Genomic DNA, 133,486 nt, shown 5'->3' with positions numbered 1-133,486 from the left:
AATGAGGAGGATAGGAGAGTATTGTATTTACAGGGGAGAGGGGAGGTGGTGGCGGCGGAGATGGCACACGCAGTAGCCACTGCTGCAGCTACCACATGTGCCTGCTGCAAAAGGAAATGAATATTCCCTCTTCTCCACTCCCATGGATGTGGAGAAGAATGAATATTCATTCTTCTCCACTCCCGTGGGCGTTGAGAAGAATGAATATTCATTCTCTTTAGCAGCGGGCACGGAGGAGCGCTGAGCCGCGGCTCCTGCTGACAGTGCCCGCTACAAAAAAGAATGCATATTCATTCTTCTCCATGCCCCTAGTCCCGGCGTGGAGAGGAGTGAATATGCCGGCAGCTCACATCAGCGTCTGAGAGCGCGCGCTGCTCAGATACTGACATGAGCTGCTGGTAGACAGGATGCAGCACTGGAGCAGGGGGGAGGAAGGAAGGTGAGTATGTGTTTATTTGTTTTATGTGTGCAGTGATGGGGCCATACATACCAAGATTGGGGGATGAGGGGGTCACACATACCAGGATTGGGGGATGAGGAGGCCACACATACCAGGATTGGAGAATTAGGGGGCCAAGCATACCAGGATTGGGGGATGAGGGGGCCTCACATACCAGGATGGGGAAATTTACTAGTAGCTGCTGCATTTCCCACGCTAGGCTTATACTTGAGTCAATTTGCTTTTCCATTTTTTTGTGGTAAAATTATGGGCCTCGGCTTATACTCGGGTCGGCTTATTTAAAATATACGGTATTTTAAAATCAGTGAGTATGTGGTGCCCATAATACTGCAGGACTGTGGGGAACATTATACTATATGGGGGCTGCATTTTACCCTATGGGGTGTGTAATAAACTGTATGGAGGACAATGGAGAGTGCATTATATTCTATGGAGGACCATGGGAAGTTTATTATACTATATGGAGGATTATGGGGGGCGCATTATACTACATGGAGGATTATGTGGGGCCATTATATTTTGAGGGCTATATGGGGGGCTATTATACTGTATGAAAGCAATTATACGGTGTGAAGGTTTGTGTGAGGTCCATCATACTGTTTGGAGGGCTGTGTGGGGGTCACAGTTGGGGGATCATACTGTGTTGGGGTCACCATACTTTGCCTTGGGAGTTGAGGTGGGGCACAGTAGGGTCATTATACTGTGCATGTGGAGGCTAATGTGGAGGAATGCACCATGGGAGTATCATACTGTGTTTGGGGAGGCACTTTTATTGGCATCACACTTTATGGGGCAATGAAAGAGGAATCTAGGACTTAAGCAGGAGGAAAATTACTATGTAAAGGCTGGAAAATTGTGTGATCTGCTGTTCTGTGACACAAATATTTACTTTTTTTTTGGGAGGGTGCAGGGGGGCCCAATTGGAGCTTCTGCTATGGGGCCCCATGATTTCTATGTACGCCCTTGGTGGAGGTCAAGATAAGGTCTGGAGGACCAAGCAAAATTTCAGTGAGAGCTGCTCGTAGGATTGCTAAAGAGGCAAATCAGAACCCCCACTTGACTGCAAAAGACCTTCAGAAAGATTTAGCAGACTAGACTTTTGAGTTGTGGTACATTGTTCTACTGTTCAGAGCCACCTGCACAAATATGGCCTTCATGGAAGAGTCATCAGAACAAAACCTCTCCTGCATCCTCCCCATAAAATTCAGCATCAGAAGTATGCAAAAGAACATCTAAACAAGCTTGATGCATTTTGGAAACAAGGCCTGTGGACCGATGAGGTTAAAATAGAATTCTTTGGCCACAATGATCAAAGGTATATGTGGAGAAAAAAGGGCACAGAAATTCTGGAAAAGAACATCTCACCAACCATTAAGCATGGGGGTGGTCCAATCATGCTCTGGCCAGGCATGCCAATGGCCAGGGGAATATTTCACGGGTAGAGGGAAGAATGTATTCAAATGAAATTTCAGCAAATTCTTGATACAAACATAACACGATTTATAAAAAAGCTGAAGGTGAAAAGGAGAAGATTCTACAAATGGATAATGATCCTAAACACACATCAAAATCCACAATAGACAACCACAAAAGGCGAAAGCTGAAGGTGAAAAGAGGATGGCTTCTACAAATGGATAATGATCCTAAACACACGTCAAAATCCACAATAGACAACCTCAAAAGGCAAAAGCTGAAGGTTTTACAATGGCCCTCACAGTCCCCTGATCTGAACATCATTGAAAATCTGTGGCTAGACCTCAAAATAGCAGAGGATGCAAGATGCCCCAGGAATCTCACAAAACTGGAAGAATTGTCCAAGGAAGAATGGATGAAAATCCCTCAAACAAGAATTGAAAGACCCTTGTCTGCCTACAAGAAGCGTTTACAAGCTGTGATACTTGCAAAAGGGGGTGCAACCAGGTACTAACTATGCAGGGTGGCCAAACTTTTGCATTGGACTACTTTGCTTTTTGTAATTTTTAAAATGTAAAAGATGAAAATACATATATTTTTTTCCCCTAAAATACAAAAGAAATGAGTCATCTGTAACATTAGGCCTTTTAGAGATCATTTCATCTTCAACTTGCTTAACTGTTCACAATAACAGTCATTTTAACCAGGGGTGCCCAAACTTTTACATGTCGCTGTATCTCTCATATCTATTATCGATGTACTGTTCCTATCAAAACATATATAAACTGTATGCGGCAGCGCTCTGCAAATACTAAATGCATGAATTTCACTATTCCTAGACCTGTAAAAATCTGCAAGGTACTGACTGGTGAGGAGTCACTTTTCATGAAAACTGCAAACTAAGTGGCTATCTGGGAAAGATGAGTGGACGAGGCTCCACGGCCCGGGAGCAGCAAGACCCCCAGTGTACAAGACCACAGGACAAGCCCTGCTATCATATGAAATCAATGTGCAGGGCCTCCATGTGTTACACGCACGCCGCTAGGTTCAGAAAGGGCGAGACGGGTTTCATGAATTCATTGGAATCCTGGGGGAACTGTTACTCAGGGCGGCCATAGGCTGCAGCTTTTCTCAGGCACACGATAGATTCAGTTGCTGACCAGACACATCTGACAAGAGTCTTTTTCAACCGGTCAACAGTGGAATTTAATCTAAAGCACGGCCAGTGCCATTCAGGGATATTACAGCAACAATCTTCATTACAGTACAGTTTAATGAAGCAGGCACAGTAACGTTAGTCTCTTCAGTAGCATAATTCTAATTCAGCTCAGATTAGATCTCTTAGCAGCACACTTCTATGCATAAACAACCACAGGCTTTTCCTTCACAAGGACTCAATAGTAAACAGCATTATTTATCCTGCATGGAGATGGAGGGGGGGGGGGGTTTGATGAGGGAGAAGATCCCTATGACATGATTCCTTCCAGTTCTTATCTTTCTGCCCAATAATACTCCACACTGTTAACTCGGGGAGTCTATCTGACCTGTGTTTAGCTTCCCTCCTGACCTAAATTCTGTTCCCTTGCCTTCTGTCAGATCCAGATAACACACCACCTTTCTCTTCGGCTCCAGCCAGACTACAATAATAAGTTCCCCACAATCCCCCTGGGGCTAAAACACTCCTTGTCTCCTGTGACTATGTTAACCCCTCTAGTTGCTGGATGCTTCTGGAGCACAACACTTCCTGTCTCCTGTGCTTGTGTTACTTCTAATAGTTGCTGGATGCTTTTGAAGCAACAGCACTACTTCTGCATGTCATACATGGACAATGTACAGACAGTGTGAACAGCACCCTGCGAGGAATGAAAACATGAATTCTACTATTACTGCATGTGAAAAAACAAGAGGCATTTACTAATTAGGTTATGTTCACATTAATACAGTGTTCTCCGCTGAGCACTGCATTGGGAGTTTCTGTCGAGATTCCCCAAAAATTATTCCAAAGGGAACCCTAAAAAGGAGCCATTCGCTTGAATGAAGCTGATGAGGAGTCACTGTCGACATTGCCTGACCTCCATCTTGGAAGTATTCATCTTTTTCAGACATGCACAAAAATGTGGTTTGCATGGAACGTGAATGACTCTGTTGCGGTTCCCGTCAGATTACAGTTTTGGGGGATTTCAAAACTAACTCCAACATAGTGCTTCCATGTGTATGGAGGCACCAGACAGGTTATTGTGGGATTTAAGGTCCAGTGTGTCTGATTTCGGACTGCTGATGGTTTTACTTCCTACAAATAAGCCACCGCCGGAGATGTCTAGCAGCGGCTCCATCATACAGAACTCCCGACGTGCTTCTAATTATGGGACAGTTGGGCACAATAGCTCCCAGCGGAGCAATCGACTATGGGGGGCTTCAGATATAGACTTTGGACCAAAAATTTTATCTATCTATCCTTCTATTATCTATCTTATATCTATGTCTCATTTCTGTCATCAGTCTATATCTCATTTCTGATATTTATCTATCAGTCTTAAAAATATAATGGAGATGAAAGAAACTCAATTCATCCAAATGTGCAAATTTCTACCTCTGTCACTTTGTGTCTAATGCCTATTTCTCAGTCTTCTATCTATCCATATATCTATTTCTTATCTTATCTTTCTATTTATCTCTTGTATCTGTCCGTCTAATATCCATTTATAGATCTGTTTAAAAAAGAAAAAAAAAAAAATCAGCAATCCTGCACATGGTATATTGAAAACGATATAGATACTTAATTCCCCAAATGTGGAAGCTTTCATCTCCACTTCACTCTTTCTATCCCTAACATTGGGGTGATGTTCAGCTTCCCTCCTTCCCTGTCCCCTGCTCCGTCCTCGCCTGCAGAGCTGCCCTGTGCCCAGCTGTGAGGACATGAATGGTTGTGGCTGCCGGACTTGTGCATCGTTCCTACACTTGTAGCTGCTGTTAATTCTCCTGGAGATGCTGATGCTCCGTGCCCCCCATCCCTTGCTGCCCAAGTTTAATTATCTTCTGTGACGTCACATTTGGGCTTGAGGAAGGGTATAAGAAGCAGAGGATCCTCATCCCCGGCTCATTCCTGCATCTTCCTCGCTCTCCTCTGCTGCATCGTGTCCAGATCTGAAGATGCTGCTCTTGGGCTCTGCGGGGACCATGCTCATGCTGCTCGTGTGGGGGGCCCAGGGTCTCTCTCAACCGCTTGACAACAGAATGAGACTAGGTCACAATCAGGTGAGTGATGGACAAGGAAGCATCCATAGTCACCCTTCATTCCACGTACTCATCCAGGAAAGGGTTAAAATAAATCCCCTTAACTTTTAGACCCCCATTAACCCTATAATTTCAGGATTTTTAACAGCGCTCACGTGAGTATGTGAAGACTAATAATTATAGTTGGGGTGATGAAGATTTGTCTCATCCGACAAATGCACAAAAATGTCTCAAAAGGAACAGGTCGTCCATGAGATCACCTACTCACACCTTTCTGTATTTCAGGGCGTACGTAGTAAATTTGTCATCACATAATCACCGACATGCCTTTAAGTAATGGCCAGAACTGGGAAGAAAGTCTCAGACTCAGGTCAAGTATATGTCCCATTGGGTGGACTGAATTAGGACATTTGCCACCATCACACCTTCTATATCCCCTTATCTACTGCCATCATCATGGACGTTTCTGGATCCAAAACTGAACCTCCTTTAGGGCTCATTGGAGATTTTGATCATTGAGTCTTTTCGGTAAAGGAGCAAGAGACCAATAATGGGGAACTCTGATGACTTCTGACCAGGTAGGGGTTCAGAGCCGTAGCTATAGGGGGTACAGAGGTAGCTGTCACACGCCGGATGATGGGCTCCTATATGCCCTGCTCCTATATGGCTGCCTAACGAGTCCAAGCAGTCCCCCACAATCCTGGAAAAAGGGGGAACACATCTTCCATTAAACCCCACCGGGGTTTTGAAAATTGTCAAGCAAGCACTTTTATTCACTCCAAATGAATGGGGAGATCGGCACAAGGTACAGATCCCCACTCTTAAAATAGATGCGAGACCCATATCTATCAGATGTTTATGGCATATCCTGTGGGCAAAGGTTTCAGATGAGAACACCCCTTTAATATTATTTGGAGTGATTTGTACCCAGCTTTTCTACAAACGGACGTTGGGGGGGGGGATGTGCACTGCGGTATTTGTATTTAATTTGAAGGGTACATATCTGCAAACAACTTTGTAAATTGCACCAAAATCCATAAAATTAGGACGGTTCCCTATGTATCTACTATATGGAGTGGGAGAGGCAATGTTGGGTCTCAGTGGCCCCATTGCTCTTCCAGGATAACCTACGCAGGTTCCTCCTTCCTACAGCCACAAAGAACATTGCTTCCACCGTTTATTCCAATCAGCTCAAGACTGAGGCGAACAAGTGCAAATAATAAAAACAAAAAACCCTAAACTCGAATCTTTAATATAAGTTTAAAAAAAAGGTTCTAGAGCACCTGGATGCTCATTATATAGAAATATTGGGTCACAAAATGGAATAGGGAACGATTCGCCCCAAACTATTCCCTTCCTGTCTGTAGAGGTTGGCACCCTATAAATACGATGTGGCTCACCCGCTCAATGAAGACTATCCCTCTTCGACCCTATCAAATAAGACTATAAATGATAATACACAAAATGACAATACAATTTCATCCCGCGCAGAGGATGCATGGCCTTGATAGCGGACAACAGAGTTTAGAACAGAATAGACAATATAAATGAGCTCTAACGGAGCCAGTATGGCCTGAACAAAGAGGTACTGTACTTCGCTTAAGAAGCGGATAGGTAATCGGCGTCATTCCAGCAAAGTTCCCATAGACCCGACGCGTTTCCCCCCTCTTCTGGTTATCCCGGGGAATCCCACAGTGGGGAAAAAAAAGAAAGGGAGTGGTGCTATAGTAAACGCAACCGCTCCACAGACCATAGATCGGATGAATGCCTGTGTGTCGCCGCAGCTATGGAAAGTATGAATACTCACCAGCTGTAGGGACACCAATCCCTGGTAAGGCTGCTTGAATGTCAGCGCTTCCGGGACGGAGCAGGAAGCGCGTCACCGGATGTGAAGTCAGTACGAAAATGCGTTCCACGGGCTCCAGCGCGTCACCGGATGTAAGTGAATGGAACGTAAATGCGTTGCACAGGCTCTAGGGCGGAAATGCGTCATTGCACAGTAGTACAAAACCATAGAAGCATAGGTTATCGCACGTATAGCGCTCAGACCAGGGAGGAGTCAAAGCGCAGGGAGTGCTCCCATAGCAACTTATGGACACACTTTCTCACCAAACATGACCTCTCATAATAAAGAGGGCCAGGGGAAGAAAAAGGAATGGATAATAATTCAATGGATATATGCCTCTCGCAGAATATTATTCTGATATGCAGTCCTACAAATAGTCTGACACGCATCACAGAAACTAAATATATATTTAAAAAGGAGGAACATTCCCCTTTCTTTAATGCAAAAAGCGCAGTCAAAGAAGACCTATACGCTGACGAAATAAACTTATCAGAAACCCATATAATTCAACACTATTTAAAAACTCAAATATAGCTGACAAAACAAAGTTGTTCATTGAGACCACACAGACTCACAAACTCAAGCCAAAAAAATCCACCTAGTCTCCCCCTGAACAAGTCTCTTGTCCCAATAGCCCATTTGTACGGGTAAGAGAACTACTTCAATAACCATAAAAGAGATGGTATTCAAGTCACCTCAATGCATGGAGTTTACATGTCGGGCAAGTGCTGGGTCTCTCCCATTCCTGATGTCACCAAGATGTTGGCATGACGTGAACAAGTGCTAAGTAATGAATTTTGGCTTGTGGCAGAAAAGAGAGGACCCCATTAGTACTGTTTGGACCCAGTGTCAAACATTACAGTAAATATTTCAGGTTTTAGGTTGCTTGTCTCATATTGTTGGGTAGGGGTTAAGTATGACCCCATTGCGGTACCGTATGTAATGTGCTGTACATTAATGGAAACCAATACTGAAAGGTGAAGACAAACTAGAACCAGAGTGTTCGACATTGTACTGCTATGTTTTTATCATCATAGGATTATTGTATGGTTATATTTAGGGTATTTCATTTTATAGTGTCTTTTTTTTCGGGGGGGGGGGTGAGGGAGGAAATATTTGATGTGCAAGAATTGTTTTATGTATTTTTTTTCTTATGAAAGATAAGGATAACTCAAAAGTATCATAGGCATATTCTACAACTGAAGGAGCTTGATGCAATGGAGCTGAATACATTTAAATCAGATTGGTATAATGGGACGAATGGCCAAATCTTCTATGGTATGAATATCCAATGGTCATAGTGGGCATTTATCATGTCTGTTACAAACATATATGCCTCTAATTTGCCATTTGTTGGCCATATGTGATGTGGGATCAATAGTACTTCCCAAAATATACCACTGCAGTGCCACCTAGTGTCCGACAAGTGTATGAAACCTATTATACCACCAAAAATACATCTTACAATGCCAGCTAGTAGAGACAAGTGTAATACCACTAACTTTCCTACCTATTTGCCATAGACAGTTTGAATCCTATAACTACTCCCCAATTCTTCTAATAGTAATTGGTTCCCTATAGTGATATATGAAGGATCTGTGCTGTGCACTGGGGTCATGGGATCTAATCGATCACAGGCGAGTCTATGTATTCTCCCCGGTTTTGCCTGATACTTTATTAGCCATCATATTCCATTCCCATTATAAAGTGCTTAGCAATTGCAATGAGCCCCCTGGTAAGCTAGTAATGAACGAGCGATAACGCTGTGACTCATTTTGCGCTCCGCTATCACATGTCTCCATCTCTGGGGTGATGCAGATATAATTTGAGGTGTGGAGCATTAACAGCTGGTAGTCAATTAGCGCATCTCTCGGAGGCGAGCCCGACGTTCGGTTAATTGACTTCGGTTCATGTAAACCACAAATGTCTGGTTTATATTGTGAAATTGAGACCATTATACAGACAAACAGGGACATCTGCTACTAATTGCTGCATCAAGCATACAGATAAGGAGATCTCCAGACGTCTCACACCCTCCAAGACGGCAAAACAGCAAAAAATTGGTCTTCAAATGTCTGAAAGGGGTTTCTGGGTTTTAGATTATTAAAGTTTTCATCATCATATAAAATTTGGAAAACTTTCTTCTAGACTTTGTGGTTCAGCATTTTTATATTATGTTCTTGCTGTCAGTGAAAGAAAACACCCTGGTATCCATTCAAAGGTAGCAAACCTACGTATATAGCTAGTCTTGCTCTCGAGTGGTGGATATAATTGTATCAGTGTAGACAAACGCATCAGCAGAGGCTGTGGGAATCGCTCTGCTAGTTTGCTACAATGTATCAGTCTGGAGTCCAGGATGTTTCGCTCAGAGCATTGTCTATAGTGGATACATTTGAGCAGTGCTACATATGTGGCGGGTTACTGTTATCGAATGGAAAAAAAGAGTTCACCTTCACTAACATCAAGCAGAGTGCTTAAAACGGTATTGAAAGGAATGGAAATCCACGGTATATTTCGAAACTTTTTTTTCATCCAGAGATTAAAGGAGCTGTCCACTACTCGTACGACCCCTTCTGAATCCCTTTGCCCCTAGTAAAATAGTAACACCTATACTCACCTCCGGTGCCGACACCATTATGTCACGTAAGCCCCGGGGAAAGCCAGTGCCGACACTGGAACGGCAGCGAGTATAAGTGTCATTATTTTACAGAGAGGAAACATAGGATTCAGAAGGGGTTGTCCGAGTAGTGGAAAGGGAGTCTTTTACACCCAAAATGCTAATTAAACCAGTTATACAAGTGTGTAGGTGATTCAGCCCCTGTAAAAAAAATCATACATGTAGAATACATTTTAGCTGCTGGAGAAAAAAAATATTTTGTATGCAAATGAGGGGTCTTGGGTTCACCCTTGCCATGGGCACTTTGACAGCGCTGACTGCATTCAGTCAGTGGCTCTCCACCTCTGCAGTGGTGCTCAGTGCCAGTCTGTGCTCTCATCTCTAGCTCCTGTCTGCAGTACAATGCTGAGAGGCAGCTGAAGACAGGAGCCCGAGAGGCTGCGGCAGACAGGAGCCCGAGAGGCTGCGGCAGACAGGAGCCAGAGAGGCCGCGGCAGACAGGAGCCAGAGAGGCCGCGGCAGACAGGAGCCAGAGAGGCCGCGGCAGACAGGAGCCAGAGAGGCCGCGGCAGACAGGAGCCAGAGAGGCCGCGGCAGACAGGAGCCAGAGAGGCCGCGGCAGACAGGAGCCAGAGAGGCTGCGGCAGACAGGAGCCAGAGAGGCTGCGGCAGACAGGAGCCAGAGAGGCTGCGGCAAACAGGAGCCCGAGAGGCTGCGGCAGACAGGAGCCAGAGAGGCTGCGGCAGACAGGAGCCAGAGAGGCTGCGGCAGACAGGAGCCAGAGAGGCCGCGGCAGACAGGAGCCAGAGAGGCCGCGGCAGACAGGAGCCCGAGAGGCCGCGGCAGACAGGAGCCCGAGAGGCCGCGGCAGACAGGAGCCAGAGAGGCTGCGGCAGACAGGAGCCCGAGAGGCTGCGGCAGACAGGAGCCCGAGAGGCAGCGGCAGCTGCAGACAGGAGCCCGAGAGGCAGCTGCAGACAGGAGCCCGAGAGGCAGCTGCAGACAGGAGCCCGAGAGGCTGCGGCAGACAGGAGCCCGAGAGGCAGCGGCAGCTGCAGACAGGAGCCCGAGAGGCAGCTGCAGACAGGAGCCCGAGAGGCCGCGGCAGCTGCAGACAGGAGCCCGAGAGGCTGCTGCAGACAGGAGCCCGAGAGGCAGCTGCAGACAGGAGCCCGAGAGGCAGCTGCAGACAGGAGCCTGAGAGGCAGCGGCAGCTGCAGACAGGAGCCCGAGAGGCAGCGGCAGCTGCAGACAGGAGCCCGAGAGGCCACGGCAGACAGGAGCCCGAGAGGCCGCGGCAGACAGGAGCCCGAGAGGCCGCGGCAGACAGGAGCCAGAGAGGCCGAGGCAGACAGGAGCCAGAGAGGCCGCGGCAGACAGGAGCCCGAGAGGCAGCTGCAGACAGGAGCCAGAGAGGCAGCTGCAGACAGGAGCCCGAGAGGCAGCTGCAGACAGGAGCCCGAGAGGCAGCTGCAGACAGGAGGCAGCTGCAGACTGGAGCCAGAGAGGCAGCTGCAGACAGGAGCCAGAGAGGCTGCTGCAGACAGGAGGCAGCTGCAGACTGGAGCCAGAGAGGCAGCTGCAGACAGGAGCCAGAGAGGCTGCTGCAGACAGGAGGCAGCTGCAGACAGGAGCCAGAGAGGCAGCGGCAGACAGGAGCCAGAGAGGCAGCGGCAGACAGGAGCCAGAGAGGCAGCGGCAGACAGGAGGCAGCTGCAGACAGGAGCCAGAGAGGCAGCTGCAGACAGGAGCCAGAGAGACAGCTGCAGACAGGAGGCAGCTGCAGACAGGAGCCAGAGAGGCAGCTGCAGACAGGAGCCTGAGAGGCCGCGGCAGCTGCAGACAGGAGCCCAAGAGGCTGCTGCAGACAGGAGCCTGAGAGGCAGCTGCAGACAGGAGCCCGAGAGGCAGCGGCAGCTGCAGACAGGAGCCCGAGAGGCAGCGGCAGCTGCAGACAGGAGCCCGAGAGGCTGCTGCAGACAGGAGCCCGAGAGGCAGCTGCAGACAGGAGCCCGAGAGGCCGCGGCAGACAGGAGCCCGAGAGGCCGCGGCAGACAGGAGCCCGAGAGGCCGTGTCAGACAGGAGCCAGAGAGGCAGCTGCAGACAGGAGCCCGAGAGGCAGCTGCAGACAGGAGCCCGAGAGGCCGCGGCAGACAGGAGCCCGAGAGGCCGCGGCAGACAGGAGCCCGAGAGGCCGCGGCAGACAGGAGCCCGAGAGGCTGCTGCAGACAGGAGCCCGAGAGGCTGCTGCAGACAGGAGCCCGAGAGGCAGCTGCAGACAGGAGCCAGAGAGGCAGCTGCAGACAGGAGCCCGAGAGGCCGCGGCAGACAGGAGCCCGAGAGGTCGCGGCAGACAGGAGCCCGAGAGGCCGCGGCAGACAGGAGCCCGAGAGGCCGCGGCAGACAGGAGCCAGAGAGGCCGCGGCAGACAGGAGCCAGAGAGGCAGCTGCAGACAGGAGCCCGAGAGGCAGCTGCAGACAGGAGCCCGAGAGGCAGCTGCAGACAGGAGCCCGAGAGGCAGCTGCAGACAGGAGCCCGAGAGGCAGCTGCAGACAGGAGGCAGCTGCAGACTGGAGCCAGAGAGGCAGCTGCAGACAGGAGCCAGAGAGGCAGCTGCAGACAGGAGGCAGCTGCAGACAGGAGCCAGAGAGGCAGCGGCAGACAGGAGCCAGAGAGGCAGCGGCAGACAGGAGGCAGCTGCAGACAGGAGCCAGAGAGGCAGCTGCAGACAGGAGCCAGAGAGACAGCTGCAGACAGGAGGCAGCTGCAGACAGGAGCCAGAGAGGCAGCTGCAGACAGGAGCCTGAGAGGCCGCGGCAGCTGCAGACAGGAGCCCAAGAGGCTGCTGCAGACAGGAGCCCGAGAGGCAGCTGCAGACAGGAGCCCGAGAGGCAGCGGCAGCTGCAGACAGGAGCCCGAGAGGCAGCGGCAGCTGCAGACAGGAGCCCGAGAGGCTGCGGCAGACAGGAGCCCGAGAGGCCGCGGCAGACAGGAGCCCGAGAGGCCGCGGCAGACAGGAGCCCGAGAGGCCGCGCCAGACAGGAGCCAGAGAGGCAGCTGCAGACAGGAGCCCGAGAGGCAGCTGCAGACAGGAACCCGAGAGGCTGCTGCAGACAGCAGCCCGAGAGGCTGCTGCAGACAGGAGCCCGAGAGGCAGCTGCAGACAGGAGCCCGAGAGGCAGCTGCAGATAGGAGCCAGAGAGGCAGCGGCAGACAGGAGGCAGCTGCAGACAGGAGCCCGAGAGGCAGCTGCAGACAGGAGGCAGCTGCAGACTGGAGCCAGAGAGGCAGCTGCAGACAGGAGCCAGAGAGGCAGCTGCAGACAGGAGGCAGCTGCAGACAGGAGCCAGAGAGGCAGCGGCAGACAGGAGCCAGAGAGGCAGCGGCAGACAGGAGCCCGAGAGGCTGCGGCAGACAGGAGCCCGAGAGGCTGCGGCAGACAGGAGCCCGAGAGGCAGCGGCCGCTGCAGACAGGAGCCCGAGAGGCAGCTGCAGACAGGAGCCCGAGAGGCCGCGGCAGCTGCAGACAGGAGCCCGAGAGGCAGCTGCAGACAGGAGCCCGAGAGGCAGCTGCAGACAGGAGGCAGCTGCAGACTGGAGCCAGAGAGGCAGCTGCAGACAGGAGCCAGAGAGGCAGCTGCAGACAGGAGGCAGAGAGGCAGCTGCAGACAGGAGCCAGAGAGGCAGCGGCAGACAGGAGCCAGAGAGGCAGCGGCAGACAGGAGCCAGAGAGGCAGCTGCAGACAGGAGCCAGAGAGGCAGCTGCAGACAGGAGCCAGAGAGGCAGCTGCAGACAGGAGCCAGAGAGGCAGCTGCAGACAGGAGCCCGAGAGGCAGCTGCAGACAGGAGCCCGAGAGGCAGCTGCAGACAGGAGCCCGAGAGGCAGCGGCAGACAGGAGCCAGAAAGGCAGCTGCAGACAGGAGCCAGTGATCAGAGTGCACACTTTAATAATAGGGAATGCCATGTTCCATGCTTCCTTGACACATCATTGCAACATTTAGTAGCTTGGCGCTGAACACCTACAGATATGGTGGAGCAGATTGTTTTTCTCTACCTCAGTGTGTACACTCCTCATCCATCTCTGTGTCTGGTATTGCAGCTCAGTCTCATTCACATGCGCTAGAATACCAGACGCCCTATGGACTGGAGACCCTTTATATGTACATTTCATCTGGTAATGACCTGTCTCCTGTCCTAGGACCTGGGTAAAATCCAGGAAGATCTCCTGCTGAAGTTGCTCTCTGGATGGACGGACAGCACGGAGAGTAATTCACTAGAGATGGAAAGAGCGGCCCCCGACAACCTCGACACCAAGCTGATCTCCTCCTTGAAGTTTCCTCCCCGTGAGCGGAAAGCTCCCTGCAAGAACTTCTTCTGGAAGACGTTCACCCTCTGCTAGTGACCGGCTGCAGCGAGTGACCGGGTCTTTTTTTAATTTATAGATTGTGCTAACGAAACAGGACTGTATATAACATTACATTGTCTCTCTGTGGCCTCCGACTGTGGACTTCATATTAAACCAAAAGAGTCGTCCAGCAATATGGGTTTGTGTTGTCGTCTTTTTGAAGGAGGAAAAAAGTATTTTAAAACATTTGTCGCTCTTTTTTTAAAAAGTTGGATGACCCTTTAATGTTAAAAGGGGCGGTACAGAGATAGAAAAACATGGCAACTTTTTTTTTTCAGAAAATTTCTATGGGATGTAACTGATAGCTCAGCTCCAATGAACAGAATAGGGCTGAGCTGCAATACCAAATACGACCTGCAGACAGGTGTGACGCTGTTTTTGTTATAAATTAAAAAAAAAAAAAAAAAAAAAAGCAGCCATGTCTTTCTTATCCTGGACAACCCCTTTAACCGGTTCCCGACCGCCCACTGTATATAAACGTCGGTGCTGCTTGGGCTCTGTGCAGCACCGACGTTTATAAATGGTCGGTGGTCCCGCAGCGCTCAGGACCCCCAGGGTCCGGTGCAGAGCGACAGCTCTGACATGTGATATCATGGGGACCTGATTGGATCAGGTCCCCATGATGTTAACCTGCTCCTATCTTCTAGATGCCGCGATCCATAGCGATCGCGGCATTTAAAAGATAGTGACAGCCGGTGGTCGGCGATCGGGACTCCCACGTACCTGAACAACGTGGGGATCCTGGTGCAGAACACTGGCTGGGACCCCTGACCTCATCGAGACCTGGGTCATGGGGCTTGTTAAAAAAACGAGCATTCGATCCTACCGGTCCAACCGCCCTGTTCAAGCCACCCCTATGTTTTCAGTCGTTCTGCCTAGGACCCGTTATGAAATGCTCATGAGGTTTTGGCATTTTAACGATAATAGTCAATGCCTGCCCAGAAATACCCCAGAACATGACAGATTATATAAAATTAGACCCATCATTGAAGATTTGTCAGAAAAATTCTTAAAGGCTCTACACCTCAACACAAAATATTTCGATAGAAGAGTCCCATGTAAAATTCAAAAGAAGACGGCACCTCAAGCAATTTATCCCATCTAAGAGGGCAAGGTTCGGAATAAAGCTCTATAAAATGTGCGAAAGTTCAACCGGATACACATCCGCTTTTCGCATATATGAGGGGAAAGATAGTCAACTAAACCCACCAGGATGCCCTACTTATATGGGGACATCTGGAAAAATTGTTTGGGCGCTGATAAGTCCATTTTTACAAAAAAGGCTACTATCTATATGTGGACAATTATTACACCAGCATACCCCTATTTAAAAGTCTGGTTGAACACAACATCGGAGCTTGTGGGACCATCCGTAAAAACCATCAGGGGTTTCCACAACCATTGGTCAACCAAAAGTTCCAAAAGGGGCAGTCAGGGGCTGTACGCAACGGAGAGCTGCTTGCCCTGAAATATAGGGATAAGAGGGATATTTTTGTCCTCAGCTCGATCCACACAGATGCCACAAGGGCCACTGTAGAACTAGGATCCACCACTCCGAAGCAAAAACCTGTGTCAGTCATTGACTACAACAAACACATGGGGGGTGTGGACCTTGCAGACCAGGTTCTACAGCCATACCAGGTATAAAGAAAGTCCTATTCCTGGAATAAAAAGTTGGTTATTTATTTGTTTCAGGTGGCCACATACAATTCTTTTGTGTTATACAAAAAAAGCAGGAAATTCAGATCCTTTTCTTGATTATCAAGAAAAGGTAATTGAAAATCTTGTTTTTGAAAGTGTTAGCCCCGCTCATCCATTAGAATCTGAGGATGTGAAAAGACTCACTGAGCGACATTTTATTGCACTTATTCCAGCAACGGAAACGAGAAGGAACCCCCAGAAAAGATGTCGTGTACGTACTAAGAGAGGAATGAGGCGTGATACCCGCTACTATTGCCCACAATGCCCATCATTGCCAGCCTTATGCGTCACTGACTGCTTTAAAATCTTCCACACAGAACCACGTTTTTAAACTGTAAAAATGTATCCCAATTTGTCATTCAAACATTTGGTTCATTTAGTGAATGACACATTCGAGTAGCGCTCACTTAATTTCCAGGGGGGGTTCTCCAGAATCTAAACCTTCCATTACGTGCTTGTTTCTGGAAATCATCCATGGCATTAAAATGGTCACTAAACCCATAGATGAATTCCCAGAGGGGTGTCATTTCCAAAATGGGGTCACTTCAGGGGGGATTCTGCAGTTCCTGCACTTAGCGGCTCTGTAAAGTACCAAAACAGCAGAATCCCCCCTTAAGTGACCCCATTTTGGAAATGACACCCCTCTGGGAATTCATCTATGGGTGTAGCGCCCATTTACCTATCTACCTATTTTCCCACCACTAGGTGAATTCATACAGAGGAGTAGATTGTAAAATGCAGTCACATTTTTTTTTGGGGGGGGGGTTCTGCTGTTCTGGTACCTCAGGGGCTCTGACAATGTGACATGTCACCCAGAAACCATTCTAGCAAAATCTGCTCTCCAATATGGCGCTCGTTCTCTTCTGAGATTTGCACTGTGGCTAAAATGCAGTTTCCAACCACATACAGTGGGTGCGGAAAGTATTGAGACCCCTTTAAATTTTTCACTCTTTGTTTCATTGCAGCCATTTGGTAAATTCTAAAAAGTTCTTTTTTTCCTCATTAAAGTCCACTCTGCACCCCATCTTGACTGACAATGACCCTTTTTTCACAAATAAACGCAAGTGATATCGAAGAAATGTTACCACCATCATGAAGTACAATATGTCACGAAAAAATAATCTCAGAATCAGGGGGATCCGTTGAAGCGTTCCAGAGTAATTACCTCATAAAGAGACAGTGGTCAGAATTGTAAAAGACACTGAGCAGTCTCCCTAGATGAGATAAACCTCAGTTTAGTACAGAGATCTAACACAGAGCAACACGTGGCAGTAAAGTCGACCATACACATTCGATGGCAGTCGGCCGAGCAATACTTCAGCCGATGGTTTGGCCAACAGCCATCTCTCCGTCTGTCCCACGCACAGGAGCCCTCGTCCGGCTGAGCGCTCCTATGTTCTCTATGAGAAAGCCACCGCCATCAGCAACTTATCTCTGGGCAAATGTAAACTGATTGATATAAAGACATATTCCACTGGAAAACCCGGGTTGGAGGGAGGAGGCCGCCCCACTGCCTCCTGTGACCTCCTCCAAGAAATGAAGGCCCTGCCGGGTTTTACTAATCTGCCTTAGCCAGATAGCCTGACCAGGTCAATGCTCACCTTCATTCCTGCATTGCAGCAGCAGGTGTGTCTATGACTTCAATGCACTCCAATGGATTTAATAGGTCTCTATACACATTCTGGAGGATATATAACGTCCCTCATATACGATCCCGGTCACTGCCACACAATATATATATAAAAAAAGCTCTGCCCATGACCTACGGAGCCCCCTCGACTAGTAATAGTGGGCATTTAAATGCAGCATGATGGTGCCTGTTACAGAACCTGCAGGTCCACTATCCTGCTTTCCCATCAATTAGCTTAATTTACCTATTAAGTAATATATTTCCTATTCAAATCTAAAAGTTTAGAGGCTTTCTACCAAGTCAGAACATTTTTTTTACCTATCCATAGAACAGGTGCTGATCCCAGGAGCGGGTTCTGCAAAGCCTGCCTGAAGAGCGTGGCGGTCAGGCACAGTGTTGGCGGTCAGGCATGCGGTCTAGAGTGTGGCGGTCAGGCACAGTGTGGCGGTCAGGCATGCGGTCTAGAGTGTGGCGGTCAGGCACAGTGTGGCGGTCAGGCATGCGGTCTAGAGTGTGGCGGTCAGGCGTGCGGTCTAGAGTGTGCCGGGTCAGGCACAGTGTGGCGGTCAGGCATGCGGTCTAGAGTGTGGCGGTCAGGCACAGTGTGGCGGTCAGGCATGCGGTCTAGAGTGTGGCGGTCAGGCATGCGGTCTAGAGTGTGGCAGTCAGGCACAGTGTGGCGGTCAGGCATGCGGTCTAGAGTGTGGCGATCAGGCATGCGGTCTAGAGTGTGCCGGGTCAGACACAGTGTGGCGGTCAGGCATGCGGTCTAGAGTGTCCCGGGTCAGGCACAGTGTGGGGGTCAGGCATGCGGTCTAGAGTGTGGCGGTCAGGCACAGTGTGGACTGCATACAGCCGAGCATCACAGACTGAAGAGGCCTCTGTGCAAGGGCAATATTTGGGCTCTCGCAGTCCAATAACTCATTAGAATGCACAACTCCACACTGCTTTGAAGATGTTAGTGGCCCCTTTACCTCTTGGGTCCAGGTTGCACAAATGGTATGTCCGCCCCTACTGAGCACTGTATTTGGGCTATCTCCTGCAATTAGACGGTGTGTGTGCTTGGCTATGCCTCCATTCAGATGTGGCTTTGCAGAATTGTCAGAGGTCCCTGGCAAGCAACAAGGATGGGTAATAACTAAGTAACTTGGTACAACCAGTCCATGGATGAAGAAATCCAGTTCAAGTCACATCTTATACAGAGTCAGAAACAAGCGGCCAGTCTGACCTTCCTGCAGACTGAGAACGATTTTATAAAGCCTGACAAAGAGCAGACAGGGAAAAAAAAAAGCGCAATAGTTTTGTTTTCGTCAGGGGCTAACGTTTCTTGTGTAGAGTGACATGCCAGACATGTTAGTGTAAGGAGACTTATAGGCCGTGCAATGCACCTCTGCACTGACGAGGGGCAACACCCTGTAAACACGTGTCTGCAAAGCTCGTCAGTGGGTCATTGTTGATTTTTAGGAGTGCTACTTCGAATAGGTGGCACTAGAGTTTGAGTCCTCTTCTTCTCTGCTCACCGAGCAGCTAAGGCTACCATGGCCAGAATTCTCTAGATTCATGGCAGATCGCACACATGAATGGGTCTACAAATCTTCACCATGCAATCCAATATAAGGAAATTATAAGACCTACGTAGCTTATTTGTAAAAATAAAGCTGGACTGGGGGGCTGCTGTCCAGGAACCCTCAATTATTTTGCAATTTGTGACCATTTTGTGCAGTCCAATAACAGCCAAAGCTTCGATGGTATCGCTCCCACCAGCTACTTCTTCTTTCTAGTGTCACTTGCTCTACGACAGATTTGAAGCGGAACCAACAAGCTGTGACTGTCGCTCATCACAGGGTCCGATATCTAATGAGTCTTGATGGCCCTCGGGAAAAGCTGATGAGTCCCCCCCCCCCTGCCTTCTCCAGTCATAGCTGTTAATTACCTTTCACAGTCAAGAGATAAAATGTCACGAAAGACCAGCAGCCGAGCGGGAACGTGCACCTGTCCGTCTGTTACATGGAGCGCAACGAGATATAATTTATGGTATCACCTTCATTCCAAAAACAGAAAGAGCAGGGGAGCTGCCAAAGCCTGAGAAAGGTCTAGCGCCCCCCAGCAGCCCCAAATCTGGCCATAGATATTGGATACCTTCTGACTTTTAGAGCATATGACGCGCCCCCTGGGCCTGTGCTGTGCAGGGGGATACCCGGAGCCGGATCGCTGGGGGTTGTAGTCTCAATGTGGCGGTGACCCGGTCCGTGCCCAGGGCGGTCAAACCAGTGGGAGTCTATTGGTATTGTAATTTTCCGACTACGCCACCCGTGGATTGTGGTCAGTGGGGATCGCCGCTGCGCTGCAGACCGCTGAGGCTGATGTTGTTTGCGCAGCCGAGTATGGGATAACTCCCCACGGGAGAAGTATTGCCTCAGGGCAGCTAAGGTGGTTGATGGGAGTGATGGTGTGAGCGTCCCAGTAGTAATGGTGCTGGTGCGGCAAGGAATCACAGAGACGTGTGGTGCAGTTCAGGGTCTTTACTGATGGTATAAAGCAGACCCTCCCGGGAGTACTGGTTAGCAGTAGGGGCCTGGTCAGTCTGTGAGCAAGCAGGATCTCCCCTGGCCAGGTGGAGTTGTAGGCCTCCCCGTCTATCTGCACTCTTTCCTGGCTACCTTGCTCTGTGCGGGTAGAAGTAGCCCACGTCCCTGAGTGTACCGTGTGGTGCTCACCCGTATGGCCGGTGACTTGGGGCCTTCCGTCAGCCTTCGCTTCACGATGGCGGTGCTGGTCCCTTGCTTGTGACCGTGCCTTCGGGTTTCTAAGGCCAGAGGACATGGAATCCCCTGCCGGTTGGATTCTGCTGCTGGACCTGGATGTCCCCACAGCCTCGGACTCCGTGTCCGGGTTAGTGTCTTCAGCCAAGGCGAGCTTTCTAGCTTCCAGCCTCTGGCACTCACTCCTGCTCCCACAGAGCTCCTAGTTCTTCCTTTCCCTGTGTCTGGAACTACTCTTTCTGACTTAATCCCGCCCCAGACCCAGTTTATAAGGGCAGATTCCTCCCCTCCCAGGTCTGGGCAGGAAGTGTTGCATGCTTAGGGCTCCTGACCAGAGAAACCTCCCACTTGCTCTTAGACATAATATCTCTATTACTGTGGCAACCAGACCCCTGGGGTGTCACACATATATCAGCCATCTGTGGAAAAAGTCCCTCAATATCGGCCACCAAAGGAAGTGGAATTCAATAGGATAAATATTTGCCTATCGGATCCCACTGTTTTCTGTAGAGATGAACAATGTCAGAAAGTCCAGTCCACGCTGATCCACCCCCAAAGATAAAGAACGTCAATGTGACTGAGACATCAGATCTACAACTACAACAGTTACATCAAGAACCCGAGTCATTGCTGCTCTGGTGGTGAATAGAGGAAAAAGGTAACATTAGAGATTTCGCATCTAAAAAAAAAAAATAAGGCACAATAGATGTTTAACTCGTATTCCTGGCATGCTGAGTGCGGTGCAGACAGTCCAGGGGTGGTGCTGGCTATCCTGTGTGTGATGCAGGCAGTCCAGGGGTGGTGCTGGCTATCCTGTGTGTGATGCAGGCAGTCCAGGGGTGGTGCTGGCTATCCTGTGTGTGATGCAGGCAGTCCAGGGGCAGCGTTGGCTATCCTGAGTGCAGTGCAGGCAGTCCAGGGACAGCGCTGACTATCCTGAGTGCGGTGCAGACAGTCCAGGGGTGGTGCTGGCTATCCTGAGTGCGGTGTACACAGTCCAGGGGCAGCGTTGGCTATCCTGAGTGCGGTGCAGACAGTCCAGGGGCAGAGTTGGCTATCCTGAGTGCGGTGCAGACAGTCCAGGGGCAGCGTTGGCTATCCTGAGTGCAGTGCAGGCAGTCCAGGGGCAGTGATGGCTATCCTGAGTGCAGTGCAGACACTCCAGGGGTGGTGCTGGCCATGCTGTGTGTGATGCAGGCAGTCCAGGGGCAGCGCTGGCTATCCTGAGTGCAGTGCAGGCAGTCCAGGGACAGCGCTGACTATCCTGAGTGCAGTGCAGGCAGTCCAGGGGCAGCGCTGGCTATCCTGAGTGCAGTGCAGGCAGTCCAGGGACAGCGTTGACTATCCTGAGTGCAGTGCAGGCAGTCCAGGGGCAGCGCTGGCTATCCTGAGTGCAGTGCAGGCAGTCCAGGGACAGCGCTGACTATCCTGAGTGCAGTGCAGGCAGTCCAGGGGCAGCGCTGGCTATCCTGAGTGCGGTGCAGGCAGTCCAGGGGCAGTGCTGGCTATCCTGAGTACAGTGCAGGCAGTCCAGGGGCAGCACTGGCTATCCTGAGTGCAGTGCAGGCAGTCCAGGGACAGCACTGACTATCCTGAGTGCAGTGCAGGCAGTCCAGGGGCAGCGCTGGCTATCCTGAGTGCAGTGCAGGCAGTCCAGGGACAGCGCTGACTATCCTGAGTGCAGTGCAGGCAGTCCAGGGGCAGCGCTGGCTATCCTGAGTGCGGTGCAGGCAGTCCAGGGGCAGCGCTGGCTATCCTGAGTGCAGTGCAGGCAGTCCAGGGGCAGCGCTGGCTATCCTGAGTGCAGTACAGGCAGTCCAGGGACAGCGCTGACTATCCTGAGTGCAGTGCAGGCAGTCCAGGGGCAGCGCTGGCTATTCTGAGTGCAGTGCAGGCAGTCCAGGGACAGCGCTGACTATCCTGAGTGCAGTGCAGGCAGTCCAGGGGCAGCGTTGGCTATCCTGAGTGCAGTGCAGGCAGTCCAGGGACAGCGCTGACTATCCTGAGTGCAGTGCAGGCAGTCCAGGGGCAGCGCTGGCTATCCTGAGTGCAGTGCAGGCAGTCCAGGGGCAGTGCTGGATATCCTGAGTGTGATGCAGTCAGTTCAGGAGCATTGCTGGCTATTCTGAGTGCAGTGCAGGCAGTTCAGGGGTGGTGCTGTCTATCCTGAGTGCGGTGCAGGCAGTCCAGGGGTGGTGCTGTCTATCCTGAGTGCGGTGCAGGCAGTCCAGGGGCAGTGCTGGCTATCCTGAGTACAGTGCAGGCAGTCCAGGGGCAGCGCTGGCTATTCTGAGTGCAGTGCAGGCAGTCCAGGGACAGCGCTGACTATCCTGAGTGCAGTGCAGGCAGTCCAGGGGCAGCGCTGGCTATTCTGAGTGCAGTGCAGGCAGTCCAGGGACAGCGCTGACTATCCTGAGTGCAGTGCAGGCAGTACAGGGGCAGCGCTGGCTATCCTGAGTGCGGTGCAGGCAGTCCAGGGGCAGCGCTGGCTATCCTGAGTGCAGTGCAGGCAGTCCAGGGGCAGCGCTGGCTATCCTGAGTGCAGTACAGGCAGTCCAGGGACAGCGCTGACTTTCCTGAGTGCAGTGCAGGCAGTCCAGGGGCAGTGCTGGCTATTCTGAGTGCAGTGCAGGCAGTCCAGGGACAGCGCTGACTATCCTGAGTGCAGTGCAGGCAGTCCAGGGGCAGCGCTGGCTATCCTGAGTGCAGTGCAGGCAGTCCAGGGACAGCGCTGACTATCCTGAGTGCAGTGCAGGCAGTCCAGGGGCAGCGCTGGCTATCCTGAGTGCAGTGCAGGCAGTCCAGGGGCAGTGCTGGATATCCTGAGTGTGATGCAGTCAGTTCAGGAGCATTGCTGGCTATTCTGAGTGCAGTGCAGGCAGTTCAGGGGTGGTGCTGTCTATCCTGAGTGCGGTGCAGGCAGTCCAGGGGCAGCGCTGGCTATCCTGAGTGCAGTGCAGGCAGTCCAGGGGCAGTGCTGGATATCCTGAGTGTGATGCAGTCAGTTCAGGAGCATTGCTGGCTATTCTGAGTGCAGTGCAGGCAGTTCAGGGGCAGTGCTGTCTATCCTGAGTGCGGTGCAGGCAGTCCAGGGGTGGTGCTGTCTATCCTGAGTGCGGTGCAGGCAGTCCAGGGGCAGCGCTGGCTATCCTGAGTGCAGTGCAGGCAGTCCAGGGGCAGTGCTGGATATCCTGAGTGTGATGCAGTCAGTTCAGGAGCATTGCTGGCTATTCTGAGTGCAGTGCAGGCAGTTCAGGGGCAGTGCTGTCTATCCTGAGTGCGGTGCAGGTAGTCCAGGGGTAGCGCTGTCTATCCTGAGTGCGGTACAGTTAATTCAGGGGCAGTGCTGTCTATCCTGAGTGCAGTGCAGGCAGTCCAGGGGCAGTGCTGGCTATCCTGAGTGCGATGCAGTCAGTTCAGGAGCATTGCTGGCTATTCTGAGTGCGGAGCATTCAGTCCAGAGGTGGCACTGGCCATCCTGGGTGCAGAGTGGGCAGTTTAGGGGCACAGGTAGAGACGCAACTCGGGTATGCACCGTATGTCGCCTGTCTGCTGGTGCCCTAACAGTGAGCACGCCTGCTTCCCGCCTCAGAGCTGCACACATACAGCACATAGCTGAAGTGCAGATTAAAGTGGGTGTCAAATCCCTGTCACCCGATTTATAATCTACAGTTTCAGCACCTCTTGACGGGTCCTTGGTAAGAAGCCATTTTGAAACAGTGAATGGGATATTTTTTCTGCATGAAAATAACAATATGATCAGTTACTCACCTTCCCCTGCTCCAGCGACACATACCTGCCGCTGCTCTGGTGCTCGCCCACCAGCTGCGGTGCTATGCTTCCAGTATGGGTAACAAATGCTGACAAGCTGCTGCTACTAACACACGATACGATGGGGCTTATTGTAACCTGTACTCTTACCTATACCAGCGAATCAAAACCACATAATTTACTGCTTTTTGTAAAGCAATAAAATGAATATTGAACTGAATTAAGTTTAGCCAGTTGGTTCAGCCCTCCAAAACAGTCCCAGTTTCTCACATGGCCCCTTGGGAAAATTAATTGCTCACCCCTAGTCTAGAAGAACTGCTACACATACCAACCAACTAACAATTAACAAAGCACCATGTGCTGTTTGCTCAATATAGTTTTCAGCATAAGCCTGTAGCTGTTGTATACTCCAACATTTATCTAACCCCACAGCTGGATTCACATCCACACTGAAGTACTGTTGTATACTGGTGCCGCTGCTTCTTAGCATGTGCTATACACCAACATTTATCTAATTCCCGAGCTGGATTCACATCCACACTGCAGTAACATTTTATACTGGTGCTGCTGCTTCTTAGCATGTGCTATATTCCAAACATTTATCTAATTCCCGGAGCTGGATTCACATCCACACTGCAGTAACATTTTATACTGGTGCTGCTGCTTCTCAGCATGTGCTATACACCAACATTTATCTCATCCCGGAGCTGGATTCACATCCACACTGCAGTAACGTTTTATACTGGTGCCGCTGCTTCTTAGCATGTGCTATATTCCAAACATTTATCTAATTCCCGGAGCTGGATTCACATCCACACTGCAGTAACATTTTATACTGGTGCTGCTGCTTCTCAGCATGTGCTATACACCAACATTTATCTCATCCCGGAGCTGGATTCACATCCACACTGCAGTAACGTTTTATACTGGTGCTGCTGCTTCTTAGCATGTGCTATATTCCAAACATTTATCTAATTCCCGAGCTGGATTCACATCCACACTGCAGTAACATTTTATACTGGTGCTGCTGCTTCTCAGCATGTGCTATACACCAACATTTATGTAACCCCAAAGCTGGATTCACATCCACACTGCAGTAACATTTTATACTGGTGCTGCTGCTTCTCAGCATGTGCTATACACCAACATTTATCTCATCCCGGAGCTGGATTCACATCCACACTGCAGTAACATTTTATACTGGTGCTGCTGCTTCTCAGCATGTGCTATACACCAACATTTATCTCATCCCGGAGCTGGATTCACATCCACACTGCAGTAACGTTTTATACTGGTGCTGCTGCTTCTTAGCATGTGAAGCAGCAGCACCAGTATAAAATGTTACTGGAGTATGGATGTGAATTTAGGAGTATACTCCAACATTTATCTCACCCCGCAGCAGTATTTACATCTACATTGCTCAATACTTCTGTATAATGTCCTGCATGCTGATATTGCTTCTGTACATGGTCTACATACCGACAGGAGATCAGGAATCCCTCATGTCTGTGTGTGCTGTGTATGAGAGACATCATAGCAGACAGTCTCTACTCATCATTGTTACAGCAGTCTCTGCAACATGTTGTGATTGTAACCTTTTAATTCAAAGACTGTGGATAATTTTTAGATTATTTGCGATTATTCATGGGGACTATGTTTCTCCAATATTGTTTGGACCCTTTATTGCAAGACTTAACTGCACCAGAGTATCTCGAGTCTGTGTTACACCACTTTTGCTGGAACAATAATACCCCTTTAAGAGCTGAATACGTAACACTGAGTGTGGCACACAATCTACAGGAATGATAATAACTCAAAGAGTCCAAAAAAATGTAAAAATAATGAGGTCTCTGCTTTGTAGCCTGCACCCCTCAACATTGATCCATCAGATCACATTTCAGGTGATTATAATGCTATTTACCGGCAAAGAAAGATTAATGTCATTTCACGAAGAGTTATGTCCCTGTCCTCACCACCTGTGACCGGTTCTCTGCTCTCTAATTTCCCCTCTGACAAACACTGACTAAGCCTGTCCCACCGAGTGTCCTCTAGACCTCCCCACAATGAACGCCAGATATTACCAGCTCGACTTTTCGGAATGCCAAGCCTTTCTTACATGAAGCTGATACATCGTATCCCATGCAATCGGAAATATGTCATTCATCTGTGTTCAGTTTAGGCACCAATAGAAGAGATCGTAGAAATTGGGGGCTGGGGGGGTCTTTGCTCTACAATGGAGTACTAAATCAGTCATACAACAGATACCACGGCCGCCTGAAAGTCCCCATTGTGGTCGGATTTATTGCTGACTGCAGAAAACATTACCCGAGAACCCATCAGTGAACTTAACTCTTATCTCCCTATTTCTGAACGCCTATCACCAACAATGGAAAAATCTCCCAAAAATTCTAAATATACACTCGAATTTCCAATTTATATTTCCCTGCCATTCAAAAGTTCTCCAAAGCCTCCTATTGCCCTGAAAAGACCGGACACCGAGGTCTCCTAGCACTTTATGAAACCCTTCTCAAGTTCTTTAATGCAAACACACCCCGAGTGTGACACGCACACTTTGTCGCAGCCAAAGAGTAAAATCTTTTTTTTTATTGTTCAATAGTTACATTTTCCCTTCCCAAAATATAGAGCGACAAACAATGGCAAGAAAATAAAAGCGACAGTCGGCAGAAATATTGGGGAGGAAAACTACAACAATATAACAGATGTGAAAACTAGTCCTGTGTCGGTGTGTTACACGCACACTTTGTCACTGTCATTTTTTTGAATCTTTCCAATTCCCTTTCTTAAAAAGGGAACAAAAATCTCCGGGGGGAGATGCTAAAAGAATTACAGCAAAAACTGGGGTAGGATAAGGCAAATTAAGCCAATAAATCAAGTTCGCAAGTCAGTCCTATGTGTAACACACACACTTTGTCACATTAAAGTTAATACTTTTTTTTTCTTTCAGCGATTGTGACTGAGCCAAAATGAACAAATACAAAAAAACAATTAAGAAAATGAGAGCACACTGTGCATGTGCAGAGACTGAACGGCAGCAATGGAGGCATATGAACAACCCCAACTGCAATCTGTCCCATTCCCTCCCTGCCAAACAAAGTATCAGACACAGTGGCGTCATCTGCTCTCCTGTCCGGTAAATCTGTATTATTCTCTTATCCTGAGACAATAATCTTCACTGATGTCACACACCGTCTGTACAGTTTATTCTGTGGATTATGTCTCTGCCAAGTTCCATGACTGAGCTCATATTATGACGTCCTACCTCCCTCCACATATCCCAGAAATGGCCGATGCATTTCCTGCTTCTGCTTTTATGCAGGCTATGATTTATCAGCTATAGTCCCTACAGAGTGGTTGTGCAATACCATATTATAGTAACTACAAGGCATTATATACCATAATTACTTATATTGTACTGATCCTGAGTAACATCCTGTATTATACTCCAGAGCTGCACTCACTATTCTGCTGGTGGAGTCACTGTGTATATACATTACATTACTGATCCTGAGTTACATCCTGTATTATACTCCAGAGCTGCACTCACTATTCTACTGGTGCAGTCACTGTGTACATACATTACATTACTGATCCTGAGTTACATCCTGTATTACACTCCAGAGCTGCATTCACTATTCTGCTGGTGCAGTCACTGTGTACATACATTACATTACTGATCCTGAGTTACATCCTGTATTGTACTCCAGAGCTGCACTCACTATTCTGCTGGTGGAGTCACTGTGTACATACATTACATTACTGATCCTGAGTTATATCCTCTATTGTACTCCAGAGCTGCACTCACTATTCTGCTAGTGCAGTCACTGTGCACATATATTACATTACTGATCCTGAGTTACATCCTGTATTATACTCCAGAGCTGCACTCACTATTCTGGTGGTGCAGTCACTGTGTACATACATTACATTACTGATCCTGAGTTACATCCTGTATTATACTCCAGAGCTGCACTCACTACTCAGCTGGTGCAATCACTGTGTACATACATTACATTACTGATCCTGAGTTACCTCCTGTATTATACTCCAGAGCTGCACTCACTATTCTACTGGTGCAGTCACTGTGTACATACATTACATTACTGATCCTGAGTTACATCCTGTATTATACTCCAGAGCTGCACTCACTATTCTGCTGGTGCAGTCACTGTGTACATACATTACATTACTGATCCTGAGTTACATCCTGTATTATACTCTAGAGCTGCACTCACTATTCTGCTGGTGCAGTCACTGTGTACATACATTACATTACTGATCCTGAGTTACATCCTGTATTATACTCCAGAGCTGCACTCACTATTCTGCTGGTGCAGTCACTGTGTACATACATTACATTACTAATCCTGAGTTACATCCTGTATTATACTCCAGAGCTGCGCTCACTATTCTGCTGGTGCAGTCACTGTGTACATACATTACATTACTGATCCTGAGATACATCCTGTATTATACTCCAGAGCTGCACTCACTATTCTGCTGGTGCAGTCACTGTGTACATACATTACATTACTAATCCTGAGTTACATCCTGTATTATACTCCAGAGCTGCGCTCACTATTCTGCTGGTGCAGTCACTGTGTACATACATTACATTACTAATCCTGAGTTACATCCTGTATTATACTCCAGAGCTGCACTCACTATTCTGCTGGTGCAGTCACTGTGTACATACATTACATTACTGATCCTGAGTTACATCCTGTATTATACTCCAGAGCTGCGCTCACTATTCTGCTGGTGCAGTCACTGTGTACATACATTACATTACTGATCCTGAGTTACATCCTGTATTATACTCCAGAGCTGCACTCACTATTCTGCTGGTGCAGTCACTGTGTACATACATTACATTACTGATCCTGAGTTACATCCTGTATTATACTCTAGAGCTGCACTCACTATTCTGCTGGTGCAGTCACTGTGTACATACATTACATTACTGATCCTGAGTTACATCCTGTATTATACTCCAGAGCTGCACTCACTATTCTGCTGGTGCAGTCACTGTGTACATACATTACATTACTAATCCTGAGTTACATCCTGTATTATACTCCAGAGCTGCGCTCACTATTATGCTGGTGCAGTCACTGTGTACATACATTACATTACTGATCCTGAGTTACATCCTGTATTATACTCCAGAGCTGCACTCACTATTCTGCTGGTGCAGTCACTGTGTAGATACATTACATTACTAATCCTGAGTTACATCCTGTATTATACTCCAGAGCTGCGCTCACTATTCTGCTGGTGCAGTCACTGTGTACATACATTACATTACTGATCCTGAGTTACATCCTGTATTATACTCCAGAGCTGCACTCACTATTCTGCTGGTGCAGTCACTGTGTACATACATTACTGATCCTGAGTTACATCCTGTATTATACTCCAGAGCTGCACTCACTATTCTGCTGGTGCAGTCACTGTGTACATACATTACATTACTGATCCTGAGTTACATCCTGTATTATACTCCAGAGCTGCACTCACTATTCTGCTGGTGCAGTCACTGTGTACATACATTACATTACTGATCCTGAGTTACATCCTGTATTATACTCCAGAGCTGCACTCACTATTCTGCTGGTGGCATCACTGTGTATACATTTACAAAAATTATTATGTGTAGACGGCATGAATACAGTGGTGACCAAAAGTTTTGCTTTTTTAAAAAAAAAAAAAAAAAAAAGTGTGATTCCTTCTGTCTGGTTGTTGTGAGGCCATTTCCCTGGTGATGAATTGAAAGTGCGTGAAGTTGTCGTCATACAAAACCTTAATTTTAACAAAAATGTTTTTGCATATAGGTCTGGTCATTTAATTAAAAAAAAACTGACGGACAAAAGTTTTGCATCTACTATTTATTGATCACAACATAGCAAAGTAGCATTCATATTTCCATCAATTCTATGCAGAGGGCCAATGGCAGATGCAGAAAAGCAGCCCCAAACCATGACATTGCCTCCACCGTGTTTCACTGTAGGTTGGTACCATACTTCATTACATTTTCCAATTGGGCAGTATATATAGTGCTGCCATTACTACCAAACAGATTGAACTTGGATTCATCCAACCACAACACCTTAGACCAATCTGCCTCTTTCCATTGGCTGTGTTCTTTGGCAAACTCAAGTCAGAGATGAAAGGCTTCTTCACTGGACCTCGTGCATTCAACCCTTCTGCTCTTAGCTGTTGCACCACAGTTTGACGACTCCCTTTGACCCCATATTCTTCCATCATTTAGGGTGAAATCTGTACAGCGCTTTTATGGACATCAGGTACTGACTTTGTCTTAACAATGTGATCACCTCTAGAGGAAGCTTTTCCGTGGTCGTCCACTTCTAGGTTTGTCAGCTGCTCCATAACCTTCTTTTTCTTTCTTTAATATACGTTACACTTGACCCTGAGAACAGTTCAATTCCATATCTACCTCTTTTTGGCTTTGGCCTGACTTCGCTTTCTGAATAATAAGCTTCCTGACATCTGGTGAGAAATTTGGCTTGGTCTTTGCCGTGTTTTAACCTAAAAGCACACACACACACACAAAAAAAAAATAAATAAAAAAAATTGGCAAAATTTGACTACCCATGACAAAATATGCAAAACATTTGGCCCAGCAAATGTTGAAAACTAACACATAAAGGGATAAAACAATGTCAAATACAATTTTCTTCCTTATAGCTGACAACCATTTGCTTCTGGTTTACTAGAATCACCAGGAAAATGGAATCACAGCAACCAGACAGAAGTAATCACACTTTATTGAAAAAAAAAAATGCAAAACTTTTGGTCGCCCATATATTCGAAAGTGGATATGCTTTCGATCTGCTATAAGTAGACCTGGGAGTATTCAATGAGTAACTTTTCCATTTGTTATATCCTGTTTTAGGAACATCTTCCCTCCCTCCCCCCATGAAAGTGTGTATTTTGGTACAATTGATAGTTTAGATGTGAAGGCATTGACCAGGAGGTAGTGGGGATTTACAAAGGTCACAGAACATGGAAAGTATAATTGCCGACTAATGTGCTCTATCTAACCACAGAGTGGAGAAGAGGTGATAGCAAAAGGTAAGAGAAGCACTTTAAGCAGCACTCGGATTGCCTCCTCCATTGGAATACTGGTTCATAAAGGGTAACTGTACTCTCAAATTACTTTTCATAATCAGCAGTCTATTTTTTGTACACAAGGAGAAGCAGCAGCAGTGCGGAGGGCGCTATACTGCAATACTGATCTGTCTGGATGTGAATCAAGATCTAATGAAAAAAAAAAAAAACGTAGAAAGCTCAGCACGATCTTCCTGTGTCTCCCTCTGCCTCTTTGCTCCACAATCCCCATCCTTTCCCCATAGGATATAATGGGCTGTGGCAGGCAGTGAGCTCTCAGTCCACGGATTAGAGCTGTTTGTTCAGAGTCGATGGTGAATTCAGGAGGCAGGGGAAGAAGAAGTGACCCATAAGTGGGGAAGGAAGCAGATTTCTCTGATCAGATCTGTTATAAAGTTTCTTATCATTGCCCGTATTATTGATTTATGCAAAGTTTGTTGAAAAGTACCTTCCGTTTTAAAGGTCCAGGTCCATCCACTGGAGACTACAGTGGAAGAACTGATGTGTCTGGCTATTACAGGATGTGGTATTACTCTACTCTGGGGGAGACTCCACTGATTTTTATTTTACTCACTTATATTGTGCCATTAATTCCCACAGCACTTTACAGACATTATTGGCACTGTCCCCATTGGGGCTCACAATCTAAATTCCCTGTCAGTCTTTGGAGTGTGGGAGGAAATTGGAGAACCCGGAGGAAACCCACACAAACACGGGGAGAACATACAAAACTCCTTGCTGACGTTGTCCTTGATGGGATTTTAACCCAGAACCCCAGCGCTGCAAGGCTGCGGTGCTAACCACTGAGCCATTACCACTGAGCCATGATTAGAAGGGAACGTCTGTAAAGGTAGAATTTCAAGGATCCGCAAATAAAGGGTCCAAAACCTGGAACATAACAGTCCCTGAAAGGCATCAGGTGAAGATCTATAATATGACCTGGAGTCTGGATACTTCACAATCATGTGAGAAGAACTACTTGTACATGCAGGTAAGGAACTTGGCATCTTTAAAGGGACACTCCACCCAAACTTGAAAGTAGGAGTTTTTACAATCAATTATAAGTGGCAGTAGTGGGTTGTACAAAGAAATGCTGGCCAGGATGTGAGCAACATGTTGTATTCAGTCTTGGTGGTCTTCTGGCAAAACACAGTGGTAATGGGAGTCTGTTTAGGTCAGTATTAGGTCTAGGTGCTCATTCAGATGTCAGTTTTTCAGTGCAGCATTTTTCAAGGATAGCACTTGTACCTACGACAGTCTGGATTTTTTTCCTTGGACTGAGCGATTCAGACAGAGGCACAGAGACTTGACCGATATTGATCCAAGCGTCGGATCAAACTCGCCAATGCAAATGTTTGAGTCTTAAAAAAAAATCATCGGCAGCGCTGAAAACTGAATTAGCCTGCGGAGTAGAGTTTCTTCTTGTGGAGAGCGCAGAGTCAGTGTAAGGAGACTTATAGGCTATGCAATGCTCCCCTGAGGATTTAAATATGCAAAAATCCTCTTCAGAAAAGGGGAGTCGATGGGTCGCTGGAGGGCAGCCGAAGGCTGATGACAGATCTGAGGACGATATTTGGTATCGTTGCGTCTGTAGCAATCCAATCCATCAAAATATAAAAATTAAATGAACACCAGAATCACATTTTTTTTAAGCAGCAGTTCTGCAAAAAAAATGCATCAGGAAACAATCAAAATGCTGTATCTACCCCAAAATGGTATCAATAAAAACACCATTTTGTCATGAAAAAAAAAAAAAACAAGCCTCACAGAGCGGAATTGATGGAAAAATAAAAAATAAAAAGTTATGGGTTTTGGAAAATGGCAACATCCAATAATATTTTGTTCAAGCCATTAAAATAGTAAAAATAAAACGACACATGCCGTCAACCTCAGTGGAGGAGCAGTGAGCTCAGTGATTAGCTGCAGTGGTTACTTAGTCGAAACAATCAGTTCCGTCAGGGCTCCTTTCCATTTGGGCTACCCCTATTAACATGGATGCCCTTGATTTTGCCATGTCTTGTATTTCATGTTGGGCTTCTTACTAGATTATCTCTTTCTTTCTAAGCTCGCCTCTTGGGGCGATGTGACTGATTCACGACGCCTCTGCCCTGCGGAAAACATCTCCAGGGACAGAGAATACCACCTTCAAAGTATTTAAGTGACGGTCACATTTACCAGAGAATTTTCGAGTCCTCGAAAACCCATCTTTGAAGCGTTATTTGTAGCAGAAGGTACAATTTATTCTACATACCGATGACGCATTACTTCTAGTTCTGTTCATATAGATAGAATAAACCTTTCAGCATTCAGAAATCACGGTGTTCCTGGGCATTATATGGCTTGAGTTCTGCAATTTTTTTTACTGTATTTTCCCTCTACAGCATCTATTTTTAATTTTCAGTCTTCTCTGAGCTGGTGGATGGAGACTAGCTGCAATAAATTCTCCCATATACAGCACACAGAAGAGCACATCCTGTTCCCACCTCTGTAGCATACCTTCAAAAAACATCAGCAAGACACGGAGAACATTCTAGAGAAATTCTTAGCAGAGTGGTTGGGGTGGGATAAAACACTTACTAGAAAGAAGTACCATGTCTGTGTCTCTCTGTCAATGTCTCCTTCTATAGGGTCCTATTGTGGGGGCTCATACCGTATATAGGGAGGCTGTGTGGGGGCTCATACTGTATATAGGGAGGCTGTGTCTGGGCTCATACTGTATATAGGGAGGTAGTGTGGGGGCTCATGCTGTATATAGGAAGGCTGTGTCGGGGCTCATGCTGTATATAGGGGGCTATTTGGGGCTCATACTGTATATAGGAGGCAATGTGAGTGCTCATACTGTATATAGGAGGCTGTGGGGGCTCATGCTGTATATAGGGATGCTGTGGGGGCTCATGCTGTATATAGGGAGGCTGTGGGGGCTCATGCAGTATATAGGGAGGCTGTGTGGGGGCTCATGCAGTATATAGGGCCGCTGTGTGGGGGCTCATACTGTATATAGGGGGCTATGTGGGGCTCATACTGCATATAGGAGGCTATGTGAGGGCTCATACTGTATATAGGAGGCTATGTGAGGGCTCATACTGTATATAGGAGGCTATGTGAGGGCACATACTGTATATAGAGGGCTGTGTGGGGGCTCATGCTGTATATGGGAGGCAATATGGAGGCTCATCCTGTATATAGGAGGCTATGTGGGGGCTGATGCTATATATAGAGGGCTGTGTGGGGGCTCATGCTGTATATGGGAGGCAATATGGAGGCTCATGCTGTATATAGGAGGCTATGTGAAGGCTCATACTGCATAGAGGGGGGTTATGTGGGGGCTCACACTATATTTAGGAGGCTGTGTGGGGGTTCATGCTGTATATATGGAGTTATATGAGGGCTTATACTATATATAGGGGGCTTATACTGTATATAGGAGGCTAAGTGGGGGCTCATACTATATATATGAGGCTATGTGAGGCTCATGTTGTATATAAGAGGCTTTGTGGGGGCTCATACTGTATATAGGAGGCTATATGGGGACTCATACTGTATACAGGAGGCTATGTGGGGTTGTTGGGACTCATACTGTATGTAGGAGGCTACGTGAGGGCTCATACAGTATATAGTAAGGTTGTGTGGGGGGCAGTATTGTATATAGGAGGCCCATGCTTTATGTAGGGAGGTTGTGTGGGAGCTCATGCTCTATATAGGGAGGTTGTGTGTGGACTCATGCTCTATATAGGGAGGCTGTGTGAGGCTCATGCTGTATATAGAGGGCTGTTTGTGGGCTCATACTGTATATAGGAGGCTATATGGGGGCTCATGCTGTATATAGGAGGCTGTGTGGGAGTCATACTTTATATAGAGGGCTGTATGGGGGCTCATACTGTATTTAGGAGGCTGTGTGGGGGCTCATACTATATATAGGGAGGCTGCGTGGGGGATCATACTGTATATAGGGAGGCTGTGTGGGGGATCATACTGTATATAGGGGTTATGTGGGGGCTCATACTGTATATAGGGAGGTTGTGTGGGGGCTCAAACTGTATATAGGGAGGCTGTGTGAGGGATCATGCTGTATATAGGGAGGCACGTATACACAGAACCATGAGGAGTTCTAACGAGTAACCCTTATGTTTCCAATCAGTCCAAAAACTACGTATATAGATAAAACATCCATACTGAGGAAAGACGGAGCATCCATCTCAAGGTTGTGGACGACTCATTATGTCCCTTATACAAGATGCAGGTGAGACATCAGGATTTTATCAATAAATCTCCAAAAACTGGTGATCAGTGAAGCCATCTCTGATAAAGTAACATTCCCTATTTGTAAATGATTGGCTTATAATTAGTGAGCAGATACTGAACAATTTATGTCATGTGTACTGCTGCTTGCAGTACCAAGCCTGGACACTTGGTGCGCTGTATATTAGGGAAATCCTCCCAATCATTTGTGCTGCCATTATGAAATCTAGTTTCAGGAGTTCTGCTGTGTGATTCTGCGTCTCAAGTGCTGTTCACAATTTTTTACTTTATGCACCGTTTAATCTTCATTTAAGCCCTGACTGCTTAAATGAATTAAACATTGACTGCTTTATAAAGTATTCGTATTTCCTGACGAGGTGCATTGCTGATTCGCCAGGAGGAATTTACCTTTTTTTTTTTCCCCACAAAGGTTTTTGCTCGACTTTGTGGAGACATTTTATGTTCTGACATTGAAATTCTTGGTAATAAGGCCGAGCTTCTATTCACAAGTAGCAACTACGGCGAACACAAAGAGATGGAAGGTTGAATATACAACATGAGGTGTTAGGTCTATACAATTCAATCACTTTGTGACAATCAGATAATGACAATGTATAATGGTAAAAAAAAAAAAAAAAAAAAAAAAAAAGTTTTGCTTGCAATACCATTCCTGGCCACATGGTGTGCTATAGGGAGGAAATACGCCTGTTAGCAAAATGAAGCACAAGTGAACTTATCCATACACATGTAAGGTGATTGGTTGAGGCTGATTTGCGGCAGACGCAGCCAGACTCCCCATAGAGAAGGCAGAGATGGTTTAGTACCACCTCTGTCTTCATGATTGCTTTTTCCCCAGCGATTTCTCCTCCGGACCCAGTAATCATAGGATCCGCCAGGTGCCAGGAAGAAGCAGGAGCTGCAGGGTCCTAGGAGACCAAGATCAACTCTGCTGTTCAAACTGAATTTTTCACTGGGAAAATCAGCACATCAAAAATGTATCTAAATGGTGCAACGTCCCCAATGGTCTTGTAAGAGCTTTAGGTGGGAGAACAATGTGTGAAACAGATGAACATTTAAAAAAAATAAAAACAAACTAAAACAGAAAAGCCCCCACTAAAAAGAAGCAATATGCCCAATATATAAAAAATAATTTCTACACAAAGAGGAAAACAATTTAAAATGTATTTTGGTCTTCATGTCTTACAAAAAGAAATGTGAAAAAAGACACGTATTTTTCTTAGTTAATCTTTCCATTTTCCCTCATCAGCAATATAAAAAGAATATTCAAAAAATTATTTGAGTATCTGGATGAGCTTGAAATTGCAAAAACACCCCAAAGTGTGCATGGTCACGAAGGGGGGAAAATAACACAGTCATCAACTGGTTAAGAAGCTTGTAGCAATTGCGTGCACAGCTTCTAGGAGTCTCTGATATCGCAGTCATTAGGGAAGAGAATAACATGTGGCTGCAGATAGAATCCACAGTTTTATGCTGTAGTCTTCATTCATTTTCAGCCGAATCAAAGTTTCATATTTTTCTCTAGGCTGAATGTGAGCTTTTTATGTCCCCCCCAATACAAGTAGTATAGGCTGGATGTGAGCTCTGCTTATCTCTCCCAGTAATATAGGCTGGATTTGAGGTCTGTGTGTCTTCCAGTAATATAGGCTGGATGTGAGCTCTGTGTGTCTCTCCCAGTAATATAGGCTGGATGTGAGTACTGTGTGTGTGAGTCCCAGTAATATAGGCTGGATGTGAGCTCTGCTCATCTCTCCCAGTAATATAGGCTGGATCTGAGCTCTGATCATCTCTCTCAGTAATATAGTCTGGATGTGAGCTCTGCTCATCTCTCCCAGTAATATAGGCTGGATGTGAGATCTGCTCATCTCTCCCAGTAATATAGGCTGGATGTGAACTCTGCTCATCTTTCCCAGTAATATTGGCTGGATGTGAGGTCTGTGTGTCTCTCCCAGTAATATAGGCTGGATGTGAGCTCTGCTCATCTCTCCCAGTAATATAGGCTGGATGTGAGCCCTGTGTGTCTCTCCCAGTAATATAGGCTGGATGTGAGTACTGTGTGTCTCTCCCAGTAATATAGGCTGGATGTGAGATCTGCTCATCTCTCCCAGTAATATAGGCTGGATATGAGCCCTGTGTGTCTCTCCCAGTAATATAGGCTGGATGTGAGTACTGTGTGTCTCTCCCAGTAATATAGGCTGGATGTGAGATCTGTGTGTCTCTCCCAGTAATATAGGCTGGATGTGAGGTCTGTGTGTCTCTCCCAGTAATATAGGCTGGATGTGAGGTCTGTGTGTCTCTCCCAGTAATATAGGCTGGATGTGAGCTCTGTGTATCTCTCCTAGTAATATAGGCTGGATGTGAGGTCTGTGTGTCTCTCCCAGTAATATAGGCTGGATGTGAGGTCTGTGTGTCTCTCCCAGTAATATAGGCTGGATGTGAGCCCTGTGTGTCTCTCCCAGTAATATAGGCTGGATGTGAGCTCTGCTCATCTCTCCCAGTAATATAGGCTGGATGTGAGCCCTGTGTGTCTCTCCCAGTAATATAGGCTGGATGTGAGTACTGTGTGTCTCTCCCAGTAATATAGGCTGGATGTGAGATCTGCTCATCTCTCCCAGTAATATTGGCTGGATGTGAGCTCTGCTCATCTTCCCCAGTAATATAGGCTTGATGTGAGGTCTGTGTGTCTCTCCCAGTAATATAGGCTGGATGTGAGCTCTGCTCATCTCTCCCAGTAATATAGGCTGGATGTGAGCTCTGCTCCTCTTTCCCAGTAATATAGGCTGGATGTGAGGTCTGTGTGTCTCTCCCAGTAATATAGGCTGGATGTGAGCTCTGCTCATCTCTCCCAGTAATATAGGCAGGATGTGAGCCCTGTGTGTCTCTCCCAGTAATATAGGCTGGATGTGAGTACTGTGTGTCTCTCCCAGTAATATAGGCTGGATGTGAGTACTGTGTGTCTCTCCCAGTAATATAGGCTGGATGTAAGCCCTGTGTGTCTCTCCCAGTAATATAGGCTGGATGTGAGTACTGTGTGTCTCTCCCAGTAATATAGGCTGGATGTGAGCTCTACTCATCTCTCCCAGTAATATAGGCTGGATTTGAGGTCTGTGTGTCTTCCAGTAATATAGGCTAGATGTGAGATCTGTGTGTCGCTCCCAGTAATATAGGCTGCATATAAGTTCTGTGCGTCTCCCCCAGTAATATAGGCTGGATGTGAGGTCTGTGTGTCTCCCCCAGTAATATAGCCTGGACGTGAGCTCTGCTCATCTCTCCCAGTAATATAGGCTGGATTTGAGGTCTGTGTGTCTTCCAGTAATATAGGCTATATGTGAGATCTGTGTGTCTCTCCCAGTAATATAGGCTGGATTTGAGGTCTGTGTGTCTTCCAGTAATATAGGCTGCATGTGAGATATGTGTGTCTCTCCCAGTAATATAGGCTGCATATGAGTTCTGTGCGTCTCTCTTAGTAATATAGGCTGGATGTAAGCTCTACTCATCTCTCCCAGTAATATAGGCTGGATTTGAGGTCTGTGTGTCTTCCAGTAATATAGGCTAGATGTGAGATCTGTGTGTCGCTCCCAGTAATATAGGCTGGATGTGATGTCTGTGTGTCTCCCAAAGTAATATATGCTGGATGTGAGGTCTGTGTGTATCTCCCAGTAATATAGGCTGGATGTGAGCTCTGCTCATCTCTCCCAGTAATATAGGCTGGATTTGAGGTCTGTGTGTCTTCCAGTAATATAGGCTATATGTGAGATCTGTGTGTCTCTCCCAGTAATATAGGCTGGATTTGAGGTCTGTGTGTCTTCCAGTAATATAGGCTGCATGTGAGATATGTGTGTCTCTCCCAGTAATATGGGCTGCATATGAGTTCTGTGCGTCTCTCTTAGTAATATAGGCTGGATGTGAGCTCTACTCATCTCTCCCAGTAATATAGGCTGGATGTGAGCTCTGTTTGTCTCCCCTAGTAATATAGGTTGGATGTGAGGTCTGTGTGTCTCTCCCAGTAATATAGCCTGGATGTGAGCTCTGTGTGTCTCTCCCAGTAATATAGGCTGGATGTGAGCTCTGTGTCTCTCCCAGTAATATAGGCTGGATGTGAGCTCTGTGTCTCTCCCAGTAATATAGGCTGGATGTGACCTCTGTGTGTATCCAGAGAACTGCTGTTTCTATTAGCTCATACAATAGCTTATTTTCTATCCTGTACTCATTTATTTCTTCATTTTCATTACTTCTTTTCCTTCTATAATCCCCCTTTTTTTTTTTATTTGCCTGCCATGAGACCATAGATAGATTCCATTTTACATGCATATTTTTGCTCATGGATCCTAAAGCCCTTTTGTGCATGTTCCTCATAGACCGTCCATATACACGCACAATATTTTATGTTTTTTGTCTTGGTTCATTATGAAAGATCTCCAGGTCACTTTTTATGTTTTACGCTTAGGTCTCTTTCTTATCTTCAGCCTTTGAGGATAAAACGTCTTTACGTCCTCTGCCTTTGTAGCTGTAAATAGCTGCCACAATTAAATCATGTGCACATATTAAAGCCCGGCGTGCGTCCTTTAAGAGAGGCAAGAGACAGATTAAAAATCTGCAGTCCCTGCCTTTTACCATCTCCTGTGCCTCATACAGTCATATTAGTTTTATATTCTGAGAGTTGACTGGTGTGACCCCTTTAGACTAAGTTGAGACTTTGCAGCCCCACTACGGCCAAAACGGTTCCATGTAGAGGAGTCGGATTTTTAAATTGCCGTCGGGCCGTCAACGTTAATGATTAGCTTCGGGAACTTGAAAACCGTGCCAACCTGCGTATCGGTGCAGTTTCAGCCTCAACGTGTGATCCCCGGAGCAAACAGATAAGAGAGGTTCTGGCAACAGCTCCTAAATATAGTGTACGGCTGGGGGCTTGTAAAGACTTCATAGATCCATGCTATTGAAAGATGCATTACATTTAAAGGGTTTGTCCAGGACATTGATATTAATGGCCCATTTTTTAGGATATGTCATCAATATCAGGTCGTCAGGAATGAGACACCCTGTACCCCCACTGATCAATTTTCTGACTGCTAAAGACAAGTTGCCTGACACCCTATAAAAATGCCTTGGATTGTTAGGTACAGTAACCTAAAAGACTTCATTTACACGGTTTAGAAATCTCCTTGAATAATAATACTAGTAAAAATAATAATAGCTTCTTTGTCAATTAGGGGAAATTTTTACAAAATAATGAAAGGAATTATTTACCCCAAAAAATTCTGCCATGGTTCCACTCTGGTATACCACTGCAGACAGTGATTAACTGCAGCGGTCATAAAACTAATCAGGGAAGTCAATGTTGGTTATTTCTCTGGAATGATTGACGACATATCTGACCACCCATGTTACTGCTGCAGCCAATAAGTGGTCAATCACTGTTGAGGAAAGTGATTGACTTCAGTGTACACGAGTGGTCAGGGATATCAATCTGTGATACTGCCCTGCTGGCATCAATGAAGTGGCTGCAATAGGACGATATAGGAAAAAAGACAATTATTGTGTCATACTATGTTAAGCATTGGTAAATTATCACTTAAAGATTTTGCGATTGCCTTGATTTTTGTTTTGACTTTTTATACTTTTATTAGAACTCAACTTTTAGTCTCATATTCTTGTATAAAGGGGGGCAGTATTATAGTAGTTATATTCTTGTACATAGGGGCAGTATTATAGTAGTTATATTCTTGTACATAGGAGCAGTGTTATAGTAGTTATATTCTTGTACATAGGGGCAGTATTATAGTAGTTATATTCTTATACATAGGAGCAGTATTATAGTAGTTATATTCTTGTACATAGGAGCAGTATTATAGTAGTTATATTCTTGTACATAGGAGCAGTATTATAGTGGTTATATTCTTGTACATAGGAGCAGTATTATAGTGGTTATATTCTTGTACATAGGAGCAGTATTATAGTAGTTATATTCTTGTACATAGGAGCAGTATTATAGTAGTTATATTCTTGTACATAGGGGCAGTATTATAGTAGTTATATTCTTGTACATAGGGGCAGTATTATAGTAGTTATATTCTTGTACATAGGGGGCAGTATTATAGTGGTTATATTCTTGTACATAGGAGCAGTATTATAGTAGTTATATTCTTGTACATAGGAGCAGTATTATAGTAGTTATATTCTTGTACATAGGAGCAGTATTATAGTGGTTATATTCTTGTACATAGGAGCAGTATTATAGTAGTTATATTCTTGTACATAGGAGCAGTATTATAGTGGTTATATTCTTGTACATAGGGGGCAGTATTATAGTAGTTATATTCTTGTACATAGGAGCAGTATTATAGTAGTTATATTCTTGTACATAGGGGCAGTATTATAGTAGTTATATTCTTGTACATAGGGGCAGTATTATAGTAGTTATATTCTTGTACATAGGGGGCAGTATTATAGTGGTTATATTCTTGTACATAGGAGCAGTATTATAGTAGTTATATTCTTGTACATAGGAGCAGTATTATAGTAGTTATATTCTTGTACATAGGGGCAGTATTATAGTGGTTATATTCTTGTACATAGGAGCAGTATTATAGTAGTTATATTCTTGTATAAAGGGGGCAGTATTATAGTAGTTATATTCTTGTATAAAGGGGGGCAGTATTATAGTAGTTATATTCTTGTATAAAAGGGGCAGTATTATAGTAGTTATATTCTTGTATAAAGGGGGGCAGTATTATAGTAGTTATATTCTTGTACATAGGGGCAGTATTATAGTAGTTATATTCTTGTATAAAGGGGGGCAGTATTATAGTAGTTATATTCTTGTACATAGGAGCAGTATTATAGTAGTTATATTCTTGTATAAAGGGGGGCAGTATTATAGTAGTTATATTCTTGTACATAGGGGCAGTATTATAGTAGTTATATTCTTGTACATAGGAGCAGTGTTATAGTAGTTATATTCTTGTACATAGGGGCAGTATTATAGTAGTTATATTCTTATACATAGGAGCAGTATTATAGTAGTTATATTCTTGTACATAGGAGCAGTATTATAGTAGTTATATTCTTGTACATAGGAGCAGTATTATAGTGGTTATATTCTTGTACATAGGAGCAGTATTATAGTGGTTATATTCTTGTACATAGGAGCAGTATTATAGTAGTTATATTCTTGTACATAGGAGCAGTATTATAGTAGTTATATTCTTGTACATAGGGGCAGTATTATAGTAGTTATATTCTTGTACATAGGGGCAGTATTATAGTAGTTATATTCTTGTACATAGGGGGCAGTATTATAGTGGTTATATTCTTGTACATAGGAGCAGTATTATAGTAGTTATATTCTTGTACATAGGAGCAGTATTATAGTAGTTATATTCTTGTACATAGGAGCAGTATTATAGTGGTTATATTCTTGTACATAGGAGCAGTATTATAGTAGTTATATTCTTGTACATAGGAGCAGTATTATAGTGGTTATATTCTTGTACATAGGGGGCAGTATTATAGTAGTTATATTCTTGTACATAGGAGCAGTATTATAGTAGTTATATTCTTGTACATAGGGGCAGTATTATAGTAGTTATATTCTTGTACATAGGGGCAGTATTATAGTAGTTATATTCTTGTACATAGGGGGCAGTATTATAGTGGTTATATTCTTGTACATAGGAGCAGTATTATAGTAGTTATATTCTTGTACATAGGAGCAGTATTATAGTAGTTATATTCTTGTACATAGGGGCAGTATTATAGTGGTTATATTCTTGTACATAGGAGCAGTATTATAGTAGTTATATTCTTGTATAAAGGGGGCAGTATTATAGTAGTTATATTCTTGTATAAAGGGGGGCAGTATTATAGTAGTTATATTCTTGTATAAAAGGGGCAGTATTATAGTAGTTATATTCTTGTATAAAGGGGGCAGTATTATAGTAGTTATATTCTTGTATATAGATGCAATTTTTATTGTAAAAAAAAACAAACCTTGCAGACAGAAATAAATTAAACAAGGTTCGAACATTAATATAAAACAAAAAATATAATACTGCTTCTATGTACAAGAATATAACTACTATAATACTGCTCCTATGTACAAGAATATAACTACTATAATACTGCTCCTATGTACAAGAATATAACTACTATAATACTGCCTCCTATGTACAAGAATATAACTACTATAATGATCTTTTTATTTAAAACTGACAACCAAATATTACAGAATAATTACATTAAAATCACAAAATAATAAATATTAAAGAAAATAAATACTGTGTTGTTACATCACTTACACAATAATATTAGATAACATTAATAAATCCCGCCACATGAATGTTCCTCCAGTTCACATTACCTGAGTTAATCTTTATATCTTTCTTATACACTGTCTTAAGACTTTCCAGGATCTTATACCTGACACTATCACAGGACAGGACCTCCTTATTGATTAGCAGGCAGCACCGTGCACACCACAGATGATAGATGGTCACCACATTTATTACATATAGTGAGCTTCGGTTATACGCCCTGAGCTCAGGCTGGAAGTCTCCGTACAGCAGCTGACCATACGACTGTCCCACCAGGTGCGGTAACTTTAGGGACAAGGACACACACTCCCATACCTGCATACTGAAGGGACACTCTAGCAGCAGATGCTCCATAGTCTCCTGTATATGGGGGCACTCTTCTCTAGGACAGGATCTGTCTGATACATTCCTGCACTTTAGGTTGTCTCTGACGTACATCTTACCATGGAGCCCCAGCCACGCCACGTCTCTCATATGAGTGGGAATTCTGGGATCTAGTACGTTTTTTGCAGCCTGTTTTACATCTAGACTTGGGGCGCCCCTCAATTGAACATGGACACTAAAGTGAGATGACAGCACGTTCTTATACAACTCCTTCCTACTGAGCTGCCTGACGTCCTCATACAGGATCCTCCATCTAATAACCTTACTTATTACATGGACACCATACCAAGAAACATTATTCTTTAGTCGGCCTGAGATTCTCTTGATGGGGTCCCCTACCGACCACACGGACACAAACTGCTGGATCTGGCCCTTAAACAAACAAGACCATGGCGTCTTCTCTGAATTCTTACAAAAAGAGAAATTCTTCATAAGAAACATGAGATTAAAGAAGAGCTCAGGACAGGGCATGGAGAGACCACCCTCCTTATGGGGGAGATAGACAATGTTTCTCCTGACCACATTCACTCTGTTACCCCACAAGAAGTGAAAGAAGACATTGGTAAGTCTGGGGAGTAACACATCGGGCATCGGGAACACCACACTGATATAGAGGAAGAGCGGGAGCAGGAAGGTCTTCAGCAGGCGGACCTTCTCCAGATATGTCAGCTTCCAGTGTCTCCAGCTCTGCACCTTCTGCTCACACACCACCAACTTCTCCTCCCAGTTCACCTTCCCATCATCTACAGCTCCAAACACTACTCCCAAAATCTTTATCTGACCCTGAACTGTTCTGAAGGGCACAGAGAAGACATCACTGTCACCCCCCAACCACAACGCCTCGCTCTTCTCCATGTTCACAGAGGAGTTAGACACATTGGAGAAGGCTGTCATCTCCTGCTGTAGAGCCGTACAGTCTTCTCTAGAAGACACCACCACCGACACGTCATCCGCATAGGCGCAGAACTTTACATCCTCCACTGTACTCTGCAGGCGACACCTCAGCCCTGTGAAACCTCTATGATCCTGCACTTTTCTGAGGAAAGGATCCAGACTGAAAACATACAACAATGGGCTGAGAGGACAGCCCTGCCTCACCCCTGACATGATCCTGAAGGGCTCAGCCAAGTGACCATTAATCAGCGGCAGGCTTACAGCCTCCTTATACACAACCTGCAGCCGCTGCACAAACCGCACCGGGAGGCCATAGTGTAACAACACCTGGTACAGGTAGTCATGATGGACTCTATCAAAGGCTTTACTCTGGTCTAAGCCCACAATATACGCCCCCACATTGTGCTGCTTAATGTACGTCACAGCTTCTCTCACCAGCAGCAATGAGTCCTCTATCGTCCGACCCTTCACACCACACGTCTGGTTGGCGATGATCAGCTCACCCGCCACCTCACTCAGCCGATAATACAAGATCTTGGCCAGGATTTTATAGTCAGTGTTTAGCAAAGACAGTGGACGCCAGTTCTTTACATCTTTTAGATTTCACTTCTTTGCTAAGAGAACAAGAACAGATCTATACTGGGACTGTAGGAGCTTCCCTGCAGAGAGGCAATCATTATAAACCTGCACCAGGTCCGGAGCCAACAAGTCCCTGAACTCTTTGTAAAACTCGCTGGTCAGGCCGTCCAGTCCTGCGCTCTTGTTGGCCTTTAAGGAGTCAATGCTCCTCTTCACCTCATCCTCAGTTATGGGATCGGCCATACTATCTGCCTGCACCAGGTCTAACGTTGGTAGGGACACCCCCTTCAGATAAGCTTTAATGTCATCCTTATTAATATGAGCCCCTTTATACAGATCTCTATAATAATCTCCAATGATCCTGTGGACTTTCTCCGGCTCTGACTGCTCCACCCCATTCTCATCTAACAAGCCAATGATCAGCTTCTTACTAACCCTGTTCTTACAGGCAATAAAGGGATCTGGGTTATGGACGCCCCAACTATCAAACTGTCCCTCCGCCTTGAGAGACTTGAGGCGATCATACTGCAGCTCCCTCATCCGCTGCTTTATATGGCTGACGCTCCGTCCGTCCACCTCCTCACCACCATTCATCCTGCTGTATAGCCGGCTGAGGTGCAGTCTCAGGGCTGTGTATCTCATATAATCCATATTACTACGTCTCCTGGCTGCTCGTATAATAAACTGCTTGATGTCACTCTTCATGATCTCCCACCACTCAGCTGTGTCATCACACATACACTGGGTGGTCCTATGTTCATTATAGAATGTGGTGAAGGCCTCTCTGAACAAAGGATCTTGGACCACAGAGCTGTTCACCTTCCAGTACCCCTTTCCACAGACCTCAGCTTGGGCCAAATCCAGCGTCACACTCTCCATACAATGGTCCGAATACTCCAGGGGGCTGATCCTGTACTGAGAGCATCTCACCTCCCTCTTTATATACACCCGGTCTATCCTACTGGCATTACCACCCTTATGGTAAGTGTACGTCTTACTGGTATGATGAGACCCATAGGGGTCTACTAGGTGGGCCTGCTGGACTATATTATTAAGGAACGTCTCATCATATCTTAGTTGCTTATGACTGCTGGATCTGTCCACATTACAGGACACATTATTAAAGTCCCCACACAATATAAATACTTTAGATGTAAAGCAATATGGTTTCATGTGGTCAAATATTTCCCTCTGCTCTTTCCTGGTCTGCGGAGCATAAATGTTTATCGCTCTATAATGGATGGAGTCCAATGTAAAGTCCAGCATCAGACAGCGACCCGGACAGATCTCCAGGACTCTGTCCACCTGGACATTCATGGTATTAAAGAGGACCCCCACACCGTCATTTCTCTCCAGACCGAAGGACCAGTATGACGGCCCAAGTCTCCAGTCTCTCTTGGCTGCATACACATGAGCATTGCTCTTCAAATACGTCTCCTGCAAGAAGAAGACGTCAGATCTCTCGTCAGATAAACGCTGGTAAATCGCCTGGCGCCGGCTCACAGTCCTCACACTGTTCACATTAATGGAGTTTATTCTCAGCCGCATCCTGATCACTTAGACTTTTTGGTCTTCTTCCTCCTTCCACTGCTGTCACCTGCAGTGCCCCATCTCTTTGTGGACACGGGAGGGTCAGGATCCCCCTCATCAGAGACGTTTTCTAAGATGCATGAAGGACTTTGCTCCATTTGTGACCCTTCATCTTGGTCTTCTCCCAGCACATTGTAACGTCCAGGACTTATCGCCAGCACTGGAGGCTCAGAGGTTTTCTGTACTGTTGTGACTTTTCTGGTGGGATCCACAGATGCATTTTTTCTTTTTACGGTCACAAAGCCTTCCTCATCCACACTGGACAGTGCAGGCGGACTAACTGCTTCCACAGATGTACTGGGCTGATGCTTGGCTGGTTTGGTGGCAGGCTTTCTGGACACCTTAGGCCTCTCTTTAACAACTGGCGTTTTAGGCCCTACTTTAGTGGCTGATCGAAGCTTAGGTCTTATTATATTGGCTGATGGCGGTTTAGGTCTTTCTTTAGTGGCTGGTGGGCCTTTAGATGGTTCTTCAGTGGCTGGTGGTCCTAGTAGTGCAGCATCCGTTAGTACCTCAGACTCTGGAGCAGGTTCACTGATACTGTGACTTCTATACTCATCCATACCGGCTTCTGGGACATCAGAACCTCTGGTGACATCTTCCTGAATAACTTCTGAGGAGGTCTGGCCATTATATTTATTGTGTTCTGCATGCCGGCAATCCCGGAACGTATGCCCTGGTTCTGAGCACAGATTACAGATGACGGGTCCTGTGCATTTGTCCTTTGTATGACCTGACTGTCCACATAATGAGCATGTGATACGAGAGCAGTTTATGGCGAGGTGCCGGCCCCCACATCTATGGCACAGACGTGGCTGACCAGGGTAGTAGCAGATCCCCCTCTCTGAGCCCAGGTAGAAGGAGTGCGGCAGATGTCTGGTCACACCGCTCTCTTGCATAAGCTGGATTCTTACCGTATATCCTCCATTCCATATCTGCTCCTCATCATAGATCTTGTCGGGATGACTTCTAACTATGCACTGCCGGTTCAGCCAGTGCTGCAGATCCGCCACCGCCACCACCTCAGACTGGAACAGGACAGTGGCCGTTATCTCCTGCGGATACAATGGAGGTGATCCCAGATCTCATCTTCTCTGCTGTCATTATAGATGTTCCAGAACAGATCCAGATCGCACTGGAGCTTAAAGCTGATGTCATAGATCCTGCTGGATGGGATATGGATCAGAGCGTAGACCTCAGACGCATTGAACTTCATGAAGTCTTTTAGGAGAACTTTCCCAATGTAAATTCTGGATGGGATGTTCTCCTCTGGTCCTGTGTATTTTATCCTTACTGCGTTTCTCCTCTGAGGCGGGGGTTCACTGGTCTGGTGACATTAGAGAACAGTCTCCTGAACTGATGGTCAGCAGATGGGTCAGTGCCGGAGCTTTCACCAGCCGCAGATGGGTCAGTGCCGGAGCTTTCACCAGCCGCAGATGGGTCAGTGCCGGAGCTTTCACCAGCCGCAGGTGGATCAGTGCTGGAGATCTCCACCGCTGCTGGAGGATTAGTGCTGGAGCTCTCCCTAGCTCCATGATTACTGACACCTGACTGTGCTGCAACAACACCCAGATCTACTACTGATGGTTGCACAGTATTATCTCTATTCACTGACATGGAGGGTTGAGAGTCCATTTCCACTGCAGTGTGGTCTCCATCCGCTGACACACATGACATAGAGTCCATCACCACTGATTGCTGCACAGTATTGTCTCCATTCACTGACATGGAGGGTTCAGAGTCCATTATAATATTTGTATTATCTGTTGCAGACAGACATTCACTAGCACCAGTGAGCGGGGTCTCACTCACAGCGCTGAGGGGGGTCTCACTCACAGTATCAGTACAGGGTGCACTTTCTTTCTCACTCTCAGCAGCTGAGCTCACTTCATTGCTGCATACAGAGGTCACTGCAGTTAACCCCTCGTTTGCTGGCACACTTTCCTCTGCAGCACTTTCTGGTGTCTCGGACCCCTCACATTGTGCCCCTGATATCAGCGCTGCACTTCTCACTGGGCTTCCTTGCTCCACAATGCTGTACACAGTTTTATATTTAATGTCCTTATTCCCTATGAAGCGTTTTCTGCTCACAGTCTGGGCTCTGGATCCTTTTTTTTTCTCTTTAGCCCAAGTCTCCTTTCTGGGCACAGAGATTAAACCTGATCAGCAGCTCTCGGCTGCAATCATCCAGACACTCACACTTCATCAGTTTTACCTTAGGATCAGTCTCTTTCTTAATTTCTTCTTTTAGTTTGCTGATATGCAATTTCAGCTTAAATATACTTTGCCTTGTAACTTTAGCATTTAATCCTCCAACATAACAAGCAGGTTTAGAAGACTCACCAGCCACCATCTCCAGCTTTCCATTACCATCAGGTGCAGGCTGCAGGCCAGACTCCAGACCAGGGGCTTTCCCTGGATCATCAGCCCAGCTCCCCTCCCCTCCACCTGGGTCAGAAGCCTCCGCCCTGCTGAGAGCTCTCAAGCACACGTCTATCCTCTCCTATGTACAAGAATAGAACTGCTATAATACTGCTGCTATGTACAAGAATATAACTACTATAATACTGCTCCTATGTACAAGAATATAACTACTATAATACTGCTCCCTATGTACAAGAATATAACTACTATAATACTGCCCCCTATGTACAAGAATATAACTACTATAATACTGCTCCTATGTATAAGAATATAGCTACTATAATACTGCCCCCTATGTACAAGAATATAACTACTATAATACTGCTCCTATGTACAAGAATATAACTACTATAATACTGTCCTCAATGTACAAGAATATAACTACTATAATACTGCTCCCTATGTACAAGAATATAACTACTATAATACTGCTCCTATGTATAAGAATATAACTACTACAATACTGCCCCTAAGTACAAGAATATAACTACTATAATACTGCCCCGATCTACAAGAATATAACTACTATAATACTGCTCCTATGTACAAGAATATAACTACTATAATACTGCTCCCTATGTACAAGGATATAACTACTATAATACTGCTCCTATGTACAAGAATATAACTACTATAATACTGCTCCTATGTATAAGAATATAACTACTACAATACTGCCCCCTATGTACAAGAATATAACTACTATAATACTGCACCTATGTACAAGAATATAACTACTATAATACTGCTCCTATGTATAAGAATATAACTACTACAATACTGCACCTATGTACAAGAATATAACTACTATAATACTGCTCCTATGTATAAGAATATAACTACTACAATACTGCCCCTATGTACAAGAATATAACTACTATAATATTGCTCCCTATGTACAAGAATATAACTACTATAATATTGCTCCTATGTATAAGAATATAACTACTATAATACTGCTCCCTATGTACAAGAATATAACCACTATAATACTGCTCCTATGTATAAGAATATAACTACTACAATACTGCACCTATGTACAAGAATATAACTACTATAATACTGCTCCTATGTATAAGAATATAACTACTACAATACTGCCCCTATGTACAAGAATATAACTACTATAGTACTGTCCTCAATGTACAAGAATATAACTACTATAATACTGCCCCTTATGTAGAAGAATATAACTACTATAATACTGCCCCTATGTACAAGAATATAACTACTATAATATTGCTCCCTATGTACAAGAATATAACTACTATAATACTGCTCCTATGTATAAGAATATAACTACTATAATACTGCTCCCTATGTACAAGAATATAACTACTATAATACTGCTCCTATGTACAAGAATATAACTACTATAATACTGCTCCTATGTATAAGAATATAACTACTACAATACTGCCCCCTATGTACAAGAATATAACTACTATAATACTGCTCCTATGTATAAGAATATAACTACTATAATACTGCCCCCTATGCACAAGAATATAACTACTATAATACTGCTCCTATGTACAAGAATATAACTACTATAATACTGCCCCCTATGTACAAGAATATAACTACTATAATACTGCCCCTATGTAGAAGAATATAACTACTATAATACTGCTCCCTATGTACAAGAATATAACTACTATAATACTGCTCCTATGTATAAGAATATAACTACTACAATACTGCACCTATGTACAAGAATATAACTACTATAATACTGCTCCTATGTATAAGAATATAACTACTACAATACTGCCCCTATGTACAAGAATATAACTACTATAATACTGCCCCCTATGTACAAGAATATAACTACTATAGTACTGTCCTCAATGTACAAGAATATAACTACTATAATACTGCCCCTTATGTAGAAGAATATAACTACTATAATACTGCCCCTATGTACAAGAATATGACTACTATAATACTGCTCCCTATGTACAAGAATATAACTACTATAATACTGCTCCTATGTACAAGAATATAACTACTATAATACTGCTCCTATGTATAAGAATATAACTACTACAATACTGCCCCCTATGTACAAGAATATAACTACTATAATACTGCTCCTATGTATAAGAATATAACTACTATAATACTGCCCCTATGTACAAGAATATAACTACTATAATACTGCTCCTATGTACAAGAATATAACTACTATAATACTGCCCCCTATGTACAAGAATATAACTACTATAATACTGCTCCCTATGTACAAGTATATAACTACTATAATACTGTCCCGTATGTACAAGAATATAACTACTATAATACTGCTCCTATGTATAAGAATATAACTACTATAATACTGCCCCCTATGTACAAGAATATAACTACTATAATACTGCTCCTATGTACAAGAATATAACTACTATAATACTGCCCCCTATGTACAAGAATATAACTACTATAATACTGCTCCCTATGTACAAGTATATAACTACTATAATACTGCCCCTATGTACAAGAATATAACTACTATAATACTGCTCCTATGTACAAGAATATAACTACTATAATACTGCCCCTATGTACAAGAATATAACTACTATAATACTGCCCCTATGTACAAGAATATAACTACTATAATACTGCCCCTATGTACAAGAATATAACTACTATAATACTGCTCCTATGTACAAGAATATAACAACTATAATACTGCTCCTATGTACAAGAATATAACTACTATAATACTGCTCCTATGTATAAGAATATAACTACTACAATACTGCCCCCTATGTACAAGAATATAACTACTATAATACTGCTCCTATGTATAAGAATATAACTACTATAATACTGCCCCTATGTACAAGAATATAACTACTATAATACTGCTCCTATGTACAAGAATATAACTACTATAATACTGCCCCCTATGTACAAGAATATAACTACTATAATACTGCTCCCTATGTACAAGTATATAACTACTATAATACTGTCCCGTATGTACAAGAATATAACTACTATAATACTGCTCCTATGTATAAGAATATAACTACTATAATACTGCCCCCTATGTACAAGAATATAACTACTATAATACTGCTCCTATGTACAAGAATATAACTACTATAATACTGCCCCTATGTACAAGAATATAACTACTATAATACTGCTCCTATGTACAAGAATATAACTACTATAATACTGCCCCTATGTACAAGAATATAACTACTATAATACTGATCCTATGTACAGTACAGACCAAAAGTTTGGACACACCTTCTCATTTAAAGATTTTTCTGTATTTTCATGACTATGAAAATTGTACATTCACACTGAAGGCATCAAAACTATGAATTAACACATGTGGAATTATATACTTAACAAAAAAGTGTGAAATAACTGAAATATGTCTTATACTCTAGGTTCTTCAAAGTAGCCACCTTTTGCTTTGATGACTGCTTTGCACACTCTTGGCATTCTCTTGATGAGCTTCAAGAGGAAGTCACCGGAAATGGTTTTCACTTCACAGGTGTGCCCTGTCAGGTTTAATAAGTGGGATTTCTTGCCTTATAAATGGGGTTGGGACCATCAGTTGTGTTGTGCAGAAGTCCGGTGGATACACAGCTGATAGTCCTACTGAATAGACTGTTAGAATTTGTATTATGGCAAGAAAAAAGCAGCTAAGTAAAGAAAAACGAGTGGCCATCATTACTTTAAGAAATGAAGGTCAGTCAGTGCGAAAAATTGGGCAAACTTTGAAAGTGTCCCCAAGTGCAGTTTCAAAAACCATCAAGCGCTACAAAGAAACTGGCTGACATGAGGACCTCCCCAGGAAAGGAAGACCAAGAGTCACCTCTGCTTCTGAGGATAAGTTTATCAGAGTCACCAGCCTCAGAAATCGCAGGTTAACAGCAGCTCAGATTATAGATCAGGTCAATGCCACGCAGAGTTCTAGCTCTTGATGACGTCACCATCACGTGATTCATACCCAGTACCACGTGATTGGCAGCAGACAGCGGTCATCAGAGGCCACACACCATAAGGGGCTTTCACACCTGGGTTGTGCGGTTTGCACAACCCCCCTAAGGTGAGCAGTCTACCATTATTTGCACAGCCAGTTCATTATCTATCAGGTTCACACAGGCACAGGCTTCTCCCCCCATCCTTTCTTTGTTTTACATGTTTACACATCCTGTATGTGGGAAGTTGCGACTTCCAGGACAAGCTGCAGTCTTGTGTGCCTGATATTCCCTGTATGTGATATTCTTGGGCACTGAATCTCACATTACACCTCAAGAAGCTTCTAGCAACTAAGGTCTCATCTTCATGGTTGTGGTCACTTCCACAGACTTGGTATGATTTCATTTGATCATATATGGACTATATAGAAGGACATTAATCACACTCTGCTTTTTGAACATTCTTATGCTTTAACATCAGTGTATTATTTTTTTTTATTTATTTATTTTTTTTGCATTATTTTTATATTGTCTCCTTTTCATAACCCATCAGTTTATACTGATCCCCATATAACACTTGTCATACACATCAGGTTGGCTAACATGGATTATCTACTCAATGGGGAATCCAGGAGGGAGAGGCTCATGTTGGAAGCCATTAACACCCCAAATAGTTTCCACACAGATGGAGCCCCAAATCACACATAATGATAATTTGAGCGAGGCAGATAAAAGGCGCATGTATGATTTGTTCCTGGATTTCGAAAATACATCTAAGATCGAAATTTTAAATAAATTAGATATATTGTTTCTTAAACAATATATACTAAGTAGAATTACACCCAGGGGTTTAAGGGTGAAGGTACCATCCTCTTTTCCCCAAGATAAAGATTTTACTAAACAGTGGGATGAATATCTCATTGATTGTTCTATGAATCTCATGAAGCTCCTGATTGAGAAAAGAACAGCCTTGGCTGATAAAGCCGTTGGTGATATGTGCTGTTTGAGGAATAGCTTAGAATCGTTTTCCCGGTATAGGGATTTCCAAGATTTTGATCCCATTCTTAAATGCAGGCTGTTGAAGTTTGAAAATGATATTATTAGGAAAAAAAGGGACCAAATATTTGAGAGATAAAATGGAGAACTCTACACCTCTTGATCCCATGACCATATCTCCAGTGTGTAATGTCACAAGGGAAGCAGATATATGTAATAAATTAGAGGATAAACAGGAAAGAGGACTAATATCCAGTTCATCTAGTGCTTTTAAAACAAAGGTACAAAGGGACAATTATGATAAACATAAGAAGACGCTGCGTGGTAAGAATGTGGTTTCTACTAAGGCCATGGAAACCCTCACCTCATTAGGAACAATACCAGCTAAACACAATACACAGGACATTAATCACACAATGCAAGTTACTGCTTTGTTAAATTCTCAGACTCTATCCCCTGTTTTTGAGTGTAATGTCAATCTAGGTAACCCAGGACACCCCCTGAGTATGGGTAATGCACCCCTGTCACCCTCAGGAGTAACCAACCCAGAGCTACATGATATTAATGTCCTATGTAACCTTGCTAATAAAGTCAATATCCCCACCCCGGATGAGAGTAGAGTAAATATCACATGTGATACATATGGAGCCACACAGAATTCCATGGAATCAGTGGCTTCATTACATGTGAGTAACACTGCTCTCTTAACCATGGAACCTGGAATGGGTTTGAATTTGGGTCCCATGCCAAGTTACAAACATGTACCAGGTAATGCTAACATCAAAGGAATCCCCCTATCTCTAACGATTCATCCCACTTCACAAGATTGTAATATGGCATTAGGGCCAGATATGAGTCAGGAGCTCTTTGAATCAGGATGTAGTAACACTCTGGTGGTTGGGTCCATTGGGGAAATTGCTTCCACTCATATGGGCACACCATCATTAGAGGTTAAGAATTCTGCTTTATCCTTAACTGTACCCATGTCTGAGACAGCCAATATAGCAGTGGGATTTTTACCACCACCAGGCCAGGTCCAGCCACTATTAGTAATGAAAGACTCCAAGATCACACAATTTTTTCGGGTGGCACCAGGACGCCACCCGAAAAGAAAAAGAGGACACGTGGATGTAGAGGAGGTAGAGGAGTCAGAAGGTTCTCTGACAAACACTGCCAAATCAGAGTCCACAGTAACAAAGAAAACAAAAGTATAGGTGACTTAGGACCCAATTTAAAAACTTCGGAAACTATTGACTTGAGAACCCTTGGGATATTCAATCTTTCAAGCTATGAATTAACAGAAGGCGAGATTTCCTTGTTAGCGAAGGGACTATCCTTTTGCCCAGATGCTGATTTGAATAGTTTTGATCTATATTTAGATCTGAACGAATTCTTTCGGAAACTAACCATCAAGCGGCATTTTTTGATAGAAGAACGGGGTAAGAAATTGCCAGCCCCCACCCCATCTACAGGATCCTCCAGGTCACCTGATGAGGAGGTAATCCTGTCTGACCATTATAAACATATGACAGTTAGGGGTGGTTCTGATAAGTTCTATCCGATACACCATAAAGGTGCGCATATAGAATCCTTCCAACAGCTGGTACTCAGAGATTTACGTTCAATTGAACGAGGTGATAAGTCGGACAATCTAAGAAAAGGTGAAAGGGAAGCCATACAGTCCTTGAGAAGTAATCATAACATTATAATCAAAAGTGCCGATAAAGGAGGTGGGGTTGTGGTCATGGACAGATCTTGGTATCAGAACGAGGGTCTCAGGATATTGAGTGATGACCAATATTATGAAAAATTGGATAGTGATCCCTCAATCTCCATTTTTGTAAGTTATAATTACCTGATTAAGGAGGGTCATGAGAAAGGCATTTTAAATAGGACTGAAAAGAAATTTTTAGATATCCCCAGTTACCGGATTCCTGTTTTTTATTTCCTACCTAAGCTGCACAAGGATCCATGTAATCCACCTGGGCGTCCCATTATATCTGGGATCAATTCAATCACGTCCAACCTTTCCCACTTCATTGACCTGTTCCTCCAAAAATATGTGTGTGAATTGGAGTCTTATCTCAAAGATTCCACTTCCTTGATTACCATAATAAGGAGCCTACCGTCTGTAAAAAATTGTATTCTCATCACAGCAGACGTTACGGCTCTCTATAGTAACATCGCCCATGACTTGGGAATAGGAACAGTACGTCATTACTTGATGAAGGATAACAGCATCCCCCTTTCCCAAAAAGAATTCATTTTAAAATCAATTGAATTCATATTAAATAATAATGTATTTATGTTTGAAGACAATTTCTATAAGCAAACAAAGGGCTGTGCCATAGGGACGAGGGTAGCTCCCAGCTATGCGAATCTCTTCATGGGACTCTTTGAATCCTTGTTTATCACGTCCTCACCCTTAGCCCAGGCTCATATTTTACTCTACCGCCGTTATATTGATGACTTGATTTTTATTTGGGAGGGCACAGAAAAATCAGCCAGGGATTTCTTTTTTTTCCTTGGACCATAACCCATGGGGTCTCAAGTTTTCCGTATCCATGTCATGTAGTTCCATACAGTTCCTTGACCTTATGTTGAAACTGGATGACATGGGGAATTTTTCCACGTCCACTCATTTCAAAACTGTGGACGTAAATAGCTATCTCAGATTTGACAGTGGCCACCTTCCTAGGTGGATTAAGAACATTCCGTGTGGCCAGTATTGGCGTATACGAAAAAACTGCACACACAATGGTGACTTTGTCCATGAGGCTGATGTTCTCCAAAAAAGGTTTTTGAGGAAGGGATACCCCAAGAAACTGATTAGAGATGCGTATAAAAGAACTAAGCTGCTCAGTCAAGAATCATGTTTGGCACGGGTCTCTGAACGGGAATGTGAGAACACCAGCACACGATGTAGAGATTGGAATCTAGTGACCACTTTCAATGAATCTAGAATGAACATACAGAAATTGATAAATCGTTATTGGTGTGTCTTGTTGGGTGACCCGATCCTACATAAGCACCTACCAAATAAGCCTAGGATTATTTATAGAAAAAAATCGGAATCTAAGGTCCTTTATATCACCCAGCAATACGACGCTGAAATCTATAACTTCAACACAAAAATATGAGAAACAAAAACAGATAGAAATAGGCTGCTTTGCCTGCGGATCCCCTGGATGTTTATGTTGTAGGGCTATCACTAATAGTGTCACCTCTTTAACCTCACAGACCACGGGGGAGCAATTTTATATTTCTTGTAGGGTGAATTGCCATTCTGATTACGTGATCTACATGTTACAATGTGGATGTGGTTTGCAATATGTGGGCCGGACTATACAAAGAATGCATGCCCGCCTCAATAAACATCGTTCCAATATCAAGAATGGTTATTTACAGCACAGTGTATCCAAACATTTTTTGACTACTCACCAGAAGGATCCGAGTGATCCGAGAGTGACAATTTTGGAACAAATTTCTGAAAATATGGTGAATCGGTATAAATACCTTATGAAGAGAGAAAATTTTTGGATCTTCAAATTAGGTACATTATATCCTGAAGGGTTAAATTTAGCGATCGACAACGTTTGCAGGTGATGTATGTGCACTATCTGCATTATAAATAAGTGAAGTTGTCAGAATTTTACATGTATGATTTATTAATGAGTTCTTTTATTCCTTTTTCAACATTTTTAATTATTTTTATTATTTTTGTGATTGAGTATTATATTTTATCATGATTGTTACCATCGTCTTTTTTGATGTTGTTATTAGTATATTTTTAATGTATCATTGTTGGTTTTTATAGGGCCCTTTTGGTTCTCTTGATTGCTAATTCACATTGTCTTTGTGGTGAATAGCAATCAAGGGGTTAAGGTGAATTGATTGATTTTTTAAATCCTCCCACTTAGTTCCTCTTTGTTTTTTTGTATAAAAGTGCCCTAATTTACCTTTTTCCTTGTAATTCCACCTGATGAAGGCAGCAGATCGCTGCAGAAACGCGTTGTGGGCATAACATTGTCGAATAAAGAGGTTCGTTTTCTTTTAAATATCCTTCCAGTCGTCTTTATCCAGTTCCTGGCGCCCGAATTTGACCACAATCTATCTATACTACACAGAGTTCTAGCAGCAGACACATCTCTTCAACAACTGTTAAGAGGAGACTTTGTGCAGCAGGCCTTCATGGTAAAATAGCTGCTAGGAAACCACTGCTAAGGACAGGCAACAAGCAGAAGAGACTTGTTTGGGCTAAAGAACACAAGGAATGGACATTAGACCAGTGGAAATCTGTGCTTTGGTCTGATGAGTCCAAATTTAAGATCTTTGGTTCCAACCACCGTGTCTTTGTGCGCCGCAGAAAAGGTGAACGGATGGACTCTACATGCCTGGTTCCCACCGTGAAGCATGGAGGAGGAGGTGTGATGGTGTGGGGGGGCTTTGCTGGTGACACTGTTGGGGATTTATTCAAAATTGAAGGCATACTGAACCAGCATGGCTACCACAGCATCTTGCAGCGGCATGCTATTCCATCCGGTTTGCGTTTAGTTGGACCATCATGTATTTTTCAACAGGACAATGACCCCAAACACCTCCAGGCTGTGTAAGGGCTATTTGACCAAGAAGCAGAGTGATGGGGGGCTACGCCAGATGACCTGGCCTCCACAGTCACCAGACCTGAACCCAATCGAGATGGTTTGGGGTGAGCTGGACCGCAGAGTGAAGGCAAAAGGGCCAACAAGTGCTAAGCATCTCTGGGAACTTCTTCAAGATTGTTGGAAGACCATTTCCGGTGACTACCTCTTGAAGCTTATCAAGAGAATGCCAAGAGTGTGCAAAGCAGTCATCAAAGCAAAAGGTGGCTACTTTGAAGAACCTAGAATATAAGACATATTTTCAGTTGTTTCACACTGTTTTGCTAAGTATATAATTCCACATGTGTTAATTCATAGTTTTGATGCCTTCAGTGTGCATGTACAATTTTCATAGTCATGAAAATACAGAAAAATCTTTAAATGAGAAGGTGTGTCCAAACTTTTGGTCTGTACTGTACAAGAATATAACCACTATAATACTGCCCCTATGTAGTAGAATATAACTACGATAATACTGCTCCTATGTACAAGAATATAACTACTATAATACTGCCTCCTATGTACAAGAATATAACTACTATAATACTGCTCCTATGTACAAGAATATAACTACTATAATACTGCTCCTATGTAGTAGAATATAACTACTATAATACTGCCCCCTAAGTACAAGAATATAACTACTATAATACTGCTCCTATGTACAAGAATATAACTACTATAATACTGCCTCCTATGTACAAGAATATAACTACTATAATACTGCCCCCTATGTACAAGAATATAACTACTATAATACTTCCCCTATGTACAAGAATATAACTACTATAATACTGCCCCTATGTACAAGAATATAACTACTATAATACTGCCCCCTATGTACAGGAATATAATTACTATAATACTGCCCCTATGTACAAGAATATAACTACTATAATACTGCTCCTATGTACAAGAATATAACTACTATAATACTGCTCCTGTGTACAAGAATATAAGTACTATAATACTGCTCCTATGTACAAGAATATAACTACTATAATACTGCCTCCTATGTACAAGAATATAACTACTATAATACTGCCCCCTATGTACAAGAATATAACTACTATAATACTGCTCCTATGTACAAGAATATAACTACTATAATACTGCTCCTATGTACAAGAATATAGCTACTATAATACTGCCCCTATTTGCAAGAATATAACTACTATAATACTGCCTCCTATGTACAAGAATATAACTACTATAATACTGCTCCTATGTACAAGAATATAACTACTATAATACTGCCCCCTATGTACAAGAATATAACTACTATAATACTGCTCCTATGTACAAGAATATAACTACTATAATACTGCCCCCTATGTACAAGAATATAACTACTATAATACTGCCCCTATGTACAAGAATATAACTACTATAATACTGCCCCCTATGTACAAGAATATAACTACTATAATACTGCCCCTTATGTAGAAGAATATAACAACTATAATCAGGTCTGTCATCAAGAATTTCAGGGTCCCATACTGTCAAATTTTCCGGGCTCCTTAAAGACTCCACCCCAGCTCCGCCTCCACCCCTCGAACCTTCCACAGTCCCATTACCCACTCTTGGAAAAACTCCACTTCTGCACCAACCACAAATTAACAGTTCCCATCGAACACCAGATCACATACACAGCCATCAGCTTTTGTTTTGGCCAAAAAAAATTTTAAGCTGCCACCACGATAAGGTAGACTCTTCTGGCCATGCCCTAATCAACTAAACATTTCTTAAAATATCCAATACTATTTTTAGGTATATTTTAATTTATTTTCTTTAAGGGAATATGTCGCATACATTTTTTTAAAATGAATAATAATATCATATACAAGGGACAAATACTGTCACATCATGGCTGCATCACATATTACCACCACATAGGGACCGAATAATACCACATACAAGGAATAAATACCTCCACACCGTGATCAGATCACATATTGCCACCATATAGTGACTGAATACTACAATACTAATCAATAATAAAAAAAACACAATACTAATATTACCATAAGTGCCATTATACACAGGAGGTTTATACATAGTATACAGTGTATCCCAGTTCATCATTTGCTCTCCCCACCCCCAGTTCATCATGTGTTCTCCCCACCCCCCAATCATCATTTGCTCTCCCCACCCCCCACTCCTAGTTCATTATGTGCTCTCACCACTGCCAGTTCAACATGTGCTCTCCACCCCTCACTCCATGTTCATCATGTGCTCTCCCCACCCCCCCACTCCATGTTCATCATGTGCTCTCCCCACCCCCCACACCATGTTCATCATGTGCTCTCCCCACCCCCCACTCCATGTTCATCATGTGCTCTCTACCCCTCACTCCATGTTCATCATGTGCTCTCCCCACCCCCCACTCCATATTCATCATGTGCTCTCCCCACCCCACTCCATGTTCATCATGTGCTCTCCCCAACCCCCACTCCATGTTCATCATGTGCTCTCTACCCCTCACTCCATGTTCATCATGTGCTCTCCCCACCCCCCCTCTCCATGTTCATCATGTGCTCTCCCCAACCCCCACTCCATGTTCATCATGTGCTCTCCCCACCCCCCACTCCCTGTTCATCATGAGGTCTCCCCACCCCCCACTACCAGTTCATCATGAGCTCTCCCCACTCTCCCAAGACAATTTAATTAATTCTATTAAAAAAAATAAAGTTTTCATACTTACCTCTCATAAGATCCCTTGCAGCTCCACTTCTGGCCTGACATCCTGGCGCTCGATGCAGGTGGGCACACGATGACATCATCGTGTACGAGCCGTCTCCAGCAAGTCACAGAAGAGGCGGAAGGACTCCATTGGCGTTGCACGGCCAGTCAGTTTTGAAGGCTTTGAGAGGTCCAAGGCTCCCTGTGCCGAGATGTACGCCACGCTCCGGCACAAGATACCCCAGGCCCGGTGAGCAGAAGCACGAGAGGGTGGGCCCTGGACGAGGACACTGCTCTTTACTTTTGTTCACCAGGCCCCATACAACAGTAAGGGCAGTAATGCCCCGATGGCAGCCCTGACTATAATCTCTGTGCAGATATATTGGATTTTAATTTATTTAATCCATAACAAATAGTATTATAGTATTTATACTGTTGTAGATCAGAGACAATCCTACGCGAGTCCTTTAGTTGCATTTAGGACGCCTAAAACCCTACCCAGCTTATCTGATAATGGAAAACTATGTATATTTTATCAAAAAAGTTCATTATAAAATAAATCTAATGTAATATTGGATCCGGATATATGAAAATTTGCTAGTAATTTCCCCAAATCTGCTGTAATTCTATGGAAATGTGGTTAAAGTTTTTTTTTTTACCAGCAGAAGTTTATTTTTCTGCATCAATATTACATACAGTTCTCGGAATTAACATCACAACACTAAAAAAGGTAAACTTTGGAAGAGCCCATCCTAAACAAAACAAATCAACGAGGTCACTAGCCTCTCGGGACTGTGACACTGAGCAAAGGTATAACGGGAACAAACAAGACTAGAAACAGAGAGGAGAATAACGGGGAACAGTCAACATGAGGCAAGTGAATACCATCATTATACATACATATATTCTCCCAATATAGCATGTTATTGGTTTGTATTGTTATAGTTGGGGCTCTGGAGTCGGAAAGCCATTGTTCCCGCTCCTCTATTTTTCACATTTCGACTCCAGCTCCTCCATAAATGGTGATATTTTCATTTTACTAGAGTAAATTAGTTATCACTTAAAACAAATCTAGATTGATAGAAGAGAACGTATATCTTCTTAATAAATATTTCTAAACTTTTCTAACCTCTTATGACAGTTCAAAAATTAAATATCCAAAATTAATAACGGATTAGCCGCAGTTTGTACAATTTTGCCGACCCCAGGAGATGATCCAGATATTTGCATATGGCGCATGGTAGATGGGGGCAAATATTACACAATTAGCAATGAGTCTAATGAGTTTAAAGTCGTTTTCCAAAGATTAAAATATCCATAGGATGCATTTTTTAGGAGATGTCAGCACTTTCCTTCAGCAAGAATGTAAATGTCCAGGCGATATCTAAACTCCATAAAAGCAGAAAATCTGCGGAAGTCCAAATTTGATTAAAAAAAATGGCGTTTAATAACGTAGGTACATGCAAAATGTCAGGCACTAGTGGTCTTAGTCAAACACATACAGTACAGACCAAAAGTTTGGACACACCTCATTTAAAGATTTTTCGGTATTTTCATGACTATGAAAATTGTACATTCACACTGAAGGCATCAAAACTATGAATTAACACATGTGGAATTATATACTTAACAAAAAAGTGTGAAACAACTGAAAATATGTCTTATATTCTAGGTTCTTCAAAGTAGCCACCTTTTGCTTTGATGACTGCTTTGCACACTCTTGGCATTCTCTTGATGAGCTTCAAGAGGTAGTCACCGGAAATGGTCTTCCAACAATCTTGAAGGAGTTCCCAGAGATGCTTAGCACTTGTTGGCCCTTTTGCCTTCACTCTGCGGTCCAGCTCACCCCAAACCATCTCGATTGGGTTCAGTTCTGGTGACTGTGGAGGTCAGGTCATCCGGCGTAGCACCCCATCACTCTCCTTCTTGGTCAAATAGCCCTTACACAGCCTGGAGGTGTGTTTGGGGTCATTGTCCTGTTGAAAAATAAATGATGGTCCAACTAAACGCAAATCGGATGAAATAGAATGCCGCTGCAAGACGCTGTGGTAGCCATGCTGGTTCAGTATGCCTTCAATTTTGAATAAATCCCCAACAGTGTCACCAGCAAAGCACCCCCACACCATTACACCTCCTCCTCCATGCTTCACGGTGGGAACCAGGCATGTAGAGTCCATCCATTCACCTTTTCTGCGTCACACAAAGACATGGTGGTTGGAACCAAAGATCTCAAATTTGGACTCATCAGACCAAAGCACAGATTTCCACTGGTCTAATGTCCATTCCTTGTGTTCTTTAGCCCAAACAAGTCTCTTCTGCTTGTTGCCTGTCCTTAGCAGTGGTTTCCTAGCAGCTATTTTACCATGAAGGCCTGCTGCACAAAGTCTCCTCTTAACAGTTGTTGAAGAGATGTGTCTGCTGCTAGAACTCTGTGTGGCATTGACCTGGTCTCTAATCTGAGCTGCTGTTAACCTGTGATTTCTGAGGCTGGTGACTCGGATAAACTTATCCTCAGAAGCAGAGGTGACTCTTGGTCTTCCTTTCCTGGGGCGGTCCTCATGTGAGCCAGTTTCTTTGTAGCAATTGATGGTTTTTGAAACTGCACTTGGGGACACTTTCAAAGTTTTCCCAATTTTTTGGACTGACTGACCTACATTTCTTAAAGTAATGATGGCCACTCGTTTTTCTTTACTTAGAATTTGTATTCTGGCAAGAAAAAAGCAGCTAACAGTCTATTCAGTAGGACTATCAGCTGTGTATCCACCAGACTTCTGCACAACACAACTGATGGTCCCAACCCCATTTATAAGGCAAGAAATCCCACTTATTAAACCTGACAGGGCACACCTGTGATGTGAAGACCATTTCCGGTGACTACCTCTTGAAGCTCATCAAGAGAATGCCAAGAGTGTGCAAAGCAGTCATCAAAGCAAAAGGTGGCTACTTTGAAGAACCTAGAATATAAGACATATTTTCAGTTGTTTCACACTTTTTTGTTAAGTATATAATTCCACATGTGTTAATTCATAGTTTTGATGCCTTCAGTGTGAATGTACAATTTTCATAATCATGAAAATACAGAAAAATCTTTAAATGAGAAGGTGTGTCCAAACTTGTGGTCTGTACTGTATGTACATTGCATGTACCCAGGTGAATAAAAACTATTTTTGGTTTAATTTGGAAATTTGGAGTGCTGCAGTTCTTCTATCCACAGTAAAGGGGATCACTTTCTGAACACTGGAGATCCGACTATGGCTGTACTCCGCCTTCTCCAGCAGTTCCATAGACAATTAACCCCTTCACCACCTTGGGTTTTTCCATTGTTGCGTCTTCGTTTTTTGCTCCCCTTATCTTCCCAGAGCCATAACTTTTTTATTTTTCTGTCAATATGGCCATGTGAGGGCTTGTTTTTTGCAGGACGAGTTGTACTTTTGAACGACAGCATTGGAGTTTACTATATAGTGTACCAGAAAACGTGAAAAAAAATCCAAATTTGGTGAAATTGCAAAAAAAAGTGCAATTCCACAATTTTCTTTTTTTTACCACGTTCACTAAATGCTAAAAATGACCTGCCATTAAGAGTTTCTACATACTAAACATATATAGTTTATTTTATTATTTAAGTGCTGAAAAAAAAATCCAATGTTTGTAAAACAAAAAATAAATAAATGTCGCCATTTTCCGAGACCCGTAGCGTCTCCATTTTTCGGGATCCGGGGCTGGGCGAGGACTTATTTTTTGCGCGCCGAGCTGATGTTTTTATTGATACCATTTTGGGGTAGATACGATGTTTTGATCGGCCATTATTGCATTTAATTGCAATGTTGCAGCATAAAAAAAAAACGTAATTCTGGAGTTTTGATTTTTTTTCTCGTTACGCCGTTTATTAACCTGATTAATTATTTTAATAATATAGATAGATCGGGCAATTCTGAAAGCGGCGATACCAAATATGTGTATATTTGATTTTTTTATATTGTTTTATTTAGAATGGGGCAAAAAGGGGGGATTTCAACTTTTACATTTTTAAATTGATTTTAATATTTTTCTTTTTTATACTTTTAAAAACTTTTTTTTTTTTTACTTTTTTTTGGCTTCAAAAATCTACTACTTAGACTTGAAGCTGCGATCATCTGATCGCCTGTGCTACACACAGCAGGGCTTCAGCCCTGCTATCTGTAACAAAAATGCTCATCTGCTATGAGCGCCGACTAGGAGGCGGCGTTCACAGCAGTTCCGCAATGACAACCACAAGGGTCTCCTGTCATGCCAACCCATCGTCGCCCCGTGATCATGTGACGGGCGTGCCGTTGGGTGGAGCTAATGACGTGCTTCCGGTGTGATCATGTTAAATGTCGCTGGCAGAGATTGACAGCGGCATTTAACATGTTAACAGCCGCGGGTGGATCGAGATTACACCTGTAGTTGTTAGGGGCATATGTCGGTCAATGAAATCAGCTGTCATGTGCATGAAAAGATGTGGGCTCATAGCCGGAGCCAGCATCAAAAAGGGGCAGGCGACCTATGATGTACCTATAGCTCATAAGGGGGTTAATGGAACGGAGTTGCACCTCTACTTAATTCAGGATCGCTGGAGGTCCCAGAGATTAGATCCCAAGAAATCAGTAAGTGGGTGCACTTACAGGGGGGAAAACCCCTTTTATAACTTATCCCCCACCTGCACAGTTTTCGTATTGGTGACTACAGTGATTGGTTTTCGGCTGGAACAGATTTGGTAACAGGTGGATTGTAGACCTGAAGTCCTGTGTTCAGCAGACATTCCGAAATCTAGTCCCCAACAAAACTTGCTATCGGGAGATGTTGGGTGAATTGTAATATTTGCTTTGTTTTCAATCACCCATGTTTTGTTATACACATGCTTGCTTCTTTTGTGTGTTCAGGAACAACACAAAAAACAGACAAAAAACAGACAAATTGGACATAATTTCATACAAAACCGGGTCGGACATAATTGTTGGCACCCTCAACCTAATATTTGTTTGCACCCTTTGGAATAAAGAATGGCAATCAATCGCTTCCTATAACCATCAACAAGCTTCTTGCACCTCTTAGCCGGAATCTTGGACTCTTCTTAAAAAACTGCTCCAGGTCTCATATGTGAAGGCGTCTTCTTCCAACAGCAATTTTAAGATCTCTCCACAGGTGATCAATTTGATTTAGATCCAGACTCATTGCTGCCACTTCAGAACTCTCCAGCTCTTTGTTTCCATACATTTCTGGGGGCTTCTTGAAGTATGTTTTGGGTCATTGTCCTGTTGGAAGACCCATGACCTAGGACGTAAACGCAGCTTTCTGACACTGTGCACTACATTGTGACCCCAAATCCTTTGCTAAGCTTCAGATTTCATGATGCCTTGCACACAGTCAAGCCACCTAGTGCCAGAGGCAGCAAAACAACCCCAAAATATCTGTGATCCTCCACCATATTTGACTGTAGGTACTGTGTTCTTTTCTTTGTAGGCCTCATTCCGTTTTCGGTAAACAGTAGAATAATGTGCTTTACTAAAAAGATCTATCTTGGTCTCATCTGTCCACAAGATGCTTTCCCAGAAGAATTTTAGCTTACTCACATACATTTTGGCAAGCTTCAGTCTAGCTTTTTTAGGTCTCTGTGTCAGCAGTGGGGTCCTCCTGGGTCTCTGCCATAGAGTTTCATATCATTCAAATGTCGAAGGATGGTTAACACCGACAAAGATTCACCCTGAGCCTGCAGGACAGCTTGAATGCCTTTGGAACTTTAATGGGGTCGCTTATCCACCATCCAGACTATCCTGCGTTGCAACCTTTTATAAATTTTTCTCTGCTGTTCACGTATCCAGGAAGATTAGTTACAGTACTAAGGGTTGGAAACTTCTTGATATTCCTTTGTGCAACATAATCAAGATCTCTGGAGATGGACTTGTAACCTTGAGACTGTTGATATTCTTCAACAAGTTTGGATCTCAAGTCCTCAGACAGTTTTTTTCTCATTCTGTTCTCCATGCTTAGTGTGGCACACACAGACACACAATGCAAAGACTGAGTCAACTTCTCTTTTCATCTGGTATCTGGTGTGATTTTCATAATGCCCATACCTGTTACTTGCGACGGGTGAGTTTGAACGAGCATCATGTGCTTGAAACAAAGTTATTTGCCCACAATTTTGGAAAGGTGCCAACAATTTTGTCCGGCCTATTTTGGGGGTTTGTGTGTGAAATTATGTCCAATTTATCTTTTTTTCCTCTATATTTTTTTTTGTGTGGTTCCAATACACACAAGAAATAAACATGTCTATAACAAAACATGTGTAATTGCAATAATTTTCTGGGAGAAACACTTAATTTTTTGGAACAATTTCAATGGGGGACCAACACTTTCGGCATTGACTGTATATATTTTTGTAAGCAGAGAGTCTTCCAATGGTTAATCTATCAATATATCATACTGGTTGTATCTCTGTTTGCAGACTGTGGCATCTTCTAGTAATCTCCACCGTATTCCACTCTTATGGATACTGCATTGAATTAACCGGTCTGTTTGGAAGGATCTCCTCTCCAGGGTTCCTGAAACCTTACCCGAATAATCAGAATATCACCTGGGATATAAGAGTTCCTGAAGGACACCGCATCAAGATTTATTTCACCCACTTCAACGTGGAATTGTCCTACTTATGTGAATATGATTATGTACAGGTAGGAAGCTTGGGAAACAGTCTCTACAAATTAGGGAAGGATTATGGAATTAGGAATATGTAAAGTGCCTGCAAAGTTTCTACAAAGTTTCTTAACTTTCGATGCAAATTTAATATGTAAAATAAGTCTCCTGACAAAATGGTAACCGTACGCGTTCCCGATAAGACAAACAGAAAATGTTCTGCGACTGATTGATTCTAATCGGCTAATCGTTAACTCACAAACCAATAGCTGTAACATTAGGATGACTGACTAGACGCAAAATTCACTGTACACGGGAGAAAGGTCTCGTCTTCATGCCAGTCAAACCTTCAGTATGAATTAAGCTCAACGAAGCTTCTATTTCTATCCGTGTTTAACACACATCTTATTTTATTTTGGAGTCTTTTCCCATCATTACTTAAAAGGAACAGTCAGTACGATTAGTGGTGTGGCTGCATGGGTCGTAGAACAATGAAATGATCCCTGCGTTGTAGTAAATCTGATGGGATATGAAGCTTTGAAGCCACATGTAAATGACACTAGGATCTGTTATAAAAAATCATCCTGACATGTTGCCTTTAAAGAGTAACTAAATGTTTGCACTAAAATTCTACACTTGTGCCTTTAATTGCATGTAAATCGGAGGGAGTCCAGGTCCTGGGATGCCCACTGAAAAAGACCCCTGAAAAGACAGCGGCAGAGGGGAGCACGGATTCCATATAAAGCTATCCATTGCACCCGTATTCCGCTCAGTGTGCCCTCCGTCACGACCTTCTGCACTTCTCAGGGGTGTTTTGAGTGATCGATGGGGGGAGGTCTCAAGACTTGAACCCACACCAATCACATGCAATTCAAGGCAAAAAAAAACAAAATATAGAATTTGAACACAATTATTTTGTTAAATGACCACTGATCGGCTACAAACATGCCGATTGGCAATCGCTCGCTGACTTGTTCGGCCAGGCCTACAAAATATTTATGATTACATAGCTGATGACCATACCTTAGATAGCTGATGACCATACCTTAGATAGCTGATGGCCATACCTTAGATAGCTGGTGGCCATACCTTAGATAGCTGGCGGCCATACCTTACATAGCTGGCGGCCATACCTTATATAGCTGATGGCCATACCTTACATAGCTGATGGCCATACCTTACATAGCTGGTGGCCATACCTTAGATAGCTGGTGGCCATACCTTAGATAGCTGATGGCCATACCTTACATAGCTGGCGGCCATACCTTATATAGCTGATGACCATACCTTAGATAGCTGATGGCCATACCTTAGATAGCTGGCGGCCATATCTTAGATAGCTGGTGGCCATACCTTAGATAGCAGGAGGCCATACCTTAGATAGCTGATGGCCATACCTTAGATAGCTGGCGGCCATACCTTAGATAGCTGATGACCATACCTTAGATAGCTGGCAGCCATACCTTAGATAGCTGGCGGCCATACCTTAGATAGCTGATGACCATACCTTAGATAGCTGGCAGCCATACCTTAGATAGCTGATGACCATACCTTACATAGCTGGCGGCCATACCTTAGATAGCTGAAGACCATACCTTAGATAGCTGGTGGCCATACCTTAGATAGCTGGCGGCCATACCTTAGATAGCTGGTGGCCATACCTTACATAGCTGATGACCATACCTTAGATAGCTGATGACCATACCTTAGATAGCTGATGGCCATACCTTAGATAGCTGGCGGCCATACCTTAGATAGCTGGCGGCCATACCTTAGATAGCTGGCGGCCATACCTTATATAGCTGATGACCATACCTTAGATAGCTGATGGCCATACCTTACATAGCTGGTGGCCATACCTTAGATAGCTGGTGGCCATACCTTAGATAGCTGATGGCCATACCTTACATAGCTGGCGGCCATACCTTATATAGCTGATGGCCATACCTTAGATAGCTGATGGCCATACCTTAGATAGCTGGCGGCCATATCTTAGATAGCAGGAGGCCATACCTTAGATAGCTGATGGCCATACCTTAGATAGCTGGCGGCCATACCTTATATAGCTGATGACCATACCTTAGATAGCTGGCGGCCATACCTTAGATAGCTGATGACCATACCTTAGATAGCTGGCAGCCATACCTTAGATAGCTGATGACCATACCTTACATAGCTGGCGGCCATACCTTAGATAGCTGGTGGCCATACCTTAGATAGCTGGTGGCCATACCTTAGATAGCTGGCGGCCATACCTTAGATAGCTGACGGCCATACCTTACATAGCTGATGACCATACCTTAGATAGCTGATGACCATACCTTAGATAGCTGATGGCCATACCTTAGATAGCTGGCGGCCATACCTTAGATAGCTGGCGGCCATACCTTAGATAGCTGGCGGCCATACCTTATATAGCTGATGACCATACCTTAGATAGCTGATGGCCATACCTTACATAGCTGGTGGCCATACCTTAGATAGCTGGTGGCCATACCTTAGATAGCTGATGGCCATACCTTACATAGCTGGCGGCCATACCTTATATAGCTGATGGCCATACCTTAGATAGCTGATGGCCATACCTTAGATAGCTGGCGGCCATATCTTAGATAGCAGGAGGCCATACCTTAGATAGCTGATGGCCATACCTTAGATAGCTGGCGGCCATACCTTATATAGCTGATGACCATACCTTAGATAGCTGGTGGCCATACCTTAGATAGCTGATGACCATACCTTAGATAGCTGGCGGCCATACCTTAGATAGCTGGCGGCCATACCTTATATAGCTGATGACCATACCTTAGATAGCTGATGGCCATACCTTAGATAGCTGATGGCCATACCTTAGATAGCTGGCGGCCATACCTTAGATAGCTGGTGGCCATACCTTAGATAGCTGGCGGCCATACCTTAGATAGCTGATGACCATACCTTAGATAGCTGGCAGCCATACCTTAGATAGCTGGCGACCATACCTTAGATAGCTGATGACCATACCTTAGATAGCTGGCAGCCATACCTTAGATAGCTGATGACCATACCTTACATAGCTGGCGGCCATACCTTAGATAGCTGAAGACCATACCTTAGATAGCTGGTGGCCATACCTTAGATAGCTGGCGGCCATACCTTAGATAGCTGGCGGCCATACCTTAGATAGCTGATGACCATACCTTAGATAGCTGATGGCCATACCTTAGATAGCTGATGGCCATACCTTATATAGCTGGTGGCCATACCTTAGATAGCTGATGGCCATACCTTACATAGCTGGCGGCCATACCTTAGATAGCTGACGGCCATACCTTACATAGCTGATGACCATACCTTAGATAGCTGATGACCATACCTTAGATAGCTGATGGCCATACCTTAGATAGCTGGTGGCCATACCTTAGATAGCTGGCGGCCATACCTTACATAGCTGGCGGCCATACCTTATATAGCTGATGACCATACCTTAGATAGCTGATGGCCATACCTTACATAGCTGGTGGCCATACCTTAGATAGCTGGTGGCCATACCTTAGATAGCTGATGGCCATAGCTTACATAGCTGGCGGCCATACCTTATATAGCTGATGACCATACCTTAGATAGCTGATGGCCATACCTTAGATAGCTGATGGCCATACCTTACATAGCTGGCGGCCATACCTTATATAGCTGATGACCATACCCTAGATAGCTGATGGCCATACCTTAGATAGCTGATGACCATACCTTAGATAGCTGGCGGCCATACCTTATATAGCTGATGACCATACCTTAGATAGCTGGCGGCCATACCTTAGATAGCTGGCGGCCATACCTTATATAGCTGATGACCATACCTTAGATAGCTGATGGCCATACCTTAGATAGCTGATGGCCATACCTTAGATAGCTGATGGCCATACCTTAGATAGCTGGCGGCCATACCTTACATAGCTGGTGGCCATACCTTAGATAGCTGGCGGCCATACCTTACATAGCTGGCAGCCATACCTTAGATAGCTGGCAGCCATACCTTAGATAGCTGATGACCATACCTTACATAGCTGGCGGCCATACCTTAGATAGCTGAAGACCATACCTTAGATAGCTGGTGGCCATACCTTAGATAGCTGGCGGCCATACCTTAGATAGCTGGCGGCCATACCTTAGATAGCTGATGACCATACCTTACATAGCTGGCAGCCATACCTTAGATAGCTGGCGGCCATACCTTAGATAGCTGATGACCATACCTTAGATAGCTGGCAGCCATACCTTAGATAGCTGGCGGCCATACCTTAGATAGCTGATGACCATACTTTAGATAGCTGGCAGCCATACCTTAGATAGCTGATGACCATACCTTACATAGCTGGCGGCCATACCTTAGATAGCTGAAGACCATACCTTAGATAGCTGGTGGCCATACCTTAGATAGCTGGCGGCCATACCTTAGATAGCTGGCGGCCATACCTTAGATAGCTGATGACCATACCTTAGATAGCTGATGGCCATACCTTAGATAGCTGGTGGCCATACCTTAGATAGCTGATGGCCATACCTTACATAGCTGGCGGCCATACCTTAGATAGCTGACGGCCATATCTTACATAGCTGACGACCATACCTTAGATAACTGATGACCATACCTTAGATAGCTGATGGCCATACCTTAGATAGCTGGTGGCCATACCTTAGATAGCTGGCGGCCATACCTTAGATAGCTGGCGGCCATACCTTACATAGCTGGCGGCCATACCTTATATAGCTGATGACCATACCTTAGATAGCTGATGGCCATACCTTACATAGCTGGTGGCCATACCTTAGATAGCTGGTGGCCATACCTTAGATAGCTGATGGCCATACCTTACATAGCTGGCGGCCATACCTTATATAGCTGCTGACCATACCTTAGATAGCTGATGGCCATACCTTAGATAGCTGGCAGCCATACCTTAGATAGCTGATGACCATACCTTACATAGCTGGCGGCCATACCTTAGATAGCTGAAGACCATACCTTAGATAGCTGGTGGCCATACCTTAGATAGCTGGCGGCCATACCTTAGATAGCTGGCGGCCATACCTTAGATAGCTGATGACCATACCTTAGATAGCTGATGGCCATACCTTAGATAGCTGATGGCCATACCTTATATAGCTGGTGGCCATACCTTAGATAGCTGATGGCCATACCTTACATAGCTGGCGGCCATACCTTAGATAGCTGACGGCCATACCTTACATAGCTGATGACCATACCTTAGATAGCTGATGACCATACCTTAGATAGCTGATGGCCATACCTTAGATAGCTGGCGGCCATACCTTAGATAGCTGGCGGCCATACCTTACATAGCTGGCGGCCATACCTTATATAGCTGATGACCATACCTTAGATAGCTGATGGCCATACCTTACATAGCTGGTGGCCATACCTTAGATAGCTGGTGGCCATACCTTAGATAGCTGATGGCCATAGCTTACATAGCTGGCGGCCATACCTTATATAGCTGATGACCATACCTTAGATAGCTGATGGCCATACCTTAGATAGCTGATGGCCATACCTTACATAGCTGGCGGCCATACCCTATATAGCTGATGACCATACCTTAGATAGCTGATGGCCATACCTTAGATAGCTGATGACCATACCTTAGATAGCTGGCGGCCATACCTTATATAGCTGATGACCATACCTTAGATAGCTGGTGGCCATACCTTAGATAGCTGATGACCATACCTTAGATAGCTGGCGGCCATACCTTAGATAGCTGGCGGCCATACCTTATATAGCTGATGACCATACCTTAGATAGCTGATGGCCATACCTTAGATAGCTGATGGCCATACCTTAGAAAGCTGATGGCCATACCTTAGATAGCTGGCGGCCATACCTTAGATAGCTGGTGGCCATACCTTAGATAGCTGGCGGCCATACCTTAGATAGCTGATGACCATACCTTAGATAGCTGGCAGCCATACCTTAGATAGCTGGCGACCATACCTTAGATAGCTGATGACCATACCTTAGATAGCTGGCAGCCATACCTTAGATAGCTGATGACCATACCTTACATAGCTGGCGGCCATACCTTAGATAGCTGAAGACCATACCTTAGATAGCTGGTGGCCATACCTTAGATAGCTGGCGGCCATACCTTAGATAGCTGGCGGCCACACCTTAGATAGCTGATGACCATACCTTAGATAGCTGATGACCATACCTTAGATAGCTGATGGCCATACCTTAGATAGCTGGTGGCCATACCTTAGATAGCTGATGGCCATACCTTACATAGCTGGCGGCCATACCTTAGATAGCTGACGGCCATACCTTACATAGCTGACGACCATACCTTAGATAGCTGATGACCATACCTTAGATAGCTGATGGCCATACCTTAGATAGCTGGTGGCCATACCTTAGATAGCTGGCGGCCATACCTTAGATAGCTGGCGGCCATACCTTACATAGCTGGCGGCCATACCTTATATAGCTGATGACCATACCTTAGATAGCTGATGGCCATACCTTACATAGCTGGTGGCCATACCTTAGATAGCTGGTGGCCATACCTTAGATAGCTGATGGCCATACCTTACATAGCTGGCGGCCATACCTTATATAGCTGATGACCATACCTTAGAAAGCTGATGGCCATACCTTAGATAGCTGGCGGCCATATCTTAGATAGCTGGTGGCCATACCTTAGATAGCAGGAGGCCATACCTTAGATAGCTGATGGCCATACCTTAGATAGCTGGCGGCCATACCTTAGATAGCTGATGGCCATACCTTAGATAGCTGGCGGCCATACCTTATATAGCTGATGACCATACCTTAGATAGCTGATGACCATACCTTAGATAGCTGATGGCCATACCTTAGATAGCTGGTGGCCATACCTTAGATAGCTGGCGGCCATACCTTACATAGCTGGCGGCCATACCTTATATAGCTGATGACCATACCTTAGATAGCTGATGGCCATACCTTACATAGCTGGTGGCCATACCTTAGATAGCTGATGGCCATAGCTTACATAGCTGGCGGCCATACCTTATATAGCTGATGACCATACCTTAGATAGCTGATGGCCATACATTAGATAGCTGATGGCCATACCTTACATAGCTGGCGGCCATACCTTATATAGCTGATGACCATACCTTAGATAGCTGATGGCCATACCTTAGATAGCTGATGGCCATACCTTAGATAGCTGATGACCATACCTTAGATAGCTGGCGGCCATACCTTAGATAGCTGGCGGCCATACCTTATATAGCTGATGACCATACCTTAGATAGCTGATGTCCATACCTTAGATAGCTGATGGCCATACCTTAGATAGCTGATGGCCATACCTTAGATAGCTGGCGACCATACCTTAGATAGCTGATGACCATACCTTAGATAGCTGGCAGCCATACCTTAGATAGCTGATGACCATACCTTACATAGCTGGCGGCCATACCTTAGATAGCTGAAGACCATACCTTAGATAGCTGGTGGCCATACCTTAGATAGCTGGCGGCCATACCTTAGATAGCTGGCGGCCATACCTTAGATAGCTGATGACCATACCTTAGATAGCTGATGGCCATACCTTATATAGCTGGTGGCCATACCTTAGATAGCTGATGGCCATACCTTACATAGCTGGCGGCCATACCTTAGATAGCTGACGGCCATACCTTACATAGCTGATGACCATACCTTAGATAGCTGATGACCATACCTTAGATAGCTGATGGCCATACCTTAGATAGCTGGTGGCCATACCTTAGATAGCTGGCGGCCATACCTTACATAGCTGGCGGCCATACCTTATATAGCTGATGACCATACCTTAGATAGCTGATGGCCATACCTTACATAGCTGGTGGCCATACCTTAGATAGCTGGTGGCCATACCTTAGATAGCTGATGGCCATAGCTTACATAGCTGGCGGCCATACCTTATATAGCTGATGACCATACCTTAGATAGCTGATGGCCATACATTAGATAGCTGATGGCCATACCTTACATAGCTGGCGGCCATACCTTATATAGCTGATGACCATACCTTAGATAGCTGATGGCCATACCTTAGATAGCTGATGACCATACCTTAGATAGCTGGCGGCCATACCTTATATAGCTGATGACCATACCTTACATAGCTGGCGGCCATACCTTAGATAGCTGGCGGCCATACCTTAGATAGCTGGTGGCCAAACGCTGGCTCTCTCCTGACTCACCCATACATATGAACGCTCAAGTTTGGCTATATTATTCTACATATAGTAAAGAGGGGAAAAACAAAACAAAACAATGGCTGTTTTTCCTTTGAACAGCTTGATACCTGGCACAACAGTCATCATTTCAAAAGCTAAAAATAAGGACATTTACGCTTCATACTAGAACCGTCCCCGAAAAGATTACTTTTGGGTTATTTTGCTAAACCTTACCCCCTTACCAGTCCCGTTCACTGGATTTGGCAAGTAATATACATGGGTTGTGTCTGGTATTGATACTTCGTTCAAATGAAGTGATTGGAGCTCAGCTGCAATACCTCACATAACCTGTGGACAAAGGTGGCACAGGTTTGCAAGAAAGCATCGACATTTTTCTAGCCCTATGCAACTTTAATAGTATTTGAACAAACCTGGTAGTGGTAAACCTGAACATTTCATCTGAATGGAATAGTGGAGTCGAGGGTGTAATTTTAAAACTTAGCTCTGCCTACTGCTCTGAGAGAGTGTCGTATGGACACCAAAGAGAGAAGCCCTGTGCCATTCTCTGCTCCACCAGGCTTGGCATTGGTTTTAACAAGAGTTTGTCCCAACTCCTCTGTTTTCCAGTGTGCCCATCATAGAGCACTTACAGTTATATGAAAAAGTTTGGGCACCCCTATTAATCTTAAGCTTAATGTTTTATAAAAATTGGTGTTTTTGCAACAGCTATTTCAGTTTGATATATGTAATAACTGTTGGACACAGTAATGTTTCTGCCTTGAAATGAGGTTTATTGTACTAACAGAAAATGTGCAATCTGCATTCAAACAAAATTTGACAGGTGCATAAGTATGGGCACCCTTATCGTTTTCTTGTTTTAAATACTCCTACCTAGTTTTTACTGACTTACTAAAGCACTTTTTTTGGTTTTGCAACCTCATTGAGCTTTGAACTTCATAGCCAGGTGTATGCAATCATGAGAAAAGCTACTTAAAGTGGCCACTTGCAAGTTGTTCTCCTGTTTGAATCTCCTCTGAAGAGTGGCATCATGGGCTCCTCAAAACAACTGTCAAATGATCTGAAAACAAAGATTATTCAACATAGTTGTTCAGGGGAAGGATACAAAAAGCTGTCTCAGAGATTTAACCTGTCAGTTTCCACTGTGAGGAACATAGTAAGGAAATGGAAGAACACAGGGACAGTTCTTGTTAAGGCCAGAAGTGGCAGGCCAAGAAAAACATCAGAAAGGCAGAGAAGAAGAATGGTGAGATCAGTCAAGGACAATCCTCAGACCACCTGCAGAGAGCTGCAGCATCAACTTGCTGCAGATGGTGTCACTGTGCATCGGTCAACTATACAACGCACTTTGCACAAGGAGAAGCTGTATGGGAGAGTGATGCGAAAGAAGCCATTTCTGCAAGCATGCCACAAACAGAGGCGGCTGAGGTATGCAAAAGCACATTTGGAGAAGCCAATTTCTTTTGGAAGAAGGTCCTGTGGACTGATGAAACAAAGATTGAGTTGTTTGGTCATACAAAAAGGCGTTATGCATGGCGGCAAAAAAACACAGCATTCCAAGAAAAACACTTGCTACCCACAGTAAAATTTGGTGGAAGTTCCATCATGCTTTGGGGCTGTGTGGCCAATGCCTGCACCGGGAATCTTGTTAAAGTTGAGGGACGCATGGATTCCACTCAGTATCAGCAGATTCTTGACAATAATGTTCAAGAATCAGTGATAAAGTTGAAGTTACGCAGGGGATGGATCTTTCAGCAAGACAATGATCCAAAACACCGCTCCAAATCTACTCAGGCATTCATGCAGAGGAACAATTACAATGTTCTGGAATGGCCATCCCAGTCCCCAGACCTGAATATTATTGAACATCTGTGGGATCATTTGAAGAGGGCTGTCCATGCTCGGCGACCATCAAACTTAACTGAACTAGAATTGTTTTGTAAAGAGGAATGGTCAAAAATACCTTCATCCAGGATCCAGGAACTCATTAAAAGCTACAGAAAGCGACTAGAGGCTGTTATTTTTGCAAAAGGAACATATACTAAATATTAATGTCACTTTTCTGGTGAGGTGCCCATACTTATGCATCTGTCAAATTTTGTTTGAATGCAGATTGCACATTTTCTGTTAGCACAATAAACCTCATTTCAAGGCAGAAACATTACTGTGTCCAACAGTTATTACATATATCAAACTGAAATAGCTGCTGCAAAAACACCAATTTTTATAAAACATTAAGCTTAAGATTAATAGGGGTGCCCAAACTTTTTCATATAACTGTATTCTTAAAAGGGAAAACGACTTACTAAACATTGATCTGTTTGCATGATACTAACAGGCAACTGCCTTCAATCCTCAGCTTATATCACAAAACAAAGTGGTGGCTCATTTCTGTGGCACAGAGTCTACAGACACCGAGAAAGCCCCGGAAAATTTGCCCTACTACTCCCTGGATAATAAGATGACTGTGAATTTCATAAGTGACTTCTCCAACGAGAAAGAGTTCACGGGCTTTGAGGCTTTCTACGCGGCTGAAGGTAGGGAGCCAACACCTAAATTGGTGTTATAGATAATGATATTGGAAGTTAATGGGATCCTGATACGCTACCACACATTTTGGAAGAAAATGTTGTTTTCTTACCAAAATTTTTCTTATCCTGTAGAACCTGTAACTTTCACTGACTTGTCTGAACTATGTTAAAGAAGTCAAATGTATTCCCAAAGGCAAATCAGCAAAATATGGTCTGTACCGATCAGGGATGTGGAGTCGGTAAGCCAAACCTCCGACTCCTCAATTTCCCTGACTCCTAACTCCACAGCCCATTTGTGGCCTGCTGGAGATCATTTTGCAGGGCTCTGGCAGTGCTCCTCCTGTTCCTCCTTGCACAAAGGCGGAGGGAGCGGTCCTGCTGCTGGGATTGTTGCCCTCCTATGGCCGCCTCCACGTCTCCTGGTGTACTGGCCTGTCTCCTGGTAGCGCCTCCAGCCTCTGGACACTACGCTGACAGACACAGCAAACCTTCTTGTCACAGCTCGCATTGATGTGCCATATTGGATGAGCTGCACTACCTGAGCAACTTCTGTGGGTTGTAGAGTCCGTCTCATGCTACCACGAGTGTGAAAGCACAATCAACATTCAAAAGTGACCAAAACATCAGCCAGAAAGCATTGGTACTGAGATGTGGTCTGTGGTCCCCACCTGCAGAACCACTCCTTTATTGAGGGTGTCTTGATAAATGCCAATAATTTCCATCTATTGTCTATTCCATTTGCACAACAGCGTGTGAAATTGATTGTCAATCAGTGTTGCTTCCTAAGTGGACAGTTTGATTTCACAGAAGATTGATTTACTTGGAGTCATATTCTGTTGTTTAAGTGTTCCCTTTATTTTTTTGAGCAGTGTATCTTAAGACCAGGTCAATATTAATCTTTGCTAATGCTTTAGAAATCTTTCAGAAAGCTGAGCAAGTTTGTTGGTTGCCTCCTATAATTCCCGCAACCCTCTCCAAACTTTGGCAGTGCAACAGACAATGTCCTGGCACAAGGCTGTTTCTGCTGATGGTAGTTCCTTCTAGAGTAGCCATTAATTAGGTCTTGTAGGTGATAACCATAAGGCAATATGAGGTTGTAGAGATGTCCAAAGCAATGTGTGACTATGGATGAAAAACTAGAAATATGCAAAAAAATATTTATCTGATTATAGATATCGACGAGTGTGAAAAACAAGATGAAGACATAGAGATATGTGACCACTTCTGCCACAATCACATTGGAGGACATTATTGCAGTTGCCGAGCTGGCTACAAACTGCACACGGATAAGAAAACCTGTCTTGGTAAGATAAGTGTGAGGATAAATGTCTTAAGATGTCATTGTAGAACTGTTTTGAAATCAGTAATGTGTTCGGTTGGATTTTACCATCTGAGAATCACAGCCTGAATCTTCAGACTGGGGCTTAATCCAATGAGCAGGTGGATAAGCTACCTGGTTTGCCAATGTTTCAAGTTTCTCAGTAACGTCTTTCAGTTCCAATGGTAGAGAGAAATTATTTCTATACATCCTTAAAGGGATTGTCCTGGCAAAATATAATTTGCCTAGGGGGTATATATATATATATATATATATATATATAAAAAAAAAAAATAAGAAACTCAGTAATACTCACCTACCGTTTCCTGCGTGGATCCAGCGCAGGCTGTTCCATGGACTGCGCAGCGACAGGAAGCGGTGACGTCTCCATTCCACCAGACTGCTGCGGCCTGTGATTGACTGCAGCGGTCAGCGTACTTTGAGTAGTGCGTTATAATAAAACATCTGCTGGTAGAAGGAGACGTTTCCTCTTCCTGTGTAATTGCAAACCATGGAGCAGCGAGTGCCTGATCTAGGAGGCTGCCAGTAGGTATCACTTGGTTTGTTACTTCAGTATTTTACATCAGTATTTGTAAGCCAAAATCAGGAGTGTAATAGATCAGAGAAAAAGTATAATAGAAACACGTCACCACTTCTGCATTGTTCACCCACTCCTGGTTTTGGCTTACAAATACTGGTGTAAAATACTGAACGTGAGCTTACTGAGCCACCTATGAACTTTGCATTTTGCCCAGACAACCACTTTAAGGTCCATTTACATGGGGCAAGAATTGAACAATCGTTCACGAGAACACGTGTCCACAATCATCAGTCCATCAGCTGATTGGAACGTTGATAGAGACGTAAAAACCATACTGTTCCGCAGCACAACGTCTTGTGTAAACATAGGATGTGTTGCCAACAATATGAATGCCGTTTGGAAACAGAATGATTGTATTAATGATTGCTCAGTAACTATAGTTTGTGGCAGCCTATGTAAAATGAACATAGTTGATCGGCATTCCTTCAAGGGCCGAAATTGTCCCCTATAATTAGCCTTTATCCAGAAGGTGTAAGCGCTTTCAACAGGTCTAAAAGTGTCAAAGAAGACATTTTACCCAGACAGAAGGCGAGGTACAGGGAGTTTTATTAGGGCCTTACTATAATCTTACTGAATTTAAAAGGCATAGTGTCCGGAAAGAATCCCCCTAACACTTGACTAGCTATAGATTAGTGAATATACTTGAATAATTACTAATGGTTAATTTGTTATACATTAATGAATACACATATAAGTCGACATAGGGTAATTAGGGTATCAACTTTTTTTTTTTTTTTTTAAAAAGGGACAGTTAGGGGTACGGCTCACACCCCTGAACATTATCTTTTTTTGTCTTATAGAGCAGTAAAATTCCTTCAAACAAGTATGAAAGTGTCAGAACTGACGCCGAACTTTTCAAACCTTCAATAGAAAACCATTCCAATCTTCGAAAAGCATGTCTCACAATCAGGAGATCACATCTTTTATTATTACCACTATATAATAAATAATCTGATTATAGTTTGTGTATTTATTTTGCCCAATAGTATACACCTCTCCTTCAGACTATTCATACATATGATAAAGCACTGATGCATTGCATAACCGGCTGTCAGTGGTGATACGTGTTTACAGCCGCCGCTTTCAGTGCTGTGAATGGTGACTATAATTGCTCCGGGATCGCCCGCGTTACTGAAGGAGAAATAAAGTTAATTTTCTCTCGCGTGCCGCACTTTCAGTACAATGGCCAGGCACCTTCATCATGCCATTAACCTACAGACTAACCCTATATCTGCAGATTATTAGTGTTATCAGACATGACAGGTTCCTTTTGATGAATTCTGCACATCCTCTGAATGGCGCGTGCCTCCTTGTATACAAAATGCTGGCACTTTTAATGAATTTGATGGCCGGGCTTCACCATCACCCACCTGCTTCCCAGCTGTGTCCAGTTTGGCGGAGCGGATTCAAACTGACGTGATAACACCAAAAGTCACAACATTTTTGCGCAACTCTGTGTTGTGCAAAAATTGTGACGTTTCAAAAGATTTTAAGACAGTTTTCTTGCTGAAAAGCATCGATGAATCAGCCCCTAAATGTCCACTTTCCATGACATAATTAGCAATCCAGGAAAACCACCTGTAAACACCTGCACTCTTCAAAGGTTTGGCAATCAATCTCTATCGATGTGGTCAGTAACGTGTTAGGAATTATTTTCCTCGTCCATGGGAATTTTCTGAAAAGTCACTAGATTTCACCAATGTACTTGCTGAAAATGCCAAGCTGTCATAAGAGCAGGAGTATAGTAGCTGGATTTGAGTTGGTTACAAGATTACAGCGCTCTGTTGTATCTTAGATGTTGAATGGAGCATACGCCGCGTATGCACACCTTCACTCAATTCAGGATCGGGCTGAAAAGCGGCATTTTCGAGCTTCCAAAGCCTCGATCTTGGGATCTTTAGAGGTCCCAACAGGCGGATAAAGTAGTCACAATCAACAAGGCAGGAAAATTTTTTTTGCTCACGATCAAGACACCAAATCGTGAATCTAATCGATGTTTCTTATAACATAAGCTTGCGCCAGTACAGTTGACAATGCTTGTGACTTTCAAATCCTTACAAAAAAAAAAAACCTAAAAGAACTTTAAAAAAAACTTTTCAAGAATGAATTTACTTGCGGGCGGCGAGGGGTATGTTATGTTGTGTACTCGTGTCTTTAGGTAACTTGTAGTCATTACTAAAAACTTAAAGAGTCTCGATGTAAAATCTCAACATTTAAAGGGATGTCTGTGTTTTAGTTAAGTGCGACGACGTGATCTATACCACAAGTTCAGGAGAGATTGTAAGTCCAGAATTTCCTGAGATTTACCCTAAACTGACCAACTGCAGATATCGGATTCAGGCTGAAGAAGGGTTCTCTGTCCTCCTGAGGTTTCTGCACTTCGATGTAGAGTCGCATCCAGATGTTCTATGTCCTTATGACCGTCTACAGGTAGGAAGCAGTTAATGTCATGATACATGGAACAAAATCCCCCCCCCAAAACTGGACCAAATTTGTATTATCCCACTTTTTAAGCGTTCTAAATCAGATTTATATTAATTTAAATTGTTGAAAAAAAAAAAAAAGATAATTTCTACTGAAAAAGTCAGCTGCACAAAACAATCTCAGATTGAACTGTCAATAATCACATAAACCAAGACCCATTGAAACCTGCTACATCTGCAGTGAAAGTGCTTTAGTTTGCACAATATGCAAAGCAGATGAGTTATGGGACATCACAGATTTCTATTGAAATTATTGTGATCAGCCAAGCAGATTTGAAGTCTATGCGAAAAATCAGCAAATCCCAGAGAAAACAAGATTCATTAGGGACAGATTTGTAAGTACCAGACTCATTGGTCACGCAGCAATGCTAGAGGTGTTTGGCAACTTTTCTTCCCCTTTTCATGTCCATCATACCCAAATGTTGAAGATTTGTGGGATTGTCCCTCCCAGTAATATAGGCTGGATGTGAGGTCTGTATGTGCCATCTTCAGTAGCAAAGGGTACCGTGACAGCAGCCCATCGTATACTCTGTAGGCACAGGATGACTGTTCAAACTAAGCTTAAAAAGGCTCATCAGTGAGAGTGCCCTGGCTTAAACAGTATTGGCCCGCTGGCTGCTCATCTGGCTGAAGGATGAGAATTTTTTGTGTCTGTAGAAGTCGGATTCCTTATGGTTCTCAATACTCCGGTCGGCACCAGTATTCGCTGTTGACTAGAATATACAAAACTTTTTGTTGTTTATGTACTTTCAGTCTATCACTTTGCAATGGATGGATAACAAACAATCTTTAGGTCAATGCAAATAATGATAATGAAGAGGATTAATGTGTTCATTGTGTAGGGGGCAGTGATATGTAGAATGCTGTAAATAGGACCTGTTATATTTTCTCAAAAATAATAGTTAAATAGCTTGTAAAAATCCCTAAACTCCCCCGATCCTGCAGCTCTTTTCGCTTTTGCGCCACATCGCTCCACTGCAGAGATAGTCCCATTTGTTGCTTTCAGAGCGTAGTGTGTGAAATCTCTGCTTGCAGACTAACTGGCAGTTTCTTTAGGCTTCTCTGGGTGTGTGCGCATTTACCCCGAGGGACGGCATCACCTCCCGGGCAAGTGCTGATGCCCTGGACTATTGGGAGGGAGGCCCACTCAGTGTCGGGGACACAGCACCAGCATCCATTTTCCGCTGGGTCCAGGAGCGGACTGGGCCGGGTGACTCGGGGCCCGGGCCGCTCCCCCAATAGCTGTACAATGCCGACTGTTTCTTCTTCGGTTCTGCTTGACGGGCATCACTTTGACATGGCCACGCACAGTGCTTTGTGTGGCTATGTCTTCTAGCAGTAACGCGGCTGGGCCAACACACAAGCAAAATTTAAAAGGTACAGTGCCGGTCTGGTCGCGTCACTACTAGCAGACACAGCCGCACAGTGCGCGGCCATGTCAAAGTGACGGCCATCAAGCAGCGTGACCTACAAAGCCACATGCCAGTGGAGCTGGACCGGAGACAAGCCGGGGTGAGAGAAGCTTGTTGCCGGCTTCCCCATATTAAAAATATTTCTAATGTGTCTGTATGTCTGTGTATGTGTGCATGTATGATGTGTATATCTGTGTATGTCAGAATGTACGACTGTGTATATATTTATGTCTGTTTATATGTATTTTTGTGAATTTGTCTTCAAATATGTATATGTACATATGCCTGTCTGTACGTATCTGTGTATGTTTGTGCGTGTCTGAGTGTGCATGGCTGCGTATTGTGTGTGCATGTCTGCGTATTGTGTGTGTGCATGTCTGCGTATTGTGTGTGTGCATGTCTGCGTATTGGGTGTGCATGTCTGCGTATTGTGTGTGTGCATGTCTGTGTACTGTGTGTGTGCATGTCTGCGTATTGTGTGTGTGCATGTCTGCGTATTGTGTGTGTGCATGTCTGCGTATTGTGTGTGTGCATGTCTGCGTATTGTGTGTGCATGTCTGCGTATTGTGTGTGTGCATGTCTGCATATTGTGTGTGCATGTCTGCGTATTGTGTGTGCATGTCTGCGTATTGTGTGTGTGCATGTCTGTGTACTGTGTGTGCATGTCTGCGTATTGTGTGTGCATGTCTGCGTACTGTGTGTGTGCATGTCTGCGTATTGTGTGTGTACATGTCTGCGTACTGTGTGTGCATGTCTGCGTATTGTGTGTGTGTGCATGTCTGTGTACTGTGTGTGCATGTCTGTGTATTGTGTGTGCATGTCTGCGTACCGTGTGTGTGCATGTCTGCGTATTGTGTGCATGTCTGCGTATTGTGTGTGCATGTCTGCGTACTGTGTGTGTGTGCATGTCTGCGTACTGTGTGTGCATGTCTGCATATTGTGTGTGTGCATGTCTGCGTATTGTGTGTGTGCATGTCTGCGTATTGTGTGTGCATGTCTGTGTATTGTGTGTGCATGTCTGCGCATTGTGTGTGTGCATGTCTGCGTATTGTGTGTGTGCATGTCTGCGTATTGTGTGTGCATGTCTGCGTATTGTGTGTGCATGTCTGCGTATTGTGTGTGTGCATCTCTGCATATTGTGTGTGTGCATGTCTGCGTACTGTGTGTGCATGTCTGCGTACTGTGTGTGTGTGCATGTCTGCGTACTGTGTGTGCATGTCTGCATATTGTGTGTGTGCATGTCTGCGTATTGTGTGTGCATGTCTGCGTACTGTGTGTGCATGTCTGCGTATTGTGTGTGCATGTCTGCGCATTGTGTGTGTGCATGTCTGCGCATTGTGTGTGTGCATGTCTGCGCATTGTGTGTGTGCATGTCTGCGTATTGTGTGTGTGCATGTCTGCGTATTGTGTGTGTGCATGTCTGCGTATTGTGTGTGTGCATGTCTGCGTATTGTGTGTGCATGTCTGCGTATTGTGTGTGTGCATCTCTGCATATTGTGTGTGTGCATGTCTGCGTACTGTGTGTGCATGTCTGCGTACTGTGCGTGTGCATGTCTGCGTATTGTGTGTGTGCATGTCTGTGTACTGTGTGTGCATGTCTGTGTATTGTGTGTGCATGTCTGCGTATTGTGTGTGTGCATGTCTGCGTACTGTGTGTGTGCATGTCTGCGTATTGTGTGTGTGCATGTCTGTGTACTGTGTGTGCATGTCTGCGTATTGTGTGTGCATGCCTGCATACTGTGTGTGTGCATGTCTGCGTATTGTGTGTGTGCGCATGTCTGCGTATTGTGTGTGCATGTCTGCGTATTGTGTGTGTGCATGTCTGTGTATTGTGTGTGCATGTCTGTGTATTGTGTGTGTGCATGTCTGCGTATTGTGTGTACATGTCTGCGTATTGTGTGTGCATATCTGCGTATTGTGTGTGCATGTCTGCGTATTGTGTGTGCATGTCTGCGTATTGTGTGTGTGCATGTCTGTGTATTGTGTGTGCATGTCTGTGTATTGTGTGTGTGCATGTCTGCGTATTGTGTGTACATGTCTGCGTATTGTGTGTGCATGTCTGCGTATTGTGTGTGCATATCTGCGTATTGTGTGTGCATGTCTGCGTATTGTGTGTGTGCGCATGTCTGTGTACTGTGTGTGTGCATGTCTGCGTATTGTGTGTGTGAATGTCTGCGTATTGTATGTGTGCATGTCTGCGTATTGTATGTGTGCATGTCTGCGTATTGTGTGTGTGCATGTCTGCGTATTGTGTGTGCATGTCTGTGTATTGTGCGTGCATGTCTGCGTATTGTGTGTGTGCATGTCTGCGTATTGTGTGTGCATGTCTGCGTATTGTGTGTGCATGTCTGCGTATTGTGCGTTCATGTCTGCGTATTGTGTGTGTGCATGTCTGCGTATTGTGTGTGCATGTCTGCGTATTGTGTGTCTGCATGTCTGCGTATTGTGTGTGTGCATGTCTGCGTATTGTGAGTGCATGTCTGCGTATTGTGTGTGTATGTCTGCGTATTGTGTGTGCATGTCTGCGTATTGTGTGCATGTCTGCGTATTGTGTGTGCATGTCTGCGTATTGTGCGTGCATGTCTGCGTATTGTGAGTGCATGTCTGCGTATTGTGTGTGTGCATGTCTGCGTATTGTGAGTGCATGTCTGCGTATTGTGTGTGCATGTCTGCTGATCTAGCAGTTCTCAGACGTTGCCAAGCTGTGACTGTCAGAATCTGGAAAAGAAAGGTGAAAGCACATGCCGATCCCCTCCAAAAACAACTCTGAAGAAGCAGAGATTTCACATACTACGCTCCAGGAGAAACATGTGAATATTTCTGCAATGGAGCGACACAGCGCAAAGCTGTAAAGACCACAAGAATCAGGGGATCTCAGGGACTTTTACAAGGTATTGTAGCAAGTGACAGGTCCTCTTTATAGAAAATTTATGTCCATATGCTATTATAGAAAAGTATGTCCCCCCCCCTTGCTATAAGAAATATAGGAGGGCTACTAATAAAAAGCTTTAATTCAGAAAAGTCTTTCAGAAACAATTTTAATCACAGATGGAATCAAAAGAGAAGTAGAAGAAGTTGGGCTACAAGAAGAACAGAGTATTTCAGGAAAGCACTGCAGTGAACCTGTGCAAAACAGTGACACTGACTCGTGTGATGGAAACAAAGAGAGCTTGGTAGTGTAAAAGAAAAATAAAATGCAAAAGTATAAAACTGATGTGTTGGTAATTAAAGGAGATAAATGAATCAGTCATGAAGTGGTTACATTTGGTCAACACCCCAATCCTTCCTTCCAGCAGGAGATAAGGTACAGATATACAAGGAGTCTGGCAGAGGCTCGTTCCCCTCGGCCATCGTATATGAATTCCACGCCATAACCTCACACATGGATTGCACGTTGTCTTAGTACTTGGCCACTTCTTGATCGGCAGCTGTATCCTTTCGGTGCCTGGTCTATCGCGAAGTGCCATAGGAATGCGCATTGGGTTTCTTACGATATTATCTGGGACAGCGCAAATATGTTTTCTTAGCTTCTGTTTCTGTTGATCTTCAACTAAAATGAGAAAGCCAGCGAAGTTGAAGATTTTTTTCTTGGCCGCGTGTCTTTAAAATGCTTGAAACATGATCTATGGACGCTGATGAAACGGCCTCGGCTTCATAAGCGCAGAAAAAAAATCCATTTCGATAAATACGACACTTTTGCTATTTGATACGCCGTCCTCGGGGAGTCTTGTAATTTTCCAGTTTTGCGCTCTGTTTAATCTTCATTTTTAGAGATGACAGAATGTGTCCAGAAGCCGGCAGAGTTCCTGGTTTCTCCTTCCGCTCCTTACAAGGCACAATCAGACCTGTAACCCCTTCACAAGCTTCACTGTTGTGACAAGATGGCTTTCCAGCCGACACACGATCGCATCTGAAGAGCATTATTCGACTAAAATAAAAATAAAAAGCAGCTCGAAATACAAGTCACTCACTTTTTCCTATAACAATTCTTCTTCGCATCTACTTTGGATGAGCGACAACTTTTCTCATACACCGAAAAAAGTTTCAGATTTCCTATTCACAAAGTCATAGTCACCGTATCGGAGGCAAATTTTTCATGGACCGATAAAACAAAAGATGGCAACCTTTTCAGGAGCAGTAATGTTGGCCATCAGATTTATAGCTTACTCATATAGGACAATGTTTAGAAGGCATTGTCACCCGACTATTTCTCTACTACCTATGTACAGGGAAAATGAAGACAATTAGATATATTTATACACTTGTATAATACATGAGTGGAGGGCTTCAAGCTTTTCCATGACTTATCAGTTCAGACGGCAGAGGGGAGAAGAAAACTCATAAGATAATGTCATGGGTTTACCGCGACAGAGAAGCCAGAAGACCGCAGCGTCTGATGTCACGTACTCCTGCACTGATTAGAAGCATTTTTCCTTCATATTAAGCGGTGGAAGTTTCTGTCAACAGTGCAGGGATTAATCTGTTCAGCTTGGAGTCTCTGTAGCTTCCCAGCTTGGATGATCTCAGCTGTTCAGTGTTGACCACTCCCCTCTCCTATATATACACTCTCCTCTGGCAATCTGGATTGCCAGTGTTAAGTCGGTTGTTGGTAGAGGCGTTTTGGAGAATTGTTCTGTGACTGTTGCTTGGTATTTCGGCTGTTTGCAAAGTCCTCATCCTCTCCTATTTAGTTTCCCTTCCTTTTCTCCCCGATGCTCCCCTCTGTTGTTTGTGAGTGCATATTTTGTATGATTGGGATGTCCTTCCTTGTTTGTGTATTACATACATTATATCTCCCCACTTCCCTGGGTGGAGGAGAGGACAGATCAGGGCTGATTCAGGAGTTCAGCAAGGTATGTGACCCCAGCATCTTCACCATCAGAAGTAATCTGGGGAGCAGGAGCGTTAGGGCACCCCTAGCGTTAGGGACAGGGAACGAGCGCCTGGCCCTGGGTTATCTGACACCAGTATTGTGACAGATAAAATACAAAACTCCTTATATTTGCTTACAGTTATGATATATTCAAAGATTGTCAAGACGAAAGTGACCAATGAATTTTTCCATTTCAGATTACAGCTGGGGGGAAAGATCTTGCTCCTCTCTGCGGTGAGACTTTACCTCCAGAGATTGATACGAGGAATAAAACCGTGGTCATTGCATTTACGACAGATGGATCGGGACAATACACGGGATGGAAACTGCAATATACAACCAAAGGTCGGAGCAAAACTTGCAGATATGAGTAAAATACATGGCAGGGGTAAATCCTACACCATTGGCACCATCATCAGAAAGTATAGACCCCTTACACGACTCACGATGGATCTTCTTTAGCACTCAGCAGCCAACGTGCTTTCTATAAAGCCTCTGGAGAGGAGTCCTTATCCTGACTTTCTCCTACTTTTCTGCAGAACGACACAGAGGGACACAATGCAAATGTATAAAACTTCAATTCTCACTTAGCAGATTTTCAGGCTCATTTTTAATACTCCATACTGATAGCTGTAGATATGAGGCCTGAAAAGGTGCTTAAATGTATCTATGGGCAGGGTGTTTCGGCAGCAGCATTAACGGGTTTTAATCTGGCAATTATTGCTCCTGCAAGTGCTCCAGGGGAAAAGTGAAGTGGAGGAATTAATGCAGAGCGCTCCGCAGTCTTAAGATAGCTGCCGACAACTATTCCTCTTGATTCCCCCATACACATGAAGGCTTGAGTTATAAGATATCGGCCCATGAAAACATGACTTCCGATCAGCGAAGCACTTTTTCGTCAACTGATTATGTCGCCCGAAATGGGGAAACACTTGGCAGATGAGGTTTAATGTAGATAAATGTAGAGTAATGCACCTAGAATGGAGGAATCCTATTGCCGCATACACATTAAAATGGGAGTATACTCGGGACTACAGAACAGGAGAAGGACTTGGTTATTCTGGTTACAAAGTAAGCTGAGCAGCAGTAGTACTCAATGTCAGGAAGCAGCCGCAAAAGCAAAATAGATTTTAGGATGTACAAAAAGAGAAATAAAATGCCGCTATCCCAATGTACTGTTACCCCTTTATAAACCACTGGTGAGGCCACATCTACAATATGGGATCCAGTTTTGGGCTCCACATTTTAAAAATGATATTCAGAAGTTAGTTTCAGTTTATAGATTATTACATGGGATGGAAGCCTCTCATATGATGAGAGATTGGAAAAGTTGAGCTCGTTTACCTTCGAAAAATTACGTCTCAGAGATCTCATTTATATGTTATCAATGTGTGTGGTCAGTACAAAGGACTAGCACATGACTTACTCCTTCCAAAGACCATACTAAGGACCAGGGGGCGCTCATTACGGGTGGAAGAAAGGCGATTCCGGCACCTAAACAGGAAAGGGTTCTTTACAGTCAGAGCGTGGAATGCCGACCACAAGAGGTAGTGATGGCCGACACCATAACAGCTTTCAAAAAAAGGGCTGGATGATTTCCTCGATACACATAACCTTGTGGATTATTGATAATTTAGTGACAAAAAAGTGTATAATTGGTGGAGAAAGGCTGAACTTGATGGACCGCAGTCTTTTTTAACTTGTGTAGAAGGGGGAAGTCCAAGATTCAAACTTTACTTTCTCACTGATGCTGCTGCAAAAACCTTACCCAGAAGGTATATTTTAACACCCCTCTGCGTCTCCTATGTAGAGTTGTCAGCAGGGATAAAAATTGACTTATACGACTTAAAAGGGTTGTCCACTATTTGGACAACCCTTTTCCAATCCATAGGTTTGCCCCCAGTAAAATAATAAACACTTATACTCACCCCCCCCAGTGCTGGCGCCGTTCCAGCGGTGTCAGCACTGGCTCTCCCGGCCCGGAGTAGTGAACAATTCCTTTAAATAAGGAGCGTACATGCAAGAGAAATGCGATACAAGAGCGTATTCCTGAGAAAAGGCCCCATACATCTGCAGAATCTGGCTCAGTGGTCACAATTACAATTTCTTTATAAGCAAAAGGCGGAGAAAGGTGTTTCTGGATGAGGGAATGAACCTTCACCAGCAGAGGGCGCATGACTCGGATTTCCAAATCTGCCATCAGAGCTCCTATTACATCAGTAATGGTCAAGCTATAGCTTGTCCAGCGATGCTGAGTTTTCACAGGTCCGGTGTGTAATTCATTTAAACTCACGAGCTGCAATCTCCTGGCGAGTCTCCACTGTTTCTGCTGTAATTGCAGCGATTGATGATAAGCATCAAGCTCAGTTCCCTGCTTGTTCTAATCCAAGGTCAGGAATGGAATATAAAAAAAAAAAAAAAAAAAGGTTTATTCTAAACCAGTAATTACATTTACATTAAGATATTCAGATTACAGATTAGCCTAGGAGATGGTGAGTGATAAAAAAAAAACAAGCCATGCCGTTATCAGGTATCCATTTACTGGGCGGACAGGCTTGTCACACTGTAGCTGGACAGATCAATGCGAATTCTAAAAAAAAAGATTTCAAGTTTTTTGCTTCTCTTTCGTTGCCCGCAGCGCTTCCATGTCCTGATCCTCTGCTGCCACCTAGAGGCCATTTTACACCTGAACAGAAGACCTATGTGGTGAAGGATGGGATTTCACTTTCCTGTGATAAAGGATATGTATTGGAACAGGTAACAATCACATCTCATTGATTTAGGATGGCAAAGGCTCAACAAGGCCAAGTTCTAATAACGATTTAGCAAAAATACGGATGAAGATTTGCCTTTACATGTGATTATAATAAACCTTTCCAGGCAGCTACCTGATTTAATCACATTCGAAAAATATTTACAATATACAGTGCCTTGAAAACATATTCATATTCACTGAACAGTTCCACATTGTTTCACGTCACTCTCACAGGCTTCAATGGTTTTTCTGTTTTTGTATTTTAGGTCACAACAACACTAAGTAGCAAATATTTGTGACGTGTAAAGAAAATGAAATTTGATTTTATAAATATTTATATTCAGCCCCCCAGTCAGTACTTTGTAGGACCACCTTTCGCTGCAATTCCTGCTGCAGTCTTTTGGGGTCTGTCTCTCCCACCTCTCGCTGCAGTCTTTTGGGGTTTGTCTCTCCCACCTCTCGCTGCAGTCTTTTGGGGTCTGTCTCTTCCACCTCTCGCTGCAGTCCTTTGGGGTCTGTCTCTTCCACCTCTCGCTGCAGTCTTTTGGGGTCTGTCTCTCCCACCTCTCGCTGCAGTCTTTTGGGGGTCTGTCTCTCCCACCTCTCGCTGCAGTCTTTTGGGGTCTGTCTCTCCCACCTCTCGCTGCAGTCTTTTGGGGTCTGTCTCTCCCACCTCTCGCTGCAATCTTTTGGGGTCTGTCTCTCCCACCTCTCGCTGCAGTCTTTTGGGGTCTCTCCCACCTCTCGCTGCAGTCTTTTGGGGTCTGTCTCTTCCACCTCTCGCTGCAGTCTTTTGGGGTTTGTCTCTCCCACCTCTCGCTGCAGTCTTTTGGGGTCTCTCCCACCTCTCGCTGCAGTCTTTTGGGGTCTGTCTCTTCCACCTCTCGCTGCAGTCTTTTGGGGTTTGTCTCTCCCACCTCTCGCTGCAGTCTTTTGGGGTCTCTCCCACCTCTCGCTGCAGTCTTTTGGGGTCTGTCTCTTCCACCTCTCGCTGCAGTCTTTTGGGGTTTGTCTCTCCCACCTCTCGCTGCAGTCTTTTGGGGTGTGTCTCTCCAGCTTTGCACATCTAGAGGTGACATTTTGCCCCTTCTTGTTTGCCCCCTCGCTCTCGCTCAGTGAGATTGAATGGAGACGTCTGTGATCAGCAGCTTTCACGTCTTGTCACAGATTCTCTGGGATTTAGCTCTGGACTGTGACTGCGCCGTTCACACACAGGAACATGCTCTGATCTAAACCCTCCATTGTGGCTTTGGGAGGATGTTTAGGGTCGTTGTCCTGCTGGATGGTCAATCTTAAGCCCCAGTGTCACATCTTTTGCAGCCTCTAATAGGTTTTCCTCCAGGATCGCCCTGTATTTAGCTCCATCCATCTTCACATCCACTCTGACCAGGTTCCCTGTCCCTGCTAAAGAAAAGCTTCCCCACATCATGATGCTGCCACCATGAGTGATGGTGGGGATGGTGTTTTCAGGGTGATGTGCAGTAATAGTTTTCCCCCACACAGTTTTTTGCATTTAGCCCAAAGATTTCTCCTTTGGTCTCATCTGCCCAGATTCCCTACCTCCACATGCTCACTGTGTCCCCTACATGGCTTACTGCAAAGGGGACTTCTTATGGCTTTCTTCTTGCCACGCTTCCTTTAAGGCCAGATTTTTGGTGTGTACAACTAATAGTCGTTCTGTGGACAGATTCTCCCACCTGAGCTGTGGATCTCTGCAGCTCGTCCACAGTGACCATGGGCCTCTTGGCTGCTTCTCTAGCTAGTGCTCTCTTTACTTGAGATTTCAGTTTAGGTGGACGGCCATGACTTGGTAGGTTTGCAGTTGTGCTATACTCCTATTTTTAGATGATGGATTGAGCAGTGCTTCGTGAGACGTTCTGAGCTTAAGCTATTATTTTTTCTTTTTTATAACCCAACCCTGCTTCACAATTTTATCCCTGACCTGTCTGGTGTGTTCCTTGTTTTCATGATGCTGTTTGATCCCTAATGTTCTCAAACAAATCTCTGAGGCCTTCACAGAACAGCTGTAGTTATACTGAGAAGAAATTACACAGGTGGACTCAATTTACTTACTGTATGTGACTTCTGGAGGCATTTTGTCAATCAGTATTTTATTTAGGGGTATCAGACAAAAGGGGGCTGAATACAAATGCACGTTAAAATTTTCAGATTTATGCTTTTAAAATATTTAGAAAACAATGTATCATTTCCTTTACATTTCACAAATACTTCCTACATTGTGTTGACATATCACATAAAATCCCAATAAAAAACATTTAAAGAAGTTGTGCACTACTTTAGATTATAAAAAGTCTTAGGGGCCCCGGGAGGATACATTGGGGGGGGGGGTAAATACCTTCCGTTGCAAATAAAGCCTGTGAGCGGCGCTAACGGTGGTGCCACAGTGATTGCTGGGTTGTGAGCGGTGTTACCCCCCTCATCACACCCAGCATCCACCGCGCACTTTCCCAATGAATGGGGAGAGGCAGAGGGCGCGGTGGATGCCGGGTGTGACGCAGGGGAATAACCCCGCCCACAGCCTGGCATCCGCTGTGGAACCAGGAAGAAAAAGACCCCCGGCAACTGCCAGCACTTGTCGTGACATCAGCGGATGTCAGAGCCGGCTGCAGCCGGGCTCACGTGATGCCAGTGAACGGCCAGTGATTGCACCGCTCACAGGCATTATCTGCAACGGAAGGTATTTACAAAAACTCTTAGGGGTCCTGGGGAGATACATTGAGGGGGGGTGGAGGGAGGTAATATAAAGTACTGCACAACACCTTTAAGTTTGTGGATGTATGGGGTATGAATATTTTTTCAAGGCACTGTAACTACTACAATACTGCCCCCTATGTACAAGAATATATCTACTATAATACTGCCCCTATGTACAAGAATATAACTACTATAATACTGCTCCTATGTACAAGAATATATCTACTATAATACTGCTCCTATGTACAAGAATATAACTACTATAATACTGCCCCCTATGTACAAGAATATAACTACTATAATACTGCTCCTATATACAAGAATATAACTACTATAATACTGCACCCTATATATAAGAATATAACTACTATAATACTGCTCCTATGTACAAGAATATAACTACTATAATACTGCTCCTATGTACAAGAATATAACTACTATAATACTGCTCCTATGTACAAGAATATAACTACTATAATACTGCCCCCTATGTACAAGAATATAACTACTATAATACTGCTCCTATGTACAAGAATATAACTACTATAATACTGCTCCTATGTACAAGAATATAACTACTATAATACTGCTCCTATGTACAAGAATATAACTACTATAATACTGCCCCTATGTACAAGAATATAACTACTATAATACTGCCCCCTATGTACAAGAATATAACTACTATAATACTGCCCCCTATGTACAAGAATATAACTACTATAATACTGCTCCTATGTACAAGAATATAACTACTATAATACTGCCCCTATGTACAAGAATATAACTACTATAATACTGCCCCTATGTACAAGAATATAACTACTATAATACTGCCGCTATGTAAAAGAATATAACTACTATAATACTGCCCCCTATCTACAAGAATATAACTACTATAATACTGCCCCCTATGTACAAGAATATAACTACTACAATACAGCCCCCTATGTAAAAGAATATAACTACTATAATACTGCCCCCTATCTACAAGAATATAACTACTATAATACTGCTCCTATGTACAAGAATATAACTACTATAATACTGCCCCCTATCTACAAGAATATAACTACTATAATACTGCTCCTATGTACAAGAATATATCTACTGTAATACTGCCCCCTATGTACAAGAATATAACTACTACAATACTGCCCCCTATGTACAAGAATATAACTACTACAATACTGCCCCCTATGTACAAGAATATAACTACTATAATACTGCCCCCTAAGTACAAGAATATAACTACTATAATACTGCTCCTATGTACAAGAATATAACTACTATAATACTGCTCCTATGTACAAGAATATAACTACTATAATACTGCCCCCTATGTACAAGAATATAACTACTATAATACTGCTCCTATGTACAAGAATATAACTACTATAATACTGCCCCCTATGTACAAGAATATAACTACTATAATACTGTAATACTGCCCCCTATGTACAAGAATATAACTACTATAATACTGCCCCCTATGTACAAGAATATAACTACTATAATACTGCTCCTATGTACAAGAATATAACTACTATAATACTGCCCCCTATGTACAAGAATATAACTACTATACTATTGCTCCTATGTACAAGAATATAACTACTATAATACTGCCCCTTATATACAAGAATATAACTACTATAATACTGCCCCTTATGTAAAAGAATATAACTACTATAATACTGCCCCTTATGTACAAGAATATAACTACTATAATACTGCCCCCTATGTACAAGAATATAACTACTATAATACTGCCCCCTATGTACAAGAATATAACTACTATAATACTGCTCCTATGTACAAGAATATAACTACTATAATACTGCCCCCTATGTACAAGAATATAACTACTATAATACTGCTCCTATGTACAAGAATATAACTACTATAATACTGCTCCTATGTACAAGAATATAACTACTATAATACTGCCCCCTATGTACAAAAATATAACTACTATAATACTGCCCTCTATGCACAAGAATATAACTACTATAATACTGCCCCCTATGTACAAGAATATAACTACTATAATACTGCCTCCTATGTACAAGAATATAACTACTATAATACTGCCCCTATGTACAAGAATATAACTACTATAATACTGCCCTCCATGTACAAGAATATAACTACTATAATACTGCTCCTATGTACAAGAATATAACTACTATAATACTGCTCCTATGTACAAGAATATAACTACTATAATACTGCCCCCTATGTACAAGAATATAACTACTATAATACTGCTCCTATGTACAAGAATATAACTACTATAATACTGCCCCCTATGTACAAGAATATAACTACTATAATACTGCTCCTATGTACAAGAATATAACTACTATAATACTGCCCCCTATGTACAAGAATATAACTACTATAATACTGCTCCTATGTACAAGAATATAACTACTATAATACTGCTCCTATGTACAAGAATATAACTACTATAATACTGCCCCCTATGTACAAAAATATAACTACTATAATACTGCCCTCTATGCACAAGAATATAACTACTATAATACTGCCCCCTATGTACAAGAATATAACTACTATAATACTGCCCCCTATGTACAAGAATATAACTACTATAATACTGCCTCCTATGTACAAGAATATAACTACTATAATACTGCCCCTATGTACAAGAATATAACTACTATAATACTGCCCCTATGTACAAGAATATAACTACTATAATACTGCCCTCCATGTACAAGAATATAACTACTATAATACTGCTCCTATGTACAAGAATATAACTACTATAATACTGCTCCTATGTACAAGAATATAACTACTATAATACTGCCCCCTATGTACAAGAATATAACTACTATAATACTGCTCCTATGTACAAGAATATAACTACTATAATACTGCCCCCTATGTACAAGAATATAACTACTATAATACTGCCCTCTATGTACAATAATATAACTACTATAATACTGCCCTCTATGTACAAGAATATATCTACTATAATACTGCCCTCTATGTACAAGAATATAACTACTATAATACTGCTCCTATGTACAAGAATATAACTACTATAATACTGCTCCTATGTACAAGAATATAACTACTATAATACTGCCCGCTATGTACAAGAATATAACTACTATAATACTGCCCCCATGTACAAGAATATAACTACTATAATACTGCCCTCTATGTACAAGAATATAACTATAATACTGCCTCCTATGTACAAGAATATAACTACTATAATACTGCCCCCTATGTACAAGAATATAACTACTATAACACTGCCCCTATGTACAAGAATATAACTACTATAATACTGCCCCCTATGTACAAGAATATATCTACTATAATACTGCCCCCTATGTACAAGAATATATCTACTATAATACTGCTCCTATGTACAAGAATATAACTACTATAATACTGCCCCCTATGTACAAGAATATAACTACTATAATACTGCTCCTATGTACAAGAATATAACTACTATAATACTGCTCCTATGTACAAGAATATATCTACTATAATACTGCTCCTATGTACAAGAATATAACTACTATAATACTGCTCCTATGTACAAGAATATAACTACTATAATACTGCCCCCTATGTACAAGAATATATCTACTATAATACTGCTCCTATGTACAAGAATATAACTACTATAATACTGCCCCCTATGTACAAGAATATAACTACTATAATACTGCTCCTATGTACAAGAATATAACTACTATAATACTGCTCCTATGTACAAGAATATAACTACTATAATACTGCTCCTATGTACAAGAATATAACTACTATAAAACTGCCCCCTATGTACAAGAATATAACTACTATAATACTGCTCCTATGTACAAGAATATAGCTACTATAAAACTGCCCCCTATGTAGAAGAATATAACTACTATAATACTGCTATGTACAATATAGCTACTATAAAACTGCCCCCTATGTACAAGAAAATAACTACTATAATACTGCCCTCTATGTACAATAATATAACTACTATAATACTGCCCTCTATGTACAAGAATATAACTACTATAATACTGCCCTCTATGTACAAGAATATAACTACTATAATACTGCTCCTATGTACAAGAATATAACTACTATAATACTGCTCCTATGTACAAGAATATAACTACTATAATACTGCCCGCTATGTACAAGAATAAAACTACTATAATACTGCCCCCATGTACAAGAATATAACTACTATAATACTGCCCTCTATGTACAAGAATATAACTATAATACTGCCTCCTATGTACAAGAATATAACTACTATAATACTGCCCCCTATGTACAAGAATATAACTACTATAATACTGCTCCTATGTACAAGAATATAACTACTATAATACTGCCCCCTATGTACAAGAATATAACTACTATAATACTGCTCCTATGTACAAGAATATAACTACTATAATACTGCTCCTATGTACAAGAATATAACTACTATAATACTGCCCCCTATGTACAAAAATATAACTACTATAATACTGCCCTCTATGCACAAGAATATAACTACTATAATACTGCCCCCTATGTACAAGAATATAACTACTATAATACTGCCCCCTATGTACAAGAATATAACTACTATAATACTGCCTCCTATGTACAAGAATATAACTACTATAATACTGCCCCTATGTACAAGAATATAACTACTATAATACTGCCCCTATGTACAAGAATATAACTACTATAATACTGCCCTCCATGTACAAGAATATAACTACTATAATACTGCTCCTATGTACAAGAATATAACTACTATAATACTGCTCCTATGTACAAGAATATAACTACTATAATACTGCCCCCTATGTACAAGAATATAACTACTATAATACTGCTCCTATGTACAAGAATATAACTACTATAATACTGCCCCCTATGTACAAGAATATAACTACTATAATACTGCCCTCTATGTACAATAATATAACTACTATAATACTGCCCTCTATGTACAAGAATATATCTACTATAATACTGCCCTCTATGTACAAGAATATAACTACTATAATACTGCTCCTATGTACAAGAATATAACTACTATAATACTGCTCCTATGTACAAGAATATAACTACTATAATACTGCCCGCTATGTACAAGAATATAACTACTATAATACTGCCCCCATGTACAAGAATATAACTACTATAATACTGCCCTCTATGTACAAGAATATAACTATAATACTGCCTCCTATGTACAAGAATATAACTACTATAATACTGCCCCCTATGTACAAGAATATAACTACTATAACACTGCCCCTATGTACAAGAATATAACTACTATAATACTGCCCCCTATGTACAAGAATATATCTACTATAATACTGCCCCCTATGTACAAGAATATATCTACTATAATACTGCTCCTATGTACAAGAATATAACTACTATAATACTGCCCCCTATGTACAAGAATATAACTACTATAATACTGCTCCTATGTACAAGAATATAACTACTATAATACTGCTCCTATGTACAAGAATATATCTACTATAATACTGCTCCTATGTACAAGAATATAACTACTATAATACTGCTCCTATGTACAAGAATATAACTACTATAATACTGCCCCCTATGTACAAGAATATATCTACTATAATACTGCTCCTATGTACAAGAATATAACTACTATAATACTGCCCCCTATGTACAAGAATATAACTACTATAATACTGCTCCTATGTACAAGAATATAACTACTATAATACTGCTCCTATGTACAAGAATATAACTACTATAATACTGCTCCTATGTACAAGAATATAACTACTATAAAACTGCCCCCTATGTACAAGAATATAACTACTATAATACTGCTCCTATGTACAAGAATATAGCTACTATAAAACTGCCCCCTATGTAGAAGAATATAACTACTATAATACTGCTATGTACAATATAGCTACTATAAAACTGCCCCCTATGTACAAGAAAATAACTACTATAATACTGCCCTCTATGTACAATAATATAACTACTATAATACTGCCCTCTATGTACAAGAATATAACTACTATAATACTGCCCTCTATGTACAAGAATATAACTACTATAATACTGCTCCTATGTACAAGAATATAACTACTATAATACTGCTCCTATGTACAAGAATATAACTACTATAATACTGCCCGCTATGTACAAGAATAAAACTACTATAATACTGCCCCCATGTACAAGAATATAACTACTATAATACTGCCCTCTATGTACAAGAATATAACTATAATACTGCCTCCTATGTACAAGAATATAACTACTATAATACTGCCCCCTATGTACAAGAATATAACTACTATAACACTGCCCCTATGTACAAGAATATAACTATAATACTGCCCCCTATGTACAAGAATATATCTACTATAATACTGCCCCCTATGTACAAGAATATATCTACTATAATACTGCTCCTATGTACAAGAATATAACTACTATAATACTGCCCCCTATGTACAAGAATATAACTACTATAATACTGCTCCTATGTACAAGAATATAACTACTATAATACTGCTCCTATGTACAAGAATATATCTACTATAATACTGCTCCTATGTACAAGAATATAACTACTATAATACTGCTCCTATGTACAAGAATATAACTACTATAATACTGCCCCCTATGTACAAGAATATATCTACTATAATACTGCTCCTATGTACAAGAATATAACTACTATAATACTGCCCCCTATGTACAAGAATATAACTACTATAATACTGCTCCTATGTACAAGAATATAACTACTATAATACTGCTCCTATGTACAAGAATATAACTACTATAAAACTGCCCCCTATGTACAAGAATATAACTACTATAATACTGCTCCTATGTACAAGAATATAGCTACTATAAAACTGCCCCCTATGTAGAAGAATATAACTACTATAATACTGCTATGTACAATATAGCTACTATAAAACTGCCCCCTATGTACAAGAAAATAACTACTATAATACTGCCCTCTATGTACAATAATATAACTACTATAATACTGCCCTCTATGTACAAGAATATAACTACTATAATACTGCCCTCTATGTACAAGAATATAACTACTATAATACTGCTCCTATGTACAAGAATATAACTACTATAATACTGCTCCTATGTACAAGAATATAACTACTATAATACTGCCCGCTATGTACAAGAATAAAACTACTATAATACTGCCCCCATGTACAAGAATATAACTACTATAATACTGCCCTCTATGTACAAGAATATAACTATAATACTGCCTCCTATGTACAAGAATATAACTACTATAATACTGCCCCCTATGTACAAGAATATAACTACTATAACACTGCCCCTATGTACAAGAATATAACTACTATAATACTGCCCCCATTGTACAAGAATATATCTACTATAATACTGCTCCTATGTACAAGAATATAACTACTATAATACTGCCCCCTATGTACAAGAATATAACTACTATAATGCTGCTCCTATGTACAAGAATATAACTACTATAATACTGCTCCTATGTACAAGAATATATCTACTATAATACTGCTCCTATGTACAAGAATATAACTACTATAATACTGCTCCTATGTACAAGAATATAACTACTATAATACTGCCCCCTATGTACAAGAATATAACTACTATAATACTGCCCCCTATGTACAAGAATATAACTACTATAATACTGCCCTCTATGTACAATAATATAACTACTATAATACTGCCCTCTATGTACAAGAATATAACTACTATAATACTGCCCTCTATGTACAAGAATATAACTACTATAATACTGCTCCTATGTACAAGAATATAACTACTATAATACTGCTCCTATGTACAAGAATATAACTACTATAATACTGCCCGCTATGTACAAGAATATAACTACTATAATACTGCCCCCATGTACAAGAATATAACTACTATAATACTGCCCTCTATGTACAAGAATATAACTACTATAATACTGCCCCCTATGTACAAGAATATAACTACTATAACACTGCCCCTATGTACAAGAATATAACTACTATAATACTGCCCCCTATGTACAAGAATATATCTACTATAATACTGCTCCTATGTACAAGAATATAACTACTATAATACTGCCCCCTATGTACAAGAATATAACTACTATAATACTGCTCCTATGTACAAGAATATAACTACTATAATACTGCTCCTATGTACAAGAATATATCTACTATAATACTGCTCCTATGTACAAGAATATAACTACTATAATACTGCTCCTATGTACAAGAATATAACTACTATAATACTGCCCCCTATGTACAAGAATATATCTACTATAATACTGCTCCTATGTACAAGAATATAACTACTATAATACTGCCCCCTATGTACAAGAATATAACTACTATAATACTGCTCCTATGTACAAGAATATAACTACTATAATACTGCTCCTATGTACAAGAATATAACTACTATAATACTGCTCCTATGTACAAGAATATAACTACTATAAAACTGCCCCCTATGTACAAGAATATAACTACTATAATACTGCTCCTATGTACAAGAATATAGCTACTATAAAACTGCCCCCTATGTAGAAGAATATAACTACTATAATACTGCTATGTACAATATAGCTACTATAAAACTGCCCCCTATGTACAAGAAAATAACTACTATAATACTGCCCTCTATGTACAATAATATAACTACTATAATACTGCCCTCTATGTACAAGAATATAACTACTATAATACTGCCCTCTATGTACAAGAATATAACTACTATAATACTGCTCCTATGTACAAGAATATAACTACTATAATACTGCTCCTATGTACAAGAATATAACTACTATAATACTGCCCGCTATGTACAAGAATATAACTACTATAATACTGCCCCCATGTACAAGAATATAACTACTATAATACTGCCCTCTATGTACAAGAATATAACTACTATAATACTGCCTCCTATGTACAAGAATATAACTACTATAATACTGCCCCCTATGTACAAGAATATAACTACTATAACACTGCCCCTATGTACAAGAATATAACTACTATAATACTGCCCCCATTGTACAAGAATATATCTACTATAATACTGCTCCTATGTACAAGAATATAACTACTATAATACTGCCCCCTATGTACAAGAATATAACTACTATAATACTGCTCCTATGTACAAGAATATAACTACTATAATACTGCTCCTATGTACAAGAATATATCTACTATAATACTGCTCCTATGTACAAGAATATAACTACTATAATACTGCTCCTATGTACAAGAATATAACTACTATAATACTGCCCCCTATGTACAAGAATATATCTACTATAATACTGCTCCTATGTACAAGAATATAACTACTATAATACTGCCCCCTATGTACAAGAATATAACTACTATAATACTGCTCCTATGTACAAGAATATAACTACTATAATACTGCTCCTATGTACAAGAATATAACTACTATAATACTGCTCCTATGTACAAGAATATAACTACTATAAAACTGCCCCCTATGTACAAGAATATAACTACTATAATACTGCTCCTATGTACAAGAATATAGCTACTATAAAACTGCCCCCTATGTAGAAGAATATAACTACTATAATACTGCTATGTACAATATAGCTACTATAAAACTGCCCCCTATGTACAAGAAAATAACTACTATAATACTGCTATGTACAAGAATATAACTACTATAATACTGCCCCCTATGTACAAGAATATAACTACTATAACACTGCTCCTATGTACAAGAATATAACTACTATAATACTGTTCCCTATGTACAAGACTATAACTACTATAATACTGCTCCTATGCACAAGAATATAACTACTATATTACTGCTCCTATGTACAGGTATATATCTACTATAATACTGCCCCTATGTACAAAAATATAACTACTATAACACTGCTTCTATGTACAAGAAAATAACTACTATAATACTGCTATGTACAAGAATATAACTACTATAATACTGCCCCCTATGTACAAGAATATAACTACTATAATACTGCCCCCTATGTACAAGAATATAACTACTATAATACTGCTCCTATGTACAAGAATATAACTACTATAATACTTCCCCTATGTACAAGAATATAACTACTATAATACTGCCCCTATGTACAAAAATATAACTACTAAACTACTATAATACTTCCCCTATATACAAGAATATAACTACTATAATACTGCCCCCTATGTACAAGAATATAACTACTATAATACTGCTCCTATGTACAAGAATATAACTACTATAATACTGCTCCTATGTACAAGAATATAACTACTATAAAACTGCCCCCTATGTACAAGAATATAACTACTATAATACTGCTCCTATGTACAAGAATATAGCTACTATAAAACTGCCCCCTATGTAGAAGAATATAACTACTATAATACTGCTATGTACAAGAATATAACTACTATAATACTGCCCCCTATGTACAAGAATATAACTACTATAATACTGCCCCCTATGTACAAGAATATAACTACTATAATACTGCTCCTATGTACAAGAATATAACTACTATAATACTTCCCCTATGTACAAGAATATAACTACTATAATACTGCCCCTATGTACAAAAATATAACTACTATAATACTTCCCCTATATACAAGAATATAACTACTATAATACTGCCCCCTATGTACAAGAATATAACTACTATAATACTGCCCCTATGTACAAAAATATAACTACTATAATACTTCCCCTATATACAAGAATATAACTACTATAATACTGCCCCCTATGTACAAGAATATAACTACTATAACACTGCTCCTATGTACAAGAATATAACTACTATAATACTGTCCCCTATGTACAAGACTATAACTACTATAATACTGCTCCAATGTACAAGAATATAACTACTATAATACTGCTCCTATGCACAAGAATATAACTACTATAATACTGCTCCTATGTACAGGTATATATCTACTATAATACTGCCCCTATGTACAAAAATATAACTACTATAACACTGCTCCTATGTACAAGAAAATAACTACTATAATACTGCTATGTACAAGAATATAACTACTATAATACTGCCCCCTATGTACAAGAATATAACTACTATAATACTGCCCCCTATGTACAAGAATATAACTACTATAATACTGCTCCTATGTACAAGAATATAACTACTATAATACTTCCCCTATGTACAAGAATATAACTACTATAATACTTCCCCTATGTACAAGAAAATAACTACTATAATACTGCCCCTATGTACAAAAATATAACTACTATAATACTTCCCCTATATACAAGAATATAACTACTATAATACTGCCCCCTATGTACAAGAATATAACTACTATAATACTGTTCTGAAATCCAGAATGGTAGTACTCGGGGCTTTGTCCTGGGAGCCAATCAGATGTATATACTGCTTCTTTCCTTCCATTTGCTAAGCATGTATTCTCAGGGTCACACACCCTACTGCCTTCCTCCTAACAGTTATACCTAGATATATTATATTTCATGTACTCATATGCAATGCTGATTTCTGACAAGTGAACTATAACAATGGGTACACTTTAAGATCTGCAACTTCCCTGGAGTACTAAACTTAATTCAGGGGTAAATGCCCCATAATATCCCGTACGTGCTGCATCTGTATAATACATGTTAATTAAGTTTGATGAAGTTGCCAAGAGTTAAAGTCACATCTAAGGAATGTCAGCATTATACGGAGATGAGAAGTCCAGAGAGATCAGTGAAGAGTCACAATATAATAAAGGTTCAATACCTAAGTGCCACGCTGAGTGCAGAATATCCCAGATCTCATTATCACTGAGGGTCGTTCACAAGTAACTGATTTGCTGCTGCAGCATTTCACCACAGCGGCCACACATTACTCACTGGTGTTTTGTGGCTGATCTTAGAACTGATTTTAAATGGGAAATATGCACATAAAACACAATTTTGCAGTTTTCCAAAATCAAAGGAAAAGAAATACAAAAACAACTTTCGGTGGAGCAGCATCTACCCTTGAACCTTCTGTTTAGTCTCTTTCACCTTTTTAGAAAAGTAGCTGGTCCAGAAAAGTTTGCAGAAAAAAAAAAAAAGTAACTTTTTTTCTGCAAACTTTTCTGGACCTGCTACTTTTCTAAAAAGTGAAAGAGACTAAACGGAAGGAGGCAGGGCCTGCAACGGGACAATTGATTCGCCATGATTGTTCCAGGATGTAGAGCCGATTGGAGGTGCTTTGGATATGGTGCACAATGCTATTAAAAAGCAAATCTCTATTAAAAACACAACAATAAGAGCGACGGAACCGGTGCTCCGTGCTGGAAAAAGTCTGCATCCCTTAGAGCCCTGGATTCCATTCTACATCCATAGGTCCAATAGTCTTTAGTCTGTGGCCAGCTCCTCACATGGTTCTTTTTTTGCGTCAAATTTGGGTTTGTATAAGTGCATGCTAGGAAAGCTTACAAAGAGGCAGATACAGCGTTCGAGATGGACTAGAGAAAGCTCCTGCGGAATGGTTCCCTATAAGGTATATCTATCATTGCTATTTATTTTTTTGTTATACTCCCTTGTAAATGTCTTGAAGATTGGTGAGGGTCTGCTTTTTGAGAGCCCCCACTGATTACTCAAAAGATCTGCAAGTACCAGTGCTCAGCTATGGGTCATACACGGAAATGCGCCGAGCGCTTGTTTTTTGAGCGGAGCACACATGACAAGTGTTTTCAGATATTTGCGGGGGGGTCTCAGGATCCAAACCCCAAGAACTCTGAAGTGCCAAGGGCAGATATCCACTTAAGGTAAAAACAGGTAAAAGAATAATTGTCCCCAGGGACAAAAAGACATTTTTCGCAGGTTCTGCTTCTTATCACTTTGGAAAGTGTATAATTACATGATTTCTCTTTCTTTTGTAGAATGGAAACATTTTACCTTCATTTACTGCAGTGTGCCGGAGCGACGGGACCTGGGATAAACCACTGCCAAAATGCGAAAGTAGGTCCTGCTTCCTTACGCCAGTCCAAATACTATAGCGGGGTGCAGCCTGAGAGAAGCCATAGAATGGGCCCATTAGGTTAACCCTACCCATGGCCGTCCCATCTTTCTCAGTTTCAGGACTGTGCCATTTTATCTCCCGTTTAAGAGAACAGAAAAGCTAGACAGGCCTGACAATCCCCTAGTAAATGAATGGTCTTCACTTCAGGTCAAAGGGGAAGGGGTGGGATTTTTAGTTTTTTTCCCGCAATGTATAAGAGTGGAATAACGTATTATGGTAATGTGTCCCCCCCCTGTGACCAGTTGTAAACTGCGGCCCACCGGATCCCATCGAAAATGGAAATTTCACATTCGAAAACGGAAACGAAGTAACTACGTACAATCAGCAAATCCTATACAAATGTGCAGAACCGTTTTACAAAATGAAAGAGGATCAAGGTAAGGAAATTACTACTTGTATATGTAATTGTACTAAGCTACCAACAGCATTTACAATGTGAACAACTCAAAAGATGACTTCGCTATGCTTACAGCAGACGAAGGGGTTAAATCGGAAAACACATGGATAGCTGCTGGCAGAGGTGATGAACAGTCCAGCCTCATTGTAGAGACTATGCAGTCTGATACAGCGTTTGTAATGTGTACGAATCCTGAAATTAGTTTGTGGTGCTTACAGCAGATGAAGAGTTAATTGCAGGTCTGAGCTAGGAAGTAAATGCAGATTGTTGAAACAACCTCCAGACACAAGATATCTGAATACAAAGCATACTTAATGCTCAGACGCACACAGGTGTCAAAGTCGGCCTTAAAAGGCCTTGGATGATAAAGTCACTGGGGTTCACCGAGCAACTCATGACAACAGACATGGGACACAGGGAAACGCTGTGGACATAGGGGAAGGGAGCAGAGGCAGGTGTTAAACAGTAAAATATATCAGAGAACTATACTTCTTTCTCCACTTATAAGACACGCATTACCCTCCCACTGAACTCATAATCCACTCTGAAAAACACAGCTCTAATCTCTTGTGGCCTAAACAAGTTGGACTCTCAGCTCATTGATGAATCAAGACACTGCTGCTTACTGAAGTCTATGGAAAAGAGCATGGGAAGAGCAGGGACAGGCACAGACAGACCAGGCTTCTAGTCTTCTAGTGTATTCTATTACCCCTATGCTGCATTCACATCCACAATGCTCAGTAATGTTGTATAGTGCTCTCTCTGGTGCTGCCGCTTCTTAGAATGTGCTATACTCCATTTATTTCACCCTGGAGATGGATGCACAGCTACACTGCTCAGTACTGCTGTACAATGTCCTCCAAGCTGCTGCTGCTCCTCAACATGTGCTACATAGAGACAGTAGAGCAGCAATAACTCATGTCTGCGGCGTGTGCTGTGTATGGGAGACTTCATAGTAACTAGTCAGCGCTCACTAGCTCAGACACTAAAATAGAAATAGAAACTGTAAAGGGGAAAACTGGTGATAAAAGAATGTCAGGAGTCATAAATTGGCCAGAAAAAAAAGTATTTATTAAGTTCACACAAGATTGATTAGTCTGAAAAGTTACCTGAAACTATAGGAACACTTTGAAGTTTTGAGTACACACATTTCTTTAACCCGACATCTCAAATACAGTTTTGTTCCTAAAACAAGTCAGAATTTCTGTAGGGGAGTTTACATCTGCTGTTTCTTACTTCCGAAGAGGAAGAGCCCTAAAGTAAGCGTGGGTAGCAAGGAGAAGCAGTCTGCTGTATAGCAGTTAGAACTTCCCGCAGCTATTCTCATCACGTTATGTGCTCAATTACTGGTCGCTAGGCAAATAAGAAATTAAAACAAAAAAAACTAATTTTTTTGGGCTTTTTTTTTTTTTTTTTTTACAGCACGATATCGTTGTGGAGAAAAAGGACAATGGGAAGAAATCATTACTGGGAATAAAATGCTCCCAACCTGCGTACCTGGTATGTGAAGGGCAACCAGGAACTAAGTATATGATTACCCTACTGATTGCTCAGCAATGTCATTTTTCTAAATACCTAAAAGTTAAGAATGATCATCAGTGTATATACCAGGGAAAGACCAGTCAGTATACTGTCCCCCAATAGGAAAAAAAAAAACAGCCATTAAAAGCCCCATCATTGATACTTCTATGAATGGACGTAGACAGCAGAGGAATTGTTCGGCCACTTGTCCCATGGGTCCCACCTATATTTCAGGGAAGGAGAGGTAAAGGAAAAGTGAGGTTGGTATCACAGACTTGCCCTGGCGTTGGGATCCACAGAAAACTATTCTGTCTATAGGCAGCTTTACATTAGATGAAAGAAAGTTGCATTGCAAGACAAACTGGACCCCAAGATGTCAGTGTCAACAAAGTGATAAATAGGGCACCCAAAAGAAGTAACCACGGCGCGTGCCAGCTTCCTCCAATGTCTGCAGGTGTTGCTGACAGTGATCACTTTGAGGAGGGAAGCCAGTGCACAAGTGGCAATATTTATTTTTTTGTGTCCTCCGACGTAGCATCCTATGGTGCCAGTAAAAACCTCCATGTGTATCCAAAGGGAATCATGTCAATACCTTTATTTCTGTGGCTCAGACTTATAGGGCACAGCCACCGAGGTAACTGTGCACCCATCAAGCACTTAGATTTCTAGGTCACAAGTTACATCTAAACCTGCCTCAAAATACCAGCATTCATGATGAGCAATTTGATCCTCTGTGGCGGGCGGTCTTCAATTCTGTACCCGGTATCCTGAATGGTGCGAATGCTGCACAAAGGCAGCGAGAATCGAATTGTTCATCCTTAGTCGCCTCAAAATTACCTATTGTTTTAAGCCTAATCCTAATATTAGACGCCTGTTCTGTACAGACCTGAATAACTGACAACACCTCTATATACAGTAGATAAGACAGGATCCACCATTCACAATAGGTGATATCACAGCTCACCTCCACCTGTTGTACAGTGACTGATAACACCTCTATATACAGTAGATAACACAGGATCCACCATTCACAATAGGTGATTTCACAGCTCACCTCCTCCTTCTCCTGTACAATGACTGATAACTAGTGTTGAGCATTCCGATACTGAAATATCGGGTATCGGCCGATATTCGCGGTATCGGAATTCCGATACTTAATTCCGATACTTTTACAATATCGAATACCGGAATCGGAAGTTCCCATAATGCCTGCGCTCTGCAGTGTCTCTGAAGGATGACAAGCTGGATGGCAGCGCTCGGCTGCGATCCTGCCTGTCATCAGAATGCCATCCCAGCGTGGGAGAATTCTCCTGATTGTTTAAAAGCCGGCGAGCGGTAAAAAGCCGCCGGCTTTTAAACAATCACACAGCCCCATACTGCTTCCCCGCAGCCTCCCACCCCGATCCTCCGCTCCCCTCACCACCTCCCATCCCGATCGTAAGTTAGGACCGGGCGGGGAGTGCAGCACAAAGGAGCGGGGAGCGAAGGACCCGGGCGGGGAAGCCGGCAGTGAAAAGACTTCACCGCCGGCTTTCCCGTTCTGTGCTGCGCTTTCCCGCCGGTTATTTCAAATGAACAGCTGAGGTATCAGGTGATACTGATCAGCTGTTCATTTGAAGTCGCCGCGGTGCCCTCAGAGGGTTCATGTGAGTTCATGCTTCACTGCATTGCATGAACTCACATGAACTTTCCCACGGTCTCACAGGTCAGCCTCACATCCCAGACCCGTCATGATTGGTGTGTGCGGGTGTCTGTGCGTGTGTGTGGGGTGTCTGTGCGATGTCTGCGGGTGTGTGCGGTGTCTGTGCGGTGTCTGTGCGATGTCTGCGGGTGTGTGCGGTGTCTGTGCGGTGTCTGTGAGATGTCTGTGCGATGTCTGCGGGTGTGTGCGGTGTCTGTGCGATGTCTGCGGGTGTGTGCGGTGTCTGTGCGATGTCTGCGGGTGTGTGCGGTGTCTGTGCGATGTCTGCGGGTGTGCGCGGTGTCTGTGCGATGTCTGTGCGATGTCTGCGGGTGTGTGCGGTGTCTGTGCGATGTCTGCGGGTGTGTGCGGTGTCTGTGCGATGTCTGCAGGTGTGCGCGGTGTCTGTGCGATGTCTGCGGGTGTGTGGGGTGTCTGTGCGATGTCTGCGGGTGTGTGCGGTGTCTGTGCAGTGTCTGCGGGTGTGTGCGATGTCTGCGGGTGTGTGCGATGTCTGCGGGTGTGCGCGGTGTCTGTGCGGGGTGTCTGTGCGATGTCTGCGGGTGTGTGCGGTGTCTGTGCGATGTCTGCGGGTGTGCGCGGTGTCTGTGCGATGTCTGCGGGTGTGCGCGGTGTCTGCGCGATGTCTGCGGGTGTGTGCGTGCAGGCAGACATAGGCCGATGTGAGACTACTACTCCCATCGGCCTATGTCTGTCCCCCGTCCACTCCTGCCAGCAGGATCAGCTCGATGGGAGCAGTAGTTCCCATCAGCCTGATTCTGCTATTTAAATTGCCCTACTGTGTCCCCAATAAATTTTAAATACATGTCATTGGTGGCCAGTGGTTACCTACAATAAATTAGTTCATACATTACCTGTCCCCGCCGATCGCCACCTAAAATAAAGTAAAAAATAAAAAACTACACCTATACTCACCTAGACACCTAATTCCCCGAAGCCATCGATCTCCTGTAATAAAATATAAAATAATAAACCACAACCTTATCCTTACCCCTCCGTAGTAGTCCACGAGTGTCCCACGAAGATCTCCAGTTCAGAGCAGCCACATAGAATGTGACCGCTCTGAACCGCTGCCGCCGCTAGAATGACGGGGCCGTAAAGCAGCCCCGGTCATTGCATAAGCGGGTTCCCCGGAGTTCAGGCAGCGCTGCTCCGGTTAGCTGCTTTACGGCCCCGCTGTACCGTGAGAAATTCCCACGGTACAGCAGTGCCGTAAAGGAGGTCACCGGAGCTGCGCTGCCTGAATGCACTCCGGTGACCTCAGTCAGGGCTCACGCTGCCGGGAGCGGACGTGTTCCCGGCAGTGTGAGCTTACAGCAGCCATGCACAGCTGTCACCATCTCCAGATGTGACAGCTGTGCATGGGAGATCAGCGCGGGAACGTGGACAGGTAACTATTTTTTTTAGTAAACTAAGAATTAAATAAAATGGTGTGTTTTATATCAAATAAATTATTTTTTTCTGGGTGTAGTGTGTGTTTTCTTTTTAACACTTTGTAGGTTAGTAATGGGGGTGTCTTATAGACGCCCATCATTACTAACCTGGGCTTCATGGCAGCTGGCGCTGACATGAACCCCACCACTATTAAATGTGTACAACCCCACCACTAATAAATGTGTACAAATATGTTAGGGGACAGTATAGAGACCTTGCCCGGGATTTGTTCAAAAGGAGGGATATTACGGTAACAAGAGGGCACTCACTAAGACTGGAAGAGAAAAGGTTTCAGCACCAGCATAGGAAGGGGTTCTTTACGGTAAGAGCAGTGAGAATATGGAATTCACTGAGTGAGGAGACGGTAATGTCGGATTCACTACACCAGTTCAAGCGGGGACTGGATGCTTTTCTAGATACCAGGCAGATTTCTGCATATACTTAAAAATAGAATAAAATAGTAGGTTGATACAGGGATTTATTCTGACTGCTGGTTTCAGAGTCGGGAGGGAATTTTTCCTCAGGTGAAGATTGGCTAAATCATTTGGGGTTTTTGCCCTCCTCTGGATCAACTTTAGCAACTACAGAACTTACAGGTCGAACTTGATGGACGCAAGTCTTTATTCGGCTTTACAAACTATTACCCCCTGCCACCGCACCAGGGCAGCGTGGAAGAGCGAGGCTAAGTGCCAGAGTTGGCGCATCCTATGGATGCGCCATTTCTGGGGCGGCTGACGGCTGGTGTTTCTAGCCTGGGAGGGGCCAATATTCATGGCACCCTTCCTGGGCTATTAATATCAGCCCCCAGCTGTCTGCCTAGCCTTTGCTAGCTATTAAAATAGGGGGGACCCCACGTCATTTTTTTTGGGGGGTCCCCCATTTTAATAGCTAGTAAAGGCTAGGTATTCAGCTGGGGGCTGATATTAGTAGTCTGGGAAGCTCCGTGGGTATTACCCCCTTCCCAGGCTTCAAACATCTGCCCCAGCCGTCTGCTTAACCTCCGCTAGAGACTAAAATTATGGGGCATCCCACGCCAATTTTTTTTTTAAATAAATCCTTTATTTTAACACTAAATGACATTTGAGGAGTTAATAAACATGCAGTCCCTAAATTATTATTTATTTTTTAATTAATTTTTCCCAAAAATTTTGACGTGGGCTTTGCCATATTTTTGTATGCCAGCCAGGTACAGCATCCAGCTTCTATGAACGCGCCATTTTCTGGGGTGGCTGCGGACTGCAATTTGCAGCGGGTGGGGCCCAGAAAGCTTGGGTCTCCCTGCGCTGCAGATTCCATCCCCCAGCTGCCTAGTTGTACCTGGCTGGACACAAAAATAGGGAGAAGCCCCACGCATTTTTTTTTAAATTATTTCATGAAATATTTTTTTTAAAAAAGGGCTTCCCGATATTGTTGTGTCCGGCCAGGTACAAATAGGCAGCTGGTGGTTGGGGGCAGACAGTTCCTGCCTGCTGTACCTGGCTGGACACAAATATAGTGCGAAGCCCCACGTCAATTTTTTTTTAATTATTTCAGGAAATTCATGAAATAATTAAAAAAAAATTGACGTGGGGCTTCGCCCTATATTTGTGTCCAGCCAGGTACAGCAGGCAGGAACGGGCTGCCCCCAACCACCAGCTGCCTATTTGTACCTGGCCGGACACAACAATATAGGGAAGCCCTTTTTTTCTTAATTATTTCATGAATTTCATGAAATAATTTAAAAAAAAAATACGTGGAGCTTCGCCCTATTTTTGTGTCCAGCCAGGTACAACTAGGCAGCTGGGGGCTGGAATCTGCAGCGCAGGGAGGCCCAAGCTTTCTGGGCCCCACCCGCTGCAAATTGCAGTCCGCAGCCGCCCCAGAAAATGGCGCGTTCATAGAAGCGCCATCTTCTGGCGCTGTACCCAACTCATCCAGGGCCCTGGTGCGGTGGCTCACTGGGTAATAAAGGGGTTAAGGCCAGCTTGGCATTATCAGCTGGCCCGAAGCCCGAAATTCATGGGGTCACGCCAATATTAGACATGACCGCCATGAATTTCTAGTAAAGTATTTAAAAAAAACACAACACCCAGAATAAAGTCCTTTAATTGAAATAAACACACAATTCTTTATTGTTCTAAATTAAACCATACTTACCGCCACGCCCATTCCAGCTGAAGCCAACGATCTCCTGCAATAAAAGAAAAATAATAAACCAACCTCATCCTTACCTTTCCATGGTTCCCACGACAGCTTCAGCTCTGCTACATCGAGATGACAGGCTGGACCGCAGCAGAACGCTGCCATCCAGCCTGTCATCCCGCAGACACTGAGAAGCGCAGGCATGCTTGCGCTCCTCAGTGTCTCTCTGTGACGTCATCCAGATGAGCCGAGTTCATGTCCAATGAACTCAGCTCACCTCATGCATGTCACTGACAGCGTGGGAAAATTCTCCTGCACTCAGCGCTTCAGCGGGAGAATTCTCCCACGCTGTCAGTGACGTGCATGAGGTGAGCTGAGTTCATTGGACATGACCTCACCTCATGCACGTCACTGACCGCGTGGGAAAATTCTCACGCTGAAGCGCTGAGTGCAGGAGAATTCTCCCACGCTGTCAGTGACGTGCATGAGGTGAGCCGAGTTCATTGTCGGCTCATCTGGATGCCGTCACAGAGAGACACTGAGGAGCGCAAGAATGCCTGCGCTTCTCAGTGTCTGCGGGATGACAGGCTGGATGGCAGCGTTCTGCTGCGGTCCAGCCTGTCATCTCGATGTAGCAGAGCTGGAGCTGTCCTGGGAACCATGGGAAGGTAAGGATGAGGTTGCTTTATTATTTTTCTTTTATTACAGGAGATCGTTGGCTTCAGCTGGAATGGGCGTGATGGTAAGTATGGTTTAATTTAGAACAATAAAGAATTGTGTGTTTATTTCAATTAAAGGACTTTATTCTGGGTGTTTGTGTTTTTTTTTTTAACTTTGACTATGGGGTTAGTAATGGGGGTGTCTTATAGACGCCTCTCCATTACTAACCTGGGCTTGATGTCAGCTGGCATTATAAGCTGACATCAACCCCAGTCCTATTACCCCACTGCCACCGCTACAGGGCAGTGGGAAGCGCGAGGCTAAGTGCCAGAGTTGGCGCATCCTGTGGATGCGCCATTTCTGGGGCGGCTGACGGCTGGTGTTTCTAGCCTGGGAGGGGGCCAATATTCATGGCACCCTTCCTGGGCTATTAATATCAGCCCCCAGCTGTCTGCCTAGCCTTTGCAAGCTATTAAATTAGGGGGAACCCCACGTCATTTTTTTGGGGGGGTCCCCCATTTTAATAGCTAGTAAAGGCTAAGTATTCCGCTGGGGGCTGATATTAGCAGCCTGGGAAGCTCCGTGGGTATTACCCCCTTCCCAGGCTTCAAACATCTGCCCCAGCCGTCTGCTTAACCTCCACTAGAGACTAAAATTAAGGGGAACCCCACGCTAATTTTTTTTTAAATAAATCCTTTATTTTAACACTAAATGACAAGTACAGTAAGCAACACTGTCACTGTACTTCATATATATGTGACTGACATGTTTCTATCTATCTAATCTATGTGTGATTCTCTATTCCTTCTATTCTAAATTGTCGGGTACCGCTGCTGAATTGCCGGCCGGCTTTTTAAAGAGACGGTGCATGAAAACACTATTATATTTTTAAATAAATCCTTTACACTAAATGACAAGTACAGTAATCAACACTATCACTGTACTTCTTATATATGTGACTGACATGTTTCTATCTATCTAATCTATGTGTGAAGCTCTATTCTGTCTGTTATAAATTGTCGGGTACCGCTGCTGAATTGCCGGCCGGCTTTTTTAAAGAGACGGTGCATGAAAACACTAATATTTTTTTTAATAAATCCTTTGCACTAAATGACAAGTACATTAAGCAACACTGTCACTGTACTTCATATATATGTGACTGACATGTTTCTATCTATCTAATCTATGTGTGAAGCTCTATTCTTTCTGTTGTAAATTGTCGGGTACCGGTGTATGCGCTGATGAATTGCCGGCTTTTCACATAATACATTCTACATTATTCTTAGTTGTTTTACTTCATGTAGAATTAACCTACAAGGAAAGAAAGGGTTTATTTTCATTCCGATATTTCTGTCCCATTGACTTGCATTGGTTTCCGGTATCGGAATCGGCGATATCCGATACTTTTTGAGTATCGGTCCGATCCAATCCGATACGATATTTCCTGATATCGGAAGGTATCGCTCAACACTACTGATAACTAGTGTTGAGCGAGCATGCTCGACACTGCTCGTTACTCGCCCGAGCATCACGTTACTAGGGATGTTCGGCGAGCACCGAGCATTTCCGGGTTACTCGGGCGGGAGCTCAGGTCTCCGCCCTGCACGTTTGGCGCTCTTTACAGAGCCAATGAACATGCAGGGATTGCCAGCCAGTCACTGTAATGCCGCAGCCATGTTGTTTGTGGGCATTACAGTGATTGGCTGGCCGCACAGCGTCACCTCGAGTATTTAAAACCGGGCGCCGCCATCTTGGACACAGTCGCTCCGGATCAGACAGTGTAGGGACAGCGCTGCTGAGTTAGGGAGAGATATATACTGCGAAATAGTTAGTGTAGGGTCTGTAAAGGCTGCCAGAACAAACAAACAGTCCTTCTCAGGACTAATATCCATCCCAGATATCAGGCAGGCAGGCTGTATAGGAGACGCAGTGGTTATACCAGCAAACGCTGCATTACAGTCCTGTGTGCTGCTCCTGTTGGTCAAATTGCTATACTTATCACCCTGGTCTCAGGGGCCAGGAAAAAATATTATTTTTTTTTCATCTAAATCCTGTTTTTTTTTTCCCCTCAGTCAGACTGTACAAATACGCGTCTTATTAACCTTTTGGTATTCCCCCCCACCCCCCCCCCCAAAAAAAAAACTGAGTGTGTCTGTGACTGTTCAGACACCAATATATCTGTTTAAAAGAGTCTGGTGTAGGCCAAAGAAATAGAACTGTGGTTTTGCAGTTCCATGGGTCAAATCTCGGTATTATCCTGCTTTTGGCATTTTTTGCAGTAAAAAAAACTGTAATAGTGTCTCCCTGACTGTTCAGACACCAATATATCTGTTTTAAAGAGTCTGGTGTAAGCCAGAGAAATAGAACTGTGGTTTTCCTCTTCCACGGTTCTAAACTCCTTTTTATTACCCTTTTTCCATTGATAGTGCGAGTGTAAGCTATTTTACTTCATTTACAATGGGCAAGGCGCGTGACAAGGGACATGGAAGTGGACGTTCTGGTGATGGTGCGTGTAGAGGACGGGGCCGCGGCCAAGGTGAAAATGTGCCAAAACCAACAGCCACATCTTCTCGCTCCCACTTCTTGACCAAATTACTAGGGAAGCACAGAACAGCACCAGTATTGCGAACTGATCAGTGTGAACAGGTTATTAATTGGATAGCAGATAATACTTCCAGTTACCTGGGCACCACTACCTCCGGTCTGTCTTCCACACGGTCAAGTGTTAGTAGCCGTGAGTCTCGACCGCATACTCCTCCTCACCCTGATGCTCCTTCCTCCCACCATGCCGAGTGTCGTCAGACAGCAACTGATCCCACACTTGGACACTCTGAAGAGCTGTTCACTGGTCCATTTCCATATTTGTGCCCCTCGCCTGCTCTGCTTGAAGTGGTGGAAGAGGAGATCCCATGTAGTGATGCCCAAATATTTGAACAGCCACGGCCACAGGAAGTCGACGCTGGCAATTTGTCACAAGAGGTGGACGATGACGAGACACAATTGCCACGAAGTGACGAGGAGGATCGTGGTGCGCAAGTGGAAGAGGAGGTGATGGATGATCTAGTAACTGACCCAACGTGGCAGGAGGACACGCAGAGCGAGGCCAGCAGCACACAGGGGGAGGGAGGCAGAGTAGCCCAACAGGCAGGAAGAAGCAGTGTGGTGGCCGCACACAGAAGGCAGGCAACCGTTCCCCGTAACACCAACACGAGGGACGCTGTCAGTACAACATTTAGGTCTTCCAGAGTCTGGAATTTTTTTTAAATACTCTGCTGATAACCCCAAAAAGACCATTTGTACCACCTGCCATGCCAGCATCAGCAGGGGTGACAAAACTACCAGCCTGACCACCACCAGCATGATCAGGCACATGGCAACAAAGCTCCCGACTTTGTGGGGTGAACCCCAGGGTCCACGACCAGTGTCAGCGGTTGTCACCACTGCTTCTTCCGCTGTTGTGCGTGCAATAGAACCCCCTGTTGTGAATGCAAGGCAATCCTCTGTCCATACTGCATGCAAAGATGCCCCCTCCTCTCAGTCTTCACTTGTTATGGCAGTTTCTCAAGAAACAGCATCAACGTCCACGTCCCACCGCAGCGTTCAATTGTCCATATCCCAGAGCTTTGAACGAAAGCGCAAATTCGCAGCCAACGCCCCACAGGCCACAGTCCTAAATTCGCACATTTCATGACTGCTTGCGTTGGAAATGCTGCCTTTTAGGCTGGTGGAGACGGAATCCTTCCGCAGCCTTATCGCGGTGGCCGTCCCTCGGTACTCGGTCCCCAGCTGACACTATTTTGCCCGGTGTGCCATCCCTGCACTACACAAGCACGTGTCCCAAAACATCTGCCGTGCCCTCAACAATGCAGTTACTGGGAGAGTCCACCTGACAACGGACACGTGGACAAGTGCTTGTGGCCAGGGACGGTACATCTCCCTGACGGCACACTGGGTAAACATAGTGGAAGCCGGAACCCAGTCGGACCTTGGGACGGAACACATCCTCCCCACACCGAGGATTGCGGGCCCTATGTTAGTCAAAGTTGCCCCCACAGTGTACAGCTCCAGCGCATCATCCTCCTCCTCATGTTCAGCCTCCATCTCAGATATCACCACATCAGTTACAAGCTGGAAGCACTGCAGTACTGCCTCAGCCAAGCGGCAACAGGCTGTGCTGAAACTCATAAGCTTAGGTGATAAACCTCACACTGCTTGTGAGTTGTGGACAGCTGTGAAAGAGCAGGCAGATCTGTGGCTGAGACCGCTGAACCTACATCCAGGCATGGTCGTGTGACAATGGCCGTAACCTGGTGGCGGCTCTGAGGCGAGATCACACACGTACCATGTCTGGCTCATGTGCTTAACCTCGCGGTTCAGTGGTTTCTTGAATCGTACCCCGAGTTCCCAGATCTGCTCGTCAAAGTACGCCGCCTGTTAGCTCATTTTCGCAAGTCGGCTACAGCTTCCGCCGCCCTTGCTGTGTTGCAGCAGCGTTTGCAGCTTTCGGCACACTGACTGGTGTGTGATGTCCCCACACGTTGGAACTCTACCCTCCACATGTTGCAAAGGATTTGTGAGCAGAAGAGAGCAGTTGTGGAGTACCAGCTGCAACAAAGCCGTCGATATTCAGGTCAGACTCCACACATAAGACCTCAGGAGTGGACCTGGATGTCTGACATACAGTATGTACCATCCTGACAAACTTTGAGGAGTCCACCAAATTGGTGAGTGGCACTGACGCCATCATTAGCGTCAACATCCCACTTGTCTGTCTTTTGCAACACTCTCTGCAGAGAATTAAAGAGGAGGCATTGCAGCCAGAGTATGATGAGATGGATCAAGAACCCGTAATGGGCGATTACACACAGCCCAGCCTCATCTCATCCCAACGTGCAATGGGGGACAATGAGGGAGAGGAGGAGGAAGAACAGGAGCTGGTATCATGCGCTGTAGACGGTAGTACCTGTACAACTGTCATACAGTCGGTTCAGCGTGGGTGGCCTGAGGACAGGGAGGAGGAGGAGAGCATGGTCAGACGTCATCTTGGTGAGGACACGGAAGTCTTGCCCGTTACCAGTCTGGCACGCATGGCTGACTTTATGTTACGCTGCCTTAACCGTGACCCTCGCGTTGTCAAAATGTTGGGTGACAGTCATTACTGGTTGGTGACACTTTTAGACCCCCGCTACAAAGAGAACTTCCACTCTCTTATTCCTGAGGTGGAGAGGTCTACAAAAATGGGGTAGTACCAGAAGGCTCTTGCTGAAGAACCGTTAAAAAAAAATCCCATCTGAACACGCTAGTGGCAGAGGTCAAAGTTCGTTGACCAACCAAGGCGTACAGGCGAGAGAGATGCAACTCCAATCCAGCAGAGGCAGGGGAACACTGTCAACATTCTGGGACAGTTTTCTGAGACCCGCCCAGCTTACAGGCCCTGAGGCGCGGGGTACTCTCATAAGGAGTGGAAAGTTTCAAAAGATGGTGAGGGAGTACCTTGCCGACCGTACCAGCATCCTCCGTGATTCCTCTGTGCCTTTTAATTATTGGGTATCCAAGCTGGACACTTGGAATGAACTCGCTCTGTACGCCTTGGAGGTCCTGGCCTGCCCTGCCGCTAGCGTGTTATTGGGGCGTATTTTTAGTGCTGCTGGGGGAATTATAACTGATAAGCGCACTCGCCTGTCAACTGACAATGCTGACAAGCTGACCCTTATCAAAATGAAGAAGGGCTGGATTGGGCCAGACTTCTCATCACCACCAAATGAAAGCAGAGTAACAAAGTCAAATCCACTGTGTTATTTCAAAAGGTGTATTCCAATGCACCGCTTCACACCCACACATGGGTATACGCTTCCTTATTTCGGCTGTATTTTGCTCTTCTCCTTATCCTCAGCCTCCACCACCACTATACCACCAGGGTGACCGTAGTCCGTGTTGCCAGCATTGCAAGTTCCTCCGTCCTAATTTTTAGCAGCTTTTGCTTGGAAGGCATAGGCAAAGACTATGGGAGACCCACTCCCCAATAATGGGAATAATGTTTTTAATATGCTGTACTGCATGGCTCTTGTAAGGGGCATGAAAACCGTCTTGTTAAGCTACTGCGACCTCCACCACTTTTCCAAGGGGCATTGATATTGTCTTTTTATTCCACTGCGACCTCCACGTCTCTTCAAAGGGGCATTAAAACTGTCTTGTTAAGCTACTGCGACCTCCACCACTTTTCCAATGGGCATTAAAACCATCTTGTTAAGCTACTGCGACCTCCATGTCTCTTCCAAGGGGCATTAAAACCGTCTTGTTAAGCTACTGCGACCTCCACGTCTCTTCCAAGGGGCATTGAAACCGTCTTGTTAAGCTACTGCAACCTTCACCACTTTTCCAAGAGGCATTGATATTGTCTTTTTATTCCACTGCGACCTCCACCATTCTTCCAACGGGCATTGCATTTCCTCCTAATTTTAGTCAGCTTTTGCTTTTCAATGCATAGGCGAACACTAAGGGAGACCCACTCCCCAATAATGGGTAGAAGGTATTTAGTATGCTGTAATCCCCTGTTTCAAGGGGCATTGCAGTTCCTCATAATTTTAGGAAAGCTTTCCATTCACTGCTCAGGTCAACAGTGCACAGGAGACCCAGTTGCTATAAATGGAAAAAACTGTTTAGTTAAAGGCCCTCTGACCTCCATGTCACTTCCAAGGGGCATTGGAGTGCCTCGAAATTTTTGGTAGGCATTGCACTCACTGTATGCCCTATAACTGTGTAGCCGAACCGCTCCTTTTGGTACAGAAACATATCCTACAAGACATGTGTAGTTGACTGGACTGATATTGATGTGAATGGTCCCTGTTCCTCCTGCTCTTTCTCCTTTGCCACCACCTCATCCACCATTCATCACCTGAAGCTTTGTTTTAACGGGAGTCATAGAACTGAAATAGTAGCAGGAAAACATCCAGCAATCCTCGGAGGAGGTAGGATATGCGCCAAAACGCTGACCACCTCAGGCCTAGCCGCTACTACATACATACGCTTGCATTCCAAGAAAACAAAGCAGTTGCTAACTTCTATCATCATCATCATGCTCCTTACCTTGGCACTCAACTCCCCTGATGGAGAAGCCAGGGCCCACCGGAGGAGTCTGGTTCTCTGGTGGGCTCGTCTAATGCTGCCCTAAAGCAGGCCAGGCTAAGAAAAGTGTGGGGGGGGGAAGTTCTAAGGAGAAATAGGGGCGGGTGGGGACCGTATATGGACACCCGGCCGCGCCAGGCGGCTGGAGACCGTGTGTGGACACCCGGCCGCCGGGGACTGAGTATGGATACCTCGCTGCCGAAGCAGCCATTAGGTAGTGGCCAGCTTCGGCTTCCTCCAAACCAAAAGGCCCCATTTCAAGTGCAAGCTAGCAGTATGGTATTGCAGCCTGGGGGTGGGTGGCAGGTTGCACACTTACGCTTGCATTCCAAGAAAACAAAGCAGACGCTAACTTCTATCATCATCATCATGCTCCTCACCTTGGCACTCTCAACTCCCCTGATGGAGAAGCCAGGGCCCACCGGAGGAGTCTGGTTCTCTGGTGGGCTCGTCCAATGCTGCCGTAAAGCAGGCCGGGCTAAGAAAAGTGTGTGGGGGGATGTTCCAAGGAGAAATAGGGGCGGCTGGGGACAGTTTATGGACACCCGGCCGCCCCCAGGCGGCTGGGGACCGTGTGCAGACACCCGGCCGCGGGGCGGCTGGGGACAGAGTATGGACACCCGGCCGCCCCCTCACGGCTGGGGACCGAGCGTGGACACATGGCCGCCGGGCGGCTGGGGACTGACTATGGATACCAGGTCGCCGACGCAGCCATGACATGGTGGCCGGCGTCAAACTCCACATGCCTAAAAGGCCCCATTTCAAGTGCAAGCAAGCTAGTAGTATGGTTTTGCAGCCTGGGGGTGGGTGGGTGGCAGGTTGCACACTTACGCTTGCATTGCAAGGAATGGGGGAGGTGCAATTAAACACTGCCCTGGGACAGGGATAGTTGCAAGTTTGCATCTTCTGATGTGGCAAGGAACACTTCTAATGGGCACACTTTTAGGCAGTGACCTGGGTGTCAGAGATGCTTCCAGGGGTCTTCCCCATGCTGTTCCCATGTCTTTTCAGCACTGTATGCATGTGTCACACAAAACATGGCCAGATAAGGTTGTAAAATGTTAAAATTACATTTCCCGGTGAATGCATTTGTCACGGTTGAAAGCAATACAAAAGTGCAAAAACGCATAAAAAATGCTACTTGTGAACATAGCCCAAGGTGTGGAGGAGTATTTTTGTTTTTGGTTATTTATTTTACCTTATACACAAGTCTTTACCCTGGAAAGGAAGTTCCTTAACATATTTCACAGGAAAACCGTTTCAGTTTCGTTTTTGAACGTTTTATTGTGAGCCCGTAAAAGTGGCTTAATATCTCTGACCACGTTGTTGACAGCAGTGACCTGGGGGTCAGAAATGCTTCCTGGGGTGATGCCCATGCTGTCCCCATGTCTTTTGAGCACTGTCACTATAGTTTTGGGCACTTTTTAGGCTTTCTACAGACTGCTCGGGTCCACCATAGACTAACATTGGGCTCGTTGCTTGGGTCGAGCACCCGAGTATCACGGTGAGCTCGGCCCGAGCATTTTAGTGCTCGCTCAACAATACTGATAACATCTCTATATACAGTAGATAACACAGGATCCACCATTCACAATAGGTGATGTCACAGCTCACCTCCTCCTTCTCCTGTACAATGACTGATATCTCTATATACAATATATAACACAGGATCCACCATTCACAATAGGTGATGTCACAGCTCACCTCCTCCTCCTGTAGAAGGACTGATATCTACTGTATGTAGAGGTGTTATCAGTCATTGTACAGGAGGGGGAGGAGGTGAGCTGTGACATTTATTTTGAATGATCGATCCGGTGTTATCTACTGTATATAGAGGTGTTAACACAGGATCCACCATTCACAATAGGTGATGTCACAGCTCACCTCCTCCTCCTCCAGTACAATGACTGATAACACCTCTATATACAGTAAATAACACAGGATCCACCATTCACAATAGATGTCACAGCTCACCTCCTCTTCCTCTACAATGACTCAAAATCTTGCAGTTTTCACATATTTTCTTTTAATATAGTCATATGAAAAATACAAATGATCAACAACTTTCAAAAAAGCATTTAACATAAAAAATGTGATGTAACAATGGGTAGTTTCCTGATGACACATACCGGTAACCCCTTCAGGGCCAATTTTTGTCCTTGGTGTTTTTTTATTCCTTCCCTTCTTCCAATGGTTATAAAAGTATTGTAAGTGTATTCGCAGATAGAGCTGTACAAAGGCTTAGTTTTTGTGTGTTGCGATCTGTACTTTTTATCAATACAATTTTGGGGTACATATGATGTTTTGGTGACTTTTCAATGAATTTCTTTAGAACGTGCGATGACAGGTTTATTTTCCCCCCTTTACTGCTTAAGTTAACAGTTTCACGAAATCTCTAAAATTTACCTGATCATTTGTCTTATGTGACTGCAGGAAATACCCCTTAGACATTCTGTGAAAGGTCTCTAGCCCAACCAACCAGTTCTCCTGCATTGCACTGACGAGGAGCAAAACCCTGAGACATGTCTGCAAATAGCTTCTGGTTTGGCTTCTTATCCCAGGTCTTTTCAAAAGGACCTTTAAAAACGCTCAATAGTGACTTTTAGGATTACTACCTCCAACAGGTGGCACCCAGATATAGTCTAGTACAGCAAGCATGGCCACAGCTCGATTCCCCTGCTTTGCACTGATGAGCAGCAAAATCCCAAAACACGTCTTGTGGTTTGGCTTCTTATCTCAAGGCCCTTTAAAAAGGGTCAACAGTGACTTTTAGGATAGCTACCTCCAACATTTGGCACCCAGATACGGTCTAGTACAGCAAGTTTGGACACAGCTTGATTCAAACAGGGCATTATACAGACCAGTTGTAAAGGTCACTGGCGGTCCCAGAGGCTGAACCCTCAGCGATCAGCAAGTTATCATCTATCCTATATACTGCAGCCCTAATGGTTGGGTCTTGAGGGAAGGTGGATGAAGTTTACTTGCACGATATGAGCAATGGTTTCTTTAATCAGTTAGGAGTAACCCATTAAGTTAGTAGTATAAATTGTGCAGAGACACAGGTTGTCTTACATCTTGACTCCTTGTACATTCATGCTCCATTTCTATCTCACCTTAGATTGCGGTAAGAAGAAAACAGAGATCAGTGGAAGGATAATTGGAGGTAAGGTAGCCAAGCTGGGCGATTTTCCATGGCAAGTCTTCATAAAGGATGAAGACACTAAAGGAGGTGGAGCACTAATTAACGACAAATGGATTATAACCGCCGCTCATGTCGTCTATGACAAAGCGCCGCAAGGAATTATCATAAAAATGGGAATAATCAACAGAACAGACCCTAGTGCCTATATCGCCGCCCCCAAGTCCGTTTTTATACACCCAGGCTACAAGGACGATGACACTTTCAACAATGATATTGCGCTGATTAAAGTAAGAGACAAGGTCCCACTGAGTGAACATATCCTAGCAATCTGTCTTCCAAGCAAAGAGGAGCGATTCCGGGTCAGCCACACTGGAGCAGGTCATAATACCGGGGAAGTGGCCGGATGGGGTAAAACAGAGTCTTCACGGTCATCCAGAGCGCTGCGTTATGTTGATGTGGACATAATTGATCAAGCTAAATGTAAAGATGCTTACCTGAAGAAAAATTCTGTAGTCACCGATAACATGTTCTGTGCCGGTAAAGAAGATGGGGAGATGAAGGATTCTTGTCAGGGGGATAGTGGCGGTGCACTCGTCTTTAAAGACACAGTCTCCAATAAATGGTTTATCGGGGGGATAGTATCCTGGGGGAGCAAGGAGTGCGGTTCTCAGACACTATTTGGTGTGTATACGAATGTAAGAAATTATCTTGACTGGATACAAGAGACAATCATGGGAAATGCTGACTGATAATAACCAAGAGAAAACTATGAAGCCAGATAAGCAGACCCCATAAATTTAAAGGGGTTTCCAAAAATGTCAGAATTGTGGAGGAGAGAATGAAATAAAATAAAATAATATAAGGCCCTTTCCCCACCATTCAATTGTCACTAGTAAGGGGTCCTAAGCAACAGTTTTTTTCACTACAGCCAGAGATTAAATAGAGCAAACATGATCACTAGCAGGCAATGTTATCCCATTTAATGCCGGACACCACAGTGGAGTAAGGAATGAAGGTTAGGATCATGGTAGACCCAGCGATCCCACATTTATTCTCTACCATGCATTAATATTCAATAGCAAATAGACATCCACAAGCGAGGGCACCCAGCCCTTAAGTATGTGTATATTTCCCAACTGTCTCACTTTATCAATATTGTATCAGCAAGGTATCAATAATAAAACTTTACTTTTATTAAAAGTTGATACAAAATTATTTCAAGTCACATCAATAAAAACACCAGTAGTTCCTGATTCACTGGTTTGATTCTAAATGGACCACAATGGTGGAAAAAAGTGAATGAAGAATCGATCAATTCATAGAATCCTAGAGTTGGAGGGGACCTCCGGGGTCCTCGTGTCCGACCCCCCTGCTCAATACAGGAGTCACTAAACCATCTCAGACAGATGTCTGTCTGGCCTCTGTGTGAAGACTTCCATTGAAGGAGAACTCACCACCTCTCGTGGCCGCCTGTTCCACTCATTGATCACCTCACTGTCAAAAATACAACATGGTATCCGCTAACAAATTGAGTGGAAAATCGGCTCAAATTGTTAGCGGACACCACATTGCATTTGGAGAGCCCCTGTGTGCCCAAACTTTGGAGCTCCCCCACAAGTGACCCCATTTTGGAAACTAGACCCCCCAAGGCACCTTTCTAGATGCATAGTGAGCACTTGGAACCCCCAGGTGCTTCACAAATTGATTCGTAAAAATGAAAAAGTGAAAAAAAAAAAACATTTTTCATTTTTACGTATCAATTTGTGAAGCACCTAGGGGTTCCAAGTGCTCACTATGCATCTAGATAGGTGCCTTGGGGGGTCTAGTTTCCAAAATGGGGTCACTTGTGGGGGAGCTCCAATGTTTGGGCACACAGGGGCTCTCCAAACGCAACATGGCGTCCGCTAACAATTTGAGCCGATTTTCCATTCAATTTGTTAGCAGACACCATGTCGCGTTTGGAGAGCCCCTGATGTGCCTAAACAGTGGAGCTCCCCCACAAGTGTCCCCATTTTGGAAACTATACCCCTCAAGGATTTTATTAAGGTGTATAGTGAACATTTTGAACCCAGAGGTACGGCACAGAATTTGTTTACATTAGGTCATCATATTGAATAAGTTGTCATTATTCTTGAGCGCAAGTGCTCGCTACTTGAGTTTGCATCGGGTACTCAGGTATGCACCATGTACAGCGTGTGCTCGAGTGACATGCTCGAGTCCCTGCTCCGCATGTTTCACGTTTATTAGACACCGAAAATAAAACATGCGGGGATCGCTCGTGCATGGCAGGCAATCCCCGTAAAGTTTTTTGGCCGCGAAGCATATGGGGCAGAGACTCGAGCATGTCACTCAAATACCCACGATACTCAATGCATACCAGAGCACCCGATGCAAACTCAAGTAGCGAGCACTTGCTCTCAACACTAGTCGCCATATCGTCATCTTTTTTTCTTACTTTTGAAAAAAATCCCAACCCCAGCCCTAACCCTAGCACAACCCTAGCCCTAGCACAACCCTAGCCCCAGCACAACCCTAGCCCCAAACCCAGCCCTAACCCTAGCCCAATCCTAACCCAAGAGTTTATTTTTGACGCCGTTCCTCGTGCGGTATAAGTGATTAGACGACTTTATTCTTCAGGTCGGTGTGATTACAGCAATGCCAGAATAATATGGGGTTTCTATGACTGACAGCTGTCACACACTAAAAGACGCATTTTTTGTAAAATCTAGTTTTTGCATCGCCATATTTTGAGAGCTATAATTTTTCCAGATTTTGGCAGACAGTCATGTGACGGCTCGTTTTTTGCGGGATGACTTGACGTTGTTATTGGTGCCATTTTCAGGCACGTGACATTTTTTGATCGCTTTCTAATCCGATTTTTGGGAGGCAGAATAAACAAAAACCAACAATTCAGGAATTGTTTTTTTTTTTATTCTGTTCCGCGTGTGGTAAAATTGATGAGGTAGCTTTATTCTTCGGGTCAGTACGTTTACAGCGGTACCACATTTGTATCATTTTTCTATGTTTTGGCGCTTATACACAATAAAAGCTATTTTATAGAAAAAAATATTTTTTAGCATCGCTTTATTCTGAGAGCTATAACTTTTTTATTTTTCGGCTGATGGAGCTGTATGGCGGCTAGTTTTTTGCGGGACGAGATGACGTTTTCAGCGGTATCATTTTTATTTATATGCGTCTTTTTGATCGCGTGTTATTCCACTTTTTGTTTGGCGGTATGGTGATAAAGCATTGTTTTTTGCTTCGGTTTTTTTTTTTTTTTACAGTGTTCACTGAAGGGGTTAACTAGTGGGACAGTTTTATAGGTCAGGTTGTTCCGGACGCGGCGATACCAAATATGTGTACTTTTATGTTTTTTTTTTAATTTTTTTTATAATAATATTTATTGATGGGTACATTATATTTTTATTTTTGGTGTATTATTATTATTTTTTTTTTATATAATATTTTTGCACTTTTTTTTTTTTTTTCCACTTTCACACAGTTTATACACTTTATTACTTTGTCCCACTCTGGGACTTTCACTTTTTTTTTTCTGATCGCCTGCATGGCACAGGAATGGAGCACCATCCCTATGCCATGCAGGCTGTCAGAAGTGCACAGTGTGAAGATTGCTTGGAGATGCACTGCGCATGTCCAAGCAATCTTCCTGCTCTCTGGTGACCCGGATGTTGTCATGACGACATCGGGTCGTCATGGCAACACCCGGGAAGCCTTTGCAGACTGCGCTGGAAGCCGGAAGAGGAGGTGAGTATCGCCGATCACCTCCCCTTGCCCCCGCAATGCCGCGATCGACTTCGATCGCAGCATCGCGGGGGTTAATGTGCTGGGAGCGGTGCAGGACCGCTCCCTGCACATAGTACCGGGTGTCAGCTGTAACAATCAGCTGACACCCGGCGGCGATCGCGCCCGCACAGCCTGTGTGCGCGCGCGATGACGTACTAATACGGGTCTGGCTCTTAAGTCCCAGGGCACAGACGCGTATTAGTACGTCAGATGTTATTAAGGGGTTAATACATCCCAGAAAGGTTTTCCTGTTATGCTGCTGCATCACACTGTTGACTCATGTGCAGTCTGTGATCTATTAGTATACCCAAGTCTTGTTCACACGTGCTGTTACTTTTCTATTCCTCCAATTCTGTAATTTTTCTTGCCCAGATGTGGTATCTTGCATTTCTCCATGTTAAATATCATTCTATTAGTTGCTGCCCATTGTTCAAGCTTATCTAGATCCTTCTGAATCCTTTCTCTGTCTTCTCTAGTGTTAGCTATACCTCCTAGCTTTGTATCATCTGAAAATTTGATTAGTTTACCTTCAGTTATATTATCTAAATCAGTTATAAAATGTTGAACAACACTGGGGCCAGGATAGAGCCTTGTGGTGCCCCACTTGAAACACTCTTCCAATTGGATGTGCAATTGTTTATTACCACTCTTTGAGTACAATCACTGAGCAAGTTATGAATCCACCTAACCGCAGCCTTGTCAATCCCATATTTGGTCATTTTTCAATAAGGATAGTATGAGATACGTTATCAAATGCTTTACTGAAGTCGAGATATAGTATATCTACTGTATTTCCCTGATCCACCCAGTCAGTGATTCCATCATAGAAGGAAAATTAGATTAGTTTGGCATGACTTGTTTGCTACAAACCCATGCTGTCTCTGGTTAATTACTAATTCAATAGCAGAAGGCTAATATAGCAGTGGTCAGAATTAGATTGGTATTGCCAATACAGAAACCGGTCCATATGAATATGTAGTGCTTCTTGGATACACAGAATTGGACAGGTAACGATAATATGGAACAATCTCACCATGGTTTCATTCAAGACAGGAAAAGCGGTCCTTATACCGTCAAACCAGCCCGTGGATCAGTCTGGTAGAAAATGGATAGTCTAGACCGAGCCCTAGTATTGACATTCTATGTAATAGATGTGACTAGTTACTAATGGGAAGGGGACACGGAGCCCACACATTGTTATTGAGCGTGCTTATGTCCTCCTGTGAAGACCCAACAAGTGATGAACGTGTCAGGAGGCATTAGGAGAAGATGTGGACTGCCCTTGTAAGGGCAGGAGCTATCCGGGCTATCTAGTGTCGCACAGGGCACAATAGGGCTAGGTCCGGATACTACAAGTGATCCACAGGACGGTATAATGTCCTCCTCTCCTGTATTACGTTAAACCATGGTGAGATTGTTCCATATTTAATCATTATAATTTATCATTAACCATCCAATCCTCTCTCCTCCTGTACCAGTCGCTGACTCGTTTTGTTCAAGATTATTATGTTTCAGCAATGTATACCCCTTATTCACATGTAAAGCACCATGGAATAAATGGCGCTATAATAAAAAATAATAATCATCCAATCCTGTGCATCTGAGACGCACTACATGGTCATATGGACCGGTTATGTGCTAGCAATTCCCATCTAATTCTATGACCGCTGCCATTATAGCCTTCTGGTATTGATTTGATTCTCTCTATTCCCTTTTTCCCCACCATTGTGGTCCATTTAGAATCAAACACTACTGCTGTTTTTGTGTATGTGTTAATTGAATAGTTTTCTATCTACTTTTATTAAATGTTTTATTATTGATACTCACCTTGCTGATACCCCACACATTTTCTTTATTCATGCATGGTAGGATACATAATTAAAAAGGGTCTTTAAGTGGGAGTTAAAATACAGAGCAGAATTAAGCTATGAGAAAGATGTTACTGATAGCAAAAATTGCCATAAACCACGACATGAAAGAGTAAAAGTTTTTCCTGTATTATCACTATTTCTTAATATGAAAGCGTAAACTTTTAAGAAGTTTTCCAGAAAATGAAGCAGGGGGAAGAAAAATGCTTTTAGACTATGGCTGGTTGTTTCATGACTTTAATGATGCAGGATTCTGATCTATATCACCTCCACCCCCATAAGCAGGACGAAGATTAGGGTCACACTGACAAGGGAGCAGCAAGGTAAGGAAGAGGAGTCTGTGGAGCTCGTAAGCACATTAAAATACAGCGCTATAGCCTGTATTAAGGCCCCGTAAGCATTAAAGTCAGATGAACTGCAGCCAGCGGTGGGATTAGTAGTCTGTATGGGGCCCTGCTGACAAATCAGATAGAAGGACCTCCAAATTCAGACTTCTGACAGCAGATCTTCTCCTCCCTGGAGGTTAAGAAGTCACTGCAGAGTGACCACAGCTCTCAGGGGCCGCCGGCTGAGCGTTCATGTGTGCCCTTCTGCCAAGCATTGTCTGATCCTGTTGAATCCATTGAACAGGAAAGGTTAAAACCACAACAATAAAGATTCCTTGATGCCAGATAGGTGCTTCGACCCTGCATTATTTCTCTGACCACACAGGCTGGAGGGCAGTGCCGGTTATATGCGCAATGGAGCAGAGACCGTTTAATGTTGCCTGGTACTAAGAGGGTTGTCCAGGTTTTGGAACAAAGTCTGCAGTAACTACCAGTGCCGAATTGTAAGAGTGCAGTACATATGCAGTCACTATTCCTGGTCATGCACCAGCTAGACAAGTTCAGCTTCTCTCAATAGAAGCCAGATGAGACTAGTCTGCATGTGACCGCAAATCGCATACATGTAGTCATGTGACCATTCATTCACACTGGGAAGTGTGCGCCCTATAGGTGGTCAGGGTTCAGGAGTCTGTTGTCAGTGTCTACAGACTTTTGTACTAAACCTGAACAGTGCCTTTAAAAGAAAAATATATACATATGTATGCATTAGTATCTGAGCTGCAGGCAGACTGTTGCACAGCAGGAGGTGCTGCTCAGATTTATATACAATGTTGGAAAAGTTAATAAATTTAGCATTTGTTTAAAGTGTACGAGCCCTCAAATCAAGGAACATTTCACTGGTGATGAAGACACGGCTCGTGCATAGTTTGGTCTTTTCTGTAGTAACATATGGATGCGAAACCTGGACGATAAAGAAAAA

General features: G+C 43.5%; 2 protein-coding genes across 3 annotated transcripts; both read left to right on the top strand.

Annotated features, from left to right (window-relative positions):
* Nucleotides 1-4,933: 4,933 nt before the first annotated feature.
* Nucleotides 4,934-14,114, top strand: LOC141171741 (somatostatin-2-like). The gene is made up of 2 exons (XM_073655385.1): nt 4,934-5,128; nt 13,774-14,114. The coding sequence occupies exons 1-2, from the start codon at nt 5,024-5,026 to the stop codon at nt 13,972-13,974; spliced, it is 306 nt and encodes a 101-aa protein (XP_073511486.1). The 5' UTR covers nt 4,934-5,023; the 3' UTR covers nt 13,975-14,114.
* Nucleotides 14,115-62,427: 48,313 nt separating this feature from the next.
* Nucleotides 62,428-127,709, top strand: MASP2 (MBL associated serine protease 2). Of its 2 annotated transcripts, XM_073657223.1 has the most exons (11): nt 62,429-62,568; nt 68,162-68,387; nt 78,941-79,118; nt 80,285-80,416; nt 83,268-83,461; nt 89,997-90,144; nt 92,438-92,556; nt 108,268-108,346; nt 108,650-108,784; nt 110,227-110,304; nt 126,486-127,709. In XM_073657223.1, exons 1-11 carry the CDS (start codon nt 62,564-62,566, stop codon nt 127,256-127,258), a joined length of 2,067 nt encoding a protein of 688 aa, XP_073513324.1. In that variant the 5' UTR covers nt 62,429-62,563; the 3' UTR covers nt 127,259-127,709. The 2 variants fall into 2 exon arrangements, with proteins under 2 accessions (XP_073513325.1, XP_073513324.1); XM_073657224.1 differs by lacking the exons at nt 83,268-83,461; nt 89,997-90,144; nt 92,438-92,556; ... (2 more) ...; nt 110,227-110,304; nt 126,486-127,709 and adding an exon at nt 81,832-81,979 and having other exon boundaries at nt 62,428-62,568.
* The last annotated feature ends 5,777 nt before the right edge of the window (nt 127,710-133,486 follow it).

This window comes from Phyllobates terribilis, unplaced genomic scaffold, assembly GCF_046119375.1.
Source record: "Phyllobates terribilis strain yellow unplaced genomic scaffold, ASM4611937v1 Scaffold_12__6_contigs__length_324123572, whole genome shotgun sequence".
NCBI classification, from domain to species: Eukaryota; Metazoa; Chordata; class Amphibia; order Anura; family Dendrobatidae; genus Phyllobates; species Phyllobates terribilis.
This window is presented reverse-complemented; position numbering and strand designations above follow the sequence as displayed.

Coding starts and splice junctions, on each gene's coding strand:
- MASP2 (XM_073657223.1), top strand. Junction 90,145..92,437: donor ACTGCAATATACAACCAAAG/GTCGGAGCAAAA, acceptor CGTTGCCCGCAG/CGCTTCCATGTCCTGATCCT. Junction 110,305..126,485: donor GCTCCCAACCTGCGTACCTG/GTATGTGAAGGG, acceptor ATCTCACCTTAG/ATTGCGGTAAGAAGAAAACA.
- LOC141171741 (XM_073655385.1), top strand. CDS start 5,024: ATGCTGCTCTTGGGCTCTGCGGGGACCATGCTCATGCTGCTCGTGTGG. Junction 5,129..13,773: donor TGAGACTAGGTCACAATCAG/GTGAGTGATGGA, acceptor CTCCTGTCCTAG/GACCTGGGTAAAATCCAGGA.